At 41.0% G+C, this 141537-nt stretch overlaps 10 protein-coding genes and 1 non-coding gene across 19 annotated transcripts in view; 7 read left to right on the top strand and 4 right to left on the bottom strand.

Annotated features, from left to right (window-relative positions):
• The window catches only part of LOC121318815 (tetraspanin-7-like), an 8187-nt gene extending 281 nt beyond the window's left edge, over positions 1–7906 (top strand). Inside the window, exons 2-8 of the mRNA XM_041255899.1 lie at positions 2417–2605; positions 2809–2883; positions 3334–3429; positions 4574–4729; positions 5603–5686; positions 5927–6011; positions 6310–7906. Of these exons, the coding sequence (XP_041111833.1) occupies positions 2417–2605; positions 2809–2883; positions 3334–3429; positions 4574–4729; positions 5603–5686; positions 5927–5995 (669 nt within the window). The 3' untranslated portion in view covers positions 5996–6011; positions 6310–7906. The remainder of the gene's footprint in view (positions 1–2416; positions 2606–2808; positions 2884–3333; positions 3430–4573; positions 4730–5602; positions 5687–5926; positions 6012–6309) is intronic.
• A 955-nt stretch (positions 7907–8861) lies between these two features.
• Positions 8862–10719, top strand: LOC121318814 (mid1-interacting protein 1-like). The gene is made up of 2 exons (XM_041255898.1): positions 8862–9065; positions 9755–10719. Exon 2 carries the CDS (start codon positions 9798–9800, stop codon positions 10254–10256), a length of 459 nt encoding a protein of 152 aa, XP_041111832.1. The 5' UTR covers positions 8862–9065; positions 9755–9797; the 3' UTR covers positions 10257–10719.
• Positions 10720–21495: 10776 nt separating this feature from the next.
• bcorl1 (BCL6 corepressor-like 1) lies at positions 21496–50236 on the bottom strand. 5 transcript variants are annotated; one of them, XM_041255893.1, is made up of 14 exons: positions 41488–41587; positions 40975–41097; positions 36308–36419; positions 34064–34157; positions 30817–33501; positions 30117–30243; positions 28450–28860; positions 27326–27579; positions 25980–26249; positions 25261–25427; positions 24637–24782; positions 24368–24445; positions 23662–23824; positions 21496–23193 (listed from the first exon to the last, which is right to left on the bottom strand). In XM_041255893.1, the coding sequence occupies exons 3-14, from the start codon at positions 36391–36393 to the stop codon at positions 22920–22922; spliced, it is 4755 nt and encodes a 1584-aa protein (XP_041111827.1). In that variant the 5' UTR covers positions 36394–36419; positions 40975–41097; positions 41488–41587; the 3' UTR covers positions 21496–22919. The 5 variants fall into 5 exon arrangements, with proteins under 5 accessions (XP_041111827.1, XP_041111826.1, XP_041111825.1 ...); XM_041255892.1 differs by lacking the exons at positions 40975–41097; positions 41488–41587 and adding an exon at positions 50049–50236; XM_041255891.1 differs by lacking the exon at positions 40975–41097.
• Positions 50237–56671: 6435 nt separating this feature from the next.
• trnav-uac lies at positions 56672–56744 on the top strand. Its single transcript has one exon. It is a non-coding gene; the product is annotated as a tRNA-Val (tRNA).
• Positions 56745–56836: 92 nt separating this feature from the next.
• On the bottom strand, positions 56837–69865 carry LOC121318808 (U3 small nucleolar RNA-associated protein 14 homolog A-like). Of its 2 annotated transcripts, none has more exons than XM_041255884.1 (15): positions 69780–69865; positions 69071–69176; positions 68845–68915; positions 68429–68493; positions 67869–68017; positions 67094–67249; positions 66851–66970; positions 66113–66207; positions 65864–65987; positions 64648–64725; positions 63648–64023; positions 62784–63229; positions 60952–61136; positions 60180–60279; positions 56837–59328 (listed from the first exon to the last, which is right to left on the bottom strand). In XM_041255884.1, exons 1-15 carry the CDS (start codon positions 69836–69838, stop codon positions 58975–58977), a joined length of 2484 nt encoding a protein of 827 aa, XP_041111818.1. In that variant the 5' UTR covers positions 69839–69865; the 3' UTR covers positions 56837–58974. The 2 variants fall into 2 exon arrangements, with proteins under 2 accessions (XP_041111818.1, XP_041111819.1); XM_041255885.1 differs by having other exon boundaries at positions 69071–69285; positions 69780–69861.
• A 366-nt stretch (positions 69866–70231) lies between these two features.
• Positions 70232–81697, top strand: cstf2 (cleavage stimulation factor, 3' pre-RNA, subunit 2). Of its 3 annotated transcripts, XM_041255888.1 has the most exons (15): positions 70232–70324; positions 71005–71083; positions 71303–71472; positions 72063–72199; positions 72553–72672; positions 73155–73277; positions 73801–73891; positions 74327–74389; positions 75111–75170; positions 77083–77224; positions 77441–77634; positions 77774–77916; positions 78640–78723; positions 78863–79007; positions 81179–81697. In XM_041255888.1, exons 1-14 carry the CDS (start codon positions 70234–70236, stop codon positions 78983–78985), a joined length of 1620 nt encoding a protein of 539 aa, XP_041111822.1. In that variant the 5' UTR covers positions 70232–70233; the 3' UTR covers positions 78986–79007; positions 81179–81697. The 3 variants fall into 3 exon arrangements, 2 of the variants coding, with proteins under 2 accessions (XP_041111822.1, XP_041111823.1); XR_005950633.1 differs by lacking the exons at positions 78863–79007; positions 81179–81697 and adding an exon at positions 78313–78398; XM_041255889.1 differs by lacking the exon at positions 75111–75170.
• A 920-nt stretch (positions 81698–82617) lies between these two features.
• On the bottom strand, positions 82618–92360 carry nox1 (NADPH oxidase 1). 2 transcript variants are annotated; one of them, XM_041255886.1, is made up of 13 exons: positions 92215–92360; positions 90208–90303; positions 89591–89701; positions 88433–88517; positions 87753–87898; positions 87380–87561; positions 86907–87036; positions 86299–86391; positions 85495–85736; positions 84951–85113; positions 84234–84380; positions 83572–83696; positions 82618–83432 (listed from the first exon to the last, which is right to left on the bottom strand). In XM_041255886.1, exons 1-13 carry the CDS (start codon positions 92257–92259, stop codon positions 83306–83308), a joined length of 1692 nt encoding a protein of 563 aa, XP_041111820.1. In that variant the 5' UTR covers positions 92260–92360; the 3' UTR covers positions 82618–83305. The 2 variants fall into 2 exon arrangements, with proteins under 2 accessions (XP_041111820.1, XP_041111821.1); XM_041255887.1 differs by lacking the exon at positions 89591–89701.
• Positions 92361–93901: 1541 nt separating this feature from the next.
• On the bottom strand, positions 93902–106599 carry xkrx (XK related X-linked). Its single transcript, XM_041255890.1, has 3 exons — positions 105706–106599; positions 95082–95335; positions 93902–94922 (listed from the first exon to the last, which is right to left on the bottom strand). The coding sequence occupies exons 1-3, from the start codon at positions 106038–106040 to the stop codon at positions 94144–94146; spliced, it is 1368 nt and encodes a 455-aa protein (XP_041111824.1). The 5' UTR covers positions 106041–106599; the 3' UTR covers positions 93902–94143.
• A 6029-nt stretch (positions 106600–112628) lies between these two features.
• On the top strand, positions 112629–116910 carry arl13a (ADP-ribosylation factor-like 13A). The gene is made up of 9 exons (XM_041254009.1): positions 112629–112729; positions 112992–113062; positions 113473–113722; positions 114233–114338; positions 115003–115208; positions 115562–115670; positions 115883–116132; positions 116398–116505; positions 116720–116910. Exons 1-9 carry the CDS (start codon positions 112671–112673, stop codon positions 116791–116793), a joined length of 1233 nt encoding a protein of 410 aa, XP_041109943.1. The 5' UTR covers positions 112629–112670; the 3' UTR covers positions 116794–116910.
• Positions 116911–117409: 499 nt separating this feature from the next.
• On the top strand, positions 117410–119525 carry tmem35 (transmembrane protein 35). Its single transcript, XM_041255883.1, has 2 exons — positions 117410–117653; positions 119119–119525. Exons 1-2 carry the CDS (start codon positions 117534–117536, stop codon positions 119479–119481), a joined length of 483 nt encoding a protein of 160 aa, XP_041111817.1. The 5' UTR covers positions 117410–117533; the 3' UTR covers positions 119482–119525.
• A 2501-nt stretch (positions 119526–122026) lies between these two features.
• cenpi (centromere protein I) lies at positions 122027–132753 on the top strand. Its single transcript, XM_041255882.1, has 20 exons — positions 122027–122802; positions 123346–123483; positions 123642–123760; positions 123986–124093; positions 124362–124410; positions 124551–124597; positions 124731–124820; positions 125043–125168; positions 125467–125619; positions 126507–126627; positions 126782–126873; positions 126992–127109; positions 127468–127532; positions 127905–128011; positions 128485–128620; positions 129247–129371; positions 129709–129757; positions 129978–130205; positions 130584–130625; positions 130922–132753. The coding sequence occupies exons 1-20, from the start codon at positions 122649–122651 to the stop codon at positions 131042–131044; spliced, it is 2190 nt and encodes a 729-aa protein (XP_041111816.1). The 5' UTR covers positions 122027–122648; the 3' UTR covers positions 131045–132753.
• The last annotated feature ends 8784 nt before the right edge of the window (positions 132754–141537 follow it).

Raw genomic sequence — 141537 nt, 5'->3', positions numbered from 1 at the left:
AACAAACCAAGCCTCGGTGCAAACTGGCGCAGTACTAGTCGAGGCAAACGTTCAGCTTCATTTTTTGTAATTTCGACAATTGTGAAATTGAATGCCGGCTATACTGTGTGTTTATAAATCGCCCTATTCAATTATAATTAATTATCTTTAAATAACACGATTAGCTACAAAAGAAAGTTAATCGTATTTAATTACAAATTACTAAACTAATACCAATATACTATTGTATTGTGTGTAAGCATAAGTTTTTGTTTTTTTAAATATTTAAATTAGTTTCAAGAGGCATATAATTAAACAACAGTTTTGCACGTTTTATGTATCTAACAGCTATTCCATACAAACAACAACATGTATTTTACTGTGTCACATTTATTATATAGTGGTACTAGCCCTAGAACACACAAGTTATAATGCAGTTTAAATATGAACTATCGTCTAAGACGTATCCAACGATCTTTATTGTTTTTAGTTTTAAAAAAAAAAATTGACTCACGCACGATTTTAGTTAACAAGAGAAAAGCAAACCGCCTTTGTCGTGTGTTGGATAAACAAAGTGTTTTCCAAACTTTCAGAAGTGCAGTCTAGCAACACGCATGATCGATACCCCCGCTTGGTGCAGTGTTTGCATTGCATTGCCAAGGCTTGGTTTTCCAGACGCGTTAATCGTTGATAGACATTTTCATGACAAAAGCGTTTCAGGGTTTGCTTCAGTTCTGCTTGGGAGTGATAATGTGTGCGCTTGCGGCAAAGGGACAGGCCTCTACACAAACAGTTCCGAATTGAGCACGGGTATAGGAAATTGTTTGCTTGTATGTGCTGTTTTCACAGCAGTCTGCGATCTAAGGGGCTACAGTTTAAAAAAAAAACTCTAATGGCAGTTTCGTTTGTTACCACGGCATGCTATAGTTTAACTACAGCTTTACTTTTCAAGAAACGCCCACAAGCAGATCAGGACATATTATCAAGACATTGTTTCCACTGGCACAGTTATATTCTGGCTTGGACAGTTCAGTTAGGTAAGGAGTGGGTGTTTCTAGAATGTATCTAGAAAACTGTCACGTTTAAAAGCATAGACGGCCAGCTGGGATACGTGCTCAGAGCACACTGCCTGCCTATAATGAACTCAAGCGCCTTAATCAGCAGGAAGAGGCAGCAGATAGGGCTGCCTATCTTTGTTGGTGTTGTCAGTGTGGCCGCAAGTGTTGTCCTCTTTCTTTGCTTTTGCTGTCAGAAATGAGTTGTACAACACACCAAGGGCTGTTTTGCAATGTGACACTTTGTATTGTGATATTTTGTAACAATTAAGTCAAATAAATAAATAATAATTTAAATTGGGCAGTGTGCTGTTATTGTTTGAGAAGCTGTGTTAAAGTTTTATATATTTTCTTCTCGTGGTATTTAATGCTTTATTAAAATCTTTACCCTACTTTGCAATTTACTATACATTATATATACAATTACCTGAATTCCTCAAGCAAAACCTGGTTTGCAATGATAATCATGTGCTTTTGGACAGTTGTGTTGGAAATGACTATACTATAATCAGGACGCACACCCAAAACTGAATACTTTTTTTTATTGTAAGCATAACTGTCATCAGTTCATAGTCTGACATTGCGATATGCAAGTATTCTGTACTGGTGTATTAATGGTAAACCTGTATTCCCAGTTCAAGATTGTCATTTTTTTTTTTTTTAGCTTTTAAATGAAAGCTTGTTGTGTTTTGGAACAAAGCTGGAATGTGTGCATTATGGATCCGGGTGGATTTGCAAGCACTGAATAATGTGTCTACATGACAGAGGGTTGCTTCTGAATACTGCTATTAATTATAGGAGGCTGCGTGGTCCAGTGGTTAACAAAACAGACTTGTAACCAGGAGGCCCCCAGTTCAAATCCTTCTCACTCACTGACTTGCAGTGTGACCTTGAGCAAGTCACTTAACCTCCTTGTGCTCCGTCTTTCGGGAGAGATGTTCTTGTAAGTGACTGCAGCTGATATAATATCATAATTCACACACCCCAGTCTCATATCTTGTAAAGCGCTTTTTGACTATGAAAGGCGCTATATAAAAATTATTATTTGTTATTATTTAAGGGGCTTGGTTATCTTTTTAGGGGATCTTTATATATCTCCCTAATGCATGGGCTGTTGTGCGAGAATCAGGCAGAAACACGCTTACTGTAACATCTAGAACAAGCTGATTGGGCAAATGAAATGGCCTGATATTGCAAATTGCAGTGTTGAAGGCTTTAAAATAAAGCATTACCCAGTAATGTATATCCTGCTTCAATAAATGCCTGGACTTGGTAATACCTCCCCAAATTGTTTTGCTTCTGTCTTCTGCTGTTTGGGGGGAAAAATGGAGTTTTTCAGCCTGCATGCTCTGTGATGGCTTCCTAACCCCCATCTCTCTCAGTTCACAGGGGTTATTCTCCTTGCTGTTGGCGTCTGGGGGAAGGTGAGCCTGGAAGCTTACTTCTCATTGGTCACAGAACACAGCACCAATGCACCGTACGTTCTGATTGGCACCGGTGCTGTCATCGTCATCTTCGGCTTGTTTGGGTGCTTTGCGACGTGTCGGGGCAGCCCGTGGATGCTCAGGATGGTAAGTCGACCCTGGCCAGCTCAAACTGTGCTTCTTCAGTCATTGACCACGTGCAGTCGAGTCTGTGGAAGTCAGAAAGAGGCAGAATTGCACTGGTTTTTATGAATATTTGCTGGTGGTGTTTGTATTCGGAATGAATCTGCAGTTTCAGTTACAGCAGTACAGACCAACGTTATTATATGCTATCCTCCTTGTCTCCCCAGTACTCCATGTTCCTGGCCCTGGTGTTCCTGGCTGAGCTAGTGGCTGGAATCTCAGGCTTCCTGTTCAGGCACGAGGTAGGACAGTCCAGTGTGCTAGAAGAGTCTAAATGGCTTTTGTTTTGTGTATGTGTGGTAGAGCTGCATGAAGAGATCATTGGGATCAAGCTCTCCAGAGGTGAGGCTCACTGCTGTTGATTGAGCTAATTTACCATTGCAGGTGAAACCACTGAAGAGACAGCTGCTTGGACTTGTGTAGATGGCTGTTTTTTTACAGCAGCGATCATCACAGTTCCAAGTAGCCGTTTCTTCGCTGGTTTCACTTTGCATGGTAAGTTAGCTCAATCAACACCAGCGTCCCTCACCTGATTTCTGTGGAGAGCTTGATTCGAACAATCAGATTGTGCAGCACCATTGCGGGGTATGGGTTTTTTTAGAGACTTTGAAAGTCGTGTGTGTGTGTGTGCATGACATAAAATAAATAATATTTTAATAATTCTAATTAGACTGGCCCTTTCTTTCTCCCAGATCAAAGCAGTATTAAGTAGTACCTACAAGGATGCTGTGAAACACTACAACGAGACAGGCCCCATAAGCAATGCTGTGGACAACATTCAGAGAAACGTGAGTGCGCTTCATGTGTAATATCCTGAGGCTCAAAGCAAACAGGGCAGCCAAGGAAATAGTTCAGTGTCAACACCAGAAGACCAGGTTTATAATGGGACTCTAGTTCCTTTTCAGTATACAGATCGTCATCTATATATATATGTGTGTGTGTGTGTATGTATGTGTATATATATATATATATATATATATATATATATATATATATATATATATATATATATATATATATATATATAGAGAGAGAGAGAGAGAGAGAGAGAGAGAGAGAGAGAGAGAGAGAGAGAGAGAGAGAGAGAGAGAGAGAGAGAGAGAGAGAGAGAGAGAGAGAGAGAGAGAGAGAGAGAGAGAGAGAGAGAGAGAGAGAACTAATATAAATATATATTAGTTAAAGCTTGCAAATAACATGACATTATTATAAAGGGTAATAACATCCTCTAAATACAGCCAACCTTTCACTCTGTGTAAAATTAATTCGTCATACTGCTTCATAATGTAGTCGATTCCTCTAACCCAGCACTTCCCGACCCAGGTCCCGGGGACCCCCTGTGTCTGATGGTTTTCATTCCAACTCAGCTCTCAATTACTTAACGAGACCCTTAACTGACCAGATAATTTGCTTAATTAGACCTTTTTAATTGTTCCCAGCTCCTCAACAGTTGCAGAGTTCAAGTTGCTTATAAAATGTTACAGCTAACTTGAAATCTGCAACTGTTTAACAACTGAAAACAAATAAAAGGTCTAATTTTAAGCAAATTATCAGTTCAGTTAAGGGTCTAAAGTAATTGAGAGCCCAGTTGGAAAGAAAACCGGCAGCCACAGTGAGTCCCCAGGACCTGTGCTGGGAACCAGTTCTCCATTTGCTAGCAGGAAGCTTTTCCATCACACAGTACTCTGCTACCCCGGCTGTACCTAACTGGCATTTAAGGGGTCAGTGAAAGCTAATTTGGTTGTGTAACAACCCTGATGACTGTAATCTCTTTACAGTTAAGCAGAGATTAATATTTGTTTAATATAAACTATGAATATCACACTTCTATTAAACAGTAAAGATGGTATTTTCAGGGGTGAGGCAATAAGGTTTCAGAAGTAAAGGACATTTTTTAAAAGTGAGCCTTTGTTTGTTTTCCCGCCCCATGTACAGCTGCATTGCTGCGGATCAGACAATTACACTGACTGGGGGAGCACAGAGTACTTTAAAGAGAGGGGCATTCCGACGAGCTGCTGCAGTGATTCGCTCACCTGCAAACCCGAAGCACTGAAAGACCTGAGCAAGGCTGAGAAAGTGGTGTATCACCAGGTGAGGGAATTCGCCCTGGCAGGGGGAGCACTGGGGAGGCACCTTAACCAGCTCTTTGCACAGGCTGTTTAGGGTCCTGGCTTATGAACCGGGTGCAAACACTGAATCCAGACCCTGCTATGAACCGGGTGCAAACGCTGAATCCAGACCCTGCTATGAACCGGGTGCAAACGCTGAATCCAGACCCTGCTATGAGCCGGGTGCAAACGCTGAATCCAGACCCTGCTATGAGCCGGGTGCAAACGCTGAATCCAGACCCTGCTATGAGCCGGGTGCAAACGCTGAATCCAGACCCTGCTATGAGCCGGGTGCAAACGCTGAATCCAGACCCTGCTATGAGCCGGGTGCAAACGCTGAATCCAGACCCTGCTATGAACCGGGTGCAAACGCTGAATCCAGACCCTGCTATGAACCGGGTGCAAACGCTGAATCCAGACCCTGCTATGAACCGGGTGCATGGTGTTTGCAGCAATTTCTTATTGCAATCATCGTCGTGGTGCCTTTGAGTTAAAGAGCTGTTCTTTCAGTTCTAGTCACCAGCCTTAAGGGGCCTTACCCCACCCCAGTTCAGATCCCAGAATCTATGAGAAATCATTAATGAAAGTAAATTTGTAGCCAGGCCTGCCAAAATGTCTTCAGAAGGTAAGAGCCAGCGCCATCCAGAGCATCATTTTGGATGATGGTTGCTTTTGTCTGGCTGGCAGTACACTGCAGTCTACTAGATGGTGCTGGTGCTTACTAACACAATAGACCGGAGCAGAGAAAGTGCTGGATGTAGTTCGAGAGGTAATGGAATGCCATCCCTGGTAAAGCCCATTCTTTACAAGGGAGGTGTACAGAAGGGACTTTCTAAAGGGTTTCTGTTTCTCTTAGGGCTGTGTCAAACTTGTGACCACTGTCATGGAATCCAACCTGGGAATCATTGCTGGAATTAGCTTTGGAATTGCCTTCTTCCAGGTAAGGGTTTTAAATAAGTGCAAAGCAGCTGCCCTTCCTGTGAACGCTAGTGCCAATAAGAATTTGTAAACCTGGTTTCGCATGTTGGTCCTCGTGTCCAGACTGCATGAGATGACGTGTCTTGCTTCTATGTCCAGTCCTGAAGCCAGTGGAGAGAACTATTTTGATGCACAGCTTTAGCTGCCTGATAATATCTGTCTCTTAGTTTTTTTAAAGAATGCTTTTTCATTTTGTCTGCAGGTCATTGGAATCTTTTTGGCATGCTGCCTGTCCCGGTACATCACAAATAACCAGTATGAGATGGTCTGATGGCAAACAGACCGAGGTACGAGGACCTGGCAGTGTAGCCTCTAATGCCCATTTTCCAGAAAATACTCCCAGCTCTGACCCCAATGGAAAAAGAGCTGGACTTTCCCAGGGATTTTGATGATGATGATAATGTATTTTATTTGTGTTTATCTATTTATTGCAACAAATTAATAATACGATTTAAATTCAGAGAATATCAAACACACAATAGTTAAAATGTTTGGCCACTAGATGGCACCATGTAAAAATCCAATGGTTGGTTTGCGCTCGTTCCCAAACCTATGACAATAATAATATCCTCCTTGTCTTTTCAGGGCATTTTCCAGAGATCTAGTGCTGTAGGCTCCTGGGAAGAGGCACAAAGGGAAGACTTTTCAGATTTCAAATTCTTCGGATCCTCCTCTTTTTTTTTTTTTTTTTTTTTTATAGACTGTTTTAACCAGTGTGGAATCTAAAAAAATAAAAATAAAACTAGGGGCCACATGGCAACCAACTCCAAGATGTGGTCAACACAGTTCCATAGCACTATGCTAGTCAGCGTCACAAAGACTAGGGACCATAGAGTTTGTCTTGCTTGCAATTCTTCAGGTTTATACAGTGTGATCCCTGGTTTTAAACCAAGTAAAAACACGTCATTGTATTATTCATTTAGTACTTTATACTTTGCTATCTTCATTCATTTCAGTGCAGAGTGCTTCGGTTACTCTGAAGTGCTGTATAAATGCTTTATTTTTAGTAAAGCCTCAGCTGTCTTCTGACGAGAATTACAAAGGGATGAGGTTTTTTTATGTTTGATTTTGACACTAATTCAAATGGCACACCAGTGGCCTTAAGTATTGTGTAGTATGTGCATGCTTTGATAAGGAAAGCAGCTCTTTAGCTGTCATTTATAGTCCGATAAGCTAGAGGGCACAATTCACTGCTGCCTGAAACCACCATACAATGAAGCTGTTTAAATACAGGAACTGGCCCAAAACACCCCCAAGGCGTTGGGGGGGGGGGGGGGGGGGTTGTACTGGAATCCTGATCACGTAACATTTGTTTGGTAGATAAGTAGTGACCCAGATTTAGCATTTAATCTTTCAACCAGGTGAACAGTACTATGATGAAACAGGTCTTGTGTTAATTGTTTGTTAGTCACAGTTACCAGAACCCCTTGCAAACTACCACATCCGAGGGATTCAAGGAAGTCGTAGTGTGTGTCAGATTGGGAGGGGGGCGTGGAATTTCATTTGTATGCATTTTTTAATTGTAGTAGTGATTACTTAGAGCTTGGACTAGTGTTGCTTCTTGTAAAGGATGGGTGGCAGATCTGAGTGGGAAAACTGAATAAAGAAATGATTTACATGTAGATTTATTATTATTGTTAAGAAGGATCATTTTAATGCTTTTTTAAACCCCTTTATTGACATCCGTTATATCAAGCTTTCCTTTAAGATCTAACAAGTGAATTGGTTTCCTATGGTGGGGATTTTGTGTCTTATCTAAATGTTTCCTTTTTAAGAGTAGCTAAATTCGTGTGTATCAAGTGTAGCGCACGGGCTAATCCCTTGAAATAATCAACAATGCCCTTACAAGTTCTGTTCCGGTCCAGACTAGTTCTAGCCAATCAGTTGCTGTTGACTCCCTTGTCTGTACCCTCTTGGATAGGCAATATTGGGAGGCAGGCTGATCTGTTTATCCAGTCCTGGGGAGACCACATGTGCTCAACCGTCTGTTTAGCTCCAATGCCAATAGTAGCTCAGTGCAATAGATGCCTTTACACTAGAAGGTATTTTCTCATTAGATTTGTTAAAATAAAAAAGCTCAATGAGACGTAATCAGTGTTGAATGCTGCCTGTACAATTACAGTAATATGCAGATACAGCATGTAAAAGAAATACCTGTAAAAATAAACTACTCTTAAGTCTTCGTGTGCTGTGGATTTTTGTGCTGCAGTTCATAAAGATTCTGCATTGTTAATTCTTGTCTGTTGTCTCCAATTCCTACACGGGAGTTTTGGCCTCTGCATTATTGTTTAGTTTTTTGTGGTATAGTTTTGTCCAGTAGGTGGCGCCACTGTAGAACACATTTACTCCAACGAATTTGCAAAAAGTTCAAGCAGCAAACAAACTTCAGAAAAGGGTCATTTATGTTGTCAGCAAATTAAACATTTGCCCACAGTCTTTCTGAAAGGAAAGCGACATCAACAATTAACAACATTGTTTTCTCTTCAAAAAGAATGACATACGGACCCTCTAAAGGTGATTTTTCCAATACCTTTTTTTAAAAGGGCATTACATGTCAGGGTATTGAATTATATTGTGCTGTAGGTTATTTGAGCCATTGCATTCTATAGTATGCTGTTTATTGTTGGTTTGGGAATTTGTAGGTCAGCACCTGGTCCTGAAACCGTGAAGGCACGGCATCTATATAAACTGCAAATCATCACACTACATTTTCCTGTCAGTAATGGTGGTAAAGTCAGAACTCATTGGAACACAATCTTCTTCAAAGTTACTGTGACTTCTACTGCAATTTCCAGTACAGCAATACAGAACAAATACTATAGCCACGCAAACATGCTTTTACCAAAACGTTGCGCATTAAAAAACAAAACAAAATCTATTCGTTTTTACTGCAATAATGAACCTCAATATGAGGCAAACAGTTGACAGTGTAAAAGCTGAGGTCGTTTTATCAGTCGAGATAATTGCTAATAACGAGATGCAATTTAAAACACACAGTGCATTGACTCCCGATACTGTGCTTTTCCCGAAGCACAGTGAGGGGCGTGCCTTAGCATAAATGCGAACTCTGATAGCGAGACAGTCCCCTTTCCTTATTGGTTGGTGGCGCTGTCAATCGAGACAGGGTAAACTTTCAGCTGATGTCATTTTAAGGAATTTGCAGACGGAGGTGGACCGGTTTTGTGAGGCTGGGACGCTTTATATAAGGAAGACTGGCGGTGTATTCGCTTACTGTTTTAGGCAACAACGGTCACTTAAAAAAAAAAAAATCTCCAACCAATTCACCCCCCCCTGACAACTTTGGCTTGTCAACAATCAGAACATCCTCTAAGACTACTCAGGTTTGTGTTTGTTTATTTTTATATTGTAGTTAATACTTGTAAAACTATTTAAGAGATTAGTTAAATTTAATCGCTAGTAATGTAAGATTTATAACCATGTTTTGTTTTTTAATTAACGTCAAACTAACTTGATGTTTAGGTGCTGGGTCTTCATATTAGGATAAGTACGAGTTGAAATGCGGCTAATAGCCTACTGTCTATAGAAAGCGGTTTAAAGTTATAGTGTTGCTGGCAGAGCTGCTTTGCAGCAGGTAGAATGAATTGAAGTAGCGTACTGTACGGTGTAAGGCACAATGCTGGTGTCTTCAGAGTCTAACTACGGCGAGTTCACTGATGCAAGCCTTGATAATTGGCCACGTATAAAAAGCGTTGATTCACTTCCATTTCGTGACTCGCGTTTTTATTGTCTAGCCTAAGCAGGCAGGCGAATAGGGTGGTTCGGTCCTTCTGTAATGAGATCTTCAATCAGTAACTATTGCACCTAGTCTCCTAGATTGGAGTTGCTGTATTATGCAACTTTTTCTACACTATTGTCGTGAATACTAGCTGTGGTAATCTTCAGGCTTTAAGAGGGAGAAATAAATCTTTATGTTATGTCTTTTATGGAACTTCAAGATCTAACTTGAATAAATTAAACTGGCAAAAATGTTACCAGATATGTAATTGCTTGAACCTTCTGGTTTTCACAGGTGCCGGTCCATAATTTTTTAAAGAAACATAAAGCCTCCCAAGATGATGCAAATTAACAGAGAGGGCATTAACCCCAAGCACTCCCTCCTCAATGTCATGAACAAGTTCATCGCCGCCACCAACAACATGGACGAGACCGTCATGGTTCCCAGCCTCTTGCGGGACGTGCCTCTGGAGGAAGAAAAGGAAGGCCCCAGACTCGACAACATCATCTGTCCCAGCAAGCAGGGTGACATGTACCAGCACTACCTGCTGCTGAAATCCATCAAGAGAGACATGGAGTGGGGGCTGTTCCGGAGAGAGATGAATGGGGGAGCCGGCTTCCTGGAGATGGCTGCCCAAAGCGGGGAAGAGAACTCTGAAGATGGAAGTGACCTGGAGCAGCAGTTCCATTACCACCTGCGGGGGATCTTCGGCGTGCTCTCCAAACTGACTGTCCTGGCCAATCAGTGTACTAACCGCTACAAGCGCGAGATCGGAGGCGGAGGCTGCATGGTTTAGCGGGAGAGGAGGCTGGCGCTCTCTCTCTAAAGGACTTTGCTTCTTTGCACGAGTGGTGAGGGTGATGGCGCACTGACAAACGAACGGATTGCTTTCCAAGGGTGGTGGTCGATGTGGTGTGAAGGGAAGCGTGTCTCTGTTCAGCCAAGCTCCAATAAGCCCCATAAACTGCACTCCTACCCTCTAATACACTCCCGGTTTGAAACCACACCGGAGCATCTCTGGACCTGCAGGATGTTATTTTGCATACCCGTATAAAATATACTGTATACTACCCACAATCTTAAATGCTGATGGTACTCTGGTATATTTTCAAATGGGCAGCTTGAACTAGTACAATTGTTTTGTTAAATTTTATCAAATTAATAAATACCCCCAGAAAACAATTCCATATTATTGGCTATTCATGTTTTATATGTAATGTAACTTTTTTTCTTTTAAATAAAGATTTGATCTATTTTAATTTTTGTTCTCTTGTGTAGCATGAAATGTCTGTTTTGCATGCAGTGGACATGGTTCCAAAAACATCCTTTTTAAGAACATGGTGTGAAGTACCTTTACAACCAGGTATTGAGACATGTGGGCCTAAGTGGAAACTATGATGCGTTAGTGACAGGCAATAGAAGGCTTTCCAGAACAGCCAGGTTTGGGGTTCTCTTCCCTTTCACACTTGGTGCTTTTAAAGAAGAGTATTTGTTTATTTGCCTATTCCTTAATGACACAAAGCTACCCCATGCGTCACTGCAAGGTGTTCTGTTTGAGTCGTCATTTGAGTTGCAAGGAGGCATGAATAGACGCTGGGAGCTGATATAGTGATGTGCACTTTTTGTATTTTTGAAATATTTATGGTTTATATTTTAACAATCTATAGCAAATGCTATAAATAAAGTGATTTGTAGCTTAAATTATTCATTTTTTAAACTGCAAAGCGATGTTGTAAGTGAGAAGGTAAATATCTCTCTAAAGTAAACTAATAGTACATTTTGGTTTTTGAAGTTGTAAAATAACATTACAAATCTCTTCATGTGTAAATAGTTGTGGTGTCCCGCACTGTATGAGGGGTTCTGCCTGGGAATAGTCCAAGGGAAAAATCTAGCCATGAGTACAAGCTAATCAGAATCACAGGATCCCAGTACTTACATTTTTAAATTTATAAAGTGGGTGCAGATGAAGCTGCTGTATAATGTCCGCCCCACCCTGCTTTGAATAACCAAGTGTTTAACAAACACAAATTGTAGGTTGAGAAATGAAGCAATAACAACGTCAAACCTGTGGGTGATATTTGGAGAACTGCTTGTGAGGAGGGTATGTACAGGAGACACGAAAGCAGGAACAATTCAAGAGCCCCAATTCAGGATTTTACACTGATTGACAATAAGCTAATACACTGGACAGGGTCTGTTTGATAAGAAGCCATTACTGAATTCATCAGATAACACAGAAAGCATACTCCACCCCCCACCCCCCCTGCCACTCATCTACTTCCCATAGCAACAGTCCCAAAGCTTCAGCCAATAGTCTGGAGGTTCTTTTTTTTTTTTGGTCCTTCAGAATGGATAACAGTGATTGGATGGCAGAAGACTAATGGAGCATTTCCAAAATGGCCACAGTACGGAAAGCTGGCAATGTGACAGTTGGCAGGGAGTGAGAATTGTTAGGGATCTTTCAATACGCACTGCACTGGATAGCAAAGTAAAGAAAGAAAGAAAGGTGCTGGTGGACTGCCAAGTGGAAAGTTTTAATTCCATTTTGTCTTTTCATCTGCTGAGACCCACTCTGTTCCTGCTTTTACACTGAAGTTTGACCAAGAACGGCTGCCGTGTCGAATACCCCAAGCATGAAGTCATTTCTCCCCCATGCTGTCGGTGTTGTAGCCCCATTCACTTACTTCAAAAACGTGGTTCAATACAATCACATAAGAAAAGACTCACTCATAGATAACCCTTGGGGTGGTTTCACAGAGATTAACACTAATATTGAAATAGCTTACCTAATGTTACATTAGGTCAGTTCACGATTAGTGAGACATCTCGTACTGCCTTATATTACCTTAAGGAAAGATAGTTCAGGATTAGGTGCAGTTGGTTAGGATTTCAATATCAGGGATCCTGCCACTCCTTTAGCCCTTATAGAGATGTCCGTATGGAGGGAGTTACCGCCCCTGCCACTCTGGGGAACAGGATCTTCTTGTCAGTGGAGAACCCAGAACACACCCAGCCCTGCCTCTGCTCTAAGGGAATTCGGTATGAATGGTGCAATTAATGCAGACACAGTTATTCTACCAGCATCTTGGTTTACTCAAAGAGCGAGCGGCTTGCTTGAGCCTCTAGAATTCAAAGTTATTTACAGCCAAAAAAAACATTGCTGGAAGTTATCAAAAGGCAAGCTCCTCTGAAAAGTTTTTTGCAAACTCCGTGCTTGGAGTTTTGTGAAGGCTGCATTTTATGTGAAATTCTCATTGCTAAAGTGCATGGATACCATAAACAAATGAACATATTGCAATTCTGTCTTTGTAGACTTTGCTTTTGGAATTGGTAAAGAAGCCTTCTATAAAAGGCTGTGTTGGCTTCTTTCCCCTCGTGGTAAATGCATGTTTTAATAAGTGCAGGAGAGCTTTAATATTGCAATTTATTTACAAAAGTTCTATGAAGACGGCTAACTTGAGAGGTTAAGTATGAAAATTGAATCACACACATACAGTGAATGCTAAATCACAGAAGCTGCATGAAGAAACTACATACATTATGTTAGACTTGTGCAGAGCTGCTACAATATGGGTGGGGTGCATATTCTATAAAGAGGACATTGAAAGAGGAGGGGGTTGGGCAGAGTAAGACAGGGTCATCTGATTTTTAAACCCCACCATGCACAATAAGTATGCAATCTCTAAATCATTAGAAATTAGCAGTTATTATTCAACAAGCTGTGTGGCTACAAACCATCTCCCAATTCTTCCCAGTTAAACTATACTGTAGTAAACATCACCTCTGTCAGATAACTGCCGTGTAGAGCCAGCTGCTGTCCTCAGAGGACCTCAGCTCCTTCATGTTCTTGAGAGAACTTTTTTTACATTGTTACTTCTTCTTTCACAATCTGGGGATATGGATCCAAGTGGCCGCAGAAAACAAGAACTGAAATAGAACAACGTGGGGGGCGGGATAAGCAGCATTGCACACAGATGGCGAGAGAAAAAAAAAGGGTGTTCAGACGTTAACAGTCTGGGGGCAGCTTTAGGACTGTCTGTGTCGAAGCCACTTGGGCATTGTCGCTGGCAGAGATCACTGGCTGCTCTGTACATTATGTAACATCCATGTACCTTCTGCAGAGTCTACAGGCCTATCTGTTGAACTCAGCAGTAATTCCTAGGCTAGGTCCAATTGCTTCCAAGGTTCAATAGTTTGGTAAGGCTGCTTGAGTAGGCTTGGCTAGACAGCAAGTATCAAGGTTGAACTTCAGCCCTCCTGATCTGTAAGTGGGTTCCTGTGGCAAAGCGGCATTCAAATGTGACATTTAAAACTGTATAAAAAATGTATGGCTATGGTAAATGGTTATCAGAAATATTGCATCATTTCATTAAGCACAGTGAAAGCACATGTTTGTTCAGTGAACAGCTGGGAACTATGAATGTGCATGGAAACATGGTTGCCCTGGGGAAAGAACAGCACATTCATAGAATAAGCATGATAAAAGCGTGGTTATCAGCAAAATAAATATGCAAATATACTATGAGGAACTTTTGTAAGATTCAGGTTTTGATTACATCATAAAGGACTGCACTTGAACCCAGGTCCGTAGGGATAACAAGCAGGGAATGCTGTTGACTGTCAGCCAATGCCCTCAGTAAGCCAACGTGGTAAGACGTGTCAGACAGTGGAACAGTTGCCCTGAGGTTACAGACAATGATTGCAATAAACCAAGGATGCTTGATATGGTGCTTACAGATCCTGCCAGGATAGACAGACAGTTTAACAGCGACTGGAGTGAAATTAGTGCTGCAGGCATTATTGTAGCGATTGTAAAATGCATGTAACATCATGAAACTGCAATATAATGACGCATGCAATGCAGCAGCTAAATTATGGATTCATTTTAATAGCACTTTTATAACTTTGCACTACAAACAGGGCCCTGAGTGTCACAATAGGGTGACTTGTTGCCCGGTCAGCCAGCTGTGTAACGGGGCCCTGGTGGGACCCTTGACTGGAGCCCCTTCTCCGAGCAGACGAGGACATGCCGATCGCAAGGTCTATGTGACCAGACTCCCTGGCAGGGAAATTCCTGCCCCCACTCCCTTTTTCAGCCAAATGTCCATAAAGTACTGCCTGCTTTCTTGGTGGGAAAGAAAGCATGCTGCTTAAAGCGGTCATGCATCTTAACTTCTAGACAAAGAAAACCCCCCTCCTTACCTGCCTGATAAAGCATTTCCAGAAACCAGAATCGCAAAGAACAAATAACCAAAGCTGGATTTACACCCAGAGACTTACTCAAGCACCAGATGTGTAATATATACTGTATGCATGCTTTATTTGTACTGTCAAATCCATATACATGGTACAACTCAAAATAAACTAGATTGAGTATAGACGTTTCAGCTAGGGTCTTTGTTTACTTATGCACACTAACTGTGTGATTGCACAACTAAATTTAGCACCAAAGCAATCCTCCCAGTCTGTCTGCAGCATGAATCACACAGAGTGTCCCAGTACTTGTTGATAGGAAGTATAACCTACACGCTTTATTTTGCATAGATGGAAGCCATTGTATATGAAGTACAAAAAAACGTGTATGAGTTCCATGTTTTTAAGGAAGTCCAGCACAATACATGCAGGTTTTAATTTCAGCGCTAGCAGCAAATAAAATCTGCACCCTTAAAGATTGAGACACTTCGCCTTATAGAGATATGAAACAACTTGGATGCCTACAGGTAAATGTTAAACTATGGCTTTGTATTTTTTGCCCAGTTTCTATTGATACAACAGAATGGATGTGCTTATAGCTCAGTGGCAGCTTTATTTCAGTACACATTGAAAATCTGTCATTTCAATATATGCAGACTGAAAGCAGATAAGAGTAGAATGCAGAAGGGATGCTTGCAGACTTCTACCTATATTACACAACACTACAAAAAATGGCCAATGGAATTATGAAACTTAAATAAACAGAGCCCTCTGCACATAATATTTGCATGAGTTATGAGAAATAAAAATGTTACTGGTGTTAATAACTTTACATTAGTTTTTTTCTGAACTATTATCTTTTCAACTTGATGATTTCTACACAAGCTTTGAGTCATTCTTCAACTGATCTCAGATCAGTTCACCAGAGAATGGTTCTGACCAGACTGCCCCCAGATCTGTGATGTTCATGCACTTCTCAAAAACATCTGAAATAGGGCATTGCTTCACGTTTGTAGAGCTTCCCCAACAGAAAACAGAAGTTTGCAAAATGTAAAAGAAAACAGGAACAATAACAATAAAATAAATACAACCCAATATGAAAAGTATGAAATACATAATAAAAAAAAACCCTGTCCTCAGTGAGCCACCATAAAAATGTGAGTCAACTGCACAAGCAGGGAGTGAGGAATATGCAAAGTGCATTTCATTATCAACTGGGCAGGTCTTTAATCCAGCGCAACCCAAATTCACCCAATGTTTATGGAAAGGCAAACCATTACAGAGCGGGTTTTATCTGCTCATGCTTTACTACCAATCTTGTGGAAAGTGTTCTATCTAAACTGATGTGAGACCTATGGTCTGAGTTGATCCGGTCTCACGCCGCTCTGAGTGTTAGTCTGAACAGTCCCATCTCTCTTGGTCTGAACACAGCTTTCGATTCGCTCTCCAGCACTTTGGGGATCTTGCTCATAGCCTCCACAACTGCAGCACTAGTCCTACATGAAATCCAGAGCAGGTAAGAAATCCTGGGGAGTCAGCTTCTGCCAGCTGTGGTGACAGACTTTAATCTCTAGTGCAGAGTGGGTGGAGCAGCACAGCCGCTGTAAATGTTCAGTGCACATGGAAGCCTGCCTGTTGCCTGGGAAACTTTCCCCTGCAGACCTCCACACCTCACATTATTAATAAGGAACGCATGATAAAGCACAGGAGATAGAACATCTGTGTGTCACACCTTTCTACATATATCTAGAGAAAGGCGAATGCATGTCTAAATTATTAGTTTTGTCTGATATCTGATATGGAACTTGTGAGTCATGTTCATCTGTCATTTCTTATGCTTTAAATACATACAGTGGATCTTTTTAATGATTTTAATGATTCTGATACTAGCTCATATACATGGAGAAGAGTATTGATTCCATTCGGTACTGTATATAGTGACCCTTTTCAGGATTGGCTTACAATCATTTTCATAATCAGTGGCTGGCATTACCTCTTCAGTGCCTGCAATCCAATCCTGGAAGCAATCCTCTGTGGTGACACAGCCCTGAACTGCGGATGAGAACGGGTGCGGCTTCCACAGGCTATCGAACAAAGTCTTGAGGAAAGACTCCTTCGGTCCTCGTCCTCCAGTACAAGGCAACACTCTAACAAGACATTCTGAAAGAAACCGATTGGGGGGGGGATACCAATAAGACATGAGCCTAACAATAAAACATTTTCACACAGGCATAACGAGAAGCACGATGTTTGTCACAGTTGGGAGACCATCCTTATGAAAGTTCCCCACAGTATTTTTGAACTTGCAGTTTTACCATACATTTCAGATAGTGTCCTCTGGATGTCATGTTTATTAATATGCTTTACCAGACCTTGATATTCTTACCTGTGCTTCACCATGCTTTATTACACTTTGCTATGGTTTAATGTTAAAAGGTGTATAAGATGTGGAGATGTGTGACAGCTACTCAATCTTGCTGCTGCTATTTTCAGCTCTGGAGGGCACTAAATAGTTGTCCCTGGTACTAGAACTGAATGCCATACATCGTGCTAGATTAGCAGGTCTGGGGGTTACAGTACAGACCAGCTTAATAATATATATTAGCAAAGAACAATTTGTGACACAGGACCATTTCTTCAGCTGTCTAAAGAAGGTTTCTAGTTCAAGGTGAAAGCTGAGATACCGGTAGCCAAAGTTGTGACCCCAAAAATATACATTCATTACTAAGGAGCAATTAATATTAAGATAATAAGCACCAGGTTATTATTTTTTTCTGGGGTGTTTTATAGGTGTGTAATGTAATATAATATTGCTATGCATATGCTATAAATGAATGTATAAAGTTGAGGAAAATGTGTGAAATACTGTGCAAAACAGCCCTCTAAATCAAAAGCTTTGAAAAGACGCAGGTTTATATGAGAGCAGACCGACAGAACACAAGCAGTTCTTCCCTTGACTTTGAAATTAAACGGTCACCTAATGTTAAATCAGCATGAACTTTAACTGGAGTGAAAATGAAGAGACAAAGGGGGCTTGGGATTCTGCCAGGGTGTGGACAAAGAGCTTATTCAGAGGAGAATTAAACTCTTTCTGCTTACTAACAGGAATATTTTATAAATCCTGTAACGTCTTGCAAAATCTTGAGGGCAAATGCATCTAGAATGTGCAGAATAGCAAGCTGTGAAAGAAAAAAGAAAGAAAAAGCCAATTCATTTGCTGGTTTACATTCCCAAACCTCTGTCTGCGTGTAGGTTTAAAGATTTGTGGTTTTATTTAGGAATGGGTGGATTGGAAACGTCCCTATGTGATGCTCCAGTATTGTTGTTGTAGCTCCATATAGATAGTGAGTAACTGCTTGGGGCACGTTGAATGTTACGGCATTGGCTTAGCATCAACCCAAGAACTAAGCACTGAAGCCAATTACAAATTTAAAAAGAAAAAAATTAATACATGCATTTTGGTTTATTTAAAATATCTGGTCTCCAGTACGTTAAGTTATTTTTTCACACCTTGCTTGCATGTAATCTTTCAGACAGGTAATTTCACGGATAGAGTTAAATTGCACCCCCTCTTTCCCATCCTTCTTACCTGTTACAAGCCAACCAACTGATTCTGTTAATAACTGACATGCTTTTGACCCAAAGTCATTGCTGATGCAAAATAACCAAGGAAGTAAAACAGTGATAGACTACCTGAAAAAAGGGTATCCAAACTGAGAACTTCCTTTAACCAATTCTGCTATCTGATTGCATGTTCGCTATAACCTGCGCCTTTCAAAATTGTACATATGGGATCCACTGATAATGGAACAGGACAGCAGGTAAGATTCCTAGAAGTGTTTCATTTGCTCTAATAACTAATGAACATGCTTGTTTCCCACGAGGCTTCCTGCAGCTGTTTCCCTATATACTGTATCATTGCCCTTTTTATGCTCAGGAGCTCTGTGCACTTGATATAATATTTTATTCTGCTGTGAAAAACCTCCCTCTTTTGATCACAAAGAAAGCGACAGACCAGCCAGGACTTGTCTTCCTTTTCAGCTTCTCAGGAGTGACTCCTTCTCCGTCCACCAGCCAATCAGAAGTCTGGAATGCTGAGGGCTTGGTCATGGGGCGGTTCTCTGAAATTGGAGTCCAGGCGATAATGGCAGAGGGCAAAAAGAGGGATGTTGGAGATTTACAGGGAAAGAAAACCGTCCCTCATGTCCAAAATATATGGCAAGACATCTAAAGGGAATTTGATGTCTGTCAATAGTTTAAATAATACTCTAGAAAAATAACACAATTACAAAAAGCGTTGTTTCTGGATTTCAGATGCTTGTGGGTTGATATGAACAAATGTGCTGTGCAGGTTTGATTTGAAGCCAGGCCTCGCTTAGAAGGGCCAGCATCCTGTTGAACTGCAGTAACCTTTTGATCACGAAGCTGCTTCGTGGTGTGCAGCACACAGCCAATCCCAGCTTTGCAATGAGGAAGGGCTTAGTCTTAGCCAATCAGAACACAGAAGCAAGACGGTTTGGCTCTGTTAGAATTCAGTAATGGATATTCACATATACACTTGCTTTTTTTTTAAATGCAAGCCCTTCAAATAAGGTCAAGGTAAAGGTTTGTTATTGTAAAAAGCAATAAATTATTATTATTTTTTTTTTGGTAGACTTCGTATTCTTGTGCCAACAGCTTTTTTCACTGACAAGAGCCATAGTAAAATCACAGCAAAGTAGCGCACAGAAACATCGTCAAGCATCAAGGTAAGCAGGGAAAAAACAAAAGCAACGCACCCCCACTGGCACAATGTAAGGGTACAGGCATCACCGATGGTATAGTTTGGAAACAACAACCTGTAAATGTGTTCCAATTCCCATCTCTTTCTCGTCACCAGCAGCTGCTGTGACATCAATTTACAGAACTAGGTAACAGCCACCATATTCCAATACCTAGCCTATGGGTCTAAATTGAAAAGCCTTCACAAGCGCTTACACTATAATTGTACCCAAATGTATCAATGTACCTAAGCCTACTTACCTCTTCTTAATCCAAAACCCATTTCAATATCCATACATCCTCATTAGTGCTGCATCTGAAGCAAGGATGGAAATAAGACTCCTATTGCACAGCAGTGTCACCCATTCCTTTAATACAAGCTTGATTTGCCAGTCTACAGGTAACAAGCTCAGGTGTCTAATTAAAGTCATAGTAAAACCAGGAATGGATCAAACCCCTATGAAATGGGAGTCTTATTCCCATCCCTGATATGATGCACAAGGTCCTGGCAGACTGGTTTATTCTAGATAAGATCCAGCTTTGCAGTTTACACCCTTGTCAGTTAGGCTTGCCCAGAGAAATGCAGAGTGAAGAATATCATTTCAAGCATTAACTATGGCTAACCACTGAATTCAACTGATCTGCTCCACCTTCAATTTACCCTCCAGCTAATAAAGGCAAAAGCATATGCTCCTTTCAAATGATGCGATCTCTCAGATATAGAACAAAAATAAAACCTTATGTACAGCTGTGTTGTCAGTTTGATAGCTACAGATCTTTACTATACTGTTGTTTGATTTTTAACAGTAGTTGAAAGGTTCTGTAGAATATTCAAGTGCGTTCTCGTAACTGAAGTGCACAGCTCTCTCTCAACTTACAAACCAATATTGGGTTATTAGCGCCATTTTGAGGATAAACCGTGTACAAAATGATGTGGAAAGAATATAATTTAAAAAATATATATTTTCAGCTTTTCCCAAAGCTGGACACTTGATTGATTACGTTATCAGCTGGTTTGACAGCCCCCATTAGCACTAATGTTGGCCTATCCGAGGTTACTTCAGGTAAGGCAGAATAAGAATGGTGCCACTGAAACCAGCTGTACACTTTGTGTGACCTGTGGGCTGTTAAACCAATGGGGGCAAGAAGAAGAAACCAACCAATCGCAGTTAAGGATTTGTCTCTTATGAGGGAGATCATCTTGCAGACAGAGCCCAAACTGCAAAAGATAACATCTCAGAATCACCCTACACGTCAACTTAGAAAATAACTAAACACATTCAAATATACAAACATATTATATTTGTTTTGTTTTTGTACATTGCCGTTACACCTCCTTTGAATCATGTGAAAGCATTCTGATTTAAATTTGAAATCTATAAAAGTTTAACCGCTAACACACTTTAAGAAAACATTTTCAGACAAAGTACTTTTTTTCACTTCTAAACAGTTCCCCTTGATAGATTGTTAGCTTACCCAGAAGAATAAAAAGAAAAACACAGCCAGCTTAAAATCATGCTTTATTCTGTTTCTTAAAAAAAAAAAATGTTTAAAATGTTTTCATTTTAATACCTTTTATCAGCAACAGATCTGCTGTTAACGATGTTTTAAAGTAAATTCGCCTGGTTCTGTTTTTCTACCCAGGACAGGCGGATAACCTACGCTGGAAAACTAAATTCATAATTACTATTTTTTTTTTCCTTATAATTTATTTATTTATATAACTTCAAAAGAAAACTTCAAGTGATTGTCAAACACAAAACTTTTTTTTTTTTTTTTTTTTTGTGTGTGTGTGTTTTTTTTTTAGCACCAGGTACAATAAAACTGTACTCTTGCTTGTTAAAATACTTCAGGAAAACAAAATGTACTCCAACTGAGCAAAATCTTCCATGGTATGTTCCATAAACAGCACCTAACCATATAGAGCAATCTTGTTAAATCAACAGACACACAACACACACACGCACACACAGAACAAAATATAATAATTATAATAAGATCTATAAATAAAGCAAGGAAACAAACGTTGTATTACTTTAAATTATAAAACAAATTTCAGTGACTGTAGCACAAGTATATTATCTCGGGGGGGGGGGGGATAACTGTAAAGTTATTTACAGCCAGAAAATCGTGGGCTCTGTTCAAATCAGAAGGGGCGGAAGCCCGTCTCCTATTTTTGTACAATTTCTGTCTTTCTCAAAAGCTCCCAGTTAAACAGTTTCCAGTAATTCAATCTTGTAACTTCCCGCTTCATTGAAAAGTCTTTGGCAGACCTGGATGAAGGGCAAAAACAATGGAACGGATTCTTGAAACCAGTGTGGTAAACAATTAGCAGTGCTGACACCAAGAGCAGGATCAAATAAAAAATACAGCAACGCTGTAGCCACACGCTATTTAACACAGCAATGTGAAGCTGCTATGGCTGAAGCATCACTATTCCTGTTTTAATCAGTCATCATTTTTTTGCCCTTCGATGTATTCTTAGGTGATGGTGTAGCAGCTCAATAACCCCCTTTCCCTGATCTGTATGTCAATACATGAGGCTTCCAAAGGTATAGGATTCAGCCGTTACAGTCATATTCAGCTCTGGCCTTTCAGATCTGCTGTATTTACACCCCTGCGAAGACTGTACTTTTTATTTGGAATTGCTTTTTTTGACATCAGCACGTTAGACTCGTCGACATCAAGCCAGATGTTTAGTGATATGCAAGCTCTGGCCAGCAGTGGTTAAAATATTGATTTACCAGAATTTATCTTCTGTGTTAACTGGATGTGAACTTGCAAGTAAAGCATTTTCATTTTTAATAATTCAAAACCTTGCTACGAACTTACACTGGTAAGGACTTTCCTGACCATGCCTGCATACCAATCGAGGTTTCATCTGTCTTGGGCAAGTGGCACGAGCTGAACCAAATAAACACAAATCTACAAACAGCCAAGGAAAAGAAACAGTCGAATGGCCCTTTTATGTCCTGTTGTTGTGCTTACATAGCTGGTGTATGTTGGTTTAGTTTTATTCGTGCTCCTGGACAGTTCATTCTTTTGACAACGAGCAGGCGATCTCCCCCCCTCCTCCTCTCTTGCTCTCCTTCTCTGAGAACATTCAAATCAATTATGAAAACAAGAACACTTCAGGAAACTAACACGACAACAACAACAACTCTGCTATCATCTTCACCAAAAATAAATTATTTAAAAAACAAAACCAAAAACAGGATTCTATTCGAGGAGCACTGGCTTGAAGATAAAAATGTGTAATAGTTTTTTTTTTTTTTTTTTTTTTTTTTTTTTAAACACTGTATGTATAATTATAGATCTAATTCTTATAAATATTTAATTTAATGAGACCTTTTAAATACTGAATATCAGAACGTTTGTCTAGCCCTCAGTGCGAATGACGGCCACCCCCTTGCAGGAAAACGGTGGCCATACTTGATCTACGCCCCTACCCAGATACGCAGCAAAGCAAAGGAAAGAAAATCACAAGTGATAAACCAGAAGGAATTTATCGGTTGGTATTGACAGCTATGCCTGCTTCTCCTCTTAATATCTGTATGGAGGAGCCCAGTAGCCCAAGCAAGTCCGGAACACAGCGCACCAGCTCAATGGGATCCTGCAGGTCTTTGGGTGGCCGTGTTAGCTGGCTTGCAGATGCCTGTTTATAAAACTCTGCCTCTGGGATGCAGGTGATCTCGAAGTGAGGGTATCGAGCCTGAAATATCCGTGCAGAAACTTTGAGTCGCTTCAGAACATCCGAGAGCAGCAGCCAGTTGCAGGAGCTGTAAAAATAATATAAAAATAAGAGTCATAAAAAAAGAATATATAAAGCCATTAGCATCAGTTCTATCATAAGACCACTGGAAGGACATTGTTTTATGCAGTACACTTTCCACATGAGAAGAAGAAGCAGCCCTTATGATAAAGGACCACTGTATACTGCAGTAAACTTTCATAAGGGGCAGCCTGATTTCTTTCAAGCTCACAGCCTGTTGGAATCCAAGAGAGATTCTGCACTCAGCTTTGAAAGCTTCTAGAGTGATGCATAACATTATTATAACTGACTAACAGCTCGGGATGTCTGAAATGTTCCCAGTTACAGAATTTTCTCTTCAGTCATGCAGTTCAAATGAAGCCCACTCACCAGCCACCTACAGTAATAACCCACTTTTAGTTATCGGAGCTGGTGCAGCAAACTCTGGAGACCCTCATAGCAGTAATGAAACTCTGCTCTTGTGCTGGCTGCTCACCTCTGAGAGATGGAGGTCTGGATGCTATAGCACGGCAGCAGGGGCTCCTCTGAGAACTCAAACAGGAAGGAGCCTGAGTCCTCATCTTCCTCTTCCTCCTCCTCCTCCTCCTCCTCAGCTGGGGGGGTCAGTAAGAAATCCCAGAATACCTCCTTGTCCGTCTCTGAAACACACAGAACACAGTTTTCTTTCAAGGGGGGGGGGGGGGGGGGGGGGGGGGGGGCACAAGCACCAAAAAAGAAAAAAAAAAAGATTGCAATGAGAATGATGCTGGTGCAAGTACTCGAATGTGCTGTGCCAGCATTACTGGATTAAAATAGAGGAGGAAATGAAACTGCTGCAGTCTCCAGCAATCTGATTACTGTGCTAGTTACCCCCTCTAGTGGCAGAATTGCTTATTTGTTTGTATCTTCACAGGTTACAGTGTACGCCAACAGCCAGAAAACTTGCAAGCGTTTAATTGGCTCGTTAGTCATTACTGCCAAAATCCAGTCTGTCGGCTCAGGCTCCCTCTCCTTAAGCGCGTAACTGTCTGCAATCCCAGCACTTCAATAAGCACCTTGGTCACACTGGGGAGGGACAATATTAACATGTGCTGCAGCGTCTGTGAAGCACCAAGGAGCACGCGACCGCTGCAGCAATTCAGAGACACGTCGGATCCTTGATGCAGCAGGAGAGTCGTGCCCTCTGAATATTTCTCACTTACCGAACACAGAACTGCTGTAGAAATCCCAGCGGATGTTCGGATCTTCCTCGCTGCGATCCAGTAAATCTGCAAAGTACTCTGCAAATGATCAAAATGATAAAAAAAAAGGGTGTGTCAGAACTCAAGAGTGTATCGATCCTCTTCCATGCTGGCAGGATTTGTGGACTGTAGACTAAAGCATTCTGATTCCCCTTCTGTCTTTTAAAGCTGGTGACAAACTCCACTCTGTTATATTCAAGGTCTCTTCAGTGACAAAACCACATGCTTACCAGTCAGATACACTTTCATTGGCTGGCTGCTGGCCAGCTTCATGGCCGACTGTCCCGAGTATGTGGCGAGCGTGGGGTCAGCCCCGTGGGACAGCAGGATTTGGACCACATTCAGGTTGTCGTTGGCAACAGCATCATGAATAGGTCTGAAACATCCAAAATGAAGGCTTTTTTTAAAATTACTTACAACACAACATCTTCCCTAGAACCTATAACTGTAATACATAAGAGCTTGAGAAATGTTCAGCCAATCACATTGCCCCCGTGCCATCTCATCAGGATTCAGTACAGCCTACAGTCGACCAATCAGTGAACAAACACAAACAGAATGCTGCCAGTCTGCGTGCAGCAGTGATGCAGTGGAGGCGTACCAGTGACTGAGCAGCAACGACGCATCTAAGAAAGCTGCTCAATTGAATAATTCATTTCAACCAATTAAACCTGGAATGGAACGATATTCCAGAATGAGAGCTGTGAACACTTGGTCTTACATACTGACCACAATGCAACACAGGGTTAAACAACTAAACGGAACAGTGAAATAAAACATCTGAAACGTCGCTGCCACTGTAAACACACTTTTTCTTGAGACAGCTGCTGTTGCACAGGAAGTGTGCGCGTTACCTTGTCCCATCTTGAGAGCTGCAGTTGACATCAGCGCCGTGCTCCACCAGTAACCTGACGATGCTGACCCAGCCCCGGGCGCAGGCCTCGTGCAGGGCTGTGTAGCCGGCGTTGTCACGGTGATTGACCTCACTCACCTCCTTCTCCAGGCAGTAGAGCACCACCTCCTGCGAGACAAGGAGTGGAATTAGCAAAGCAGCACACGAGAGCCAGAGCCAGTGCAGGGCCTCTGCAACACGCCAAGGTCTGCAAGGCACTACTCGCACTGTTTCTGCACCCAGTCCAGGGTTTCAGACTCTTCCCTGTTTAGGTATATTACTGAAATGTCCAGGTGACAGGAGACTGTGCAATTAGGCAAAAAAAAAAAAAAGTCTGTGGGTTTACAACTAGGAGCTGTTCGTGCAGCTTTAACCCTTTCTTGCATGGCAACCTCATATGGGGACGGATTAAAAACACTTCTTTTAGTCTTTATATGGGGACACATGGAAAACGCAAATGCAAGATAGGCTCATATGAGGATGCCATTTTTCCCCACATAAAGCAGTACAAAAAAAAAGTTAAATGAAATATATTTATTTATTTATTTATGATGTGTCCAAACTTACTTTTTTCATGCATGATAGGGAGGAACTATTTGTAACGGCAAACTTCTGGCTCCTAATCATTAAAACAACATACTCAGTTGGGGAAGCTCTGATACCTCTGGCTGGAACCTGTACCTGGTAGCCGAGCCGTGCTGCCCTCTGCAGGAGCGTCTCTCCAGCGTTCTTGTTCACAATCAGTCGCCGTGCCTCTGGCGGGGCCGGCCTGCCTGTGGGGGTCTCTGGAGCAGCCCCCCTGGCCACGCTGCTTCTCCTGCCGCACTGGGGAGACCAAGTGCTTTTGGGGACCGCAGCGGGAGAGCCGCAGTCCTGGGACTTCCTCGGAGAGGGGCGGTCCCGTTCCAACCCGCCAGAGTGCTTGACTGGACTTCCTCTCTTAACGTTGACCTGCAAGCACGGTTCAGAACCCAGTATAGAAACAGCATGGAAACTGAGCAGGCCTAATGAGCTACACATGTGCAGAAACATCTAATGTGATCATCACAGGGAAATGGTGTTAACCACTACGAGTAAGATTCACCAAAGCCTTTTGCAAACATTTTCAGCAATAGGAAAACAAAACTGTTCAGTGTTTCAAAAAGGTTAATTTACAGACTCAAACATTTGCCAATGTTTTTCTGTTGGTAGTTTTGTAACAGCTTTATTTTCCTTTAACAAAAAACGGAGCACATTTCAATCTGGCATATAAAGAGGTGCATGTGTTAATTACACATTCTGCAATCATTTTGGAGAAATCAGACCTCCCACAAGCAGATGATCCCCTCCCACTGGACAATACTCACTGTTATCTCTGGATGTCTACAATAAAGCTACAGCCATACTCAAAATATCATTTCCCTATGATTCAAGTCTTGTGGGACACCACGGAAGCGTGTTGTAATCTCCTACAGTGTGGGAAGTAGAATGCTTTGTTTTACAGCCCTTTCAACATTAACCTTTAATGGAAACTTTTGAAAAACAACAAATCAATCATATTAATGATATTATTATCATTATCAAATGAATGCCCTTAGCAAGCTTCATTACATTTGGAAAAGCGTTTCTCTACACCTAGATGCAATTTTGCTTTTAAAATGTTGATTTATTACAAAAGTTTAACATTATAAAAGGTAAATGCAAGTTTTGAATCAAAAACAAAAAAGTTACTGTGCATTTAACTACATGGAGATACAACGTGTAACGTTCAACTAACAAGAGTGCTGTTCTTATATTCTCCACTAGAGGCCAGTGCAGCTCTACTCATTAAAACTCTTCTTGCTTGAAACTATTTGCAAAGTCGGCTTGTTCAAAGGGGAGTGCCCCCTTCCTACATTTCAAGTATAACATTTAAGGTGTCAAACGTGCACTGCAGTCAGACACACCCTGTGATTAAAACAGGCACTTAAAGCAAAAACATCTAATCATTTCTTTGTCATGCTGCTTCTGCAGCAACACATGCTCTCCTTTACAATGGCGGGCCCTACCTTTTTCTCCTCTGCATCACCCAAGTGCTTTGTTTTGCACTTTCGTTTTCCCAAAGGCTTTTCCGTCTGCTCCTTCCCAGTGATACCGCAGTGATGCTCTGGCTGCCTGCACTGGGGGCTGGAAGACTGGGAAAGTCTCCGCAGGGATCCAGAGCGAGTGTTGAAGTCGCTCCCGAGACTGGGATCCGGGCTGGAACACTTACAGGACAGAGCCGAGCTGCGTTGGGAACATGCAGGCAGCGGAGTCCTCAAATCTAGTGCAGAAAGAACAAGAGATGTACATGTTTCTGATCAAAAGAACACAATTGAATTGGGAACACAAGACCAAAAGGAGCAATCAAATGAGTACAAAAAAACCATCAGATCCACTACTGTTGGGCTTTCAGCAATGTTATTGCTTTGTGTCATGAACTATTCCCAGGTCCTCTGAAGCGTTGTTGTTGTGTCACCTGAAAGCCAGCTTTGTATTTTAATTCCCCGAATGATGGAAGTTTAAAGTATCATTTTTGTTCAGCTGCTGCTTTTATTTGTGACACCTGTGTCCTGCTAGGATACCCTGGGGAACAAGACTGCTTCATTGCCACTAATAAAGATCTTATCACAAATACATAATTTGGTTCTACAAGCGTGAGACTTCATTATGTAGCAACGTGTCCAACTACGTCTGCAACAGTGGCATCACCAGAACAGAAACATAATCCATGCCAGAAATCTAGCCTTACAAAAGAAAAAAAAAATCAGCATAATTTACAATAAAAAATGTGTCTGTGGGGACAGGGGAAGGGACACTATTGTGAATAGTGCAATCAAACTAGGCTTTTTCTGTGAGCTCAATTAGTCACGCCTAATCATCATAATAAAATAACTAGACTGCTCCGGTGCGCTGACATTAGGCTACAACAACCTGGAATTGTTCAAACAGCTATTCAATGGGAGTACTACTGTCATCCCTCTTGTACTGTTCAGTCCAGAAGTTACCCGAATTTTTAAAACTGGAAAAACTAAAATTAAAATAATTTGCTGGTAAGTTCTTTATGCACCCAGTCTGGTTTGCTGAAAAAGTGAGTATACTGTAGGCTTGGTGAACAGTGACTTCACAAGCCCTCTGTCTGGTTCTAGTGTACCTGCTCGCCCTGCTCGCCCCGCTCGCCGGGTCGTGACGGCACCCTGCTCAGCCTCCTCCTGTCCTGTCTGATCCCGGTAGGTGATGTACTCCCCGTTCTGGTATTTGCGGTTCCTGCGCCTCTTCCTCTTCTTCCTGGCAGGACTTTCCTCTGCGCTCTCGTACCCCACCCCTGCCTGCTCCAGCCCCGCCGCGCTGGCTCGAGGTCTGCCCCTGGCTGCTCGCGGGCGCTCCGGTGGCTTGCGTGGGTGGGGGGTGAGGGGTGAGGGGCTCCTGGGGTCTTTGTGAGCCATGGTCCGCCGGCCACGCCTCAGCTTGGGGGTGGTCTCCACGGGCAGCCCTTCCTTAGCTGGCCAGTCATGCACATCTTTCTGCAAAGTGCGATCATGGTCCTCGTTCCCTGGACAGCCACCTGGAGTCACACCGAAAACGAAGGATGATAATCTGATACATGGTTGATAATGGTCAAAAATGAGTTATGGTAATAATCTGTAGTGGTTTGCTGATAATGCAGCTCTGATCTCTGTGGATTTGCCATTGCACAGCAATGTTTAATAAAGCACAGCAAACCATGGTAAATGCATTGTATAATCATGGGAAAAGCATGGGAAAAAAACTGCAAAATTGCAATGGAATTGCCATGATCCTAGACCTCAAACGTTAATACACACGCACGCACAAGCACTTTACATTGTGACCCAAAGAGCAACAATCATGCTATACAGTCCCTTTCACAGCCACTGTCCACACACAGCACCGCTACGTAACTGGTGCATTTTTTCCAGGAGAACCTTCCATGCACAAATTCAAGCCCCAGGGTCTTTTTTAATTTACAGGTACTGCCAGAATGATCGGGCTGAAAGGAGAAGCTGTCTTTCATTATGTGTTGCTAAAATCCAGCACAATAGGCTGCTAAGGTGTAATCCACTTTCTAATACGAGAGCCAGCAAACCTGAAAGAAACTTCAGGGAAGGAAACCAGTGGGGATGCTTCTCTGCAATAACAGCATTAATAGATACCTTGAGGTATTATTTACTGTCATTATGTGGGAACCTATAGTAATATTAACACTTGCATGCCCACATCTGTACAGCCCAATAACACGCAACTGAACTTCTCGCAGCAAAATGCAATATTTAAAACATACACAAAGCAGCAAATATATAAAACTGACAAATTGCAAATGAGCTGTCGCTGCATAAAACGCTACTGCCGTGAAATATATATGATTATAGAATATATACTAATTCAGCTGCAACATGAGAATTATGGAAACAAGTGAACTTGAATATAAACGTATTTTAAAAGCAAAGGTTAAATAGTTAAGTGTGTATTATATTCATTCTCTGTCGAGAAATCTATCCCACGTACAAAAATACATATATAATTGAAACACACAGCTGGGGAACGGCAGGGGAGACTGAAAGCATTTATCAGCATCCTTGAACAGTTTACCACTACACTAGACTCATCGTTATTCCTCCTTACTGAAGCATTGCCTGTAAACTCATCACTCGACCGGCAACTCAGACTTTCAGGAAACAAGAACAGTCAAAGCGTGGATACACACAGCAAGCACGGTCCACATTGTGAAGCCAACAGTTGTTTTATATGAGAACCAGCAGATTCTACCTGAATTCTACCTGCTGCTTCAGACCTGTGCCCTACCTGTGTCCTTCAGTGATGTAGATCCCAGCTTTGGCATTCTCCCCCGTCTCCTCCTTTTCCTCTTCACTTCTTCAGTTTGTGCTTCCCCCACACTCTCCTCCAAAGCAGACGCCCTCCTCTTCCTTCGCTGCAAGCACAAACAGCACCCGCCACAGAAACGGGTGAGCCATCAACAGCACAGGACCTGGACTGAACTGCCACACGTGCAGGAAAGAGCAGTCTGCAATGCAACTCTGAAACATATTTCCCAGTAGAAATTCCTCTGTACTTCATACAGGCCATCAGTACTCAATTCACACACTTATTTTGGTATGACTGTAGGGATGGAAACTAGACTCTCTTTGCATAGCAGTTTGAGCCATTCCTGGTTTTACTACAAAATTAGTCATGCCTGATCTTAATAATGGAAAAAATAGACAGCTCAGGTGAGCCTACATTAGGCTACAGTAACCTGGAATTGTTCAAACTGTTATTCAAGGGGAGCACTACTGTCACCTTGTGCATGTAATCTCGAAACACACACAGGTCTATGAACAAAATAAGAAATAAATGCCTTTCCACTGTATCTTCTATTACATGCATCTGTAGCCTAACTCATTTAACCCCACCCCAAAGTCCTGATTACTGTAGTGCATATCTAATGAGAAGTGCAAAGGCAAAAGGCTTCAATGTATTGCAATAATCAATACCAGAACGGTACCTTCTTTACAGGAGGATCCTTTTCAATGGTATCGCTTGCCTCCTCTTTTTTTTGGATGCACTTTCTTTTCTTCTTCTCCAAGGCGGGTGGATGTTCTGCCTGCTTTTTCAATGCGGGTCCTTTCTTTTTGCCAACTGTTCCCTTTACCTTCGCTGGCTTCCTGGGCTCTTTGGTTTCATTTTTCTTCTCCTCTTCGGCAGCAGCAGCGCACTGCTCCTTCAAGATGGATAAAGCAATCCCTTCCAGCTTCATGCTGGGAGACAGACCCTTCGACTTCTGATCCTCCTCTCTCACCCCCAACTCTTCAAGCTCTTGGAGGCTTTGAGATTCGCCAACAGCAGTCTCCTTCTTGCTACAGCTGTCCGGAGTCAGGTCACTCGATCTACAGACAGCTAAGCCCTCGTCCACAAGTTTGGGGTCAACTTTACCTTCCCTGAACAGATGTCCTGGGGTACTATTTGAAGTATGTCCTTTATCTCGTTTGAGTTCGGTCAGTCTCTCATCACATTTAGGATCTCCTTTCTCTGCTTTGGGATCCAAATGCGCTATGCTTGCTTCTCTAGATCTGGTCTGGTTTTCAGTGCTGGAGGCTGCAGGTTTTTTGGAGTCTGAAGTCATCTGCTTGCAATCATCCCCACAAGCAGCCACTGTCATCTCCATTGATTTCCTTTTAACTATGGACTCCAGGTTAGACAAGGGGGTCCTGACTTTCTTCCCCTTCTCTTCCGCTCCTTGGTGGGAATGTAAGGGAGCAGTGAGACGAGGAGTGCTTTGCAAAAGGATGTTTTCACTGCTGCTGGCCACCCTGTCCTTAAGACTTCCAGGGATGGGGTTTGTCTGTGCCGAGGAGATGCAAGCGCTAGGCAGCAGTGCTGGCTGCTGGAGCACAGGTCTGTCTTCAGGGGCTGGCATTGAGCCCAGAGATTTGTCGTTAGTTAGTTTGTAATGAGGGTATAAAGCAGTGGGAACCGATAAGGCTATCGGAGATGCATCGTTGGATGGACTCGGCCCGTTGCCTGCTGGAAAAACATTGCTGTTGGGGCTCCTGGAGACCAACCTTTGGGGGGCATCTTTGGTCACATGGGAGGTCTTCCTTCCCCCGCATGCCAAGGTCATCTTCTCTCCTTGGTCGACGATGGAGATGGTTTCTTGTTTTGCGATGCTAAGGAGATCATCCACAAAAGCACTTTTGCCGTCTTTGCCCCGCAAGGTGGAAGCCAGGACTGGGTTAGCCACCCCTACATAAGTTCCTGGTACAGTACCGATGGAGCTCTGTAGAGGGTTCTTAGCCCAGGATCCAGAGGCTTCCAGTGTCTGGGAAGCCAGACGGTCACCAGACGTCTTTGGAAGAGCACCACCGTTTCTTAAGAAGTCCGGAAAGACCACAAAAGGAGGTGTTACACCCAAACTGGCGGTGTGGCTTTGAGGTAATCGTTTCACAATTGCGGAATTGCTCCTGCCCCCCTCTGCTGGGGTCAGCACTGGCATTGGCGGGGTCTTCTGAAGGTCTTTTGGGGTCTTCGAACGCTTGGACTTGGCAGACAAGTCAAGAGGCAGGTCCGTGACTTCAGGTGGAGGAACAACTGTCTGTTCCTCAAGACGGGGTGGAGATTTCAACTGAGTATAGGCCAGGGAGGGCTTATCAACACAGTGTTGTAGGGACCTGTGTTCTACATGGCTCGGCAGGCTGGTGTAAGCCGGCAGGCTGGTCAAAGCGTGGGTGCTGGTAGGGCGGTAGCAGACCGGAGAATTAGGAGACAGAGGAAGAGGCGGGGGAGCAGAAGCCAACATGGGCTGCTTCAAAGAAAGAGTTACAGATGATGCCACAGAAACAGGAGGGGAGTAGAACTCTGTGCCAGGTTTGGAATGCTTGCTGCTAGATGCAGAGCTGGAGGGAGAGCAGCTACACAGAGGCTTGTCATTACTGGAAGGGGATTTGGGATTGACAGAGAGGGTTCTGCTCACAGAGAAATGGTAAGGATAGGAACGCAGCTGCGTCGTCATGCTGGGACTTGAGCTGTGGTGCTGTCGGTCTAAAATGAACTGGGATGCTGTTGCTTCTCTTAACGCTGCTATGGGGCTCAAAGTGGCAGGCAGTGTTACCTTACACAGAGGGGGTACATAGTTTGTAGATGGCAGAAAGGCCAGAGGTTGGCCTTGGTTAAAAATGGAAGGGCACTGAAATGCTGGTGGAAGATTCACCAATGGCTGGGCTTGGGCTGCTGGTAGATTCATTCTCTTTGCAGGGTTGGCTGCACTCAAGCTAGGGTTCAGAGACAAAGCCGGACAGTCCACATTCCGACCGGGCCAGGGCTGCCCTGGAAAGGATGCAACTCCATCCAAGCTTGGTGTGGGAGCTTCAGCTTTCTGGTAAAGTGCTCTGTTGACAGGGGAGCGATAAGTTGATGAGGTGCAGTTCTGTAGCTGGACAGGGCGGGCTTCAGGAAACGTTGTTAACCTGCTGCCCTTGTGAATTACATCTGGACTTCTGGAGTCCCGAGAGCTCTCCGGCTCCAGCTGTTGGCTCGATGGATCTGAGGGTGTGGCCTGCTTCTCCTGTGTGAGCTCTGAGGATGGGGTGTCTGGTGGTGGGTCCCCAGTGATGCTCTCCGGAACCTCTGTAGAAGCACTGACTTCTTTATTAACAGTGCTTCCATCACCATTGTTCATCCGAGTGGAGTCATCCTAGAAGAGAGAGAGAGACAGAAAATACTTATTCAGATGCTTGTATTCCTATTACACCACCAATAAATCTTGTCCTAAATCAGCTTTTGAATTTAATAGAAAATTGAAATATGCTAAAGGCGGAGCTCCTGAGTGGCGCATCCGGTAAAGGAGCTCCGCGTGGAGTGCAGGATGCGCCCTATAGCCTGTATGATGCCAGTTCAAGTCCAGGCTATTCCATTGCCAACCATGGACGGGAGTTCCCAGGGGGTGGCACATAATTGGCCAAGCGCCGAGGGGGGGGGGTCAGGTCAGTCAGGGTGTCCTCGGTTTTTCAAAACTAAAATACTTATACCATTTTAACTTAACCACTGGAATATTTTAAGAGAAGGAAGTATTTTTCCCTGACCCTTTTTGTTGTATAAGCTGAAATGCCAGTGGACACTTTGCTAGTACAGTATCATTAGTTTGTAATTGTGCCATGCTGTTTGCAAAAGCATATTAGGTATGATAAGCATAGTCTACCTTTGGAACATACAGTTTAAAAAGCTCCAAAAGGAGAGTCCAGTTTCCTGTGCGTTACCTGCGTAAGAGTGCTGGTAACACAACATTCCTTCACAACTGTTCGCTGTGAGGCTGTGTTAGTTGAATCCTCTTCTGTGAAGGACGCTCTCCTGCTGATTAAAGACAACACATTATACAGGGCTACTGATTTTCCATGATTGTGGAATCGTGGAATTAAGCATTTTGGGAATGGAATTTTGCAGTGCTGTCTTTTTCTCCTTGCAAATTTAGTTAATTCATCATGTGACCATTCTGATGTCATTTGATTGCTCATGTACGAGTCAATACCATTCAAAGATCATAGTGCCGGTTGTAAACATGGAGAGAAGAAGAAAGCAAAAAAGAGGCAACAAAAAATGGCAAAGCACTGCATTCTTCTATGCTGAAAAACTTAGATTCAAGGTGCTGAAGGTTGGGCTTTCCTGAAGTAAATGAGCTAAATTAATTGTGTATTTCACTATTGCTTAGTTTATTTATTCCCACTCTACCTGCATTTAATAAAGCTATAATTAGCAATGTTAAACCATGACTGTTTTTTTTTTTAATTAAATGATATTACCGGACCATGAAGAAAGGAGCTCAAAGCTATCTTTCTAGCTATACATTCCTTAAAGGAAATGGATCGCTTTACTGTTTAAAGGATGTGGTCACTACACTACACACTGTTTCATAAAGGCAGAATTAGAAACAATCGGGAGGATTAATTCTGCATTTACATTAAAAGGGGCGTTTTTTAAATTACAATCAGGAGACACACAGCAGTGAACCTGTGGAGCAACACGCCTTTTTTATCAAAGTGCCTCATATTTTCTCCTTGTTATTGTAATGCCAGGGTTACTCTCACATGACATTGCTGGGCTGTTAAAACTGTCTCATATTGTTATTGTAATGCTAGCAATAAGCTAAACAGGTCTTTTCAAAACCCCTTTATCTGTAGGCTGAACTACAGTGTCGGTGGAAGACTGTATATCCGATTCTCACAACAGTGCGGGACATTTGTTTCTTGAACTGTTTTAATATAAGTACGTTTCCCTGCTTACTTTAAAGCCAGCAATGAGCCAAATTATGTTTATAAACATTCTGACATGGAAGTGTCTTCAGTTGCTTTACTTTGCTATTACAGCAACAAGAGGTAAATCTTGGCTTTAATACAAAAAATAAAATAAAATAAAAATGCAGTAATATTTATTAATATACTTATTTTAACTATCAACATTATATTTATGTTCAAATGCCATGTTTAATTATTAATAAATTGATAAAAAAAAAAGTGGGAAAAAAATGGAAGAAACTGAATTTGCTATTCCCCTAAACATTTGAGCTCACACTGTAAGTGCAACACCAAGTGTGCGTTTTAACCATTGTTACAAACTTATTCTTGCAAATTGTAGACGTCATCTGCAGCCTGTATACTGCCACCTCTTTTCAAATGTTTAAAGTGTTGATGTCTACTTTCAGCACCCCCTGGGCCACTGCTGCGCTTTCTATTTCAAATGATTCAGGAAAACCTAATCAGTTTCTATTCTGATCTTGTTAGCGGATGAGAATCCTGCGGATTCCTCCCCGAGATGAGCAACTAGCAGCTTTTGAGTGTTGGTGTGGATCAGGGCTGAGGTGCCTTGTTTTGCAGGAAACTAATTGCACAGAAACTGGCTTTGCTTAGGGACCCTTGTCACACTGCACCTAGCATTGCCACTGGCTCAAATGTGAAAAAGGAGAGGGAAGGGGAAAGGGGAAATATGCTAAATTCATAATGGACATAGAAATATTGAAGCCCTCTCACACACCATTTTACCTTGTTTTGAGTGTACTGGGATTTCAACCCTAGACCTAACTCACTATGATCTCCCACTTAGGATATTTCTTCCTAAAACTTTTTTAATAAAACTATTCTTTAGCAATTAGCTAGATATAAATACAGGACAGAGTAATCAATTAATATAAAAAAACAAACAAAATGACAGAAATACTGAAAGAAGCTTAACAAATTCTAAGATAAATGTTTTGCCTACCTGTCTTTCTCAAGACATGTTTCTCAATAAAGTTTCTTCTAGTTCTATTACAGCACACTGTGTAGGACACCAAAATGCACCCACATCCTGTGCACACGGTAGCTCATTTGGGACAGTCTGAAGAACTTTTATGAGTGAATGTTTCAAGAGTGTTCTGATTTTCTGTATGCACTTAGGGGGCTTGGTCCCAGACCTCTAAATCTACACTGGATGACCCCCCCCACCCCCCCCCAACAGGCTCCTAACCTCACCTTTCCTCGTTGATCCCACACATCCGGATGTGATCGTTGCTGACCCAGTCGTGCACACTGCTGCAGAGTGGAGGAGCCGAGACCATGGCAGACAGGCTGAGCACCGTGCAGTCTGAAACACAGAGCACAGGGAGCCCTCAGCATTACATTCTGAGCACTGTGCAGTCTGAAACACAGAGCACATGGAGCCCTCAGCATTACATTCTGAGCACTGTGCAGTCTGAAACACAGAGCACATGGAGCCCTCAGCATTACATTCTGAGCACCGTGCAGTCTGAAACACAGAGCACATGGGTCTCAGCATTACATTCTGAGCACCGTGCAGTCTGAAACACAGAGCACATGGAGCCCTCAGCATTACATTCTGAGCACCGTGCAGTCTGAAACACAGAGCACATGGAGCCCTCAGCATTACATTCTGAGCACCGTGCAGTCTGAAACACAGAGCACATGGAGTCTCTGAGCATTCAGCATTACATTCTGAGCACCGTGCAGTCTGAAACACAGAGCACATGGGTCTCAGCATTACATTCTGAGCACCGTGCAGTCTGAAAAACACAGAGCACATGGGTCTCAGCATTACATTCTGAGCACCGTGCAGTCTGAAACACAGAGCACATGGAGCCCTCAGCATTACATTCTGAGCACCGTGCAGTCTGAAACACAGAGCACATGGAGCCCTCAGCATTACATTCTGAGCACCGTGCAGTCTGAAACACAGAGCACATGGGTCTCAGCATTACATTCTGAGCACCGTGCAGTCTGAAACACAGAGCACATGGGCCCTCAGCATTACATTCTGAGCACCACGCAGTCTGAAACACAGAGCACATGGGTCTCAGCATTACATTCTGAGCACCGTGCAGTCTGAAACACAGAGCACATGGGTCTCAGCATTACATTCTGAGCACCGTGCAGTCTGAAACACAGAGCACATGGAGCCCTCAGCATTACATTCTGAGCACCGTGCAGTCTGAAACACAGAGCACATGGGTCTCAGCATTACATTCTGAGCACCGTGCAGTCTGAAACACAGAGCACATGGGTCTCAGCATTACATTCTGAGCACCGTGCAGTCTGAAACACAGAGCACATGGGTCTCAGCATTACATTCTGAGCACCGTGCAGTCTGAAACACAGAGCACATGGGTCTCAGCATTACATTCTGAGCACCGTGCAGTCTGAAACACAGAGCACATGGGTCTCAGCATTACATTCTGAGCACTGTGCAGTCTGAAACACAGAGCACATGGGTCTCAGCATTACATTCTGAGCACTGTGCAGTCTGAAACACAGAGCACATGGGTCTCAGCATTACATTCTGAGCACCGTGCAGTCTGAAACACAGAGCACATTCTGAGCACCGTGCAGTCTGAAACACAGAGCACATGGGTCTCAGCATTACATTCTGAGCACCGTGCAGTCTGAAACACAGAGCACATGGGTCTCAGCATTACATTCTGAGCACTGTGCAGTCTGAAACACAGAGCACATGGGTCTCAGCATTACATTCTGAGCACTGTGCAGTCTGAAACACAGAGCACATGGGTCTCAGCATTACATTCTGAGCACTGTGCAGTCTGAAACACAGAGCACATGGGTCTCAGCATTACATTCTGAGCACTGTGCAGTCTGAAACACAGAGCACATGGGTCTCAGCATTACATTCTGAGCACCGTGCAGTCTGAAACACAGAGCACATGGGTCTCAGCATTACATTCTGAGCACCGTGCAGTCTGAAACACAGAGCACATGGGTCTCAGCATTACATTCTGAGCGCTGTGCAGTCTGAAACACAGAGCACATGGGTCTCAGCATTACATTCTGAGCACCGTGCAGTCTGAAACACAGAGCACATGGGTCTCAGCATTACATTCTGAGCACCGTGCAGTCTGAAACACAGAGCACATGGGTCTCAGCATTACATTCTGAGCACTGTGCAGTCTGAAACACAGAGCACATGGGTCTCAGCATTACATTCTGAGCACCGTGCAGTCTGAAACACAGAGCACATGGGTCTCAGCATTACATTCTGAGCACCGTGCAGTCTGAAACACAGAGCACATGGAGCCCTCAGCATTACATTCTGAGCACCGTGCAGTCTGAAACACAGAGCACATGGGTCTCAGCATTACATAGCACTGTGCAGTCACAGAGCACATGGGTCTCAGCATTACATTCTGAGCACCGTGCAGTCTGAAACACAGAGCACATGGGTCTCAGCATTACATTCTGAGCACCGTGCAGTCTGAAACACAGAGCACATGGAGCCCTCAGCATTACATTCTGAGCACTGTGCAGTCTGAAACACAGAGCACATGGGTCTCAGCATTACATTCTGAGCACTGTGCAGTCTGAAACACAGAGCACATGGGTCTCAGCATTACATTCTGAGCACTGTGCAGTCTGAAACACAGAGCACATGGGTCTCAGCATTACATTCTGAGCACCGTGCAGTCTGAAACACAGAGCACATGGGTCTCAGCATTACATTCTGAGCACTGTGCAGTCTGAAACACAGAGCACATGGGTCTCAGCATTACATTCTGAGCACCACGCAGTCTGAAACACAGAGCACATGGGTCTCAGCATTACATTCTGAGCACTGTGCAGTCTGAAACACAGAGCACATGGGTCTCAGCATTACATTCTGAGCACTGTGCAGTCTGAAACACAGAGCACATGGGTCTCAGCATTACATTCTGAGCACTGTGCAGTCTGAAACACAGAGCACATGGGTCTCAGCATTACATTCTGAGCACTGTGCAGTCTGAAACACAGAGCACATGGGTCTCAGCATTACATTCTGAGCACCGTGCAGTCTGAAACACAGAGCACATGGGTCTCAGCATTACATTCTGAGCACTGTGCAGTCTGAAACACAGAGCACATGGGTCTCAGCATTACATTCTGAGCACTGTGCAGTCTGAAACACAGAGCACATGGGTCTCAGCATTACATTCTGAGCACCGTGCAGTCTGAAACACAGAGCACATGGGTCTCAGCATTACATTCTGAGCACTGTGCAGTCTGAAACACAGAGCACATGGGTCTCAGCATTACATTCTGAGCACTGTGCAGTCTGAAACACAGAGCACATGGGTCTCAGCATTACATTCTGAGCACTGTGCAGTCTGAAACACAGAGCACATGGGTCTCAGCATTACATTCTGAGCACTGTGCAGTCTGAAACACAGAGCACATGGGTCTCAGCATTACATTCTGAGCACTGTGCAGTCTGAAACACAGAGCACATGGGTCTCAGCATTACATTCTGAGCACTGTGCAGTCTGAAACACAGAGCACATGGGTCTCAGCATTACATTCTGAGCACTGTGCAGTCTGAAACACAGAGCACATGGAGCCCTCCGCATTACATTCTGAGCACCGCGCAGTCTGAAACACAGAGCACATGGGTCTCAGCATTACATTCACACTCAAGTTTACATTTAAACACTGTCACGGGCAATGAAGAGGCTCTGTTTGACAGATTGTGAGGTAAGGAAAATGTTAAGAGCTTGTGAAATGACAGGTAATGGGTTTTATTTAATGAATATTAGATATTATTAGTAATATATATTATCCCAACATATGCTAACATTTCACTGTGCCCATGACATCACTCTCAGCTGATGTCAATGACATTGAATGTGTGCTACAAACAAAGACTACAGATTGTGTGCATATCAAAAACAAAGCAAGCAAAGTCTCCGATTTGAAAACTGCATTGTCCCCAAACAAGCCCTGCACCGGGAAACGCATTTTGAACCAGGATGCTTAAAAGCTGACGACGTTGGAATTCAGCAGTATTCCTAGTCAGAACTGCGAAATATGAGCCACTGGTGTGAAGCAGGTGGAACTATAAACAGCAGATACTCAGAAACAGTCTTCAGTTAGGAGTAAACACCAGCATGTATCAGGAAAGCGATGTCTCGGTATAATCAACTGGATGATTAAGCGCATGAGTAGATAATCATTTTCAACCAACAACTAACCAAGCTGCACGCCCATTTAAATACTCGGTTGATCACAGTAATATTTCATGAAACAAAGAACGTTCAAATGAATATCTTCAAGCAGCAGAGTTCAGTCGCATTTGGTACAGTAATAATCTAACTGAGAAGTTACCACAACCTACCAAAACCAACCCAGACGGTGAGTTTTGTTTTGTTTATTTGAATGTGTCTCACTGTGACAACTGCGTTTTATATTTAGTGAGGTTACGAGCCTACTTCCTTTTCCCTGATTACTTTAAACCAGTTTCTAATAAATGATGATGTGTTTTGTTTTTGTTTGTTTTTTTTAATAATAAACTAAGACACAAATTAACTGCACAAGTACGTTACGGTCTGTGGCTGTTTTTAAAAGGAACTGGAGTCCCGGTCAGATTCGTTTGTTGTTTATCTTAAGACTTTCTGTGAACACATACACTTGAAACAAAAGCCGTGAAGCCATTTACACTTCAGCTCTGGTGCCTGTCAAAAGCCGTTTTTGTAACCTCACACAGCGTTCATAACTGCACCGTCTGTACTAACAGCATCAAACCCAACAGCACTGGCACAGAACACATTTATGAGTCTCAAATAAAAACAGAAGCTGGGACAAGTACAGCCCCCTTATATCAACTAATCGCTTTGTTTCAGAAAAAAACATAAACATAAGTTTACCTCTTTGAATATTTTAAATACTCCCGACTGGTGCATGCAGAAGTCCCTTTTCAGAGAATTCAGGAGTATGGAGCATAACGCGGAAGAGTTCCAGTCACGATGCAAAAGTCAACTTCGTACAGCCTGTTAATAAAGGCATTACATCTCTCAAATGTAGCCTATTCAAAATAACACCGCACAAGCGAATTAAATTAAACCGATCCCTGCGCAGCAAAGTCATCCAGGCTCCGACTGGACTGGCTAGAGCATTGCTTGAAAACATTTTGAAATATGTTAATTTAATATAAATCCAGAAAAACAGCACAACCTGACAACCACAGCCTCGTCCTCTGGGTTTCTAATATGATGGTAAAAATACTCCGGATCGAACAGATTCACGTCGACTTGAGTCTAGCTAGCGCTGACTAAATTCGTAGCTTAACAATTTATTTAAAAATGCATCAACAAACACATTTTCGCCGGTCTGATTTGGTTTTACACAAAATGACATTAAATGGAGAGTTAATTGCGTACCCCTTCGATGAGGTTCGGTTTAGTTATCGAATATCGTCCGTTTTTCGGTTCCGAAAGTCCAAAGGGGTTTCGTCAAGGCACTCCGTGCCGTATCTCTTCTCTGATGGGAGAGAGGGACAGATGGAAAGAGAAGCGTCTGGGACTTGTAGTGTTTCAGTCCCCACGCCCCTTTAGTGAGAAGTGGAATTAGGGAGGAGTAGGGACTACGCGCCCCAGCATGCACCGCAGGAAAACAGCCGCTCAAGGGGAAAGGCGATCGCAACGGTGCGCTAAACTGAAAAAGCTCAAGCAGCAAAGTGAAAACAGAGATCAGAGAAAAAAAATACCCGTGCGCTTGTTTGTGTGAAATAACAAATACAAAAACAACGGATTGATTAAAAATGTTTCACCGGCAGCGTAAGCAGACACATTAAAGTGAGTTTAAAGTAGATAAGGAACAACACCAACCTTCAGCATTACGGCACAATAAAAGGGTGACAGAATGTCCTGACATGTTTGTCAATGCAGAATGCGTGCTTTAATTGCAGTCCTAAATACCGTCCATTTCAGAGAAAATAAACATATACATATGTATGACACAAAGCAAAACGTGTCACAGTGTTGCAATCAAAGAAAACATGAAACAGGACTATAATGAGGCTTCTTTTATGTTTTTTGTTTTCGTTTACCTAAGTCGAGTCAAATTAAAACCTTATAATAAACATATTAAAATGGTTATACCGCATTATTCTTCCTATATTCTCCATACAAGTTTTCCCATGCCCTCTGCTGAAGGTTACTTTGAAATAGTGTCTTAATTCTTAACCTTGATGAATTTAAAACAGGACACGACCCATGCATTGAATAGTCGCTTATACTGGTGTATGCCATCACCGAACGACAGACAATGTGTAGCCGAATATACGCAGACGTGTACTCTCACAAAATATAAAACTTGCAATTAGGAGAAAAAAATGCGGTGAGAGAATCAGCGTTTTTCTTGCAGCTGTACATCACACGTCTTTTCTTGTCCCGTATTGCCGGCTTAACCATATAACGTAATACTTTGACGAGCTATAACTGTAGCGCCCTGTATTCGCACGGCATTGCCGGTATTTAATTGTCTTGCAAACAATGTGTCAATCAAATTACCAAAATGCCTGACTTCGAATAAAAAAATAATGCGACTAATGGGAAAACTGGAACAACATGTTTCCATTCTAGCGAAGCACAACAAAAATGTTTATTTCTATATTTTTAAAGCCAAAGCTACATTCGGTTGCCGCTGCATGGAATATTTAATACCATCCGCTACCGGCCAAGTCATGTGAGCTGAACTAACCCAGCGTAGCGACAAAGGCGTGCACCGTGTACGAGAGAGAGATGTGCAGAATGTTAGGGGGAAAATGCCTCCGATTTCTGCAGTTATTGCTCGATGCTTCTGGGCTTTTTTTCTTATGATACATTTCACTCTGATCAACTGTAAATCCTGATGTACTTTACCTAAACAGAGTTTGATGGAAACTATTTTTTAATTCTTTAATATATATATATATATATATATATATATATATAATATATTATATATATATATATATATATATATATATAAATTTGACCAAAATTGGTGACTATAAATTTTTTATACGCATACGCTAAAATGACTGCGTAATTATAAATTACATGTACCCGTGCAGTGTACACATTTCCATTATAGTACTGTATTATATTGATATTTTGACCGCATAAACTAAAGCCATTTACGACGTTTTAACCTGTAAGATTGACATGTCTTTAGAGACCCACGGAGAAAAGGGAACTGTTCCAATGGAATACGAAATCGAAGCGTCAATGAAAAAGAACACGTATATTACCCATTCGAGAAATATAGAGCAAATACATTACACACAGCGTCGCAATTAGAATACCGTTCCTGCAGAACTACAATCAAAATCCTCTGAGAAATAAAAGATCCTTCATATTATTTTGTGAACGGTATACAGCAGCTCCCTATTTAGTATACTGTAATGCTCAACAGAACTCTTACAGTTAAAAGAAAATATGCATCTTTATACTTTAGTATCTGATGGGGGGGGGCATATTAAAGATAAATAATTAACACGTGACTCCATTCCCTAAATACACCCAAATAAGAATGCCATTTAAAACCTGCTATGATCAACGTCTGTTTTCCTGTTCTAATTTAGATGGTCACAACAGAATGACTTCCAGCAACATCCTACAAATTGACAGCATGGTTTTCAAAATGGGAACAATGAGAATGCAGCATGACTTTAGCAATAATTGCAAGGTTAACAACATGCATTTTGTAGCTTGAATGAGATTGCAAAATAGTGCAGCAAGTAACCCAGTTCTCATGTGTGCAGTGATGCAACCAATGCTATTGTGTAAGAAGAGCACTGTTTTGTTGCAGTTCTTCCTTTGCTTGTCAGCTGTCATCACACAGGCCCTTCAGATGGGTCATCCCAGAGAACAATGCTTTGGTCAACAATGCTAGTCATGCTCTTTAATTAGCTTTTTTTTTTTATCTACACCCTTTAAATTGCTTTATTTTAAAGTTTTATGGCATGGGATTAATGTGTGATTACAGCCAGCCTTGAAATCCCTCAGTAATACAACTTTAAATTACCGGTAAGTAATTTTCTAGCAGTTTACAGTCTATAAACTAGACTGACACTGAACATGTACAAGGCATGAGGTCTGTATATATATATATATATAGAGAGAGAGAGAGAGAGAGAGAGAGAGAGAGAGAGAGAGAGAGAGAGAGAGAGAGAGAGAGAGAGAGAGAGAGAGAGAGAGAGAGAGAGAGAGAAATAGAGATAGATAGATAGATATGGAGACAACTAGGTAGATGATGGTGTAACCCAACATTGTCTTTCACTGACCTATATTGCTCACAAATCTGTGCAAATCCCATGTTCAACCTGAAATGCATGCTTGCTAGGGTGTTTTTTCATCACATTTCAAGTGGTTGTGTAAAAAGACAGGATTGTTCAAGCTTGCTTTGACACTGCAAAGAGTGTAAGTCTCCAATATGCACAAGTAACATAGGCTGTTGTAGCCAGCAATCTGTTACCAGCTTTTATACATAATATACGGCAGGCATAGGCAACTACACTCCCAGGGCGGGGAGATTCTGCATCAGGGTTAAACGGTATAATGAATAAATGAACTACTTTAGACCTGGCCTGGACAGAGGGTTAATTGTTTCAATTAAACAATTAAAAACTGGGTTGGAACAAAGACTAGGTAAGGAAAGGTCAGAGTTGCCCAACACTGAGATACAGTTAAAAAAAACGCTATTTATTAACCCCGTTGTTACCATCTACATATAAATACAAAGCCCACTCAGTCAGTCCCTTTTAATCAAGATCTCCCTCTATATGAACCAGCTCTAGTCAGAGCATTTTATTTTATACATTTGCTTGTTATTAAGGGATTTAATGGATACATCACATTAATGCAGAACACACCCAAAACCATACCTGTTATTTAAAAACAGTAGACTGACAGTACTGAATTTCCTTATTGGCGCTTTGCTTTGCAATCCAGAACAACACCAACAAGCATTTATCTAGAGCGCACATGAAAAAGCAAACAGTGAAATGGCAAACCCAATGGGCCACAACAACACAAAAATCCTGTGATGGCGCTGCTACACAACAGTCGACCAACCGCTGTACATAAAGTCAAATGCACCTTAGCTACAGTACTGCACTAATCTACCTGAACAACTAGTTGCTTGGCAATGCCCATGGGAGTGCCATGCAATTCATGTCCTGTATATACTGTCCATAAAAAAAAGCATAACCCTATGGCATATCAGAATTCTAGACAGTGCACACCTAACACACAATAAAGCAGACAACCTTGCATAATTATAAGAAAGACTTTGTTAAAAAAAATGTCCCTCTAAGTTATGCTTGTTCATGTGTGCCACGATTGTAGCAATTCACAATTAAAACTCTGCAGAAGACTGAGTGCATTAATAATAGGTAGAACCGTTTGCACGATCCAAATTAAGAGGACATGGCTGGCTCTGATTTTAAAGAGCAATATTTGAAAAGGACATACCAAAGACCAATATACTTTCCAAAATGCCACTTTCCAAAAATGACACCTAACAGTCTACTAATGCAATCTCACTCCTAGTGCTTATTGCAACTAAGAGGAAGAAGAGGTGGTCCCAGTCTGTTTGGCAAAGTAAGTTTGCTGCTTTTGCTACACTTCAATGGGAAAAATAGGCAAACTCAGTTAGTTTGCACACAGGGCATTGACCTTTGTAGCGCCATGAATGGAAGTGAAGCTTCCAGGATATTTTTGTGCAGTTTGGTCAAAAAACGTCACATGGAACAACATGGACAGTGAAAGAAGGGGGATATGTTTAGAAATTTGGCTGCCAAAAAGCCAGACAGAACTTGACAAAGAGAATCCAGCTCCTGTACTTTCCTCTAGTGCTTATCATTAATTGATCAATAGCGATAAAAAAAAACAATCGCCCAATCACTGCCATCTTAAAAAGAGACCAAGATGCATTGCAGGCAGTGTAAACAGCCAAACCATTCATCATAAAAAACAAAGCAAGTTCACTTGCAAAGCCCAGTGTGAACACAAATGAACTCAGTCCTGAAAGAAAATATTTCACACCCATACAAACTAAATACATTTGCAAATCAAGCAAATTGATTCATTGCTTTAAACCAAAGGAACTGAGCTGAGACTGTACTGAATCCACTGCGAACACAATCTTAAAGGGACACATAGACCCTTGACTCAATACTGTATCAGGCAAAGAACTCACAATACAGATCACAATTTTAAATCAGAACATTTGCAAATGTTCTGTTCTGTGGTACCTGTATATTTTGCATTATTTAATTTTACATTGTAATATTGTAACGGTGTATCTCTTTTGTACCAATAGCCAAGGTGCTCAATAATTAAACATGTTTCTGTGGCAACAGTTACAAAGTGTCCACCTACAGCCACCTCTGCTGGTGCATATGCACCTACTGCTTTTCTGCACCACTAATTTCAGACCCAAGTACAAACCTTCAGGGGCCTGGAAGTATTTATACAGGTGTGACAGGTGCGTCCCTGTTTTGGGCGCACCTTGATCCCTTTAATGCAGCAGTCACATGAATAGACAGAAGACTGACAAGAGAGACAAGCGGACAGAAGGGCTGCTTTGCAAACAGCAGGAAGGGGGGGATCAATGTCACAAGAAGAGCACATGTGCAGCTGTATCTCCCTGGCCATCCTTAATGACATGTGCAGCAGTCACAGCCCCACATGCTGCATCAGTGAATTAATTATACTACACTTACCCTGGAGAAATATCCACATAAACCCACTTCCATGTATACAGGGGCTGGATCCGACACTCAGATTTAATGATGTACTCACTGCCCAAGTGGACCCTTTTGCCAGTTTTATGGAGGGGTTAAAATTTGTCTGGTTATTTGCTGTTTTCAGTCTGATGAATTAAGAGGCTATGTACTGCAAGGCTGTAACTGCCCCCCCCCCCCCCCCCCCCCCCCCCCCCACTCCCAAAAAAATACATTTAGATTCAGACTTATTGTTGCCTTGTCTTTGATTTAAAGAAAGCACTGGTAAACTGCTCATTATTAAAAATGCCCACTCCAGTGCCACGAAGTCAAGGGTCAAGAAAGTTCCTGGATCTACTGAATAAGACTTGTTTCAGAGTTCTGACTCCCAGCATCAAATCTGCAGTCTCCGTTTTCAAAGGCACTTGTGCCAGTATTCAAAAACAATGCAACAGTAGCCTATACTGAAATAGTAATAAAGGCTTTATGACAATTCAAAGAGCAACTGATTGCTAGTCGTTTATTGCACATGCAATGAAAACGCATGCATTTTCACATAATGGTCGTTACAGTAAGCTTGACTCAACTGATGGAAGACCTAGCTAAACAGCATTTTGCTTTACGTGCCCACGCAGAAAGCTAGCCCAGAACGCGCAATCCAAAACGGGAAATATGTTTTGCTAGGGTTTCAACTGGCCTGACACATGTTTGTCCTGTCCCCTTCTGGCGTCTCGTTTGGAAGGTTGTGCCCTCTGGTATTTTCGAGTGGTGTAAAAGCCGAATTTTGCCTCGACCCCTAGTTTTATAACTAACGTTCCTAATTACCATAGGCACGCAACACAGGCATAGCCCAGACATAACTCTTCATACAGACACCCACACACACACACTGCGCGACAGCGTTGTGCGAATTTAGCTTAACTCGCTAAGAGGCCCTGCTGGTTAGAATACGGTAAGAACCTCAATATTCAATGCAAGGGTTCGCCAGGTGGATTCTCAAAGCGTCGGTGTTTGGAGGGCCCGCGGCACAGCTCTTGCCTCAGATAATGCCTGCTCTCCCCGGGTGCAGTGCGGCCATTACATTAGCGTTGCAATTCCTCACACCTAGCTTAAGCACCAAATCCATTATGAAAACATTTCTTAAGCAGACTGTGACAGAAAAAGATATTTTTGTTGGAGTTGATTTAGATCATAATGTGACAGCGTACACCAAAAAAAAAAAAATCGTGATGTCTTAAATGTTTAATGAAAATGAAAGGAAGTTTACTACAGAGTGAGGCGGTGTGTGTTCTTATCTCCCAGTGACAGAAATGTCTGTGGCTTTTCTTTCACTTAAAAAGTGCTCTACATTTTTGATCGGAAGAAGTAGCATACGTCTCAATGCCTCGGTTTGCCCACCTTTTTAGAAAAAAGCAAGCAGATTGAAAAATAAACATTGTGAAAACGATGACCTATTTCTGCATTCGGCTTAGAAGTATAGCCTGCTAGTGTAACAGTGACGCAAAATCCAGCCTGTGGAAACAACCTTAATAAATCCATAGACAGGGGGTTTTACAGGGAACACGGCAAATGCTTCGTGAAGTACCTGGGTTGTTTTTACTGTCAATACAGGTGTGTGTAAAGAGGTTTATTTTATTTTATTTTATTTTATTTTTGTTTTAAATACAATAGCCCAACATTTGTAGTCGAAAAAGAGGTTGTCTATTTAAAAAGCAAAACAGAACACGATAAACAGTATTAACAGCCTCAATTAAGCATTTAGCTTAATCTATTTATAAAAGGCTGTATTTCGTAAATCGAATTAGATAAATAAAAAACGAGACAAAGAATATATAACAGCCTCATATATAGATAATTTCTATTATATATAATATATACTTCTATATATATATATATATAGATATATAATAATATATATTTAAAAAATATATCTGAATAGCACCGCACGCCTGTCTGCTGCCACAAAATAATGCATCGTATTCTGCTTATTTCACAGTCTAAATAAAGATCGTGGCGCAGCGGGTTATCCTCGAGATCGCTGACCGACAAAGAGCTCTCAGAATCCGGTTAGCGATCCCGACAGCTCCCGGCTGCCTGGAGCTCAAAATCGCCCTGCGGGGGTTACTGAGTCCCGAGACTCGTCTAGTCCTGGGGTATAGATCAAATTCAGGAGTACAGAGCGCGGGGCATAGGGTTTTAAACAGTCCTTGAAACAGTATAACACAAATCAAGAAACAAAATAAATACAGATACAAGCATGCCTATGTTTTTAAAATCGTCCTATCCCGGAAAGGGTTATATATATCTGCGTCTTTGGGGTTCCCATTTGCAAACATGGCAACATACCGTTAAAGACGCTTCCCTACACACAACTTGTTAAGAAATACTATTATGTTACTATATGCATATTCGCCTGTTTAATAATATTTACAATAAGATTAACGAGCAGACCTTTCACTGTCAAACATGTAGCCTGTATGAATGATGTGAGAGTGGAATGCCCAGCACAGCGCAGCCAGACATTTTTACAGACGATAATTCACTGCAGTAGTTCTCATTATAAAATGAATATAAATACACATTTTAAAATGCATAAATATGAGTCAGGTATACAAATTAATATTAGGTGAACTGCTGTTTCAACCTGAACGACCACTGTAGTAACTAACAATAACTACGCTGCCCCGTTTTACAACAATCGAACGTACTTTATTATTTACCAAGATATCCCATTATGGAACTTGGAGAGCTGTGTAGAATAATAGCTTCAAAATATTTCAGGGTGCTGGGTGGTGGTACAGATTTCAACCCACCCACACCGTCAGAGAGACAGTGCAACTCAGAAAAAGAGACACACTGCGCTTTCGAGAATCTAGCTTCTCTGTAAAACTTCTCGCTCCTCAAATGCGCCACATGCGTTGAATAAAAAATAAATAAATCCTTTTAAAACGCCACATTTAAAAAAAATAATAACACAACATGTTTGTGATTTATTTGTTTTCAAAACCTCGTACAAATGCAGGTAGCAAAAGAAAAGAAAAAACATCGCCGCTCTAATGTTTAAATACACAATACGACTGGGGGGGTTTCGCCGAGTTTAATTTTTTTTTTTTTTAAGTTTTAAGACTGGTTGTTACCCGCTCTCTCTTCTGCAATGCCTCTTTAAATGCCCCTAGCCAGCAGCGCCTCTCTTTTGTTATTAGCAATGGCAATCGTAGAGCACCGTCTTACCTTCCACACGAGCGAGATCAGAAAAGGTCTCCAGCGGGTCCGGATTTGGAACTGACACGGGGACAGAGGGCTGGATCTACGAGCTGCGCAAACTTCCGGTTCGGGGTTCCGATGCGCTTTTAAAGTAGAATGAATCCGGGGTGAGATTTGGGTTTCTCCCCGCGATGTTCCCACATTGCCAGTTTCAGACTGCAGCAGCTGGAGAGAAATCGCGCACGTCGGGTCCTAAAGCCTGCATGTTTCTGTCTGCAGGTGAATAACATACAGGTTGTGTTTGCCAGACCATACATTTTAAAAAAAAACATAGCTAGCACATAAACAGTCAAGCCCGTGCATTACTGCATCGATGTAAGTTCATACATAGAATACAACTTAGTTTAAAGGCACTTTTTTTTTTCCTTATGCTAACAAAAAATGCGGCCTTTATTTCTCCCTCAACTCTTTGCCCAACGTTTAAATACACTCGAGAAATACAGGTATTTATTTTATGAAGAAATACAGTTCAAAATTCGTGAAACTTTACATGCGACTCAGCTCAGTTTTTTTAAGTTATAGAATTGCCAAACCACGTACCACTATAGAGCCCTATTAACAAACACTTTAAAGATGTTTTGTTAAAATCCCATTTTGATTAATTAAAATATGTCTTCATTCCATTAAAACTATTTGAAACTGTTTAAGACACTTTAAAACAACCATTAAAGCAGCATGTATGTTCTGGTTTTACATTTAGAACCAAAATGTTAAATATATATATATATATATATATATATATATCTATATATATATATATATATTATATATATATATATATAATCACAGTAGTCAGCAGTAAGTTTGAGTACACCTGCTTGAAACCAGGTTTTTCATGATTATCTATGCTTTTAACTGTATAAACTTGTCTATAAACACTTAATATTTCATTATATGATACGTGTACTTATATAAGCTGATAATCATAATGTAATTTTTAAATGAAAATGTAATCTTGTCAATTTCAATGAAATGGTCACCCAAAGCAAGGGGATTTAAGTCTGAAGCCCAAGTCAGTTAAAAGTCTGAAATGTGTATAACACGGTGTTAGAACACTGGCCTAAGTATAAAAGTGTCTTTGTTAGATGTTCTCTGAGTTAACTAGCATGTTACCTATAATCTTTTGTCACCAATTATTGTTAACAGGTGAGGGTCCATGATTACTATAAATATAGGTAGCATAGGCACAAGTTTGTCATTCCTGAATGTAAGGGAGCAGAAAATGGCAAAATACGCTCAGTTAAGCAAAGAAAAAAGGTCAATCTTTAAGACAAATCACAAGAACTTTTTGAAGAAACTGGCACTCATGAGGACCGAACAAGGTCAGACAGGACAGATGGACCGATGAGTCAAAATTTGAAATATTTGGGTCCAACCGCCGAGTATTTGTAAGACGCAGAGAGAGTGAGAGCATGAGTTCTGCATGTGTGGTTCCCACTGTCAAGCATGGAGGAGGCAGAGTTGGTGATCTTTACCAAGTCCATGGCAAGCTCAACCAGCATGGCTATCATAGCATACTTCAGAGGCATGCCATTCCATCAGGATTACAGCTAGTTGGGCAGTCCTTCATTCTTCAGCCAGATAATGACCCGAAACACACCTCAAAGTTGTGCAAGAACTATCTGGCGAAGAAGGAAAGTGAAGGACAACTCAATCTAATCTCTCCAGACCTCAATCCCATAAAACTTGTATGGGACGAACAGGACAGAAGAGTCGAAGCAAAGCTACCCACAAGTGCCCAACATCTCTGGGAATTGCTGCAGAAGAGCTGGGAAGACATGTCGGGTGATTTCCTGCTGAAACTTGCTAACCGAATGCCTCGTGTTTGTGAGGCTTATTAAGGCAAAGGGTGGCTATTTTGAGGAATCCAAGGTTGAGGCAATTTTCAATTTTCTTGAACATTGCTTTGATACTCCTTATGTTTTGTATATTGTAAAATGTGTTTTCATTTTCAAGTATTTACAGAAACGTATACGATGTAAAACATTGTCAATTATGAAAAAAAACTAGTTTCCAGCAAGTGTCCAATAAGCGAACAATACCTCTAAACTATATGCGCAGTAAATTCACAGTAGCGTGCTGAATTCTAGATAACAATAATCCGACCTGAAGCCACGTGCCAGAAAGCAGTATTTCCGATTTCAGAATACAACATAAGCCTGTTGTTTGGGTCGGGCCAAAAATCTCTTTATTCTCACACATTATAAATAACTTTTGATGCATATGATGTTGATTGAGGGTGTATAATACATTGTGCCACGTTACACGACTTCAATAGAGAATCATGTGTTTCAGATTACAGACGATTTGAAATATACAGTACTTAACAAATATACATTTTTTTTCTGATACAATTTTAATCGGTGAGAAAGCAATAGGCTACCCACCCCATCTACACTGTATTTTGAAGAAAAATGAACGTATGTTTCTAAGAGATCAGTTGTTGGATAACCCTTGCCAGAAACCGCGCGCCCATTCACAATATAGGTAAACTGTGCCTGTCTCTCATTCAGCCCATGCGTTCTGCATTCTCTGACACTTTACAAATGACGTCAAGAGATACTGTAATGCGATAACACAATGGTGCATTATTATAGCAGGGCCGAGCTGAGACAATCACAGATTAGAATTCCTCTTGACAAGCGAAAGACTGACTCGTGCACGCGTTACATTCCTCTGCTGTCTTCTGTAAAACGGAAGACTGCAGCTCCTGTGAGCGAGGGTGAGTGGCAGTTATGGGTTCTGCAAACACAAGACCAGGTTCTGGTGAGTCTCAGATGCAAGGGGCGGTGGTGGGGGGGGGGGGGGGGGGGGGGGGGGGGCTGTTTGAAGTAGATCTTAACGTTTTCGGTAAAAAAACCATTTTTTGAATCTGAAAGAAGTATAGGGTTAATTTGCTTTTACATGTACGTAACAACCACCCATAGTTTCATTGTGACAAACAAAAAATTTCGTGCGTATGCTTCGACGCGAGAAATAATCCATACTACGCGTGGATTGAGTGAAATTAACCGTATCCCCTTAGACGCATATGACGGAACAGCTTGTTAAAATGTTTTGCAATGTCCTTCCAAAACTACATTTGCGAGTACAGTAGCAATTTATAAATAATAATGCGCGAACAATGCATTTAAACTGCGCTCTGTAAGGAGGGGAGCTTTCTGAATCCTAGACACCCTGCGACAGGAAGACACGTGCCAGAAAGCAGTTAGAGAAGCAAGTTGCTGTATCCCTTTTTTTTTTTAGGTCTAAGGGTCCCTGTAAGGTCGGACTGACACCGGCAACTTGTCATCCGTATTTATGGCAGATCGTTTGGGATGTTGTACAGAGCCAGCCCATCGTTTGAATTACAAACATGGCAACAGGAATGAGACCAACGATACAAGGAATGAGATCTGTGCAAATACCATTACAAGTTGAAAGAAAAAACAAACAAACAGTTTGTGTTTGGGCACTTTGGGTCAGATTTTCTTACTTCAATCTTTCTAGCTCTAATTTCTTCTTTTTTTTTTAATGATACACATCTAGGTAAACGAGTACAACATGAGAAACAATTAACATAGTTCTTATAGGGCCTTGCATTATAATTAGGTAGCTTTATTGTAAAATTACAGGTATGTTACTCCTTTAAACAACAGGGGTTTATTCAAGTCTAGGGTAGACTGTATTCCCTCAGCAGCACTGGGTACCACAGCGCACAGTGAACACAGTGACAAAGGGAAGATTCATGTGTGGTAAAATGGAACCATGTTATAAATTCATAGTTTTGATGTGGTTGAAAGGGGTCTGTCTGTTTAATGATACAAACAGTAGCAAAACTAAATAGCACTACTCTTTACCCCTGTATTCATGCTTCAGTGGAGCCCAGGGAACACAAGGTTGCATTTCCTTTGAACCGCATTGATGTTTTAGGAACATGGCCCATAAGCACTCATTTTGCCTGGCATGAACTTTGACATGCTTGTCATTTGCATTATGAGCAAAACCTGTGTTTGTTTATTTGTTTGTTTGTTTTTTTCAGGTGGGCGGGGGCGGGGAGGGGGGGCACATAACAATGCAATCAAACTTTTGACATGCCTTCATTCTGGTGCGTTCATTTCTTATTTCTGTCAATGTATAAAAACACAAAGTGAAGTATCGCCTTGTAGTTTCCTACAGTTTTATCAGAGTCCTGTCTGCACAGAAGGGTTTTAAATGTTGCTACACCTTTAAGAGTCAGGCACACAGCCTGTTGCTACAGTGTGAACGCAGTGCACAGAGCCGTGGAAGAGTGGTGTGGGGATGTGCTGATGCCAGTAAATGGCGCTCTCTGTAGGAGTGTATGGCAGGGCTATTTCATGCAGGCTTTGTTATAAATGAGTTGAGGTTTTGCATCATCGAGCTGTAATCACATTTGTATTTTCCATGTTCTGCATAGTAGGTGTTCACAACTTTCTTGTCTCAAAGACACCTATGACATTAAGCGTTCTGCCCGAGGACCCCCATCTGAAATGCTGCTACCTTTAGCGAGAGAGGTTGTACAGGTAAACTGCTGCTTTCAAGATGTTATGTTATTTCTCGGGTGTTTGTGACACCGCTGCATTATAACTGCATTCAGTTGTGTACTGAGAGGCTGAAACCTGTCTGTATAGGTAGGAGCGGTCTGGTTTATTTTATTAGATAATGTTAGAAATTAAATGTTGTTCTCCATACAATCACTGCCAATGTCCTCCCTTTTGTTGTAGAACTGGGCATGGTTTTGTCAGGGTTATGTGGGAGACAGCATTTTTGTTACAGCCCCTGCTCTTTCAAATCAGTAACATAATGATGTTTTCACCATAGTAAACACACAACAGGTCAAACTGAATGCCTATTTTAAGAGACAGAATTCGAAAAGCCTGCTAAGTGCCATTTAGCACGTTATTGTGGAACCATATTTGTTTTATTGAGAACCAGTTGGATTTATACTTCACTGTTTAATACAAAACCTATGCACTGTGGTCCCAGTTGTTGTTTTTTTTTTTTTTTTTTTTTTTTGCCTCCACTTGCATTCTAGGACTCAGAAACAAAGCAAAAAAAAATATACTGAAACTCGTAAGCAGTCAGATTGGACAAGCACAGGGGACTGACATATCAAAATGCTCTGGGTGTTTCTGTACGCTAACAACGGCTACGGCTAGAGGCACAGTTGGCTGAACTAACCCTGCAGACCAGCCCACAAAAGCAGAGATCACCGAGCACTTCAACTAGGGTGGGGTTACCGCTGCCGGACACTATTTTAAGTACCCCAGGAATAAGAATCCATAACAGATTTTTATGTCACGTCAAAATGAGAAACACTGACAATATCGCCACACAGCACATAAACACCGTTAGTTATTATGAAATATTTATCCTGGTGAGGTTTTATTTATTAACGTATTTATTGTAATAATAAACACATATTAGTTTGACATAGCTCTGTCCAGTGGGGTAAGACTCACTCTTCTTTAAATGAAAAATCGCCGTAGGACACTAGGTCACTGTAGCACAGTGTTGTTCATATTGGACGCATACAGTCACGATCGTATTGTTTATTCATAGTTTTTTGTAAAGTAGTTTTTCCCGTATACATGATGTGCTTTCAGTCAGCGCTGTTGCCCTGTTGCCAGTGCCACTACAAACATGTGCTGTGCGGTTGCATTTAGCTTTTATGTAAATTCGGTTAGACTTTCAAAGCATTGCCAGAATCAGGAGTGCATTCAGTCTTACAACCAGCTGGTCTTGGAACCAAGACAGCTCCAGTACAGCTCCCACTGCATGACGCGCCCATGAGGTAGTCTAGCGTGTGTCTGTCTGGGGAGCGAAACATCGAGTAGCTGAAAGAAAACGTTGCTGCAATAAAGACAACGTTGCGCTGCATAACAGCAACGGCACCCAGTTAACACAAGAGCCACTAGCGAAGCAGTTTCTTCTGGACCGGGCAACGAGCGACTGGGACTTGGATGGGAGGCCGTGGCCGTGGACTTTGCACTGGTGAACACCGATCGTAACGGGCAAAATAATCGCAGTTTTTTCCCCTTGTTTGTTACTTTTCAAAATAACAAGACATGCATTCTCAAGAAACAGCTATTACTAATCCCAGTTGTTACGATGTGAGATTATGATGTATAATTATTTAGAAAATGTAGTCGATCCGTACAGACAAGGTGCTTACCTTTTAATACAGCCCCCTTAGTTTCTCCTTCAGCGGATGGAATTCTTCAAGTTGTGAGGCAACGACTGCTTTTTCGGTCCAAATTGCACAGAAGCTGTGAGCTACAATTTGTAGTTAAGAACTTAAACGCATTGTGAAGACAGCGCTTAATTGTTTGTGTTCCTGATCCTTAGCTGTCCCCATCCTTTTGTGGGGTGCTGTCCATTTAGCTAATCCACGCGTGGTTAAACCTACATCAAATCGTACTACAATGATTTTCTTTCGTATGTGCATTGGCTGCCGTCCTTATCTAAATAACGAGGACAAAAATGACAAGCAAATGTTGGACTGGCCGAGTACATTGATGTTTACGCGTTCGCAATACATATTTTGAATTGCATTATCATGATTTGTGTAGTGCAGTGAGTTCGCACTTGGTTCCATAGTGTAGTGGTTATCACGTCTGCTTTACACGCAGAAGATCCTGGGTTCGAGCCCCAGTGGAACCAAAACCCGCGCATATTTTACAATTGTCACCAGTACTTTTATAAAAACAGCACAATTAAAAATAAAAGATTTTATTTAATTTTTTTTTTATACCTGGAACAAAAAGACTACAAACCACAGCCTATGTAAATGGACGGCGACTGAACAATTCATATATCGCTGCTAATGCACTAATGGTTTAAAACGTATATATTCATTATTATTTTGTATTCGGTATCCAATGCAAGTGTCACCAATTAAACATTAAACATCTAAATATTTAATGCAGATATTAAAAATGTTTTGATATAAAAGTAGGCATCAACGCGCCCTCTCGTGGTCGTTTTTAACTATGTTAAAGTCAGTACTCGGTACAGTACTTTTTAAAACTACAGTAATGCGGAAATGACTGATAAATCACAATCAGATTTGTTAGAAACAGAGGGTTTTAACAAAAAAAATGATCAAATAATGGGTCACTTATAAATTCATTGCTAAAAATAGCTGCGCTACTCTGTACATGGATTATCAACAAATTAGAAAAATAAAATAAAATTACGTTTTGTTTTTGTCATTTGTTTTTTTTTTTGTAGTTCTTGATAACCTACAAATCTAATGTATTTTAACTATAAAAGAGTGAAGGAGCTATAAAATAAAAGTATGTTTAGAAGGTCCTATACAGCGCAACAACATTTAAGGTCTGCTCATGGCAAGTACCAATGCACACCCTCCCTGTACACACACACTCCCAGAGACGCCAGCAGTTATAGATGGAATATGCGCACTCTGCCTCTTGCCTGCCCCATACGAATAACGCTTCTGAACATCATCAGCGCGGACAGGCAAGCGGTCTGTGTATACTGAGAGCATCGTCTTTGGAAAGGTATGCAATGCATTCAACACCAGCAGTAAATCCAGATAAACTGGCATTTCAACCGCTGTGACACATGATAAGGGATCGCAATCAGATGAGATTGGAAGTAAACCACCCTCCATTGACTGTAGCGACTGCTAACACAGGCTTGTATCAAAATAACAACGACGTTCTTAAGTATCCAGGGCTCCCGAATATCAGGTAGTATTGAAATATTCCCACTGCGCATGCGCAAACCAGACGCAATACCAAAGCCACAATGATGTTACTATACATGTGTTGGTCAAAATAGGCCATTTAGTACCTATAATATTTAGCGTGGACCAAAGAATGAGGGGCATGGCTGAAATCTTTAAAATGTTAAAATGAGCTGACATACAGTAGTTAACTCAAACCATTACTTCAAGCGCAGTACAGAAACCAGGAACAGAGGAAAACAGCTTGACAAAGTTCTGAGACATCAGCTTCTAGCAACTACATGAGCTTAGATGGGCAGAATTGCCTCCTTTTGTTTGTAAAATGTCCTATATTCTTGGGATTAGCTATGGTTTTATTATTTAACTATCCATTATACACAGTATAGTACTGGGTGCTGTACGATACAGGCTAAATTACCGTGCCTTCTGTGATAGTCCCAGGACTACCCTCCTAGACTCAAACACGAGGACAGGGCTTCACAGTTGGTAAAACATGCATACACAAAGGCTGACGTATTGTACCAGCTACTAATCTTAGTAGAGCTAGGATGTAGCTCATTCAGCATCCACCCTAACCTGCAGGAGTATAATATATAACCACACACGGCCATACTGCCATTCCATATTCATTTATTTTAGCAGTTTTTGTTGTTTCTATCACATTACAAAAACTCTCCAGTATTTGTGTACAATATTACAACACTATAGGAGAACAAGGTGTTGTAGCCTCATCTGATTTCAAGGTTGCTCTATCCACATCCTGGCTACCAGGCAAAGGGGTTGCTATGGCGACTGGTAAATCTGTTTACTTCTTCATGCAATCCATTTTACCCTGACATGTAATGAAAATGCTTCCTCCACCATTAAAATGTGAAGGGATTGGCAAGGACTGGATTGGGGGGTGGTGGCTTAACTCCCAGTCAGTCCTACCATGGCAGGACTGAGGGACACATTGGTATTTGAATGGGAGAGAAGATCTCACACTGGGAACCACGGGAGTTATCACAACAACAACTAGAGATTTCATGTGCAAGAACGATCAAAATAATACCACAACATAACAACACACTTAAAAAAAAAAGAGAAGGGGCTGCAGACCACAGTTCAGGTCCAAACAGCTCGCTGATCTCATTCTCAATGAACCGTGCCTCTGCCATGCTTCAGTCCTTTCTGTGTCCGTGATCAGGCAGCCTTCTTGGATTTCTGCTGGTTCTTCTTGTCTATGCGTTTCTGGGGTCTCCTCTTGTTCTGGGGTCTCTTGCTCTGGGGTCTCCTGTCTTTGTGCTCTGTGTTTTTCTTCCCCTTCTCCTCCTTTGTCAGCAGGATGTCCGCAATCCGCAGCTGGACTGGTGGTTTCTTGTCTATGGCAAGATCCTCCTCGTCAATGGGGTCGATGATGGTGCCCATCTTGGTGATGACCTTGGGTGCGGTCAGCTTCTGCACAGTACGCTGGGTGTTCCAGTTGTGGCCGATGGGCGCCCGGATATTGCGCTCGAACTGTGTCGGGTTACTGAAGGGAAAGGGCAGATCATTGACCTGCGGGAGGAAGAGGAAGAGAGGGGGGCACAAAGAGTGCACAGTTCTTTAGTGTCCACATCTACAAACAAGAGCAGCCCAACAACATTAACAGCTTAAAGTTACGGCTTCTAGTTTTCAGCACGTGATGTCCCTTTAAACATATTTTGAGCTGATTCGTTTTCTTAATCAAACACGAATTACCGAAGGAAGTGGTTTCTTTTTACCCTCATGTTTTGGTTGAGTTAACAAACGACACGCATTGATCTCCCTGATGCTATTTGAACCTGCACTTCATTCTGGCTCCAATCGCCAAATTCAGCTTATTAATTTCCACTGCGTTTCTTTAAATTAGCGGCGCACTACTAGAAACTATCTGGTATTCAGTTAAGGCTTAACAACTATTAATTAAGGTTTAAACGGAAGGGAGAGAAATGGGAAATAAAAACAGAAAACTAGAAGCCCTACTCACAGTCCCAGTACAGGGATCTCAATGCAACTCCTGTGTACAGCCATTCCAGTTGATAAATATTATTTTAGAGTTAAGTCTGTTTTCTTCCATCCACAGGAATTTAAGGGCGACACAAACTTGAAAACGTTTCCTTTTAAATAATGCATTTAACGAACTGAATGTTAAATTAAAAGTTTCCGGTGTTTTATTTGTGAAGGGTTTGACAAGACAGAAGATTTCGCCCAATTCTGTATGTATGAATCCTGTTTTTTTAAATTCAGAGTTTAACGGGACAGAAAACATAACCCAAAAATCAGAACCTACTTAAAACAGAGGCACAGTGGCTTGTCAGCGTGTCTCTATAGAGTAGCTACAGCATCCCTCTCGCCGTCTCAAAGGAATGCTGCGTGGGGTCTCTTACCTGGTGGGCTGCTACTGAAGCATCCCTCTTCTCACTGATGATCACATTAGGCAGGTTGCGATCTCGTCTGGGAGGGCCGGGGGCTGCTTTTATAAGGAACCTGCAATTGGGGTTTATTGAGCAGGTTTACACAAATAAGAGAGAACTCTATTTTCAAAACTTGAGTTGCTAACAGAATAGTTCCATCAAGTTACTCCACCATGTACATCTCTTTATTTTACAGGACTCAAAATGTGCAGTTTTGAAAGAAACACATATTCTAGCAAACGTCTGTTCTTCATTTTAAAGCATGACATCGGGTAATACACTAAGTTAAAGAAAGCAGTTTGAAAGCCATGCCTTTTGACCGTCTTGTACTTTGTAGGTCATTTCACTTAGACAGTGAATTTGTCCTCACCCCTTCACTGGCTTCTTTCCTGTCAATTACCAATCATCTTCTTCCTCTACTGACTGACATATTTTCAGCCAGTAACATGCTTTGACCCAGAAGACACTGCTGGGTTGAAATTACCCAGGAAGTGCGAGTGCAAACAGATACTCCGAGAACAAAGCACAGAAACTGGGAGTTTACTTTAATTCCCCCGCAATACCAGATGCCATGTTTTATTAAAATGTGAGTTATAATGAGTTTCTTTCAAAACAGAACTTTTGAGATATGTAGCGAACGGACATACAAAATGGCTAAGAATCATTTTATAATTAAAAACTGCTTCCCAGCCTTGTTTATCTGTTATTGTTTGGTTTAAACAAAACATTGAAATGCCCGTTCTACCTCCTTCGTTTCCTCGTGGAGGGTTTGAGCCCCACTCCGCCCCACTCCCCCCAGCCCGGCAGGGTCAGGTCTACGTCTTTGGGTTTGGACATCTCTGTCTGCTTCTGCTTGTCCTTCAGGAAGTCAGCGATGACGTCATCGCAGGCAAAGGCTTCCTTGATGATCATCTTCTGCTCTTCATCACCCTTCAGAGGGACGGCATAAATTTATATACACATACACACACTCACACAGACATATATACAGTACCAGTCAAAAGTTTGAGTACACTTGCTGGAAACTAGGTTTTTTCATAATTGACTGTTTTTTAATGTCGTATACATTTCTGTAAATACTTGAAAACGAAAACATTACAATATACAAATCAAAACACAACATAAGGAGTATCAAAGCAATGTTCAAGAAAATTGTCTCTAAATCTTGGATTCCTCAAAATAGCCACCCTTTGCTTTAATAACAGCTTCACAAACACGAGGCATTCGGTTAACAAGTTTCAGCAGGAAATCACCCAACATGTCTTCCCAGCTCTTCTGCAGAAACTCCCAGAGATGTTGGGCACTTGTGGGTAGCTTTGCTTTGACTCTTCTGTCCAGTTCATCCCATACAAGTTATATGGGATTGAGGTCTGGAGACTGGGCAGGCCAGGTCATTAGATTGAGTTGTCCTTCATTTTCCTTCTCCAGATAGTTCTTGCACAACTGTGAGGTGTGTTTCGGGTCATTATCTTGCTGAAGAATGAAGGACTGCCCAACTAGTCGTAATCCTGATGAAATGGCATGCCTCTGAAGTATGCTATGATAGCCATGCTGGTTGAGCTTGCCATGGACTTGGTAAAGATCACCAACTCTGTCACCACCAAAGCAACCCCAGACCATGACACTGCCTCCTCCATGCTTGACAGTGGGAACCACACATGCAGAACTCATGTGCTCACCCTCTCTGCATCTTACAAATACTTCAAATTTTGACTCATCGGTCCATAAGATTCCACTCCTCAAACGTCCAGTTTCTGTGTTTTTTGGCCCAGGCAAGTCTCTTCCTCTTATTCTGCACTCTTAACAATGGTTTCTTTGCAGCTATTCTTCCAGTTATGCCAGCTTCACGCAATCTCCTCTGAACAGTTGATGTTGAAACATCTGTACTTCTAGTAGCATTTAGCCGAGCTTGTATTTCAGGGGCAGTTAATCGCCGGTTTTGCAGACTTGTGCCTCGAATGAACTTGTTCTCTGATTCTGAGGTCACCCTTGGGCTGTCTGACTTTGTTCGGTCCTCAAGAGTGCCAGTTTCTTTAAATCGTTTGATGGTCTTGGCCACAGCAGTTACAAACACTTACCATTTGTCTTAAAGGGTGACCATTTCATTGAAATTGACAAGATTTACATTTTCATTTAAAAATGAAATTTCTGAATGCAATTCACTTATGATTAACAGCTTATATAAGTACACGTGTCATATAATGAAATATTAAGTGTTTATAGACAAGTTTATACATATCTATATATAGGACCGCTTCAGATTATGACAAAACCTGCTTAGCACAAGTTAAGAGTATCACAATTTGGGATTGTGTCAAAGCATCTTTCAGTCTTTTGTTTGTCACAAATTTTTTTTATTATTATTATTTATTTTTTTTTTAAGATTTTGTTTCATGCTATTAATGATTTTGGAGTAAAAGCTAAAATAAAAAAATCTATTAGAATCTGGTCCAGTGTGCCAGGTATAATCTGGTTCCACCTCGGACTCCAGTTTGTAATACATTAACTTTCACTTCACTACATAAAGAGTTTCCCTTTGAAAGGGCCCGGTCTGCAGGTGAACACTGTGTTCCTTACCTCCTCATCCTCAATGGCGGTGGGGGCTGAGGGCACCTTGATCACTTTGGCCTGTCTGGTCAGCACCTCCTCAGGGTCAATCACCTTCTTCCTCTTCCCTGCCTTGCTGGTCGGTTTCTCCTCCTCTGTCTGTATGCCTGGCCCTGTCATGGTGCTGTCTGGTTCAGGCACCTCAGCTTCTAAAGTTTCCTCTCGCTCCAGGTTCTCCAGATTCTCCATAGTTTGAACCCGAGTGAGGCTCTCTTCCAGCAGGGGGGGCTCTTCCCTTTCCTCGCTGTCCTCCTTCCTCTGCTCCTGGCTCTCTCCTTCCCCCTGAGGTGCAGGCGGCCTGGCTGCCCGCTTTGCTGCTTGGGTCTTGGGCTTGTTTCCCACCAGTCTCTGGAAGAGGCTGTTAAACTCGGACACGTCCTCTTCCTCTACCTCATCACACCTCTCTTCTCCAGCATCTAACATTCAGAGGGAAATAAAAACTCAGCATTGATCTTAATATCGCCTGAAGATGTTGCTAAATTAATAAGCTAGCAAATGTGGAGTCGTGTCTCAATTGCAAACACTTGCTGGTACTCAATAGTACATATGGAAAGCATACAAAATATATATTATATATATATAGATATATGACACACACACAGTGTATATTATGGGCCTACTCAGAGCCCAACCCCCACCCCATTGCATAGCAGTTTGATTAACTGCTAGTTTTACTATGAGTTTAGTAAGACACACCTGAGCTTGTTAACTTGAAATTCTGATGCACTGTATTTCAAGTTTTGGAACAGGGGTGCACTGCAATTCATATTTTGTGATCGTTTAGATTTGGAACAGACAGAGAAGGAGATGGGCGTGTCCCTGGTGTGTCCTCACCTTCCTTATCCTCCTCCGCAGGGACAATGTCCTCCTCCTGCTCTTTCCGGAGGCGCCGCCTCTCCTCGAACTCCCTGAGCAGAGCCTCGTCTTCCTCCTCCTCCTCTTCCTCGCTCTCCTCCATAGCACCCCCTAGTGCTGGGGTCTCTGTCTCCCCACCAGCTTCCCCAGCGAGCTCAGTCGGGTCAGAGCTCAGCTTCCCCTGCATCCACGGATTGGCGTAATCGGTGCTGAGCTGGGCCTCGTTAACAAAGCCGGGCAAGACCTCCTCCTCCTCCTCCTCCTCAGGCTCTTCTTCCTCGCTCTCTGAGGGCCCCACCAGCTTCCTAGTCAACTCCTTGTTCACCTCCAGCTGCTGCTGCATAGCTCTGCGGGCCTGGCACACAAACACGTTCATATTTATAACTGCAAACATTGATGGGGGCCAGAGCACATGAAGCATTCATCCCCATTCATGCCCAGACACACGCTGATAACCCAATGCTTTCATGATAAAGCCTGTAAAATAGAAGTGTAACAATGGGCACAATTCACTTGCTCTGCCCACAGGTTCCTCATCTGTCTCCTGCACTTGATTTGCTTGGCAGAGCTCAAGTGCTATATTTACCTCCAATTCAGCAAGGTGAGATTTCATAATTACACTGAAGTAGCAAGCTAGTGCAAAATGTTCTACTTTTTATAGTTTATCTTCATTCTAACCCACAGACATAAAAAAAAGAGATGTCGTCAATAACTTTAAACACACACGATAGACAGTAGTACCAAAACATCCTTACCAATACATTTATCAATGTTTTATAAGAGCACTAATAAAAAAAGAAGTCGACTACCACATTAATGGTTGGTTTCACAGCCACCGATCAGCATTAATCTTGGAATGACTAACTGTACTTTAAGTATGACAGCACAAGCGGTAATTGGGGACTGTCATACCAGATGCATGATGCTTCTCTCGTTTCACTTGAACCCTGCACCTAGTCAGCTGTAACTACAGGCTTACCTCGTCATCGTATTTAGCCATGATGGCTTTGGACTTGGCCCACTTGCCGCTGTTCTGGTGCTTCAGGGACATGCGCTCCTGCAGGAAAGAACACACAGCACCTTCAATGCATTGCTTCCATAAAGAACACATTATCAAGCAGGCTTCTCCAGGGAAAGCGGCAATACTGTGTATTCACAACGGCACTAAAGACCCAGCAGTGCACAGGAGAACACAACAGGAATTTAGATTGGTGGGTAAGCAATTAGTGGTGAGTGAGTAATCCATAAATAAAACTGACCTGCTTAGTTTATTTAAAACATAATTAAACTGATATCACCGTGTAACAATTTTTTTCTTTTTTTTAATCCTGGGTAGTAAGTGTTATTTCCTAATTGCTTATGCCTCAAAAGTATAGAAAATGGCTATTATTCCCCACAAACTTTGCTTTTGTGACCAGGACAGTGATATTTCAAAATATCCCTATTTCCAATGAGAAAATGGGCAAATGTGTGTCTTTTCGTTCACATAAAGGCCGAAAAAAACAACATATGAATCCAAATACAGTAAATACAGTATAATCGTAAATCTTGCAAAACTACTCCCTTCTAAATCTTTTGTAGTCATTTTTGTATTACTTTAGTGTAAATACATGTTAATTTGGATTCATATGTTTTTTTCTGACTTTATGTGAACGAAAAGACACACATTTGCCCGTTTTCCCATTGGAAATAGGGATATTTTGAAATATCACTGTCCTGGTCACAAAAGCAAAGTTTGTGGGGAATAATAGCCATTTTCTATACTTTTGAGGCATAAGCAATTAGGAAATAACACTTACTACCCAGGAACAAAAATTGTGTTACATAGTGTATTCACTGATATTCTGCTGAATACACAGCTTTCCGTTTCACTGAAAAATTAATCAATTTGAACATCAAAGAATGAAGTTTTAGACAGGTTTTAATCTTTTAATAATCAGAGTTTTTGATGGATCTACTGTATCTGTGTTTAACCCTTTCAGTCCTGGCAGAATCTCAAGGAACTGTATGTTGCTCTTAAAGCCCTGATGGGGCTTTAAAGTCCCATTTACCAAAACATATGTAAAAAAAATGTTTTTTGTCCTGTTCAAGAAAAATAATACAGCCCTGTGAGTCACCCTGCTGAGCGCTCACCTCTATCCTGGACAACTCCGTGATAAAATACAGCCGTGTGTATCACCCTGCTGAACGCTCACCTCTATCCTGGACCGATCCATCTTCTTGAGCTCCTCGAGAGCAGCGTCTGGGTTTGTCTTTCGCAGTTCCTCAAACTCCTTCAGCACCTCCTTCTGCTTCGCCTTCTTCAGGACCCTGTGGTACCTGAGCCAAGCAAGCAGCAACACCTGAGGTTATCGCCAGGCTTCGCTTTCCTAAACCGTCATGTGAGCAACACATAGGGTGCAACGTCCTTCCTGCTGCCCCCCCATTCCCACCCCCAGGCTTACTTCTTGCTCTTTATTCTTCTCTCTCTCTTGGCTCTCGCCTCATAGTAGGACTGGAGCGCACGGGCCTTCTGCAGCTCTGCACGCCGCATCTTCGCCTGCGTTTGAGGAGAAAACCTTGTCCTTGGTTATGTCCTTTTTTTTTTTTTTTTTTTTTTTTTTTTTTTTTTTTTTAAACTAGAACTGGTGAAACCGCTGCCAGATTCCACACTTTGGCAACAGGGAGAAAATGTCTCTTATGTAGTTAAAACAATGTGGCAGCGAAATGTAGTGGAGCTGAGAAAGAATATCACAGAACACAATGGCTCGCTTAGGGAATACGAAGACATTATCTCAAAGCGTATAGTCTCTCATACAGAAACCTAACAAATCACAAGACCACTTAATAACATGGCTCCCAAATTCTAATTGTTCACAGGTACATCACTGAGATAGAATCTGTACATATACAAAACATGTAAAAACTCCACTTCTGGGAATGCTTAATAACAGGGATGGAAACAAGACTCCGATTGCATAGCAGTTTCACCCATTCCAGGTTTTACTATGAGCTTGATTAACCCCAGTGTACAGGTAATAAGCTCAGCTGTGTCTTGTGTCAGTGAAACCAGGAATGCAATGGGAGTCTTATTTCCATCCCTGAATAATGAAGCTCTAAAAAGCAGATTCTTTGTGTCTACAGAGGGGCTGTCAGTACGAAAGCTCTTCATGTGTTACGTATAGGATGAGGAATAGTCTCACCTCCTCGAGGCTCATGGCTCGGAGCGAGGCCTCCTCTACAGGGGTCAGGATGGGGTCGGTGACGGGTTGCTTGTTCTTGTGCAGGAGGTTGAAGATCTCCAGCTCCAGGGGGGTTCTGACCTGCAACAGTTAAGGGAGGCAGGAGCTTCATATAGAACTCAGGATTCCACAGACAAGCTCAGGCAAAGGCAGCCTTAGAAAAGAATTCTAATACAGGAACAGAACCCAGAATCCCGTTATCACCTTCCAGCTGGCCACAATCTGCTCCACAGGTTTGATCCCCCCTGGCTCCTGGTTCAAGGGGAACACCAGCTGCTCAGCCTTACGGTGCTGGCGCACCACATGGTCCCAGCGAGTCACCTTCTTCGAAGTCTTCTCGTAGGCCACCACCCTTTGGATCTGTGGGACAGAGAGACCCGAGTGAGTGGGGAACTCCTGCAGCTAACACATCCACACTGCCCTCCCGCCACTCATATTCACACATGCTGTGGCAAGCAGGGCCCATTACCCCTGAAGGCTAAAATGCCCAGGGTCGTTTTTAAATATACCACTGCCCAGTATGCTTCATTCATAATAGACAAGCGGACTACTGTTAAACATAGAAAACGCAGGAATGGAAATAAGACTCCCATTGCACAACAGTTTGATTCCTTCCTATTTTCAGGAAGAAAGACATAACTGGGGCTAATCGAGCACATATTAAAACCTGGAATAGGTTAAACTGCTATGGAATAAGAGCCTTATGTCCACCCTTGTAGCTACCCTGGCAAACAGAACTGTTCTTAAGGATGGAAATTAGACTCCTATTGCATAGCAGTTTCACCCATTCCAGGTTTTAACAGTCTCTACAGGGATGGAACTAATGGTGCTACCGGGCTTTCTGCAGCAATAGCGGAACTGTACTCTTGGACCGAGAGGACTTGACGGGCCCTAGTCTACTTTCAGCTTATTGTCCCCATAAAACCAGGAATGGATCAAACTCTATGCAATGGGAGTCTTATTGCCATGCCTGTCTTACCTGATCTGTCTCCTGCCTGCTCAGGGGCAGCTCCAGGGTCTTATTTTTGTACTGCAGTTTATTCAGCTGCTTCTTGATGGAGGACATTGACGGGGCAGCGGGGGCGATCGTCCCAAGCAAGTCTTTCAGATCAATTTTCTCCCCAGCACCTGCAAACAACAGCGAGTCGTATGAAACTCCCTGGGGCGCTCTCGTCTTCTTACTCCTAGGCTTGGGGCATTCCGTGCTCTTCCACAAGCCAGCATTCTCAACTTTGCTTTGTAGCCATTCAACTGAATTCTGCAATTTACTGATCAAGTGAATACATGTGCACACATAATTACTATTGCCCTTGTTAGGATTCCTTGTATTACATTAACTTTCTCAGTGCATTAATGAGGCATTTCTAAGTTGTAATATTACAGTGTACAGCAAGCGGTTCATGATGAAAGTCCTTTCTCCCAGTCCTCCTGACAGCATGCTGAATTACATGTGTTGACTTCTCTGGGTGTCAGAAAGCACTACTTGTGGCATTTCCTGGGCTTTGTGCTTTAAAGCATTACCCGTTCCTCTTTCCTTACCTTCAGCACTGACGCTGAACTCCGACACCTGCGTGCTGGCCTCTGACCTCTCAGCCAGCTTCCTCCTGGCAGGAAGAAAGAAAGACGACCTGGTTGAACTATTCATTTTACCTTTACGATTTAACATTGAGGTTCATAAGATCTCTCAATGCATTTTTGCTGTTCATATATTTGGTGCAGTTGTAAGTAAGTAATGCCTTAATCTGACAGCATTTACCATGAAGGGGACACTGCAAGTAAATAAAGCAATTAAATAATGTAATATAGCATAAAAAATAATAGCTTTTTCCTGGGGTGATCTTCTACCCCTTTACCCCGCTTTAGCTGAAAATCGACCCCAAGGACACACAACAAGTCAGGGGTGACTCAGCTGGTAGTGAAACCCAGATCACCCAGCTGCCTTTGGAATATGATACCTTTTCTTCCCATCCAGGGCACTGATGGCCTCCAGCAGTTTGCAATGTTTCCTCTCATCATCGCTCTGGGCCTGAAATGCATGAGCCAGAAGTTAATTTTGCAGGGACACCAGTCGGTCAAGGTGTAAAGTTATAGCAAAAGGCATGAAGTACTGTACAGTTGTATCCCATACGCTGAGACTCTGAATGTCACGTTAGTAGCATAATAACAGCAAAACTCACTCACCTCGTCCTCACTTGCGCTGATGGCATACTCTGTGTGAAACAGTTCCTCCTCCTCCTCCTCCTCCATAGTCTCCTTTACAGCCTTGTAACTGGACTCCACGCTCTCACTGGTATTAAACAAACACGTTATGACTCAGCATCTGGGATCTTCTCAGAGTCTCTGGTCTCCACTGCTTGGTAGTCAATATCCGCTGTGACGCTGGACCAGGTTCTGAACTGTAGTACCAGTAGTGTAGAGCACAATTACAATTGATTTGTACAGATTGTTTCATGCACTGAACAGTGATCAATAACTAGAACTAAGAGTAAACAAAAAACAAAGCATACGCAGGGCAATGGCACGTGAAGTCGAAACGGAAAGATGAAGTAACATGTATATTGAAAAACGACCACTCCCTAATTAATGGGTCATGCATGCATACGAAATTGCCTCTCTTAATACTCAAACTGAGTCTATGACATTTCATCTGACAAACTCAAAATGCGTGCATCATGAGGGAATGGTAACCCTGTTTGAGGTAGTTTACATCGCATTTGTATTATACTGTACCACTATGCCGTAACAGGTACATTTCTCATAACAACTCACCGCAGATCACCACAGGCGCTCTCCCATAACTCTTTACATGTCTCTGAACCAGCGAACACAGACCTGATCATTCCCATTACCAGTAGGGTCGCCCGAATCCTGTAAACACATTAATACTAACCTCAATGGATTTACAGCAGCCCCGCTTTTGGTTTCACTAACTTTCTTCATCTTGGCCATGTTAATGACTGATCACCCACGTGTGTCCACGCTGCCGTAATCCGATTTCTGGCAACCATAGAGATCCTGTTTCCACTGTCGTAAAATTGTTGTTTGTGTCAAGGCTAAAAGCATGCACAGAAAGCGAATACGTAATTAGATTATTTATTACTCACATGGTTTAATTTATTTATCATTTAATCAAATCGTCGGCGCGTCAAGGCCTGCTAGTTTTCGTTTAAAAAACAACAACAAAAACAACAGAAATTCGATTCCCAAACTAACTTGTCAACTCCAAACAGGAACTAGAGAGGACGTCGATGCTCTGTGCTGTAAACTCGTCTTTCGAGGCCGGAATCAATCGCTTTGGTCCTCCGTTTAAACAGTTCCGTTAAGAGTCGGCCAGCGGGTTGAAGATGACGAGTTTAGCGGCTGCTGTTGCTGCTGCAGCTGCTGCTGCGGCGAACAGAGATCCCGCCGTGGACCGGTCCCTGCGCTCTGTGTTCGGCAAGTATTACGGCGAAGAAGCGGAGGATCCTTTCAAGTTGGGAAGAGCAATCTGTGCTTAATAATAATAATGCTAGGCAGCGTCTCTTTTGTTGTGCATTGACTAGAAAGTCCACGCTGTGCTTATCCATGGATGTGCGGTTGTTTTTTAACAAACTACATACACACACTGCAATACTGAATTGTCTGATTAATACTGATGTGTTAGATATATGACTATAATATATATCTATATATATATATATAGTCATATATAGATATATCTAGGATATTATATATATATATCTACAAATATAAAAAGGACACGATTACTCATGCTATGAGTATAACAATAGATACAACAGGTACTGAGCGGATTATGTCAGGAATTAAAGGTTAATGGCAGTCACGAAGGTCAGAAAGGCTTCCCAGATTATCCAGATTTCAAATCCCAGCTCACCCACTGACTCATTATGTGACTCTGAGCAAGTCTCTTAACTTAACCTCATAGTGCTCCGTCTTTCGGTTGAGACGTTGTTGTGACTGCAGCTGATGCATAGTTCAAACACCCTAGTCTCTGTAAGTCGCCTTGGATAAAGGTGTCTGCTAAATAAACAAATAATACTGCCCAGTTGTTACCAGCTGCCCAAGAAGTGTGTGTTGAGCAGTCAGTTACCCGTTTGTTATGTCCTGTTCTGCAGTGGGTAATATTCCATATGAAGCTACAGAGGAGCAGTTGAAAGATATTTTCTCAGAAGTTGGGCTGGTGGTCAGTTTCAGGTAGGATATTAATAGATTCACGTTTTAATGTAACCATCCTCATTATTAATAAATATGTATTTCTTATAACAGTTTTATTTACATATTTCAAGCATAAATTTAATAATGATTAATCCAATTGTAATGAAACGTGGTACGGACATTCCTGTGCACTTATTCTTAATTATGGGTTACAGAGTGTTCTGTCATGTTTCCTTTTGCTGTGTGCTTGGCCACTAGGTTAGTGTATGACAGGGAAACTGGCAAGCCCAAGGGGTATGGCTTCTGCGAGTACCAGGATCAGGAGACCGCCCTGAGTGCCATGCGCAACCTGAACGGACGAGAATTCAGCGGGCGAGCCCTGCGTGTGGACAATGCTGCCAGTGAAAAGAACAAGGAAGAGCTCAAGAGTGAGTCCCTGGTAACGTACATGCGTTTGCCGTGGAGAACGATGATCACAGAAGCTGCTTTGCTTTTTAAAACAACAAGGGATCATACACGCTCAAAGTGGTCAAAATACTAGCCAGGGTACAGGGTCAATTCCTGTATTTTGATTCCTTTTTAAAACAAATCCCTGATTCTAAGTCCAATTCCTTTTGAAGGAATTGATGTTTTAGAGACATTAATTGTTGTGCTTTCATGTGAAGCCAGTGTACCTGACTAACAGTGACTTGTTGCCACTGTGAGAAGGCAATTTTAACAGAGTATTGCTAATTGCAGTTTTGATCAGTGACATGTTGGAATTGATCAAAAGGGAATGAGAATTGGAATTAAAAAACAGTAACTGACCCCAACCTTGATACTAGCCTCCTTTTTGTATCCTTTTTTTTTTGCATAATTTGTTTGTTTCAGGCTGAAGTCTACTACAGATTGTAATGAATTGTTTTCTCGGTCAGTTGAATTGAATTGCTGAAATGTCAATTCATTCCAAGTTGTTGTCATCCATCCAGGTCGTTGTAAAGCAGCTGAAGTGTAACCCTTGCTTTGCTGTCTGTCTCAGGTCTGGGCACTGGTGCCCCGGTAATTGAGTCACCGTATGGAGAGCCCTGTAACTCTGAAGAAGCCCCCGAGTCAATCAGCCGCGCTGTCGCCAGCCTCCCCCCAGAGCAGATGTTTGAGCTGATGAAACAGATGAAAGTAGGTATCGCCACCAACCAATAACCAGATTCACCATTCACTTATGATCACATGCTGATGAAACTGGAAAGCGTTTCTTTTAAGTTTAGGGTTTTTTTTTCTTCCTATTTTAATTTTAATCTGACATTATGTTAAAGACCCTGCGACGCACTGTCGTCCTGTCCAGGGTGTAGTCCAGCCCTGTGTCTGCTGGGTTAGGCTCTGACTCACTGCGACCCTGCAAAGGATTAAGTGGTTAATGATAACGGATGGATGGATTATGTTAAAGAACGGTTATCCGTGATCTTCTAGTAAATCCGCAGAACTTGGGGGCGTTTTTAGTCACTTACCCGGCTTTTTATTTCTCTCCTCAGCTGTGTGTTCAGAACAGCCCCCAGGAAGCCCGGAACATGCTTCTCCAGAACCCCCAGCTCGCGTACGCATTGCTGCAGGCACAGGTGGTCATGAGGATTGTGGACCCCGAAATCGCACTGGTAAGGCACGCCCATGGCAGAGTGTTCATGCTTCTGTCTGTAGCGGGGATGAATAATATGCTGTTATCCTCCTGCATCCTCAAACTGTCTCTAATGGGTATGCATTTACTAATAAAAGGGGAAAGAAATTCTGAAACTGTGCAGTGTGCGACCTGCAAAACCTTTAAAAATAATATATCTTTATTTTTATTTATTTATTTTAATGGGAATGTCAGATGATAAAGACTTTCTGGAATCGAATTATTTATATATCTAATATGATAGAATGAATACATGATTCCAGAAAGACAATCTCTGTTAGTATTGGGACTTCCAATAAAACAAGACAAGACATACAAAACAAGAGTAATACCTTCAGCAAGCAGTTTGACAAAAAAAAAATTGTCACTGGAAAGAATGAAGTGGTTAATCATCCTAATTGATTAAAGTCTGTTTTGCTGTCTATGCCGGTAGATCAACACACACTTTTTTTTTTTTTTTAGAAAATGCTTCACCGGCCCACAAACATCCAGCCGCTGATTCCGAACAGCCAGCCTGGTCATGGATCCGTTCCGAACCTGCCTCTCAACCAGCCCAACCCTCCAGTGTCTCAGCCTCAGCAAATGGTAAGAACAAGTGGCACCCATCTCTGGATAGAAAAGAGAATTGTACCTATTTTAATGTAACACATAAGAATGTACGTTAAGTAGGTAATGTTTAGGCTAATTAAAATGTATTTGAATTCATTTATTTGTTTGTTTTGAACTTATGGATACATTATCTATTTTAAAAATCCTGACTTTGTTCTAGATGTGAAGTACACCAAATAGATGTTTCTGCGCTTGGATGATCTTGTAATGTTTAGGTTCTCGGCTGCCTCCATACAAGCAAGTCACACTTTCTATAGTCACTTTAATCAAGTTATTGTACATGCTCCAAGAAGCTCATCTGATTGTTTGAGTATTTGTGGAAAAGTTTTTCTGAAGGTAGAAGCTAGGTGTAGTCCGGGAAACATTGTTTCTGGGAACAGTACATCCAGCACGCACCAGGAAACTTCTTGAAAGCTGTTGCTGGGAAGCATGCTGGCAGGTTTGTAAGTGATCTGTGTATTTTTTGCTGCAATCTTTTCTGCTCTTTCTTCCTTCTCAGATGGGCATGCATGTGAATGGAGCCCCTCAGATGATGCAGCCCGCTCAAATCTTGGGAGGGGTGACGGTGCCAGGCCCTCTGGGTCCAGCAGGTAAGAGAGAAGGTGCATCCGTCGGAGATTCAAACACCAAGCTAAAGCTAGTCTAAAGAAATGGTTGATTAAAAACACGTCTAGTCATTACAGTGGTGCTGCATTAATCTTCTTAAAGTAAGCTCACTGGCCAAGCTGGCATGTGATAGAACGGTTCTTTTAGCTTTCACTGTGCACCACCCTAGTGTGCCACAAAAGAAAAGTTAAGTAGCATTTAAAAATGTATTCATCTGTCTGGCCACCAGAGGGAACTAGTGCATTTGTTCTGGTTTGCAAAGTTGCCTGAATGTACGTGGGAAGATTAGTCTTTTGATTTAATGCTAAATTGCGTTTGCCGGTTACAAACAATAAGCAGGCTATGTAATATACTATAACTGGACTGATTGGATGCTTTGGGGCTGTGCCCGTTGTTAATGCTGTGTTTGATCTGGATAGGTGGCATGCAGCAGCAAGTTGGCATTCCTCAAGGAGGTCCTGTACCAATGGACAGAGGGCAAGGTAAGGAGGCTCTTTATTGTAAAGTATATGCTTGGTTCATCTCCATTTTCAGTTTTAAAACTGTCATAGTGAATAGACAGGGAAGGGGCAATAACTAATGGAAGTGCCTGAAAGCTAGTTTTACTGACCCAGAAAGCACTCTGTTCTGCATGTGTTAGCAAGGTGCCACAAGATAGACAGTATTTAGGAAACCCATAATGCTTGCAGCAAACCCAATTATTATCCTTTGTATAACTGTGAAGTAATTCTAAATTCAGTCTTGAGGGCTGTTGCATTATCATATGTGGCCTAAGTTGTAGGTATGCTTACCGATTTAAATGGGGACAATTTTGCATCTCTAATTAGTGCAACAGTATATAGCTTTAAACTTTAAGTTCAAAGCATAAAACTCAATTTAGTAATTAAAAAAAAAAATATATATATATATATATATATATATATATATATATATATATATATATATATATATATATATATATATATATACACATTTTTTATGTATAGTATATATAAAAATGATGTCCTGAATCTTAATTAGTTTAACCTTGCAGCCGTTCGCCACTGCAAGGTGCTATAACCCCAACTAATGCAGTGAGTCTTTATTTTTCACTAAGCTCAGCTTCGGCTTGATTGATCTGCTGAGCTGTGGATGTACTTTCTATTGGGTGCAACAAGCTGAGCTTGTGTCTTGTTTCCTGTGTTTTATTTCCTGCTGACCCAGGAAGTCTTCAGCACTCGCCTGTAGGACCCGCAGGGCAGGCGCCGATCGAGCGGCCTCAAGGTATCCATAGCAACTCCTACCTCTGACCACGCAGGGTTAGGCTGTTGTATTATGGGGTGTCTGTGTAGCAGGTTAAGAACAAAGGCAGACACAAAAGCTTGTGAAAAGGTTATTCTCGTGTTTAATGCTGGAACAGAGGTGGTGTGAATATTCCAGTAGAAAGTTGTGATTTTAGTACCGAGTGTTGGGATTAATGGAGACGGTCTGCGTTTTTAGTTTGTTGGTGTTTTTCTGTTTGTTCTTTTGGTGATGCCAGTTTCTTCACACTCAGTAAGAAGTAAAATCCAGGCTAAGTACACTTTTCTGAGCTGAGCTGAAAATTTCAAATCAGGAAGTAGTTTTTCCAAAGTCATGCCTTAATGGCGAAATACATGTAATTTTATTTATTTATTTAAACAATTGTTTCCGTGTTTAACCAGTGTGCAGTGATTTCATAAAAAGCAGGAAATCCCCTCCATCTCAGAGTGGTTGTATGTTCATGTGAATTACTGGTTATACTGGGTGGGTGGACGTTACCTCAAGTTATTTAGAGCAGGGTTTCCCAGTCCTGGTCCTGGTGGACCCCTGTGTCTGCTGGTTTTCATTCCAACTGAGTGCTCAATTACTTAATTGAACCCTTACTTGAACTAATAATGTACTTAATTTGACCTTTTTAATTGTTCTCGGCTCCAAAAAAGTTGCCGATTTCAAGTTCCTTATAAAATTGTACCAAGAACTGGGCCTATAAGGAGATTCTGGTCTGCCTCTGTCTACATACTTGTCAAGTTTGTACATACACCAACCCCTCGTTATATCGCCGCTCGCTATACTGTGGGTTGGGATATATCGCGGTCCTGGAGTTGGCTCCCCATTTTTACTGTCTAACTGCGTATGACTTAGCTGCAATATACATAGGTACGTAGAATTACTGTTCGTTTTATTTCATCCAGCACATCACAAACAACAATATACAAAACAATTCAAAACAAAGCATTAATATCGTACTGTTATCATATACACACGCATTGCACAATAACACAAAGCAAATTAAATATCTACTTGCTGAAGCGGTTTTTGTTTTAGCCAGCAAGGTGTTCACTTGTGGCAGCAATAGACTTGCAAAAGCCACAAGGCAGTGACGTCAGCTCCCTAGCAACAAGCCTCCAGTGCTGGAGAATGAAGTTGATGAGAAACAATTACCCTCCACGGTACGAGTTAAAACGGTGTGCTGTTATTTATATGAAAACTGAGAAAAAGCAGGTAGCGTAGAGTATTTATACTGGACCCTGACGCCCCCGATAAAATGACTGAGTGGTTGTACAGTATTTATTTGTTAGCCTATATGTTTTTCTATGGATCTATCACGACCCTCGATATATAGCGGATTTGTGTTGGACGTGACCCCCACGATATCGAGTGGGCGGTGTATTTGTATCTGCTTTACCAAGATATCGATTCATTTTGTAGTTCCAACCAAGGTGAGGGATGTATATTACTAACGCTTGGTTTTGTATTGGTTTTGCAAAGTAAGACTGTTCTGTACCAGCACTATGCACAAGTCCGCAGCACATTACTGCTCTTTCAAGAAACCATGTTAATAGTGACTTTTGTGAGCATGCGGGGAAGAAAAAGCCACAGTATTCTAGATGACTATTGCATACATTTATATATAATTTATATTTTGCATGATAATATCAGTGTTACAGACTCAGACATATCATGTTGTATATGTACAGATACTTGTGTTTGCACATAAAGGTATTCATTAATATGTCTAGTAACTGTATATGTGTGTGCGTGTGCGCTTTATTGCTTCTTCCCATCATCTCCTGTTTTCCTACCTAGCGTGGGGCAGTTGCAGTTGCTGTCCTGTTATTTTTATCTGGACAGTGCTAACGGTGCTCTTGTTGTCTGTTTTGCCCACCCCCCACAGTGCCCATGCCAGACCCCCGGGCCCCCATGAGAGGGGGTCCCCCAGTGGCAGCTGTGCCTCCCCGAGGCTTGCTGGGAGACGGGCCGAATGACCCCCGAGGGGGCACCCTGCTCTCTGTTACAGGGGAGGTGGTAGAGCCCAGGTAGGTGGAGTGTCTGCACTGATTCTTGGGGTATTTCACAAACCAAGAATCGTAGACTATCAACACAGACCACATGGACTGTGTTATTTCAATAACATGGCATTATTTGGTCTTCTCGACTGGTTTAGCAACCTATAGAGCGCAGCAGGATTAGCTGATCTTCACCTGGCGAGTTTTAACTCTGCCCCCTTCTCTCTCTCTCTCTCGCTGTTTCAGCCGGGGGGGCTTCATGGGTGCACCACCTCACCAGGGGCCGCCGATGCACCTCCCCCACGATGGACGAGGCCCCCCACCAGACAACCGCATGGCACACGACATGAGGGGTGGCCCTATGGGAGAACCCAGGGGCATGATGGGAGAGCCCAGAGGACCAATGATGGATCAGCGAGGGCCGCCAATGGAGGCCAGGGGTAGGTTACAGTGAAGCAGCAATCGAGAAGTATGATCAGGATTCCGTTAGTGTTTCCCTTTAAGTATGAATGTAACTGAAGAATGCCATTGTGTTGCTATTAATTCCAAGTTATAAAGTATACCCATGATGTGTTTCAGGAGGCCGGGATCCGAGAGGGGTTGAGCCCAGGGGTCTTGATCCCAGGTGCCCTGTCCCTGCACCCAGGGTCCCCATGCCTGGTGGAATGCAGGGTCCGGGGCCACACAATATGGGAGCCAGTGTGCCTCAGCCTGCCAGACAGGTAGAGATTTCTTTACCTTTCCTCTAACCTGCGTTTCCAGTTTACTCCTTATTGCAGTGGCCACCCTTGGTGATTTAATGATCAATTAGAGAAGGTACCATTTGACAAGGATCAAGGTGAGTCAGGGTTAGAAACCCACATTAGTCTTGCACTCAGTCCTGGGTTTCAGAACTACCCTCAATTCTGTATATTATTTAAAGGATCAGAATTATCAGGACCAAGGTGTTAACTAAAATGTTCCTCCCCTGTAAACCTACAGACTCCGGTGAGGCTTAGTGTGCTTGCTGTGATAAGTGCATAGATTTTCAGGGTCTGATTGTTCAAGGTCAGGTGTATAATATACCAAAATACTTCTGATAACCAGGGCTGAGTACAGTGAGTTTTCACCCCTGTCAGGGTCAAGAATGAAGAAAAGGCATAACAGGAATACAGTTTGAAAAATACAGATTGACTTTCCTCTGCCAAGAGAAGAAATTGACAAGGTTGGCTATTTGAGTTATCTACTTCTGATTTCTGTTCTGGCAGCAATGTGATCACAAATAAAACAATGGCAATAAGAATCCAGCACAGAGACCAAGAGTGATCCCCACACAGTACATGCTGAAGCTGTTGGAGATGACGGGACTACTGATTACACATTACACAGGCCAGCAGCAACGTTGCAATCCCCATTAGAAGTGTTCTGGTTTCGAAGTCACCTCTGATGTGTTTGTTGTGTTGCAGCCAGCGCCCGGTCTCCCTGTGGGGGCACAGCCAGGAGGTTTCAGCCCTGCCCAGAGTCAGGTGACCCCGCAGGACCATGAGAAGGTGAGCCCTTCAGTTCATTTTAGTCTAGAAAGTTCCCTGTAGTGCTAGAATGACAAGAGAGCTTGTGAAAGTGGTTTGTCAGGTATTGTCCATAGCAGTCCATATGACTAACTGTCCTGTCCCCTATGCATGTGTCCAGGCTGCCCTGATCATGCAGGTCCTCCAGCTGACCCCCGAGCAAATCGCCATGCTGCCACCGGAGCAGAGACAGAGCATCCTCATCCTGAAGGAGCAGATTCAGAAATCAGCAGGAGCCCCCTGAGAAGAGAGGGGAGGGGGGGGAGGTGAGGAACAGCCAGGAGTTCCATTTTAAACAACTAAATGCTGAAGGAAGAGCAAATATCTCAAAAGACTGGCGGCAATTAATTGCAGAGCACCCAGCAGCATGTCTTGCAAAAGGAAAAGTGTTTTTAGAAGCACTGCAAGGCTCTTGCTGTACATTTGCCTGCTGCAGTGTACTCTGAATCATTGGTTTTATTATTAATAATGTAGGTTTGCTATATATATAATATATATATATATATATATATATATATATATATACTGTATATTAAGACCTCGCAGATTTTAAAGTTTCTTCATTTGATAATGTTATTTTAGTGTTACTGTTTAGTGTTTTACTTGGGTGGTGTAAACAATATTAGACACTACATGCATTGCTGTACATCAGCCATTTCTCTTGCTTGTTGTCTACTCTGTGCTAAATTAACTATTTAGTTCCCATTAGGTCCCATGACCATTCACTGGGTTTTGTGGGAAAGCTGTTTATACATGGCTCTACACTGGGGGACACAACAGAGAGAGAAAGCTATTTCCAGTACAGAAAACCAGATCAACCAAGTTTGCAGTGGCTCTCAAAAGTATTCACCCCCCTTGGACTTTTCCACATTTTATTGTGGTACAACATGGAATCAAAACTGATTTAATTAGGAGTTTTTGCCACTGATCAACACAAAAAAAGTCCATAATGTCAAAGTGAAAAATAAAATCTACAGATTGTTCTAAATTAATTACAAATACAAAACAGAAAATAATTGATTGCATAAGCATTCACCCCCTTGAGTCAATGTTTGGCAGAGGCACCTTTGGCAGCAATTACAGCCATGAGTTTATTTGGATAAGTCTCTACCAGCTTTGCACATCTGGACACTGCAGTTTTTGCCCATTTGTAAAATTGCTCAAGCTCCGTCAAGTTGGATGGGGACCTTTGGTGAACAGCAATTTTCAACTCTTTTCACATATGATGTGCAGTGTTAGGCTTGCGCCAAACATATCGCTTAGCGTTGACGCCAAAAAGCTCTATTTTGGTCTCGTCAGACTATAGAATCTTCTTCTACTTGATCTCAGAGTCTCCCCGAGATTTGATGTGAGTTTTTTTCAACAATGGTTTTCTTTTTGCTACTCTCCCATAAAGGCCAGTTTTGTGAAGCACCCGGGCTATTGTTGCCGTATGCACAGTGTCTCCCAGCTCAGCTGTGGAAGACTCTAACTCCTTTAGAGTTGCCATAAGCCTCTTGTTAGCCTCCCTGACTAGTGCCCTTCTCGCCCGGATACTCAGTTTTTGAGGACTGCCTGTTCTAGACAGATTAACAGTTGTGCCTTATTCTCTCCATTTCTTAATAATGGACTTTACTGTGCTCTGGGGGATATTCAATGCCTTGGAAATGTTCTTATATCCTACCCCTGATTGGTGCTTTTGAAGAACCTTATTCCAGATTTGCTTTTAATGTTCCTTCATCTTCATGATGTAGTTTTTGTTAGGAAATGTACTAACCAACTGTGGGACCTCCCAGAGACAGGTGTGTTTAACCTGAAATCATGTGAAACACCTTAATTGCACACAGGTGGACTCCATTCAACTAATTATGTGACTTATAAAGACAATTGTTTGCACCAGGGCTTATTTAGATGTGTCATAGCAAAGGGGGTGAATACTTATGCAATCAATTATTTTCTGTTTTGAATTTGTAATTAATTTAGAACAATTTGTAGATTTTATTTTTCACTTTGACATTATGGACTTTTTTGTGTTGATCAGTGGCAAAAAGTCCTAATTAAATAAATTTTGATTCCATGTTGTAACACAATAAAATGTGGAAAAGTCCAAGGGGGGTGAATACTTTTGAGAGCCACTGTAACTCCTTTAAACTGAAAGTTTCTCACACACGTCCCGTATTTAATAAGTTATTTAACATCCAACAGCATTACTGGAATTTCAAATATAGTTCTTTGTCTTCTCAGGGACAGTTTGCTTACAAGTCAGTGTAAATACAGGAAATGTTTGCACGAAAGCCAGTTACTCAAGACCTACAGTGTTTTATTCTTTTGGACAAAGCCAGTATTGTCAAGGGAGAGTCTCCCTCTTTAGCACTGTCAGAGATGTGTTTTCAAATGCTTCTGGTTCGCTTTGTCATTGGCCAACTTTTTTCTCTCTCTTTTTTTTTTTTTATTCCAGCACCCCTGTCCCATACAGATATAACTGTTTCCATGGAAACCATGTCACCTTCCCAACTTGTGACCATGTGGGTGCTGTCTGAGTCCAACTCCACAATAAAACTTTTTATAGTGTTATTTTTTGTTTGTATTGCTTGGGGATGGAATCGAATGTTAGCGGAAACAAATTAAGTGTTCTTTGCAGCTGTTAAAGGCTTCAACAGAAACGATCTGAGAAGAAGGTCTCAATGGGGTACAGTAAAGACACATAATGGCTCAGTAGACATTACATGCTGGTACTGATCCTGGGTTAGATTGTTCTTAACAGTGTAGCTTGTCCACAACTATTCCCTTTCGTGGTCTTGAGACTGAGGTTGGCAGTGAAATCTGCCTTGCTTGTCTGTCTCGCCCCTGCTCAAACCCACTGATCCGGGATTCCACCTGTGAACTCTCAGAAGAGCGTCCGTTGAAGTTTCAGTATTCTTAATGTCTTGTTGCTTGTAAACCAACAGTTGCACAATAAATCTTTTTCTTTATCTCTTCTAGATTTGCCTTTGTGTCTTTAAGAAAACAAAGTAAACTGGTAATAAGCAGCAAAAAAAAAAAAAAAAAAAAGAGCAGTGTGAACTGAATATTTGTATTGAGGATAAGATATAATCTCTAGTGATATCTACTGCACTTTTAGTTTCCCTTTTAGCAGGAAATGTTATGTGTGTACCGCTCCGTTGAGACCTCTTTATCAGTGTATCATCTTATTGAAGTCAGTCTTACTATATTCAAATGAATAATCATTTTTTTGTTTTTCTTAAGTGATGTGTGACGTCTCTCACCTAACAAAGAAATGTCACATGGTTTGCAGCTTATGGAAAATAAAATTCAACGAAGAATTTTTAGTGAACAGAAGAAGGAAGTGCACTGACTAGGGGTGACTAAGGTGGGAGAACCAGGAAACTGCAAGAAAAAAAAAGTGTTTTTTTTTTGTAATCTGTGGAAAGGTGAAATTACTCATTGGTTTAATTACGAGGTAATAAATCAACAGGTAATAATGTGCAGTTTTGTATCTGGGATAGGTACATTGTGGCTGTTTGTCCATCCAACTGGCTTTCTGGATGTAATGTTAACAGCTGTCCAGCTGTAATGAAACTGGCTAAAATCTAGTTATCACCAGCTCTGAGTGTAACGCAATGTGGGTGTGTAGCGTCTGTCTGTCAGTCACTCCGACTGGTTATCTGTGTGTCACACTTCCGTTTTTACATATATTTAAAGCCCCTTGTCAAATCCTGTTACCCCTTGCAGGATTGGGTTGAGTTGTGGGGGACATGCATTTATATAATGTGATGTGTTTACAGGTAAGTGTGCTTGTTCTACCAGTAGATACACTACAAGAAAAGATTTTTTGTAATTGCAAAAAATGTGCAGTTAATAGTTTTTATTAAAAACAGTATTTCAGGAAATAAATGATTTGAGGAAAAAAAAGTTGGACATTTAATCTTAAACAATTACATTTTACAGAAATTAGTATACACATTGTACCGTACATTAAAACAATTAAAAAGTTACTTTCCAGCAGTACGATAGTCCAAATCCTGAAACTGAAATACTAGTTTGTTGTTAATATTGAACCCTGGTCTCAAGAGACAAAAGGCCTAAGAAAGACCTTTTCACATATTTTGAAAAACAAGCCCTTTCTATTTTTAGGCTACCCTTCTCTTTCTAAGAGTGAGTGTGACAGTATTGATGCATTGTCACAATCCCAAGTCTTACTGGTGTTTTGCTTCCATAATTATCCTATCATCCCACTCCAAGAAAAGTAAGTCTAGGCTTGTAATGCAGGCTCAACCAGAGCCCAGGGCTAGAAAGAGGGCAAGGCATTTCTTCAATGGGATTTCTGATTCTTAGAGATTCCTGTAATCCCACCCCACTCTTGAGCAGTGCTGGAAACTTTCTTTGATTAGAGATAAAGGGTATAGTCAGCAGTGATTGAAAGTTCAGGTGTCACAGCGGTGTTACAGCCAATTGAGTAAGGCAAGATTCCCTCTAAATGTTTGCAGGAGAGCAGTTTTTCTTTAATTGACACTATTGTCCTAGTATGAGTGTCCAGATGAATCCTCCTGATCTGTTTCTGGATCTCGGAGCTAGTTCGACCAGATCAGAAGTTCTCTTTGTTGAAGTAAAATCGGACCTTGCGAGGATCCACGTCCGAGTATCTGGCACAGCAGCTTTCCAGTGTCTTTCCCAGGGCCTGCGGGCCACACAAGAACACTCCAACAGTAGACCTGCAAATATTGAGAATATGAAACACGTTAATTTCACTGTTGACCACACCAGACACCATAAGTAGCATTTTACTTTGCTTCAAACCGATGCATCTCGCTTTCATAACCAAACAAATAGAAATAACGAATACAAACTTACGTGGGGTGGGCGTTGCGTATATCCTCAAATTCCTTCTCCCAGTTTGGCCTCCCGTAATGCGTTTTCTGTTTGAGTCCAGTAACGACATCTGTGTCTTTATCAAAGTGTACCATCACATGAGCAGCCTGGAAGTAAGGAGGGGTATGGAGGGGCAGGGAAGCGTTTAACAGGACTCGAGTCATATTTGGTTTCAGTACTAAAAAATAGTAATTGAATTGAAATGGAAAAACTTTGAATGGTTTAAGATTCACTACACTGGGGTATGGACTCCACCCATAATTGAAGTGTAAATGGTCTAATAGTAATCACACTGTGACCAGTGGGTGGGTGCTCATTATGCACAAATGGGACATCAAGCTTGCAGAGGTGTGACAGTTATAAAACTGAGAAAATAGGGGAGAATCGTAGCTGGTGTGTGGACTTCAGTGGGAAGCATTGGCTGGTATAATGCTATTGCTAATACCGAATAGGCCATCTGTTATTCTTTGTGCTGTGGCTTGTTGCTCTGATCTTTCTTTCATTGCATGTGCTGGTTGCATATAAAAATGGACATGCATGCATGCAGTTTGATAACGTGGTAGTCTAGTTGAAACGCTTGCCATTGAGTTTCTTGTCATTATTGAGTGTTCAGTAGTCATGGATGATAACACTGTGGTACGTACGTGGCTGTGATCCCAGCCAGTGAGGAAGAGCTTGTAGCTGAGGAAGTTGTGCATCCCCCTCTCCTCCATCTCTCCCTCCAGTGAATGCAACAAGTCTGCGAACCACTCAAAGGCATGGGTCTCCCGGCACAGCCAGTAGAAATAGATCTGAAAGTCAATGCACGTTCATCGCTACATCCATAACTTCAAACACTGAATCATAAAATATGAAGGTAAAAACTAATTGTCAGCTGGACTAAGGCGTTTATTCATGTTTTTACAAAGGTTTCTTTACTTACTAGTTTCCTCCAGTCTGTTAATCTGTTACCTAGTGCTTTACTAACATTGCCCTTGCAAATGCGGCTATTGTTTTGAGTAAAGCTTTGTTCTGCAAGACATATGCATTTTGAAATGATGCATGGCTGCTTTCCAGAGTTTTGTGCTTTCAGGAGCGACCACTGTGAAGGTGAAGTCCAGGCAAGTCATACAACAGTTTTACAGTTTGCCATCACTGAAATGTAGGCCGTCCAATAATGAGCGTCTTGAAAATTACAGGAGATAAGGAGTTTAAAGGGAAGATGCCAAGTTATCGTGACTAAAATTGCTGACCCACCGAACACGTGGGGGACTGGGTACAACAGTCTGAGAAAAAAGCCTCTGTCATTGATGTTAAAAATGGGACCAACCTGAGATCAGAAGATCAGACCAGAACGAATGAACAAGAGAGAGAGGGGTTACCTTTTTTGTTCGCAGTTTTTGGTTGGACTCCTTGAATTTGTACCAGATGGACTTGAGAATGGAGGCGAAGGGCGTGACCCCAATTCCACAGCCAACCAGCATGCTGACCTCGTAATCAAAGACATCCTCGCTAGCTGTGCCAAAGGGCCCATCCACTGCAATCCTGCGTGAGGAGAAACGATCTGTTTTACAAAACGTATGAGAACTAACTTTGTAAGCTTATTTAAGAGCTCCTACATACTGCTGCTGTTTCTAGCTGATTCTGTAACTGTAATAAAAACTGCTTAATTGTTATTAACCATAGTAAAAGCATAGCACAGTGAAAGCATTGTAAAGACCAGCAAGGTATGGTAAAGCATATTAATAAACATAGCAAACCAGGGTAAACTATGGTAAATGCATAGTATAACCATGGGAAAAGCATGGCAAAACTGCAAAAACACCATGGTAAACATCTATAAAGGAGGACAAGTTACAAAATCCAACTTTATATACTCCTAATCCACCTGCAATGCAGCTGGGACCTGAGGGCGGCTGTACTCACCTGGGCAGGAACCCCACCTTCTCCGCCTCGTTGACCTTGCTGATGAGATCCCTGGTCCAGTCCCCCATGGAGCGGATGTGCACGCTGAAGAAGTCCTCCTCCGGGGCCGAGGTCAAGGTGAAGGGGTGCCATTCCAGCTGGGAGATGGAAGGGCAGTTCAGGAACACGTACTGACCCACCTCCATGCTGAAGTTCTTCTTCTGCATCTGCAACTCCAGCACATTGTAGGGGTGGATCACCGTCTGAGAAAGAGCGAGACACACCAAACACAGCCATCAACTCTCCAAACAAGGTAATACACATTTCCAGAAGCAACAGCGATCCCTGCAGCCGGAAATGCAAATGAGCGGTCCATTGAGTTGATCTTGGTCTGTTATGACATACCATGGGCACATGCATGAAACTCGCATGTACCCATTTACCCTTTTTTAAAATCAAGTTTATAAAATGGCTTAGCTATTGCATCCTCCCGCTGGCTGCTAACATTAAAATCCCATGTGATTAGAAGAGGTCAATCAATGGATCTGATCTCGTTTCTTTCCAATCAAGAATATCAGTTCCAGATCCATAACGAGCCACTTTGTAAGCGCATTAACACATGAAGGTGTGGGTGTTCTGATGCAGCTTCACTTCCCAGGTGTTTGAAGGCAAGGTATTGCTTACTGCTTACAAGATGATTGATGTATAACTGTGCCTTGCTCAATACTTTTCTATTATTAGTGACGATGAGTGTGTCAACATCTCTCATTTCAGCCCCACTCAGTATTTATCCTTAATTAACTCTCTAGTGAGGAGGCTCTTTACCTTTCTGAGAAGGACTTTCTGCAGTGATCGGTAGAGGCGGAGGATTCTTTCAAACACATAGAGAACCATGGGCCCCAGAACCCACATCCAGGTCTGGAAACAGAGGCAAGAAAACAATCACTTGACAAAGAGGACCAGTTCCTGTTACAGCAACTGTTAATGAGGTATGTGAGGATGCAATATTACCTAACAGGAAGGGAATAAAGGGCAACAATAGCTATTTTAATACATTAGCAGTAAGATAAGGAGGCATTACTGTAACACCAGGATAATCACCTTCAAGTTCCTGCACACCTCTCTTCTCCAAACAGATTACTGGCCTGAACCAAAATAAAGCTCTTATCTGATTGTGTTTAGTATTGTCTGCTCTCCCTGAATCCTAGGCGTTTACTATTAACTGCTTCACCTTTTGTTAACAGTACTGTATTTTTATAAGTGACCAAATAACACAGCAATAACACATTTTTTCACACCAATTTGATTAAGGAAAATGAGCGGCTAACAACAAGCCTTGTAATATAAAATCAAAAAGCCCACATCGCAACATGCTTGATTTTTCAGGGAGTTTTTTTTTTTTTGTTTGTTTCGCGTGTTTCATGAGGTCTTACCCCTGGCGCCCCTCCTGCGAACTGGGGCACAGGGCATTCCGGGATCTTCCCCCAGTCCAGAGGGCGATCCTTACAGTAGGTGACGTTGTGTTCAGACATGCTGTCTTGCGTCTGAGACCGAACAATACGCCTAGAAAACAAATGAAACAACACGAGCTGCTATAGAGCTGAGACTGGTCATTTACTACATTGCACTGCTTACAGCTCACTGTGCATCTCCCTGCCCGTTCAGAGTTGTAGCTATGTCTAGAGAACTGCTTATCCTATTGTGATGAAACTTGGCAAATCACTTAGTGTATCATCAACAGGTCTGTGCCTGTCCTGACTGTCTGCATGCCACACCCACAATACTGTTTGAACACAGGCATGCAGTGGAAACTGGTCATGGCCCTCTGCAGTTTCATGTTACTGACAGCTCTTGAAGGTAGTGGCAGGGGAGGAATGTCTTTTTAAAACAGTAATCCGTGTCTTACCCGGCCCCATGGAAGACGAGCCCTGCGAAGAAGATGATGAAGAGGTGGTGGGTGTACCAGAAGACCTCGTAGTAGCTGCGGCGGATGACCTCCATGGACGAGGTGATGATGAGGATGAGGGACAGCGTGATGATGACGCCGGTGATCCCAGCGATGGTGGTGAAGGCCACGTACGAGGGTGTCTGTGAGGAGGGCAGGGGGTGGATTATTACACAAGGTCATGAACCGTCAGACCCCTTCACTAAACACAGCCGTGCCGGGTTGCAGAGCCGTCATTCAACGCTACACAGTATACGTTTGGTTAAATGTGTGATCAGAAACAGAAAAGATAAGAGTAGACACAAGGAAGCTACAATGGGAATGTCAGACTCACCGTGGTAGGGGAGCGGATGGGGTTGAGGAAGGTTTCGTTACTGTGGTCTCCAATCTCTGATAGCTCCGTGCTGAGGGTGTCGTAATCGCCCTGCCTGCTGTTGTTTAGCCATTCCAGGTTCAGCAAGTGAGCAATGGTGTGGACAGCTGAAGTGAAGGAACGCTAAATAAATTCAGTACATGCACTTAAAGGTGTGGGAATAAAGGTTTTAAATCCACGGTCCTCTTAATTGGCCAGTGGCCCATTTACCCGCACTACAGCGGCAGTAGAGCAGGATAACACAGTGGAATTATAACAGGAACAAGAAGCATATGATGGGGGGGGGGGGCTCTAATAGGCAGACTAACAAGCTGGAGAGAACGCTCAATGGTATCAAAATGGCACAATGGCAAATAGGAAATGTACACAGATGATCTGTTTTTCACACTATAAAAACAGGACCCTTTTTATGCATGAAATATTTAAATTAGATGAAAAAAGTAGTTTTTCGTCACTTTGCTTTATATGGGGAACATGGCATTCTCATATGTCTCCATGTAAAGACTAGAAGTTTTTTTTTTTTAATTCGGCCTCACATGAGGTCATTGTGCACGAAAGGGTTAGTTGAGGTGAGGAAAGCTGTTGGTTCAAGACTGGCTTCTCCTTCCCTATGCACACATTAGATGGGAGGGGTTGCTTACCTGTCATCAGACCAATCATATAAGCCACCAGCTTGTGAAAAGACAGGTTCTTATCCAGCTGCTTCCTCATGGACCTGTGGAAACACTGCAATGCGAACAGAATGTATTAGAAGCTGATTTGACATTCTTAATGAGTTGCACCCTCTGCATTAACCCTGTTGCTGTTTTCCCCCAGGGGTGAGTTACTGACCCACTTATTAACATAACTTAAAAGGTATGGGGGAAATGTGTACGCTACAGAGCGGAGCTACAAGTCTCGTAGAGGGTTTGAGATCTGGCACTGTACAGATGATTAGTATAGACTGCAGTGTCTTGTGTAAAAACCAAAACTGACAAATGACAAACAGATCAAGGAAAATAAGTATTGACACTTATAGGCAGGTTTGTCACGTTACATTTTATTCTGCAGTAAGACAAGAAAAAGCAGGTTTTTAATATCCCGCGCAATGCTGAGATTGGCAGCATTATAATTTAGAAGCACCCCTATGTTTTCACATATGTCACATGTACACTTGTATCTGTGCCTTAAGGCTCCGCCCGCTTAGTGCTTTCACGCGATTTCACTGGCTCTTGTAATGCTGAAATTTGCATATTCCAGATTATCATTACAAGAGCCAATCATTTGTATACAAACTCCAGATTTAGCTGACCAGTTAACTATTTAGCTAAATGTTAAATTTTGCTAAGAGATTTAATATTTAGTTAAATATTTCGATAAATGTTAAATCTTGTAACTAGATTTATAAATTATATCGGAATGTACACATTAAAAATGTTAATTTATTTTCACAACATTTATAATTAAATCTGGGGGGAAAATACAAGATTTAAATTAAATCTTGGAAAAAATACATTAAAATATTAACGTTTTTTTTTTTTTTTTTTTTTTCTTTTTGTACACATGGCACCCCATAGCAAGCTTCTGTCAGTAACATGTGTGCAGGTGCAATGCTGAATCAAAACCTTGTTCTGAGCAACGTGGTGCTACTGCACGGAAATGTCACTTACTGTACAGTGCAGCTTGCTGCCAGACAAAATCTCACCACATTTGCTTATAATTCCTGGCCTTTGTCCCCTTTGTATGTAATGTACAGTAGGGCGGGGTAAGCCTCGCTCCTATAAGCACCAGTAACTGATGAGAACAGATGGGAATCGTACCACACAGGATCCTCTGACGAAGGACAGCAGGTTTCGGCAGACTGGGAGCAAGATCAGCATGCAGTTAAAATTCAAGACGGCCGCTGGTGCCCTTGCCCACGCCAGCGCAGACTGAAGCAAAAAGATTTATCGGCAGAGATTAGCGATTTTAAATCAATCAATCAATAAATACATACATAAAAACATAATTTGAAGCGTTTTCCCCTGCAAGTAGTAGATGGCGACTACACTATACAAGATCACAAAATAACTTTAAAGACTGCTCTGTTAAAAGACAGATTCCATTTCACCAGTTAAAAGCAGACTCCCGCATTGCCCTGCACATTGCCAAGCTCAAAAGGCACAGCAACCCTGGTTGCTATCTGTTCAAGAATGAGGAATTAATTCTAAGGTATGCAAATCATTTATATTATTATGTGACGCAAGATTACTGGAGTGAGGCCATGCACTGGCTGAGCAGGGAGACTGGCTACTGCTGAAACCGTTAATGCTTCTAATGACACTGAAGAAGCGCTTTTTTAAAAATATAGTATAGGATTTCAATTACACGATATTTCATTGTTTATAAATGTTTTGTTACCCGACCCTGTTCTCACATCATAGAAGAATACACTTACTCCGAGGAGGTGCCGTGTGTAAATAAACTGCGGTCCCAGGTCATAGAAGAAGTAAAAGTAAACAAAGATGAATATATTGATTCCCATCCAGACCACCTGAAATAAGAACAGAAAAGTCATGCACTCTACATGCACACGTGTGCATACTTCTATATGAACGGAACATTTTAAGACACAATCCCTTTAATTGACCATACACTAGTCTTGCTGTTCTTTCAATTACTGTTACCGTAGCAGTGTATTATAATAGTATTAATGCGACACTATGAAGCATTCAGAACATCCGGGCACAGCTACGTTAAAAAAACATGCCTATTATAATAACACGTCATACCATTAGGCTAGCTACAAACCGAATGGAATGCAATCGAGAATTCAGCATTTGAAATGCAGTAAGAGATTTAATACGTATAGTCTGTAGCACTGTTGTAAGGAATGTTATGCAGGGGCGTCATCTGAGTGGCAGAAGGATCATGTTTAAGGTGGTACACTACAGAATTAGATACATTATGTTTGACATTTACTGTTATAATTAATGTTGTGAATGTTACGTTACTTAAACATGAATTTATATGAATACAAACGATTCGGCAATGTTATACATGAAAAACAACGAATTTAGTTCGACAAATGAAAGGTTATTTTCATGCATGAAAAGGGTCAAAACATACCTGTGTACACCTACTGCAGGGGACGAGAGATTGAGCGATCTTTCAGGTTTGAGAGCTAGCCCGACAAGCAAATACATTAGATTTACAGGCGCAAAGACACATTTGCCAAGAAAATGGGAGACGCTGTATCCCCTTTTATTTTTCATTATCCGTGTACATATGTTATTTAAAACTTTGCTACATATTTCTACTTTCGACATTCACAGAATTGTGGTGTTTATTTAATTTTGAAATGTTTACTTCACTGGGATAGCGAAAGCTGGCAGCAGAGCGATTCGGTTAGCGTTAAAGCCCGTACCCACTTTTAAAACACAAACGTTTCAGTGAAAACGACGACCTCCAACGTTACACACTTTGTTACTATAAAATGAGACTTAGTGGAACGACATTGCTGTTTTATAAACCAGCGCCGTGCATTAAAAATACTTATATGGCGGATTTTGTTTAATTTATTTTAAGATGTTGACAGAGAGCAGCACGCTATCTCGTTGTAAACTGGTCCAATCACTGCTTTTTTTTTTTTTTTTCTTATTTAGGACAGAGATTGTTCTGTCGACACAACTTTGCGCCTCACCCCAATCTTTTTTTTTTTTTTTTTCCTGAAACGGCGCCCCTGAAACAATCAAAACAATTAGACTTATTTCATTTGTGTTGCATTTGCTATCCGTGAATAAGAAGCTGGGATGTGCTATCGGTGCCATGTTTGCCCGCTGTTTTCGTATCTAAATCCGTCTTGGGCCGGGGTAAATACCCATGCATGCCATAGTGGAGTTCACCCTCTGCGAGAATGAACTTTGAAATAAATGGCCCAGAGTCATTTAACCCACGAAATTCCCTAGGTTCAGTTTGAGATGCTTCACTCATGAATAAGTGAATAAATGAATAAGAAGCTGGCCAAATAAGAAGCCAACTTCAGCATCGTCAATAAGTAATTAAGTTATATGGTTTTTAAATGCTGCTGTCCAATTTAAAAAAAAAAAAAAAATAGTGATTATGTAAATAAACTCTGTAGCTATGGCTATTTAAACTATTCAATAATTACACTATTATAATAATTATTTGACTGTTCTCTTAAAAACTATAATTTTACAGCACTCGACCAGTGCCGCGAGCTCCTAGTTTTATTATTGGCGTATTTTTATTTATGAATTTTTTAAATTACAGGTATTTTGTCGCTGCATTAGGTTATAGCTTGCAGACTCATTATAACATGTAATGTTTTGGTGTTATGAATATTAATAATCTTTCGATAGCATAATACAAAAACAAAGGGTAAAAATGTAAAAAAAAAAAAAAAAAATAAAAAAAATGCAATAATGACAATACTTTTTCTTACCAGGATAAGAGACGACAGTCCATGGTTAACAACCCAGTTGCCCATGCCGATGTGTTTGTTGGAGACGTGTTTGCAGTTTGCTGTATGAAGTGAGAAGCGGCTCTATATTTGTCTGTTTTAATGCCGAAGCCGCCTGAGACCGCGCCTCTGCACAGGTATGTATGTGATTTGTGTCTGTGGAGAATCAATGACGCGTTTTTTTTGTTTTTTGTTTTTGATTGAGCAATCGAGGAAGTTTGCACCCTTTCCAGCACACTAAACAAAGGGACAAGCCACTCCGAGGGTAATGCGGTCGGCGAGGCTGTCAGCAGGGCTCAGCGCCTCGATTCCTGCAAACCGTCACGTAAGTTGTGTGTTATTGTTGTCTCAGACTGTTTCTGCTACACTTGTCTGTTAACTGCCCAGGATTGATGTAAAATATCCAGTAGTCCAGACCTAACCTCGCCCTCCAGGCTCATCCTGCAGTAACAGGTGCCCATTGTGGCAGTTGTTTTGGCGTTGCTATGGGTTACGTCTTCTGACTGTTAAGTACAGGCAACCGAACTCTTTTCACCCGTGACCTCGTTCCAGCCCAAGCGGACCACATTCTGGAGTCTTCATTTTGCTGATATGTATTTATTTCAATAAATGTATAAGTATAATTATTTAGAAAGGCAAATGAAAAAATAAAAAAAGACACAGGTGACACGGAGAAAGAACAGAGTCCAAAACCGTTTACTCTTACCAAGCTTTGCATTGATTTTTTTTTTTTTTTTTTTTTATGTAATCTTCATGTACCAAAACAGTAGCACACAGGCATATTAGTTGTAAACAAACATCACTTCAGCAGTACAGCATGGTGTCACCTTTCAGATCTACAAGTACATGAGGTATTTCAGATAGACTAAGCCCAGACCACCTATGCATTTTTATTCACTGAGAAATTTACTTCAGTAACAATAAAGAAATAATAATAATAATAATAATAATAATAATAATAATAATAATAATAATAATAATAATAATAATAATAAAAACCCCAAACAGAAATACATTATTTATTTGTATTCATTTAATGAGATTCTAAACGTCATAGATACAGAGTGCCCCCTGCTGGCTGAGTTACCCATAGCATGCACCATGACGCACCTGCAATAACAGGAGTGATAACCCAATGGACCAGCGCTGTTTAATAGATATGGCGTGTATAATTCTAGATGTTTTCTGTCAAGCAAGTCGTCTAGATAGTCGCATGCAGGGCTCTGTTCTCTCAACGTCTTTGTTTTTGTTTTGTCACTGTGGTGCTGTGATCCAATATAAATCCACTCTCTCTCTCTCGTTGTGCCTCTCTGCAGGACAGAACTCGTACTGCTGCTGCTGGTGCCTATGCAGGCCCAATCGCTACAACATGTGCTTTTTAGTTGATTTCAGCATTTCTAAATTCAGCAGTATTGAGTTCTAGTTACGGATGATAAGAATGTAGTATACCTTCTTAGAACTCTAATCTTTTCACAAGGGTAAAAAAATGAAATGTCAAATGCAGGTGAAGTACATTGAAATTGTGTATATATATATATATATATATATTATATATATATATATATATATATATATATATATATATATATATATATCCTAAGCAAACTGAGTTGATAAAATATGTATATTTAAAACTGCTCTTAAAAAAAAAAAAACAACACAACATAAAACAAACAAAAAAAAAACCTCAAACAAAACAAACAAACAAATAAAATGAAAACCCACACTATGTTCAATTGCCAGGCTTGTCAACACTCGGGCCTGTCCAAACAGCAATTCTACATCTGGATTCCTCCGGCCTGTGGAGCTTTGATTCGTTCGGTCTACAGGAAGCCCAAAGCAATCAGACCTGAATGGCTCCTTGTTTCCACATCTGCTCCTGAATCCTGTTCCCAAATCAGCATGACCTGCTCAAGCTACGTCCATCAGGATGTCATCGGCCAGGTCCGTTTCCCGGATTTTGCTCGCGAAGTCAGGGAGGGGCGGCACCTGGATGTGCCTGGGAGAACCTCTGTGCCTGAGGCAGACGCAGCGCAGGCAGTCGCTGACGTTGTGGGTGAAAAGCCGGCGACAGGGGTGCAAGTACTGGTAGAAGGCCAGCATGAAGAAGATGGCCAGGCTGTAGGTGATCATAAGCTGCACCACCAGCAGCGGGGAGCAGTAATACTCAAAGAAGTCCGTCTTGTTGAAGTACCAGAAGACGATGAGGATGGAGTTCTCCAGGAAGCGCACCGTGTAGTAGACGGCCTGGCGGCCCCAGCTCTGAGACTTCTCGATGAGGTCCCGGTCAGCCAGGTTCAGCTGCACGGACGACCAGCAGAACATGTTGATGCCGGCGTACAGGAAGGTGACCATGGAGAGCACCACCGTGGTGCCCACCTTGCTGAAGTTCTTCTCCACGTTCTCCGGCAGGGGGGCCTTCTTCCTCCAGAACTCCACCCAGGGCAGGAAGAAGAGGAAGAGCATGTTGGCCAGAGCCACGAGGAAGATCCAGTAGCGCAGCGCGGTGCAGAACAGCACGAGCACGGTCACCCTTGTGGCGATCTCCAGGCTGCGCCACAGCACGAGGCACAGGTAGGCCAGCGGCCGCAGCTGCACTTTGTAGTTGTCGTATTTGATCTGGATGGCCAGCACGCTGCAGACCAGGGCGCCGTAGGTGATGGAGACGAGCGTGACCCCCATCAGAATGACTGGAAGAGAAAGAAAAGCCACAGGGTTAATTAGAAGAGCTAGGGATCTGTATGGTGCACGGGCTCTTCCTTCCAGAAAATGAGTTCACGATAACATTTCTAAATAAACTCCACATCATCAATGTACACCAGTACTCCCCCGACAGTGCAGAACCGCACCTCTGGTTGTAAAGAGGTATTTCTGATTGATGGTGGCATAGAGCTGCAGGGTGAGCTGGGGGGTGGAGCCCAGGAAGGCCTGGATGACGGCGGTGCGTTTGAAGGCATTGCGGTGTTCAGCTAGCTTGCGAGCAGAGTGCCCGACTTCGCTCTCCAGCTCCGTCCCGTTTTTCAGACTGGTCTTCCTGGAGATGGTGATGTAGGGCTCCTCCCTTTTCCCAGAGCGGAAGTACACGACCAGAGCCTCTATGCACCTGTGACAGAGAGACACACAGACAGACACTGTTAGGAACCGAACTGCTGCAAACACAGACGACTCATCATGACTGTGCATGCACTCTGAAAGCAGTTCACCTTGCCTGGATTTATGAGCTAAACATTTTCCTGGAAATTTCTAATGGAAACGTTCAAGCCAAACAAATTTCAAGCAATGGAATGCTAGCTGAAACCTTTGGGTTATTGCTTTGCAATTATGCTGCCAAATTGGAAATAAGCAACTGAAATGAAGGGTTATAGCTCCCTCTGGTGTTTGTTTTAAAACCTACAATACAAAACCACTCCCAGACAGCCAGAAATCCCTGGGATAACCTTGTCACTGTTGTCTGCATTGAATTACTTTGCACCAGATGCAGACCTGGGCTAGATTACAAATGTAATTGTGTCATTTTGTAATTCACTGCAATTACAATGTAACTGTCGTGGAACCTTGGCGCAGCTGTGTAATTGTAATTATACTATATCAGTGATCAGTTCCAGTTCACACCGATCCAAGCTTAATCATTTGCATTTCCATCTTGTGATTTACATTAAGCACTCATTATTCTTGTATTTTATATCACTTTTGTTGACCTCATTTTAATTTTTTTTTTAAATAAAAAAAAGTTATAGAGCATGTTTCTGTACTTGAACCTTGGATTCTTGCTTGGTTATTTAGAATAAATAAACATGTTAATTTGTGTAGTTGTTTGTTACTTTTTAGTACAATTGTAACTATAATTGTAATTACTGCAGTATAAATGTAATTGTGATTTAAATATCAGTGTGATTGTAATTACAGCAAGCAATGCTGCTGTGATTGTAATTTTAATTGACCCTGAGGTCTGCCCTGTTGAAAGGGCGGTCTATCTGACATACAGATCTAGATCCAATCCAGCCCCTGCAGGTGTATTAAACCCAGAGGCTCCACCTCCATACAGCCTGTCCTGAGGGGCTCAGTGAGGGTTTCACTCGGCTGGTTCCGCTCATTCCTCTGCCCCATTACTCCAGAGACCCCTCCTGACAGTCACGCCTTTCTCGGCTCTTCAGGGTTATTCTTTCCCTGCTGTAACAATGCACAGCTCAGCATCCCACTCTGTTAATCCATGTGGTAACCTAACTGAAGAACAAGACTCTACTCTTCTACAATCTCTACTGTCAGCCGTGTAGAACACAACGGTCTCTTATAGCAAGGACGAAAATAAGACTCCTGTTGCATAGCAGTTTGATCCAGTAATGGTTTAATAAAACACACCTGAGCTTGTTATCTATAGACTGGGGCTAATCAAGCTCGTAGTAAAACCTGGAATGGCTGAAACGCCCATGCAATAGGAGTCTTATTTCCATCCCTGTAATGTTTTGTTCACATAACAGTGCTTTAAGCAGAGATATTATTTTGAATCTGTTACTATGCCCCCAATGATATAAATAATACATTAGTGTCGCAAGTGACGCTGAATCAGCTAGGCTGGTCAGTAAAAAATTGAATCTTTTTGTATGGAGAATCTCAGTAGCTAAGGCTCATGGTTCATCAACTGATTGAGATTCAGTTGTATTGAGTTTGCCCACTGATGATGATAAACAAACTACAAGTTGCGTGCCTGCTGATATGAATAACAGTGAGTTTTGGCCCCCTACTGTATTCTGGATGAATGGCATCCCTTCTAAAGTGTCTCTGTGTGAGCAGAAAGAAGTGTATAGTAACAATGTGTACAGATCCAGAACTATTGTACATGGTGCAGAATTAACCCTGACACATAAATTAAAACATAATCCTCTTGTTAACTGTGTAATATGTGCCAAAGCAAGTCATCAGTGACTGGGCTCAGACTTTGTCCGGCATGCAGTCATTTGGCTAAACACTGTAGAATCTTGTTTGAATGCAATGATTCTGTAGGTGTTTCTTTCTCTCATTTAAATGTAAACCCAAAAAGATATTAAGAGGATTGAATGCATGAGTTGCGAAAGGGTCACTTAGTAAAATGGGCGCATCTGGGAAAATTAGAATGTGTCTTTTAGGTATGAAGTCAAGGCCATGGCGACTCACACCTGTGATGCGAGACGATGGATTCGACAGCCTATTGTCGTGTTCGCTGAGCCAACCCGAGTCGAACCTGAGACCGAAGTGGAGACCTGCTGGGAGTGAGCTGAAACCCGGGACGTGGACTGGACGATTTAAAATGAAATGTATTAATGCAATAATATGTGTTATAATCATTTGTAGTGTTTGTATAATCTTTAGCCTGGAAAATTATGTAAATGTTTAATCAAATGTAATATTTAATGCTGCTCTAATCAATAATTGTGAAAATCATGTGTTCTTTGGGTATAAAATGAAGCTGTAAGAAACTGGTATAAAATAATGCAGTAAGAAACTGGTATAATTTGATACATAGCCAGCTTTTGGGCAGTGGCCAGTTTTTAGGCGGTTTCTTATCAAGATGGGCTTGATTCCCAGAATTGAATGCTAGGTTTCTGCAGCACCCTTTTTAGCCTAAGAAAATGTTGTTAAATGTTGAAATAAGGTTTAGTATGCTTGCTTTTTACTATAACCTATTTGTGTGTGTAAGACCATATGCTTAACACTGCCTGTTATAATAAAATGTATAAAACTGTTTCTCATCAGGAAAAGTTCACATTTAAACAACTGTGGGATTTCTCTTAGTTCATCTCTTCTTATCCTAAATTGAGAAGCTGGGGAATGGGGAAGATGAATGGAATGAAATACCTGATGTGCTTACTATGATATTGAAATATAAAAAAGTAATTTTAAGAAAAAGAATAGAAGATGGGTTTCAAGAAAGTAAAAACTTTATAACTTGCTGTGAGCCTGTCTTAAAGTCGTGCCAGAAAGTGAAGGGATAGTTGGCATGAAGAGCGGAGTTCTCTTATCAAACAGCGTCAAAGTTAGAGTGTCTTCTCACCATAGAAAAATTGGAAAAAACCTTGATTATCGCTGGAAATTGGAAAGCTAACTGCACAGCTAGCAAACTGGTTTTAGCTGGTTTGTGTGCCGCTGAAAAAAAATAGGAGGTCGTCCGCAGTTCAGCTGAATTTGTGCTGTTAGGAAACTCATAGGACAGAGACATTACAATCTTACACTTAAATAAAAAACAAATAGATTATCCATGAAGAAGAAACTCTATATTGGAAAAACATAAGATGGAAGTTCCCTATAATATCTGTTAAGCACACGCCTGTAAAGAGAGAAGGAAAACTAATTTGAAGAATAGAATGGCATGAGGGAATATATTATTAGACATTAATACATAATCAATATAATCATAACTAATAGTGTTGTATATATTTCAAACAACACCTATATATTCAACAATAACATTAGTGTTGTATGTTCTTCAAACAACACTCATATATTCAAAATAATATTATTGTCTTTGTTTCACCTAGCTTTTTAGATAAAGGAGGGGTCGAGAGATGAGCGGGTGAGATCATGATTGGATGTGTAGACCAGGTGTTATATCTTGAAAAACTGCTGACACAAGGCCCTACATTTTTAGGCTGTTGTGTGCCAAAGAGATAAGAATTGGACTTGATAAAGATTCTCAATGTATTCCTGTGGAGACGAATCCTATAAAAACTCACACTTTTCGCAAAGGGGCACCACATTCAAGACCTTTGCTTGACAGGGTGAAGTGGTCCATCACTTGCAGATCTCCACCAGACTGATTCCTTTGTTCATGCTACTTTTCCTTATAATAGGAGGTAAGCATATTACTAACATTGTTATATCTTACATGTATTGGTTGTATTGCTATAAGGTTTTGAAACTATGTTTTGGTTTTAAGAGAGTGTTATATTGAATGAATCTGAAATGTAGAAGTGGGTGCTTGTAGACCGCTTGTATTGGAATTTGGTGGTCTGATCAACCTACCTTTCCAATATTAAAAGCATTTTAATAAACCGAAAGAGCATTGGTCTGATTCGTAAAACTTAAAATGAATGAGTCTTGAGTGTCTTTCTTTCCGATTAAATAAAGGTTAAATGGACATACAGCTTGTCCAGTGCTCGAACATAAACCACTAGGAATTTATAACATCTCTGTCCTCCTGACGTCTCCCCTGAGTTAACAGTGTGTGCAGAGTGAATAGAAAATAAATAAGATCAAATAAAAAGAGCTTGTGAAAATCTGCAAAATGCAGCAGACGTGACAACAGGTTCCATGAACCAGCATATCGTCATGACAACCTGATCCCAATAAAAATGCCCTGGTGAGACAAAAATCATTTCAAATACACATCAGGTGCCAGCACTGGGAAAACATATAAAATAAGTTCTTTACAAAAGCCAATGCCAAACTTCTTTTGAAAACTTTTCAAAAAAAAATTAGATTCCTCTCATCACCACAAGAGGGCACTAGAGAAATTTAATGGCACTATCCAGACCACTTCAAATGTTTAGCCTCGACAGTCATTAACAATATAATGCAACATTTTACCAGCCAGTAGAGACACAGAATAGCAAGCAAGCATAATTTAGCTTTCAGAGAATGCAAAGCTGGTACTTTGGACAGCAAGGGGGCACACTTGTACATCTTGTGTAAGTTTGATGTCAATAACACACTGCCGCTGCCAGTAAAAGGGATCACCCCTGTTGAAAAAGAATGCTGGCTGTCTCGATCCTGGCACCTGCAAACAGACACCCCCTTCACAGCAGGTCTGCTGGATAAGGTCTGGACTACTGAGACTGGGAGCAGCCCTTGAATTACTCCACTAGAGTTCAAATGCACTTGCATTTGCTTTTTTAAATCATGAAGTATGAACCCTTTAAGGTAATGCTGTCAGGCTGAGAGCACTGAGATCATTGCTGAGGAATGCCTCTGAAAGGAAAGCGTGGGCAAGTGCAACAGTGGAACTGAAAGACGGAATTATACAGCAGGGTTCCATGTTGAAAATTCAAAGCTGAAAAAAGTTCATTTAAAAAGACACGCCCTTGCTTCTACGATTTAAAAGAGTTTCTAAGACACTCAGATCTTATTTCACATTACTCTCTTGTTGATAAAGAGGGAACCCTTGATTTGTAAAGGCCTTTACTACAATACATGGGACCTTTGCACTGCTGCAGAATGGTGCACACTGCACCCCCCCCCCCCCCCCCACCCAACATAACCAGAGAGGCAACTGTACTGGAGGACATTCACCACAGAGCAGATCAGTGTGTGTGTGTGAGACAGTGTTAACCATATGCACCATGCAGATTAGAACAGGAAGGATGTGTTTGCTTGCTGTTCACACTTATCTACCGATCAGCAGAAGCAAACCTACTAAGTGTTAAATACTATTTTTTTTTTTTTGGTTTATTTTAGTGTTTTTTCACAGCTCATTTGTGTTCCCATTGCAATTTGCATTTAAAAAAAAAACAAAAAAACTTTCTTTCAGCCTTTAAAAAAAAAAATAACCAAAACATTTTACATGTATCCCCCACCCACCATCTCCACACAAATCAACCAAGAGACTGCACTTTTGTCTCATAGCTACATGCAAAGTTCCCCTGCTGTTCATATTGAAGTTAAGCAACTGATTCAAACTCAGTTCATTTACCGAACTGTAGCCCCGCCTCCCCCAGGTGTTACACAGCTTCCCCAACACCTTGCCTTATATCATGACCTTCCACTATTCAAACAATTCCAGACATAGTGCTCTCCTTGAGACTTGCATGAGCATGAAAAGACCCAGATAAGAGAGGAGAGATACCCACTCATCTTTGGGAACAGGATGCCGTTATTGACACACTTCCTGTAAAACCTTCTCAGTACCAAACACTTTATTTAATATACATTTTTGCTAAAGTGATAGTGAAGCGTGTTGATGAAATTCTTCTATTTCTATAACCCCCCCCCCCCCCCCCAAACATCAATTAAACCAGCTTGCAGAAGCCTTGTTTCCTCTCCACAGAGATGCTGTTTAACGAGGCTGTGCAGGAAGCTGATTATAAATGCCATGGGAAGGACATACCAGATAATAACATTGTGACCTCAACTAAATGCCAGCTGCTCAGAGAGGATGGTCTAAACAGAGAGGAGATAGAGACGCACAGACATGCTCATGTGATCGTCCTACTGCAAACTAAAACCACCAGCAAGCAGAGGGAGAATAAACTGCCCGGAAATATGATTCCCTTCCTCAGGGGCTGGCTGCTGGACCACCATCACAAGCACTTAATAAAGAGAGTTTTGCATTTTTCATTTTGCTTGTTTTACTGCACACTGGAAGGACAAACCCAGCTAAAACTGATCTCCAAAAGGCTAGGGCATATTTGTTCTTTCCTTTTTTTTTTATTACCTTGAATCTGTGCTTTCAAGCTCTGGCACCAACTATTGATACAAACACACAGTGCTGACTGCGAAAGAGTTCACCCTGCGTTTTGAAAAGCATTTTAGAATGAGAAACCCATTTGTGGGCAGGCAATTTGAAGAGTTTAGACCGAGCTGCAACAGCACACAGCCTTTCTCTTTGAGAGCGGCGAATGAGCACGCCTGTAGAACCCACTCTGGTAGAGTGAAGATCCTGTAAGAAAGAACGGCTTCTTCTCAACAGGAGGATGTCGCAATTCACAAGCCACAAAACTACTGGTCACAGAGCAACTGGTCAATTGAGAAACATTAATAGCAGCTAGTGTACAGTAGAAACATTTATATTTATAAACATTAAACATTTATATTTATAAACATTAAACATTTATATTTGCCAGGTCAGTTGCACACTAGCAGCTGCGTGTAACAATAAATTTGATATTTAAGTGCATTCCTCTGTACTACATACATACACAAATATATTTTGCCCTGTGTAGGGTTTGGAAATGCAACATGGCTCAGCTTTGTGACTAACAGGGTCCTGATTCAGAGAACGATGGATATATTATTCCCTGCAGTCTGGGGGTAAACGGTCAGCTCAGAGAGCCAAAGAGCTTTTATACAAATGCCTGTTAAAAACAACAAATCAAATAAAACACAAAGAAAAACACACAGGGTGGAATTTGTATAATTTTGTATAGCTTGTCTGTTACGGCCTAAAATAGACAGTAAATAGCAACCAAAGGCCTTACATTGGTTGCTAGGAAACCAATAAAACTAAATAAAAAAAGCGAGTGACCTTGTTATTACTGTTCTCAGTAATCATCTGATAGCATCACTGAACAAACCTGTCTGTGAAATGTCAAGTTAGGGCTGACTGGTTTTCTCAGCCTCCACCATTTTCCTGCAATCCAGAATAGTAATCCACTATTTTTTTTTTTTCCAGAAGGGGCGTAAACGTTCAGATCAGTTTTAAAATAAGATATATATATATACGCACACACGCACGCAGTTCATGATTTACTACTGAATCAAGAATCAGGTTTTCCAATCAGATTTCGATATCCTCTCTCCATGTACTTTCAGCAGCAGATCCACAGTCTTCCTGCTTCCCTCACGCTCCGTACCTCTTCCAGCCTGCAGCAGTAGCAGGTTATAACTGGCTCGTACTGTACACGGATCACACTCTCCTGCATCACAGGGAGGCTAGACAGGTTTTTCAAGCACCACTACTGGTTACACAGCTCATTTTCAACATGGTCTTACAAAGGAAATATGTATTTTAAAAACACATATCATTTTATCAACACACCCCAATCAGCAAATTGACTTAATTTAGGATACAGTGGTTTCAATTGAATTCCAGTAGTGACAGGTAGCTGCTCTTTGTTGGAGCCACATTTATAACCCTAGGCCTGCTTGTTTACTAGCAGTGCAGTTTCATGCGACAATAACAACAAGGCCTTGTGCTAGATACAAGCTCTTACTCCAGAGTGAACCATTTCTTTTGATGACAAAACAAGCATCAAAACTCAGGTGGTGTTTTTGAATATGTAGGTCCTTTTTTCGAAGAGACTGCCCGATTCCATGCCTGCTTAACATCGACACTGAAAGCAGCAGTAAACGAAATAATGTGGATGCATCATTTTTTCATGGTCGCACTGGAAACGGTTTAGAAAGGGTTAAAATAAGCCCAGAATGAACTCAATTGCAGCTATTAAAGAATCTAGAATAATAATTAAAAAAAAAAAAAGTTTCAGGTTGGATTTTTGGTCAACACAATGTGACCACATATCTCAACCAATGGTCAAAAAAACGAATGGATCAGTTTCTTAATGACACCAACATGTACTGTACACAGACTTGAGAACTGTGATGATGTGAAATCAAGGTGGGGCAATACTTCACATGGAAGGAATCACAAAAACCTATAATTTAGGGAAGTGATGATCTCTAACAAGTGCACCTTCAACTCTGTGGTCACTGCTGTACAGTTGCACAAGCAGATTAAACTCTGTCATGTTGAGTTTACAAAACAAAACGCTTTGGCTTCGAACAGACCTGTCAATTTACAGACGTGGAACTGATCAAACATAACAAATAATTATTATTATTTGTTTATTTTGCATTTTAAAACAAACAAAAAAAGGACAAGAACAGATTCAACTCCAGTCATAAAAGAACCTCAAAACTTTCACACAGCCTGGCTGAGTCAGACTAACTACAGAACCCCAACTGCAGGTATTGTTCTTTTCAATTTCAGATGGTGGTTTGGAAAGGTTAAATGAAGGCCAAAAACACAGAATAAAATGCCCGTACAACCCTACTGTGAGAACAGGCTTTAAAAGGAATGGGTGCAGTGCTGTAGCAACGGCAATGGCATGTCTCAACTCACACTACTGTACTAAAACACAGCACTACAACTAGAAACACTTGCTAAAGGAAGGCAGGCTTGGGCAAGACACTGCTGCTGGTGTTCACTGCACTGGTTAACTGAGACCTATTTTCAGACTGGTGAGCTTTTCTGTTTGACAACATTTTCTGGTTATTAAAATGACTACAAACCTTAGCTATTGTCACGTGCTGTATTATTATTATTACATTCCTGTTCAATACCATTCCTGTTCAAACGGTCCTGATCCAGTCCCTCATTATCAGGAGCTTCAGACGCAGTGCAGTATACACAACTCCAATTAAAACTTAGTTTACATTTTCAAAATCGCATCAGCATTACAGAAGCGAGGTCATGTGGGCTTACTGGAGCCAGCTCTTTGGAATCGCTTTGCTGGGTTACGTTTCGAAAGTGAAATGATCATTAACAATGATAAATGACAATTGTGATGTACTGATAACACTGGGAAATGGATGAACATTTGAGGGTCATCTGTCAGCTGGAAACAGACCTACTGCATATGAATGCCTGCCAGGACACAGTACACTGTGCAGCTTTTTACAAGCAATGGCTTAAGAGGAGTAACCAGATAAAACTGCAGTTAATGATGGAGCTCAAGTTTAATATCAGGGGCAGGGTGTGTTCATCTTTGTCATGCAACAATGCACTGTACACAGCATCAAGACGTAGCAAACAAGAAGCCTGTTCCTTAGTATATACACCCATACATACAGATAACCACATTTCCTTTATTCAGGTCATAACAGCACTTCTCTTGGGCTCCCAAAACAAATAATTGCACCTGACATTTCTTTACCACCGAGAAGCACGGTGATGGAAAGCTCGTGGGCTCAACATGGACCGAGATGCATGTATGTAACTCAGTCGTTTCTTCCTCCAGAGCTGGGAGGAGCAGGGAGACAGGGGTCTGGCCCCACTGGGAGCTCTGTGTTTGGAGGTCTGGAGAGCTACTGGGTGACTGATAAACCATTGCACTCAGTCTACTGACTGCAACACGTAAATTAACAGAAAAAAGGAAACATTAAGAAATATGCCAAAAGGAACAGAAGTGAGAAGGATATCACATTACTGTAGAAGGAACCTTTCATGCAGATTATTTATGGACTTGTTAAATGCCATTTGGTTAATACAGTATATTATACTTTTATATTTACAGTATCTTGACTACAACTCTATGCATTTCAATACATAAAGAAAAGCTACTTCTTTACAATATCTGTAACAGCTTATCTACACATACATACATAATTGCATGCATAACTGCTTCCATATACAAACCAGAAACACGTCCAATATGTAGCACAAACTGGGCTGTCCCTCCTGTTATAACTGGTTCATTTGTTACATTAAGTGAGTGACGCCTAATCTGTACAATTAAGGGCAATACAGCTGCACGTATAACTTGGACTGTTGCACCTTGACCCGACTGAAAACAGCTGTATTTCCTAAAGAATTCAACCCCGAGCTCCTGAAGGCATGAGAGGCGGCGATTATTGAGGTATGATTAACCTTGCAGCCTTGTCTCATGACTGACTGTCCCTGGTTATCACGCCCTACGTACAGTAAAGCTACCGCAGCAGGTGTTAGTATTTTCTTGTGTGGTATATATACACAGGAAATTATTAGTTATTTTCAGTGTATCTCACCTGATCAGGGGACCCATTTGAAGCAAGTGTATCAGCAGTACTAGAGGTCGGTCCCGCCCCAGGTCCCGGTGGATGAACGTCAGTGCTAGCTGGATCAGAACAGACGGAACCAGCGTGAACGTGATGGTCAGGCCCAACCAGAAGGGGTCATCGGACCAGCTGTAGTGATAGCACAGCACCGCCGCGGTCACGAACTCGGCAAAGTACAGCGTGGTGGCTATCAGGATGCTGAAAGGTGGTCTAACATCCGAGCCGGAGTGGAGCGCATACCCATTCTGGGTGGGAGGCTGCTGGTCCACGATTTCTTCTTCGGCTCTCTCACACATTTTTTCCATTTCACCGAAATAAATATTTCTAGGTCTTTTAACTGAAATAAACAGTTATACGCTTTTTTATTTATTTTATTTTTTTATAATATCAAATAGTGAATTTTGTTTCAGAACTTTGATACTTTGAGGTTTCTGAATTTTCAGAAGTAAAAACTTGCCTGGCAAAACAAAGACCACTTGTCAAATTACAACTCAGGGAAAACACCACGATTCGCATATATGCTACGTTGAACAAAATACGCATCTGCAATAACAGTTCAGTCGATATTTTCAACAGACACAGTTCCACCCAAAATAGCAAACAAAACAGTTTCTTCAGCAGATAAACATAACTGAACATCGTTTCGAGCCTTTTACAGCAGCTCCTTTCCCACACGTGTCGCCGGTACTTGGACAAAACACGAACACATCACTGACGAATCCCGCTGGCAATTCAAAGTGACGTAAAGGGCTAGCAGCCCCCATTCACACATGTTAAATTCAACAGCCATCTGCGAGTCCGTTTGCATTACCGTGTTCCGCTGAGTTTTCATGCAAAGCTTCAAAGCAGCGACCAGTTTAAATTACCTGTTGTGAGCAAGTGTGTCTGATCTACAAGCTCAGTGTGTCTCCCGGGTCCTGGTGCTCATAAGGTATTGAGGTCTCTTATAAAGTCCCATCATTTAGTGACAGTGTACCGTCATAAGGTAGGTTAGGGTAGGATAGGTTATGGAATAAAAAAACAGGATTTCCTTTACATTTCGCGGACCTGTTTAAACATGAAATAAACTTAAGTATATAATATTTCAGAGCACTATAAATGCCTAATAATAGTGGGGGGAGGGGGGAGGGTTGAGGGGGAGCGCCGCCGATTCTGTACTTCACTTGTACAATATTGAACTGTTTTGCTCCTATTAATATATAGAGACATACATGCGTATAACCCATACAATAGGGATCACAGACTCCTAGAACCTGGCACTTACCTCTATATATTTTCAATTCCTGACACTGGAGGTGAAAGTGTGTTCTGTGGCAAACAACTCACACTATTAGCCGCCATCTGTGTTTTGACCGCCGGTATGGCGCTGGGTCATGTGGGTGAAAACCCTCAATGGAATTTCTCCAGACGTTTGACTAACTTTGACTGGTCTGTAAGATCCCTTCATGGGCAGTAGAGCCACTAGGCGCACATAGAGCAAGTGCTGCATAGAACTGGACTGAGGCACAGGCGGAAAAACAGGAACTTGAGCCCTCATACTAAATCTGTGTTAATAATAATAATAATAATAATAATAATAATAATAATAATAATAATAATAATGACGGCGTTTTAATCAGGTGTGTATTAGTGTAGATCGTACACGTGGTACTAATTTAACTTGACTACAACCAACATATATATTTTTTGTCTGCACTGGCTTTCAAGTTTTCTGCATTATTTATTTTACCAGTCCCTGTAGCCTTTCGTGTGTGATTCTGACGCTAAATAGCGATCGATTGTATTTTCACAAGATGTGCTGAAAACGAGATTGTAGCAACCAAACTCAAAATAACAATGCAGCACTACCTTTGTCCCACCCCTCTACTGTACAGTACAGCTCACAGAAAAGCCAGTACAGGCGCTCTGCCAAACATCGTTGCCATGTGAATAGTAAACAAGAAAGTTAACCGCTTAGGAGTATTTTTTTTTAAAGTTAGTTCTCTAACGAAGTTTTTTTTTATTTTTTTATTTTTTTTTTAGGTTTATTTATTTTTTTCTCTCCGAACTAATCGCGATGACACTAATGAACATCTGGTCTGAATTTCTGCTAGGAAAAATGCATACTAATGAACACTAATGAACTGAATTTTTGATATACAAAATGCATGCTAATTAAATTACCTCACCCGCTGTCTGTACTTCCCCTGTATCAGAAAGTGAGGATTCAGTGTTAAAAGGGCTTGCCATAGACCACAACTACGGGGTGGTAATGCATTATTTATATAACATCAGGTTTGCAGGTATGCTAATATAAACACAGACAGAGGAGCAAAATACAGCAACATGTCACAATATTGCACATCATAAACTAGCTTGCATTAGGACCAAGAGCGAGCACAGATGACGTGTCTCTGAAAGTGACGTGCAGCAACGTGTTTTACTTGTACACACACACACACACACACACACACACACACACACACACACACACACACACACATATATATATATATATAAACGATTCTCAAAGAGATTTGCCTTTATATATAGGTAATTAAGTGCGGTACTGTACGGTACGTGATTTTGCTTTGTTATTTTACACTATTGGAAACAAAATAAATAAATAAATACATAAATAAAAAATAACTAAAGTAGTAAGTACAGTGAACGTCAAAAAGCAAATCCCATTTTTAGAAGCTACGTAGTCAGGAAAATGCAATTTTAACATCTTCCTACTGCTACAAATGCAGCTGCAGCTGAGCGTTTTGCTGACCAGTGAGCGAGCTTCAGTGCCAGGGAATGTACACACTGTCTGGCACAGAAGTTGTCAGTTGGCAGGACTCTAAAATAAGGTACCGGCTGTAATGCAGCTGCTACAAACGTGTGTGCTGTCGTGTTTCCTGCAAACCCCCAAAGCAGCAATGTACTACTAATAACACTGCTGCAGCACAGAGCCATATTGTATGCTTACTCTATTGTGGGCTAAAGCTGAAGTGCCTAATTAACTCAAATACAGGCTCGTTAGTAAAACACTGGTGGCACTTAGTATCCTCCACGGGGGGTATTGATGGATACGTTTTAGAAACCGGTCACGCTAGGGATACAAGGCCTGCTAAGTCTGCCTAAATGATGAGTGACATGTTTTCTTTCATTTATACCTTCAGTAACAATGGCCCATTGAATTGATTTGTGCCTTGGAAAAGGTATTTCTGAATTTGATCACCCTTTTGTTTCACAGAGACATTAGACACCACGGGACAAAAGGTGTTTTGTTTTATTCACAAGTGTCTGCCTCCCTCTTTCTGGTTCGTGTGAATGTGAAGCAAAGCACTCAGCTATCCATTTTACACCAGGTATCGATTTACAACTGCTGTTACTGGAGGGCAGGTAACTTGTAGGCGCCAGTCCTGTGGCTGGAACCCACAACCGTCAACTGCTGTTAAGGGCGTGAGGACGAAAGATAGAATTCCCAGAGCTAGCACTGGCTGGCACGCAGTGCTGTATTCATGAAGCTGTTTAACATGCTGGCAGAAAAATGTGGCGACTAGCTGATGCTTTGTAAATCTATAAACCATAGTGTAGAACACTCCCATACAGATATTCAAGGAGTCCCCTAGTAGGATTCTAACCCTTCACCCATCTTTTGTCTTTCGTATCAGTTAATGTACAGGCTGCTGCACATTACCAGCTGCTGCAGATTCATAGCCTAGTGTTTTTGGCAGCAAGTCTGCCTGCCCTTGGGACAACCCTTCTAGAGAAACACCCTCTTTTCAAATTCAATTGAATCTGCAATGTGTGTGTGTGTGTGATTTATCAGGCATCTGGCTAAAGTAGGGATTGTTTTTATAGAGCAAACACAGGGTGACACAATCACATTCCTACCAGCCATGTTAGCTGAACCACTACCCAATACTGTAGGGACGGGCAGAAAACAATTGACCAAAAGAGAGTTAAAGTAGCCTTCTGTAATGTTGAGTGTCACGACTGGCACTAACCATTTGATACCAGCACTATATGGCTATTGATATTGTAACAGCTATCAGTGGACTAATCTACCTTTCTCGTTGTATGTTTTTGTTTTTTTTTACAGATGAAATAAATGTGTAAAACTTCTGCAAGTGCCCTTAAAAGGATTTTAATTTGGTAGTGACAGTTATGTTAGAACAAACAAGAAGAACTAGGAAACCACTGCTCAGGCAGAGGCTGCTTACCTTATACAGCAGTGCAGAATATTTGGAACAAGGCAGCCTCTGAATTCCTCTGACTCACTGTCTTTCTGGCACTGTTTTGATCATATTTGCATATTAGGCTTGTCTGTCACTTCTCTGTATAGAGCCAGTGAGCTTAGCTTTCCCTTCGATTCAATTAAAATGTCCCTGTTCAAAGATGTTCAAAGTAGAGTAGCCCTGCCTGCATTGCAAGGATTTCCTATGTTAACAGTTCATGCATTAAATGTACAAATGTAACAGATTGTGTGTGTGTTAAATTACTTGCCCATCTACTATTCCTTTCCATTCAAACCTTCAAGCATCCCGGTATTGGGTCTATTCATGCATTTATCTCCCTTTTAATCTTATATATATATATATATATATATATATATATATACTATGAATAAATAACACTAACAATCTATATCATGGCACCAATAATAAATCACATTTAAAAAGATTAGTTTTCCACCCCAATCAAAATGTATCTGCTATAATGGATTCACCAGTACTTTTGATTCTATTACTCATTAAAACAAACACGTTGAAAACTAATATCAAGTCAGATGCTTGGTTGGCAGGAGTTTCAGTCAGAAGGTGCAGGTAAATGCTCAGCTACCCCTCCAGAAGGACTCACACACATTGCAGACTCAACAAATCCAATCACTGCTGCCGGCTTGTCCTAATGACGGGGTTTCTGGCTTATTTCCCAACCCCTGGAGATAATCCTGTAACAGTATCTGCATTTTCAAACAGTGCCTTCATGACTCACACTTTACTGAGATAGGACTCTTACAAGGAAAGCATCAGAACCTTCACTTTGACTGCAGTGAAGCCCCTTTGTCTTGCTCTGTAGGTCTGACTGCAGTACAGGCACATGGTTTTCTCTGCTCATTCGCTTCCCGAGTCACAGGGATTAGAGCCCCACATAGACGTGTATAAGGTACATGTTGGATGTTATGCAGGAATTCAACCTGGCATTGTGGTAGGAAAAACTGGCTTTACCTGTGAAAGTCACAAATTCATTCTTGGAAACAATAGCAAAACGTGCTTGTAGAATGCTGTTGTGTTATTGAGAGGCCAGTTTAGCACCCCTTTAAATCAAAAACAGGCTGATATGTTTTAGTACATAAGAATATTTACTAGAACCCCTGGAGAAATATCAATAGTAGTTTTTTTGTAATACATGGTACCAAAAGATGCAACCAAATTCCATATAGTTTCAACAACAACAACAACAACAACAACAACAGCAACAGCAATACCGTAATAAACACACAATTCAAATGTAGTTAAGAAAGGCAAGAGCAACACCTTGTGGCCATAGACAGTGCTGCTGGTTTTATTATTATTGTACTGTATATAAAAAGAAAATAAAGTGTTTTCTCTTTAAATAGATAATTAGGTCAGTTATTTTGGTGTGACTATTTCAGGTAAAAAAGCAAAACAAACAAAAAAAAACACCAGCTTTGAAATGAAGAATTCTGATGAATTTCCATGTTTTCATAGGGAAAAAAAAACTACTACTAATAACCAGTGTGTCTTATTACTCCAACCTGATAAATACCTCTTACAGTCAAGGCAGATAAATAATGGAATTAGGTCAGAGCCAATGGGTGCTCTGGGAAATGTAGTCCTCTCAGGGCATCACTGTAATGAGTCAGTAGCCTAGGGACTACAACTCCCAGAGAGCACCTGTAAATTCAGACCAGGCTGGGATTAGTGAATTATTTAAAGGAAGATTAGATTTAGCAGGACAGTGCAATGATTAGAGCAGACTGGCAGGGGACAGCTGCATGGCAGCCGATATTCAACTGTAAGTTAACTGAGCTGTTTTTTATTTCACCCTTGTTAGTTAGTATTGGTAGCACATTAGAAAGACTAGTCTGTAAGGCTGAGTAACATGCTTGTTAAGTGTGTAATATGAATTGAATACTTGGCTCAATTGAAAAGCACATAATATTTGAATGTGAAGTGCAATGACCATTTGAGCGCTTGTTGTTTATTGTAACGTATTACCACCTAGGGCACACGTATAAAAAGCAAAACTTTGACTCAAAAATCAATTCAAACTACCTCAACCAAGCGAAACTTTTGAGCATTGCTTCAGGAACTAACTATTAAAAAAAGGCAGCATGCTAATCTCAGGGTTTGACGCATGTGTCCTAAGTGGTTTCTCAGTGCTTTGTTAAGAGCTTATGGACGGTGTCAGATGTCTGCTGAAATCCTGTTTATCCCCTGAGCAGGTACGCCACAGGGAGCTGTTCTGTGAGCTTCCTCTAACAAACTGTCCCTCTCCCTGCCAATACACTGTACTGCATCACTACCTGGGAAGCCCTTTATAGAAGTGCACTATGGTAAATCTGCAGCATTGTTCTGTCATGCTATTTGCATGACTATACTCTTCTCATGGGCTTTACCATGCTTATCTGTGTTTTACCATGCTTCAGTATCCCTATACTGTCCTTCAATGCTTTTAGCACTGTAAACTTTCATTAGGGCAAGGGCACAGTGGATTTTATTCAGTACCGTATTCCAAGCACCTTATGCACAGACAACTTTAATATAGATCTAGAATATTGAGCTTGTTAATATTTTGCATTTTTTGTTTTTTCATATGGCAAGCTAACAACGACCTCTTTTTGCTTTAGATTTATCTAGTTTAAAATCTGTTTTTTTTTTTTTTATTTTAGATATAGATTAAAGAGGAGATGTTGGCCCTTTTGCTGGCATCCTCCCACCATGTTCAACCTGATGAGCAACTGCTGCAGCTGGATCTCCAAGCTGCAGGAACCAGTCAGGTACCGTCTTCCATTGAGGTTACATGAAATAGATAAGAACTTGGATGGAACAAGGTGTTAGGCAGTCACCACTGCTCCCCAGCACATGAACAGAACACACTCCAGGCTCTTTTGTTTGCAGTGACGCGATCTCTGCGACAGAGTTTCCACTAGAAATGATTCATGGGGTTCTTTAGCGTTGTACAGGGTTTGTTTCCAGGTAGGCTTGTACTATAACCTTTGCTTTTAGAAAGACTGTTTAATGTATATTTCTGCCATACAGGAAAGTCACTCTGCTCGTGGTGGGTCTTGACAATGCAGGCAAAACATCCACAGTGAATGGGATCCTGAAAGGTATTTATAATAATTATATGAAAACAACTTGGACTGGATTTTTCTTTGAGTCTGCATTCTTTAACTGTATTGTCACAATGTAATAGAAGTTGGGTATGGAAACACTTTTACCATGGAATGGAATATCACAGGAGTAGCAGAGTATCTGCATCTACATTTTAGTGGTAAAGTAAAATCTCAATGTCGGAGCAGCAGGGCCACTTCCAATGATCAGAAACATCATAAAACCCACTACAATGTGTATGCCCTTTATCTCATAGTAAGAAACAGTTCATTAAACTGACTAGCAACGTTGTGTAGCTTGTATTTACTGCCACCTAGTGGTTATTGTAGCTGGTCACGGTTGCACTCAGTAACATGTAGTATTCCAATGTATAAAACATTTCAACCCTGTACTTCCCCACTCCCAGAACCCCCAGGGGACAATGCACCCACTGTGGGCATGGCCAGGACTGAGCTGAAGGTGGACCAGTTCGAGGTGGTGCTGGTGGAGCTGGGAGGAGGGGTGCAGACGCGGGGGCTCTGGAAGCAGCACTGCAGAGAGGCTCATGGGATTGTCTTTGTGGTGGATTCGAGCGACACCCAGAGGATCAGAGAGGCTAGGGAACTGCTGACAGACATGCTGAGGCACCCAAAGGTGTCAAGGAAGCCCCTACTGGTGTAAGAGCCAACGCAGAATGACAATACCTGTAAAACTGTAAACACTCGGGTAACTCAATGATGCTATTCCAGATTTGTGTTAAACTGCATTCTAGTGTCAACTTGTATTTAATTAATCAAAACAGACTTCAAAAGCTTTCTGTAACTCCTTCTCTAACTTTTTCTTTCTATAACTCATGAATACAGACTAACATAGATGCAATTAAAGATACCATTCCTTAAATCAAGGAAACACCAACGCACTTGTCATACGATAGTTATAACTCGAGGATACATCACATGCAGCCCTATATTTATTGCTGCAGAAACAAAGAGAGAGAAATTGAACGTGGCTGTTGATGGCCCAGTAGCCTGTGTTGATGGCCCATTATCCTGTGTTGATGGCCCAGTAGCCTGTGTTGATGGCCCAGTAGCCTGTGTTGATAGCCCAGTAGCCTGTGTTGATTGCCCAGTAGCCTGTGTCGATTGCCCTGTAGTCTGTGTTGATGGATGGACTGCTGTTTGTTTCAGGCTGGCTAACAAACAGGACAAAGCCAACGCCCTGCTGGAGAGCGAGCTCATCGAGGTGCTGTCCCTGGAGAGGCTGGTGAACGAGAGTCAGACGCTCTGCCACATTGTGAGTGTGCTGGAGAGCCAGGTGCAACGACTGTTACCTGCATAACATGTCATGTGTTTCTGCACTGATTATGTGCTTCCTAAGTGTTACAGCAAAACTTGAGCTGGGCACTGAAAGCTATGCCCCACAGTCAGCCTAAGGGAGTCCGATCAGAAGCTGGACTACTTAATAAGCATGGCAGATAATGATCTAAGCATAAATAACAGAGAAGCATGCAGAGAACCATGTAGAGAACAATGGAGAGAACCATGCATAGAAACAAACAAAGAACTATGTAGAGACCCATGTAGAGAACCATGCAGAGAACCATGCAGAGAACTATGCATAGAAACAAACAGAGAACTATGTAGAGAACCATGTAGAGAACCATGAAGAGAACCATGTAGAGAACAATGCAGAGAACCATGCAGAGAACCATGCATAGAACCATGCATAGAAACAAACAGAGAACTATGTAGAGAACCTTGCAGAGAACCATGTAGAACATGAATAAACAGGAAATAAATGAAATATTAGGAAAATGCATTAGTTATACTGTTTTGAAGAATTACAAGTTTGATTGTCATCAACCTTTTTAAACGTGGTTGTTACAGAAGTCTTTAAATAAAGTTTTGAGCCAAGGTCCTGATGGCAATATTTAATGTTAATGGGTTTGTCCTTGCAGGAGCCGTGCTCTGCCATTGCGGATGTGTGGCGCTGGTCGGACAGGAATAGGCTGAAGGGACTGCGCTGGCTGCTGCGTGCGGTCACCCTGGACTACAGCAATCTGTGTGCGCGCGTGGCGAGAGACACTGCCCAGTCGGTGGGCTGGGAGGAGAAAGAGCACAACAGGAAGGGCCAGCGAGGGCGCAGCAAGCCCAGGGATGACAGGTGAGCACACTGTGACCACAGCAAACATCCAATAGGGGCTCCTAGGGGCTGGGGGGCACAGTAAGACCTAAGGGTTAGATGGCACGGTAGGCCTTTTCATTTATCCACTGTCAGCCAGGGTTTGAACCATAACTATTTATACTAGGTTCTGTGAAATGAATCCTGCTTCACCTCCTGCGACAAGTCAGAAATGAAGGAGTGGGATTACAGGGGCTTCATTGCAGTACATTAACATCTAGTGACAAACAGAAAAAAAAGATATGTTTAAAAAATAAAACATAACAGTAAGTTTATATCTTTATACTTGTTAGCTTGTGTTCTTTGTTCAGCAACATTCTTGTGCTTTTATGCAGAGTTCAAGGCAGCCAAACTGAACTTCCCAAGACAGACAATTCCCAGCAGTGGGGGTACAAGCCCTTGCCCAGTGGGAAACTGCAGCCCATTCGCACCATCATTAAAAAGGTATGCAGGGTCCCACACTGTCCCTTGTAAAAACAACTGCAGGGGAATATGGCAAGGGAAATAGTCGCACTGGAATAGCTGTTGGGGCGAGCTGTCATGGAGTGAGATCCATTGCTCGTCACTATATGGACAGACAGACAATAATAATAATAATAATAATAATAATAATAATAATAATAATAATAATAATAATAATAATACATTGTTTACAGAAGGAAAATAAACTAAAAAACCGACTGAAAAAGAAAAAGAAGGTGCAGATAGAGGACGCGGAGGAGAATGAGAACAAGCTGCAAGAAAGCTTGGATCAGAGCTGGCAGAAAGAAGGGAAAGCCAGCGGGGCTACCGGCTCTGTGTTGCCTAGCAACAGGGTGGGTGAAGTGCTCAGTAAGAGCCCGAAAAACAGCGAAGAGGTCCAGGAGCGACCACACCAACTGAGTACAGAAGAATCGCCAAAAAAGGGTATTCTAAATTTTAAGCACTCTCAAGCTGTTAGTTTCTCATTTTGACAATTTAAGTGGAATATTCCTCCTTAAAATAACCAAACAAAAACAAAACAGGAGTTAATTAAATAACTGTAATCGATTCGATGCCGCCCCAGCTCCCTCCCCCTCCCATTATTAAGACAATCATGCACGCTCTGTTTGATGTGTAACCCGAGCTGCTGCAGTCTGCTTAATCTGGGGCAGGTGCAATATAATATAATAGTTTTTCATTTCAAATTTAGAAAAACTACAAAAGAAGAAGAGAAAGACAACAAAAAAGAAAAATAAAATAAATACTGAGAAGACCCCAACACACCCGCAGCAGCCTGTGGACCTTTCTGCGACATTTGGTACGTTTTAGCAAACATTAAGAGATAGAAAACGAAAAATTCACAAAATTAAGCATGAATGAGCAAAGCGTTTTGTTTTTAACTTAAGTACACCTGCGTTGTTCACTAGTGTTGCTGGGCTACCCCGTGAATACCCCTCCACAATATTGTAGACAGCTGGGGACACTGTTCAGTGTAAAACATTCAAACGTTGTGTTGTGTTTTCTTTTCACAGATCTCTACCGAAAAGCTATATTGTCCCTCAAAGCCAGACAAGAACAGAATCAACGAGAAGGGAACATCACTTAAGACTTAACTCAGCAGCCTTGCCCTGCTACTGTCCCTGCTTCCAGCCTGCACATCCAAGATCAGCAATGCATCTCTCTAATGCCTTGTTTTCATAGACAAAGGAAATCCGATAGTCCCCCCCCCTTTCCCCTTTCTAGTAGTGTGTGTGTGTGTGTGTGTGTGTGTGTGTGTGTGTGTGTGTGTGTGTGTGAGAATAATGGTAACTATAACATCATTATTTTCAAAATAAAGTCTAACGCCACGGTAAACAAACACAATTTACATTTTATATGAAGCAAACAAACAAACACAAAACAATAATAAGACGAGTCCTCTGTGGTTGGTATAGATGGCACCTGTACTTTCTGATAACTTAACACTTTGTTGTAAAGATTTAATACATTGTTGCAATTAAAGCTACAATAAATGAAACTGTTTATTTATGGAAAATGCTGACACTTAATTGAAGCTTTGTTTTCTTTTGGAGAATGTTGGTTTATCTGTAGTAATAAATATGTGTGTCTGATTTGGAAATCAAGCAAGACGTTTTATAATTTGTCTATCAACAACTCAAAGCGTTCAGTATCCAAGAGCCCGGATCTGCTGGATGATCCCTTGTGATTTTGGACCCAGCGGTGCTTGGCTGCTGTCGTGCCAATCCCTTCTCAGCTCTATTCTATTATAGCGTCGAGTTAAACAGGAGCCTATAGCCCCGTACGAGACACAGAGAGAGGAAGGCTCGCTGTACAGACACAGGAGAAATGGCTTTGCCGAAGACGATTACCATTGTAGCCCTTTCCATGGCTTTGGGGCTCTTCTTTGTGTTCATGGGAACCATCAAGCTCACCCCAAGACTGAGCAAAGATGCGCACAGTGAAATGGTAAGTGGAAATACCAAATACAAAATTAACACGATCTATATATACCAGTATTTTATAAGCGTCGTTTGGAACACGATGATAATGCAGTATACATCTCCAGCCTCGAATTAATAGAAGGGTGTTTGTGTATTTTAATTTCAAATGAAAAAACGTGAATGTAGCACACGTTTGAAAAAGTCTATGTACATCCTATGTTTTTTTTAAATGTATTATTTGTGTCTCATTTATTTATTTCACATTCATTTTATACATCAATGTATTTATTCATATTTTGGTGTTTCTCAAACACACTTTAATTGATTTAAAGAATATGCACCAAAAATCTGAAAAAAACAAAACACATAATGTCAATTTCTTGGTGATAATCATGTTGCTAGGACAATAGCGTCGTTTTCCAGCAAATTATATACTCATAGTCTATAGATACAATGAAATAATAACAATAATAATGCAACTACTTTATGTACTATATATTATAGTCTGTATATAAGAACTCGGAGTGGCATTGTCTACTTCATTAATGTTGCTAAAACGATTTTGAGCAATTTCACAACTGTATTCCGCGCATTGCACAGATACCCACGGGAGCACCTGCCGTGTGCCTTATCGCAGTATTAGACATTTCACACATACCAACCAGTACCAGAACATTCGGATGACTATTGTAAATGATTGCAGTAAAAGGACAAATCTTAACACACTTTTAATTGTATTGACCTGGAACCAGATTCTGAGACTATTCATTTTGAAAGTGATTTAAAAAAAAAAAATCCCAGATTAAGAATTTACTACGCTTTACACAAAATACGACCAGCCGAAAAGAACAATACATTCTGGTATTACTGTATATACTAGCATATTGCAGTTAATTACAGAATGTAGATCGGGGGTGGGGGGCAGATTAACCAGATTGGCAGCTCTGGAGATTGTGTAGTTTTGAAAACAAAGGGGTTTAAACTAAAACTCGACAGTTTGGAAGCATTTGACTTTGAGAATAGATAAACGAGGACAACTGTCCTTAATTCCTCTGTGTCTGAGGGCTTTGTGAGTGCGTTTCCATCAATAGGCCTACTGCAAACAGATTATCCGCCCACAATAGGGTAGTAGGTGCTTCATTTGCCTAGCTGTTATTACCAGTATTTCAAACGTGTGATTTTGGAATGTTGCCCTCATAGTAGACGGGGTTTATTTTTAATTCAAGATAAAACGGTTCCTGCTTAGCACCAAGAAAAGATAACATGAGCCTAAATATAACACCGTGGTAGCTTTTAACATCCAACCAAAGCAAGTGCAGGATAATATTATTTAAATTACACTATAATTTTTATTCAATATACACTCCTTTTATATAACAAGCATCACTGTTTTAATGGGATTCTCAGTTATAGTTATGGTACCACTAATTGATGTTGTTTAGTTGTTAAACTTGCTCTTCCTCACCTTGCTTTCCTTGTGCCCGTTACAGAAACGAGCCTATAAAAGTTACGCCAAGGCTCTCCCGGCGTTGAAGAAGATGGGCATCAGCTCCGTTCTGCTGCGGAAGATCATTGGCTCAGTGGAAGTGGCATGTGGCATTGTGTTGACCCTGGTCCCAGGGAGGCCGAAGGATGTGGCCAATTTCCTTCTCCTCCTGGTCATGCTAGCCATTCTGTTCTTCCACCAGCTAGTGGGGGACCCCCTCAAGCGCTACGCCCACGTTTTGGTCTTCGGGATCCTGCTTACCTGCCGGCTACTGATCACCCGACAGACCGAAGAGCGGGCAGAGAGCAGCGAAAGCAGGAACGGACAAGCAGAGGCACAGGAAAAGAATAAAGTGAAGGTGTCCTAGTCTCCAGACCCCCAGCCTGAGCCCCATCGAGACGAGGCACGGCAGTCATTAAAAGAGACCGTAATCATCAAAGTGAAGCTGCAGCTTTCCTGTCCAGGAGACTTGTCAGTTTCTCCAGATCGTTAGTTCTCCCCTGAACATTTAAAATAGCTTAAGTCTCCTATTTTAAGAACATCTTACCACCTTTCTATATATATTTCTTTTTCTGTACGCACACAAAAGTTTAGATAACAAACATGTCTCTTATTCACATGCTGCTTTGTAGTTTACATCTTGAGTTTTGGTCTTTAAAATACTGATAGTATCAAGGGGATATTTTTTGTTCAGCTGTACAGTCATTTCTAACCAATGTCTTTTAAACATAGCAAACACATGTGAAAACACAGAATTTTCTCAAAAAGGAACACTGTGACTTTATACACAGCTTAGATACAGATGTTTCAAAAAGAGACAGTTAAGAACATGCTTTTGAAGGCACGCTGTATGTTCCTGCTTGTGATCTTCTCCCCTCATCTCCCCTCTTGGTACTGCATCCCTGTAAGTCTGCACACTGCGGTAAAGGGATGTTCCCCTCAATCTATTCTAGTTTGTATGCTATATGGGAGTGAAATTGACAGTATGTCGAGTCTGCAGCTTTGTATCTAATAAATTGCTTTAGTGTCACAGAAATGCATTTCCAGCTTTACAGTTCAGTTCCTGCATTGATTGAAAAGTGAAAAAAAAAAGCAATTTGGCTGTTGCTGCTGTTGGAGGACTTTAATGTAAAGCTTTAAATGCAATTTTATGCCAAAGCAAAAAAAAAAATGTACATATTGTTTTATGATTGCTGACCTGAAACTGCAATTTATCAGCCTTTGGTTTGATAGAGGAAGTTGCTGGCAAATAAACACTGTGAACAAACATCCAGACAGGAAGTGTTGGTTCTCTGATATACAGGTGATGTGATAGCAGACTGAAATAGGGGGCTTGTAATTTCATTGAAATGATACCTGAACACAGATCAATTCCAATAAAGTACCTTATTTCAATTTGAACTGTTGTCAATTTGAACTGTTGTCACTAGAAGAAATCCAAACTGTGTTTGTTTATTTGATGTTTCATTCAGAAAGTTATTCTACACACAGAGCAATATTCACACTGAACGATAACATTTAAAAAAAAAAAAAAAACATTTTCACTGGGACACATCACAGGTGACATCCTTCACTCATTTCAGATCACCAGTCAACAATTAAAAAAAAAAAACACTCTCCCTCACAGTGTATACCAGATGTGCTTCCTTACATTAATAATCAGATTACACTCAAACTCGTATGTCAATTCATATTTCTTTTTTGTGGAAAGCCCTTGAAACAGGCTTAACATGATGACACGTTTGTTTAGAGCACCCGTACATGTTTATGATGTTATTAAAGGTCTTGGTGATGGTGGTCCACTATGAAAGGCGCTATATAAAAAATTAAGATTGATTATAATGAGTAGCTTTTTCCTTGGTACGCACCTGACGCCTACCCTGGCACCATTTGCTCATTCACATGTAGGGTTGCCAACTGTCCCAGTTTTATACAGGTAACAGCTCCTTAGAATTCGGTCCATTTGAGCCAGAATTACCTAAATCTATGTTGTTCAACTGAGCCATACGTTTCTGTTTACTGCTCTTGCATTAACAGGTAATGTTAAACCAGGTAAAAGAGTGTAAATGGTAAGGGCAAATGTGTTTTAAATACGGACCAGGGTAACTCTCAAGCTTGTGAAGTAGGTAGGCTGAATAAATGTTTCACCTACATCTGTCATGGTTTGTCTCTTCGTCAACCCTAGGATATTAAGGAGCTTGACGAGGTCTTCATTCCTGGAAAAGCAGATCATATACCCACTTTGAAATAATAAATGCAGCATACAACACACTGTCTCTTCTTCCCTGTCACAGAAGATGCAAGAAGCAAGTATATTTGGGTTATATTATATTCTAGTTAGTGGGGGTACAGATTGGCAGAAGAAAATATAACTTATTTTTGTCAGCTTTATTCCAGGCCATGTCATAAATGACATGAATAATGATATAATAACATGGTGTCAGAAACATGTTTTAAATCTGGGGAAATTATTTGTGTTATTATAAGAACAGTGTTGTATCCTGTTGATTTGAACAGTTTAGAAGAAAAAGAAATGTCAATGACAAGCGACTAGAAGTCTTTCAATGTCAAAAAGCACAAAACTATATTATTACGAGTGTACACAATTTTGTATATACGCGCTTGTGTGTGCTGGAATATGAACCCTTAATGAACACTCATAATTCATAAATATGTTCTATGTAGATTAGGATGCAAAGGTTCTGAAAAAGTTGCAGTTTTTGCCATGATTCTGCCGCTGTGGCTTCACATTCCCTTCCTTTACACGGACGTGCCCTTACCTAGCACTGCGCATGTTCCACTCCGCTCGTCTTTTCCACTGGATCTACGACGTCACGGTAGGCGCCTAATCACTGCGCCTGCGTAAACGGTCGCGCCTGAGTTTGAATTTTTTTGTGGGGGGGAGGGGCTTGTTTACCTCCATTCCGAAAACTCAGCTCTTGAAAGCCAAAATAAAACACTGCAGAAACAAAACAACTGATATAAAATAGATACAGTTTTGAATACGGCGTAGTTCTGCGTTAGCGATCACCGAGTGTGGAGTGGCTGCTTCTTGAAGATACTGTATGGTTGTTGTTTTGCCTTTTTTCCCCGGTGGTGGTTGAAGAGCTAATGCGTGGACTAGCATTGTGTTTGGACATCGTTTCTACTGAGTATAAAAAAGGAAGACAAAAAAATTCTGAGGTTTTCTTCAGAGACTGTAATTTATACGGGAATACTATTTTCAATGTAAACAGGAGTTAACAATTTACAAATACAAACAGAAAATACTTTGTAACACGAGCTGGGTGCGGCCGCTGCGCAATTAGCGTAAATTCTGTCTACTCTGCTTAATTCCAGTGGTATTTATTCATTTCAATATCCATGTTATTACCGTGAATATATGTACGAACAGCGGTCTCCACCGGTACCTATAAGAATCGTGTGTCTAACGGATGCAATGTAAGCCCCCACCTTTGGTTTTATTTATTTTATTTTTTAATTTTGTTGGACTTAAATGCCAGTGAACGGCTGAGACGATCCAATCATTGAGCTATGCTCAGAAAGTCTGGTCGGGAATCCTCTGGTTCCAGAGCACAAAATGACAGCACATCGTCATTGGACCACAGCCAACGATCGGGCTCGAGTACCAGGCGGAAAAAGGAGGCAGAAGATCCATTACAGTCGGCCCTACTGTACTTTAAAGAAGGTAAGCGTTTAGAAATTATAGCAGTTTAACTGCATGTTTCAGTTACTATCAATAATGTTGCAACTAGCATATTCGTATAAAAGTAAATACAATATGTATAATAATAATAATAATAATAATAATAATAATAATAATAATAGGTATGAAAACACAAGAGTTTGAGTTAAGTCGGTGACAGTAAAGCCAGCCCATCGCACACTGGTTCAGTGTTGGCTACTGCTACCCAAAGATTTGTACTCTACATGTATTAATTATCAAAACATGTCCTGGTCAGTTGTTACAGTTCATTCTACAATGTAAGCCTACTCGACTGTTACATGTTGCAAATATTGCTTCTGTTCATTGTATTGTAATAGTTGGTTCACCCTGCAAACTGCTGTGTAACCAATGGTGCCCACAGAACACCGTCATGGGCAAATGCGTGCTTGTAAACATAATAAGATGGTATGTGTAATATATGTGCTGTTTCTTTGGCTCTGTAAACAGAGAGCGTGCACTGAAATGGGTTTTTGTGTTAACCGTTCAATCCTTGTTTCCTTAAAGTTGAAGCTGGTACTCCATGGCGAGGCAATTATGTCCTGGAGAAACACCTTGACACTATCGAGCAGACAGCATTCAATAAGGGATTACCCCCAGAAGGCATTGATATAATGATAGACTTTGCACTTGGCCTCCGAATGGGTAAGGTGGAATTTCTCAGCTGTATTCACAGATTTTCATGGTCCTTTTTTATAGAATGTTTTATTTGCAGTGATGGTGATATATAAAATATAAAGTTACGCAGATAATAGAAACATTTACTCCTCTTAGAATTGTTTTTGTGTGGCACTATTTTTCAGGCAGTGTTTTGGGTGTGCGGGTCATGAAGTCTCTGATTCCAGCGACAGTGGTACCTCAGAGCGCATTGATAAAAGGAGTGTCCTGGTTCTGTGTGGGAAAGCTGCCCTCAAACTTGCAGGTAAATATTACTGGACTATGCAGAGGTACTGTCCCCTTCTCAAATGGTTCAGGACAGGCGTGCTCAGCCAATTCTAGAACTATGCAGAAGGCATGAACAGCTCTCAAATTCTTTGTCCAATTTATTATTGGATTCAATACAGATTTTTGTTTAAATTAACTGCAAAGAATACTTTGTGGAATCATTTCTCTGTTGGTTATTAAAGGGCTTTTCTCCCATGTTTAGGTCATGTTTTTCCGCTGGTTTATTACTGTGTTTGACCTGGTTGATTCAAAGGAGCAGCTACACTTGCTGTATGGCTTTTTATTCTGTTTTCTGACAGATGAGCACCTGGTAAGAAAACAAGATCATCTTTCATATAAATGGGATAAATTGCTTGCAGTAATAATCTATGCACATTCACAATTCCATATATATTTTTTAACAGTATCTAAATGCTTCTTGATTTAGCCAGACTGGTTGGGGTGCCCTAACAAAGTATCAATAACATGAATATTAATCAATTATACATTTCAAGATTTACAGTGATCTACTGACTATCCAAATGTGCAACCATGGTATATGTTTCTTATTTTCTCGTATACTCTTCCGCCTCCTTTAGTGTCCCTACATCTGCCACTTGCTGTACCTTTTGACCACAAAGGAGAGTGGTAAGTACGACATGCAATTACAGTAACATTTTTATTCAAGGATTCTTCTTAATGCATTGAGCTGCGAACATTTGCAGCACATTTTTTAAACAAATGATTTTAGTGATTTGTTTAACAAAACCCTGTCTCTTTGTTTCCAGTTAAACATTACAGAATAAGAAGATTACTAGACCTTCAGGCCAAAGTGGTAAGTATTATTAGTACATGATACAATGTGGTAGTTATGAAACCAAAAGCCTCCATGCTAAGTGTATCCTGGCATTTCTTTTGTTTTGGTTACTCTTGAAATAATGTAACATTGTTTTTCTTCCTCTTGCAAGGGAAAACAGCCATACCTGCAGGCCTTACTCTCCTTGTATAAAGTTTTCTGTCCTGATTTGGTCACCTTTTCAATGCCAACAAAAATAAAGGTATGTACAGTTCTTGTAATCAGTGTTCTTATTTAAAGAATACAAAACCAGTATAAATATGTTGGCTAAAATGGACTTGCACCAGAGCTGCTGGAATTGAAATGGATCTTGCACAGTATTTGAATCCTATTTTATTTATTTTTTGTTCTGTATTTGACCTAATGGAATGCCTGCTCGGCCATGCTGTTAAGACACTTTCTCTCCTCCCCCTTCGCTACCCAGAGTGCCTTCAAAAATTATGATTCCAACTGGAAAACGGCAATCGCTGCAGTTCAGAAAAAGAACAAGGTGGAAATATTAATGCAACTGCCGAACAACATTGCACAGAAAACAACATCCAGGAAACGGGTATGGACAGGTTTTCCCTATTCTCTTCCTTAGAGATGACCAGAGACTGGCAATAACATTTACTAAAAAAACCCCCAAATAAACAGCAATGCCAATAACATATATTCTTAGCTAAATAAGCATGTTTTTATTTATACATCTTTGCAAAACTATAGTGTCGGAATAAGTATAAGTTAGCTATATTAATATTTATTTCTTAAAGTTTTCCAATAAGGATGGATTGCAGATAGAATTTACCAGTGAATGTGACACCCCTTATTTCAGGAATGTGTGTTGATTAATCTTCTGTTCTCTCTAGAAATGGAACAGCAATTTGAATGTGCCTGTTGTGAGTAGCAGTGTGTCTGAGATCAATGATAAGGCATCGATCAGCTTGTCTAGGAATGCAATGCTTCCTTTAGAGCAGCTCCGCACTTTCTCTCAGCTCTTGCAGAACGTGCACCGCATTGAGGTAAGCTTGTTTACTATTGCTGTTTTATAGGACACTAGTAGCTTCAAATCTACTATACCAGCACTTTAGTGTACGCTACAGTATGAAGGGCTTCAACTGCAGTAACTAAACTGAATGATTTACACTTGATTGTACCAAATTCACAAAGAAGCACAATCTCTGGACCAACTTCTGCAATGAAATAATTTTCATTACTAAAAAAGTGATCTCTATTAAGCAAGAAATATAACACACGTTTAAATAAACTATTAAAGCAACACCAATTTAAAGATTGTTGGATATAACTAAGTTTAATTGATTAGCGTATAGCTCATTGTGTAGTAAGTTAAACTTAGCCTAGTTCATGTTTAAACTTTAAGCCTCTACCAGAGTTTACCATATACTGTGTGAGGTACCGTCCATGGTTGGTGCTCTAAATACTATAGCCATGAGATGGGTCTATTTTATCAGTACAAGGGTGCACTGCCTTTACATGCTTTCATTAATATGGGATTGTGGATAGGTGTTAAGATGAGTGGTTTCGTGGCTGACTGGCAAAGAAGGCAACAGTTTAATTGTTCAGAGTTTGTGGTTCTTGTGGGTTATGTTTTAAAAAACAATATATACTTGGATAAAAGTAATTCCAGCTCATCAGATCAAAGGGTGTTGACTTGCATCAATTAATATTTTTCTGTTGGAAAATCCTCACATATGAATGCATCATGAATGAATAAATGGAGGAAAATCCCTCCCCAGGATGTGGTCCACTTAACTAAAGTGTCCCATGTAAGCATACAAATATTGGTCAGAATAGCTTACAAGTTAAAGGAGTAAAAGAAAACTTTTAACATCCTGCCATTCACAAACGATACCTACTCGTTTGTAAGTTGTGATTTTTTTTCTTTTAGTTTCCAGCACAGATGAGCTCTGTATTGAACTCTCCACTGCTTCTTCATTACATTAACTGTGTAACTGATGACTCAGTGTTTCTCAGACTGGACTATTGGCTGGGTCATGCATTGCAGGAAGGTGAGACTTTTTTTTTTTTTTTTTTTTAACTATATAAGCATTTTATAAAATTTTAGTTTTAATCATCTAATTGTTTTGAGTGTTTTTTTTTTTTCTTAATTTCTAAATGTCCTTGAATGTTAATGTATCATAAACTTAGTGTTTTCTTTGGCAGAGTTCCTGTTTTGCAAGGATGCCAATAAACAGAACGCTTCGGAAGCAATGGAGTTCTTCAATAAACTGATCACAGCACAGCAGTTCCTACAGGTGAGCATGGGCACATAAAGGACACTCTGTTTTGAAAGCAGTTTTTAAAGAAGATAAGCAGAACCCTTCAGTTTCCACCCTGCTGTACCCTAAACGGACTGTGGCTTGTGTTTTTCAGGAAGGATTCTCCAGTTGTGAGACGTTTATCTACAAGTTCCTGCATGTTTGGAATGGTTCGGAGTACCGCTCGCAGATCCTGAGCCTCCTGAGCTGGATACCTATGGCACCGGTTACAGGTACTCTATCATTCATGCCAGTGAAATACAGCAGATCTTGTAATTCTTCTCCTAGTGAGCCATCCTTTGATCCAAAACTCATTTTAAACGATTAAACTGGTAGGTTAAGCATTGTTCCCTATCTAGAACAACATCTTGTATGTACTTATTGACAAAAGACATTCTACTTCTAGGTATAGCTATTGGATGAACTCATTTAAAAAAGTGATCTACATTAATAAGACAGTTAAATTCAAGGTGAACACTGTACTTGCTTTTAGAGCTGAAAGTGATGTTCCAATCAAAATATCACTCCACTTTGTCGTTACTGTACCAAGTTTGTATTGTAACTGATGTCCTTGCCCTTCTGTTTATACAGATATGAAGCAGCTGCTGTGTGAACCCCTAATGCTGCTGTTCTTTAGCTCGTCTGTATTTTTCAAGGTATGTGTAGTTTCATTTTTATTGTGTTCATCATTAGAGAGAATTGATTCCATCAGAAAGGCACAGCACTAAACCTTTAATGCAACAATCTCTCTTGTCAAGCCATAAAATATTTTAATGGATTTTTACATAGAACTGACCACCCTGAGTTGCAATTCTGAACTTGGCATAAAATTTTAGTTTCGTGATGTCTAAGCTACTGTTAAAGTGAAACTTGAAATGCCTTCAAATAAAGTTGACAATCCAAAATTAAAATGACATTACTTGAATAAAACTGTAGTACTTTAAAAGTACTTTAAAACCGCAGTCTAGCTGTGTCTAAGCTACTGTAAAGAGTTTTAATTCATTTGATTGATCTTCTTTCCTCCACAGTGCAGTGTGATTGAGTGCCTAAACAACATGTTGGTGAATTGGTTGACTTGGCATTGTGTGTATGCCACAGAGGATATTGACATGAATCTTCCTGGCCACTCCCCCATGTAAGTACTAGCCCCACCTTATCATAGAGATGTGTGTTTTACTTTGTAATAAGCATTGCTGGAACCATTTGTATCTCGTCCTGAGAGCCACCATTAAAATAAGCAGTACTGTATATTGACAATCAGTTATTCAATGGTGCAGGGATCCACTGCAGAGATATAATTGGGGGAAGTTGTGAACCAGATAATAACCCTGAGTTCTAGAAAATTGCAGTTATTGCCCAACATAGCCTATAGCTTTGCCAAAAAGGAAGAAATCCAGTACAGAGGTACTGGAGTCAGAGGTCAGAGGTCTAAGATATATATCTTATTACACATACATACATACATACATACATACACATTTTTTTCTACTGTGTCCTTTGTTCTTTAGATTTATGCCGAACTTTCAATTCCATTATGTAGCTACTTCTGCTTGTTTCATATTTAAGCCCTGGCTCCATCATGTTTTGAAAAATCTGTTTTTCTTGCAGGAATATGACCCTTTCTGAATTGGTGAACTCAGTTATTGAGTTGGTTCAGTTCACAGGTCGAATCTCCACCATAGGGCTGCACTTGGAGGGATACAACACACTGTTGCTGCATTTCGTTCTCAGTTTCTATGAAACAGTAAGTAGACTCCCATATCGAAACAGTAATGTGTTTACATTTTAGTTAAATTTTTTAATTATTTATTATTTTTTCTCTTTCAATAACTTAATATGGTGAAGTGTTTAAATAAAACACACAATAAATTGTCTGCAATTTAAGACAGCATGTTGATGCTCTGATGATCGAATCTAAATTGTTGCATTATTTTAAACTGTAAATTGAAGTCCAACTTCAATATATTATTTTATTTTAACTACTGTATCAGAAGAACAGGCTCAAATAAACAATTGGTTACTGTACGTGCAATGTACTTCTCTGTGCAATCACTAGAGGGCAGCATCATATCTTCCTCTAGTGAAATTAGTGTTTGTTTCTGGCCCTTACTATCTGTCAAATACGCCAACAAAGAGAAAATAATGTGAAAATGATTAAACAAACAATTCCAACTAACAAACTATTTGTTTTATGGCTTTTTATTTGTTAAAATAAACTGATGACATACCCAATGGTATTGCAGGGTTAATTTAGTCCTGGCAATGACTCAAGGGCCCCTTATTCATCTAAGTTATGCCAGTATTGTATACACTGGATTATTTGGGGTATGCCATCAGAAACATCTGTGATTCTCATCCCCTCTTTTGCAGGTGTCTGACATGTATTTGAAGTATGACATGCCTTTGGTTATCATGCCACCTGCTGGTGTGTTTTACCCTGCTCTGATTAGCTTAGACCCCATCAGTGTGAACCAGCTTTGCCACATCATGTACAGGTAAGATCTGAAAGAGTTGCAGATAGACTAGCAAAAAATAAAGTGTGTGTGTGATATATATTGTTTTGGGGGTCAACTGTGCTTGAATATTTAACCATCAAAAAGCAGGCATGTGTCTATTCTAAAGTAGATTTCTGCTCACTGGTTTATCAATGATCAAGCTTTATATCTTCGATTGGATTGTAGCTGACCCTCCATGCATATATGTATTTTAAGGTTTTATTAGTTCCAGCACGATTCCTGAAATGATTGGTCTTCAATTCATTTCCAATTTTCCATCGGTGTATGTAATCATTAGGATCATTGTTATAATTTAGTACAATGTTATTGTTTTCAGATACCGAACAAACTTGGTTTCTGCAAAGGATCCAGAGCTGCAACGGAAGGTATTTAAAGCTATGTTCAATACAAAGAGGTTTCTATAATATAATGCATTGATGGACTGTTTTTACATTAACATGTTCCCTTTTATTGGGTAATGACAAAGCATCATCGCTTTTAGTAAATGTGTTGCTATCAGCCTATTCTGATGATTGCAGTAATTATTAACTTAACCAATTTAACATGCTGGTTATAATCTCATTTTTTTTTTCATTTGGATTTCAGAAGCGTTTTCACATCAGCAGTAAAACATACAGCGAGTTCAATCAGTATGTAGTTTCTATGGTGAACTGTTTGTGGAAGTCCAAGGCATTCATAAAGGATAACCATCCCATGGGGATTGAGGTTAACCCAAATCTACTGAATGAGACCAAAGTGACAGAATACAGGAACAGCTTTAACATCGTCCACCACCCGGCGCTTATGGGATACGCAATTGACTTCTTCCAGAAGGTAGGGGGACTGGTTCATTTTGCTTTAGGATTAGAATTTGTCTCACCTTTCTAGTTATAATGGGGGAGGGAGGACCTGTGGAAATATGGAGCACTGTACATGGCTTTTTTTCTTTTCATTCAACTGTATAGTTCTGTGTTTTACTGTGCCATATATAAAATGTGCCATTCATGTTATTTACAAGTTCTGATATAGTTTTAAGATGATGCCCCCCCCCCCCCCCACACACACACACAGTTCCACTTTTTATGATGTGTTTAATAGAAATAATAAAAATCTGTAAAGCTCTATGAAATGACTTATTTTCTTTTTCACATTAAATCCTCTGTTTTTTCTTTTCACTCAACCCTAAATTGATTTGGCTTTTCTGCTTTTTAGTGTTGGCCAGGCGACAAACATTTGAACTTAAGCGCCATAAAGGTATGAAGGATTTGTTTTATTTGATTTTAGTCGAGGGCAATGTAACTGATAGCTCTAATTCCTACTGTGTGCTCTAAGTTACACAAAATAGTCTGTTTATTAAAAGGATCTGGAACAAACTCTTAATGAGCACCATAGAAAATGTAGCATGTAATATTAAGGAAAACTTGTTTTAGTTAGATGGTCCCACTGAGATACTGGAATTAAATATCAATAACATTGTTCATTGAATTGTGCAGCAGATAGTAAATGGGTTGTGTCTTGACAGTTTCTGTCCTCTCTTTTTTCTCCTGCAGGGCAGGCACTGGGATTGGTACTTGGAATATCTGTATGGCCAGGGCTTCCATGGTCTCCGACAGTTTATTGAAAGCAGCATCACCAGAGTAGACCATTCAGTTAGCAGGATTGCAAAGCGCTGAGGTGCAGCTTAATTTCGTCTGGACATCACCTCTGCAGTACTAAGCCTGTTATGGACTGTGCGCTTTCATCACTTCATTACAGAGCAAGACATCTCCTTCTTTTGGCTTCTAATTAACTCTCCTTTCGAGACAGGCGGGTGAAGATTCTGTTCTTCTCTCAGTCTGCATTAACTGCATCGTAAATTTCCTTTGGGCTTGCTAACATGAGAACTGTTCTCTAGATTGGATTTTACAAACTGTCAGGTCCCGGTGTTTGTGAAATATCAAGTCTGCAAGGCGTGGATCTGTGGTGCAGCAGCCCCATAACTGACAGCCTACTAAACCATAGCAATGTGTGGCAGTCCTTTAGTTATTTTCAGCAAGATTGGAGAAACTGGACTTGTGAAGTTTTGTACTGTCTGGACAGTACAAACGTCCTACTTTTAACTGACCATTCAGTGTTAATTTGTTTGATTTTTGTGGAAGGTATGTGTTTTTTTTTTTTTTGTTTTTTTTTTTTTTTTTCTGTTTTTTGTTTTTTATTGCAAGGTATGGAAAATAAAGATACAAGTCAGACTTTTAACACTCCAAGGACTCCTGTTCAGTAGCGAGCCCAAGCCCCTGAGTCATCGTCACCTGGATGTAAAATAAGTGTACTTGTAATGATTTCTTGTTGCTTAATAATGTTTGGATGAAAAAGTCTTGAAGGTGTAAGACTATTTATCCCAAACACAGAAACGATACAGAGCTAATCATTCATCTGCCTTGCTAGAACTGGTACCATCGTTTACTGGGATCCACAATTAAATGTACATATGCTAATCTGGACTCCTCAACTGTTAATTGTTTACCTAGAGCAATATTCTAGCTGTAAATCAATTACCTTTTGTAAGGATCCTCATTCCATGATAAGTGATTACTGAAAGTATTACCAATGGTGGTCTAACAAGTTTCATGATCTGGTAACTTTTTTCTGGAAGTAATTATTTGCACGTAATTTATAGCATTCCATTTAAAATCGATGTAATCCACCTTAACCACGCAGTCGTTTTTAGCTTTATCTCTTAACCAGCAATTCCACTTATCATCCTGTGGCATTGCAGTCAATCTTCACAGAACACCAAGGTCACTTAAGGGGCTAGCAGGCAAAAAGCTTTCATGGATGTTTCTAAAAACAACCCACACTTCTTAGAAAGCCATTATTTCTTATTCTGATGAATGGATATGTGTGCCTAAAAAGACAAAGATAGCCTTTATTATCGTTGCTGTCAGAAAATTGAATTCCTGTATTGGTTTTTTTTATTTATTTATTGCCAGTTAAAATGTTCTCTGCCAAGGGGGTTTGTAGTGCTCATAGTTGCTAAGTACTATTTCTTTACTGCAGTACTAATTATTTGGTCCTGCGATAAGTTAAATCTCAAGCTTAGGAGTGTCGATTTAATTATTTATTTTTTTACCTGATGTCAGGCAGGTTGTGGCTACAGCACTAGCTAATTGTAGTATGCTGACTGTACCAGTAGGCTACCATGCTGTTGTAACTGATTCTTTTCGAAAAAATAATTAATGATAGCAGGTGTCTGCCATTCAAGTCGTTCTGATCAGAAAGAAGCAGCAAGTGTTTTCATAGGCTTGTACATTCCATTTAATGGTCTGTTTAAGGATGCCTTAAATGAAACCTGAGCTTTACAAAGTAGAAAGCTTAGAGAACAATGTCCAGCAAGATGATTTTGACAGCGCGTAATATAATATATATATATATATATCATTGATATATATATATATATATATATATATATTTTATTTTTTTAGAAAAACTCATGAATGGATTGGCGTAAGGTTAACTGAAGCCTGGGACTGGAGAATACAATATTCTCATCCATTTTGGTTTTTAAACAAGTCTAAAAGGAAACTTTTATTTTAAGTTGGTTACCTTAAAATAAAGCCTTGTTTTCAATAAATGTGGGCAGCATCATTCACTTAAGAGGTTAATCTGTAAAGATGTTATTTTGAATTTATTAATGTAGTGATTTACATATTTCAAAAAAAAAAGTTTGGATCAAATGCACATTTTTGGATATTTTTTTTTTTTTGTATATCTTGTAAATACAAACCAATTCTAGGGAGGCCACCTAATATCTTCACTTTGTACTGGCTGTAGTTCAGAAGAGTAGTCAATGCTAGCTAAGATAAATGCCAATCACTGTTTGTGCACTCACTGTAAAACACGGCTTCACATTTCTTAACCCTTGTTTGCTTGTAAAATTGTGTTTGTTTTGCTTCTGTGCACCTTTTTAAAAACAATATATATATATATATATATATATATATATATATATATATATATATACATATAAATATAAATAAATTGTCAGGTTTCTGTTGTTTGAGCTAAAATAAACCTTTTACCGTGAAATTCTGAAATATATGCTTTGCGTATCTTTTTCTCCTTCATTGTTATTTCTGTATCTCAAATTCTGCGTGATTCAGTGTGATCATTTTACGCAATGGCCCGATAACAGAAATGTGTCAAGTTCATGTCATCATCCTTGTGTGATTACAGTTAATACATACTGAACTTTGCAAGTCTTTAAGAGGAGCAATGATTTAATCAATGCCGCTTGGTCTGCATCAATAATGGAAATGCTCCTGACCATTGGTGCACTTGTTTATGTTGAAATCATGCCATTGGTAAGGTTTGTGTTGACGAACTGAGCCAAGTGATGTTTTTCTTTATTTATTTTTGCTATTGGACTCACTCTTATGTCTTTATTTATTAGAAATGATGCATTTGCCATCAAATAATGGCAGGTACAAAGTTAGTAATACAATCATTGAGGAACAAGCCACACCGTAGAATGCTCCTTATGTTTCTTATTCAAATTCTTCATATGCATGGTAAGTCACTGTCCTAATTCTTAGGTCTTTAGTACAGCTGCTAGCAGAACCATGTGAAAAATTATACTTTGCTCCAATTGAATGTCCCATCTGGGCAATTATTGGGACCTCTGATTTGTCTAGCCAAGGGCAATGTGTACTGAGCTGCATTCTGTGATGAGTGACGTCAGATGAAATTATATTCAACTGCAAATTTTGTATACTGTACAATTGATCTGAAGTGTTGCAGTGCAATGTAGAACAGCATGGTGCCGCCACAAAATATTAACATAAGGCACAGGGATTCCTCTAAAAGGCCATTTTGCAACACCTTTCTATTAATATGCTTAAGGTGAAACTAACGGGTCTTCCTTGCAGTAAGGAGTGATTAAATCAATGTTATGGTTATTTATTACCATTCATAAACAATTTCAAACTAGAAAATGTTAGGTAATTATGAGATTAACAGCTTTTTTGTGCAAATGTTATCTTTGCATTAGAGAGAAAGTAACGAGTAGAAAGCATTTTTCAGGCTAGCTTTCAATGGACAGGTGCTCTCAGTATAAACTGGATGTGAATGGATAACTGCAATGTGGAACTTATCAAGATGTAAAGTATCTCTCACAAGAAACTACTGCAGGTCAAGTAGGCAAACGTTTAGACTTGTGTACTAAAACATTGGTATTGGGGTTCATTTGATAACCTGGCTGGATAACAAGTGGTTGTCGGGGGGATTCTCTATGTCTGTAAAATTCTCAAGATAATTAACACTGGATTTTTGTTTTTCTGTTTCTGAAGCTACATGGACATGTGTCTTACACCCTGCTGGGCAGATATTTTAATAGGAGCAAACCAGATTAGCAGAATGAAGAGAAAGAATACTCAAGTGAAAATGAAATTATGGCTAAACAATGTATATACTCCCAACTAACTTTTGCATGCAAGTATATCTTTTTCCATTGTAGGATAGCTGTCAGAACATTGCCACAAGCTGTGGTACAGTGCATTATAAAGGCCACTCAAGCCTTTTAGCTATATATCTGTAAAATATAAATAGGACACAGACCTTTTAAAGAGAATACTGTATACAAATAGAATAATATTTATTTACAATGACTGCTAAATAATTGTGTAATTGCATTAGTTCAATAAAAGGTTTTGCAGAGAATTCTTCGGATGGGATCGTTTAATCCAGTGTTTGTTTTGCCCTTGATCTCTTTCTGATCTCCATGGAAGCCCCAGGTGTGCAATCTGACCAGGCAGTTTTGTTTAGTGTCATTTTGCTTTTCATGTTAATATGATTACAAATGAATTTGACAAGTTGTTGTACGTTAGTAGTATTAGATGCTGCAACTTCATAGACTGCCTGACCTACTTAAAAATGAAAAATAAATTCATTAAAAAGAATTACCCAAAGGCAATACTCATGAGAAGTCAATTGCATAGTATAAAGACGACCTATACTGTATGTATTGTTGTATCTGTAATCGGGGGTCTAAGGTGTGTGTGTGTGTGTGTGTATATATATATATATATATATATATATATATATATATATATATATATATATATAAAGGGGGGGGGGGGGGGGAAAGGACGCAGGGAACTGACTTTGAATAGTTTTTAATGAATATCTGTAGCTTTCTTATCTGACCACCTTATATTGCTCTCTGATGTCAGCGCTGGCAACATTCGCTTGCCTTTGCCTCCCTCCCCTGCCGAAGCTCTGCCGTTTAAAAATGTGCCTCTTTATCTGAGCCCGTCTGTGTGCACTGTCATTCATTTGCTGTGCACATCCAAGGGATTTTAGGGAGGCAAGATCGTCGAGGGCTCTGTAAGGAAGCAGGCGGCACTGCTAATCACATAACAAGGTAAGCGGCGAGAAACTGCTTCTCTATTCTCCAGTCTGCTGCAATGCAATTTGATAAAAAAAAAAAAAAAAAAGCTTGGGATCTCAGTCTTGTTTTTTTAACAAGTGTATATTTAAATTAAATTAAATCACAAAAACACAAACATACGTTGGAACGGATCTGCATGCGAATTACGCAGTTCTACGCATTTTAATTTTTTTTTTTTTAAAGAAATTCCAGTAATCTTGCATTCCGTATTTGTATTGAGGTTAGCTTGGGGGAACTAAAGCCCTGTGTGTTTGTCAGGATATCCGCACAACACAGGACTTCTGGAATTGTTGGGCTTGCTTTAGTTCTCATTGATCGTTCGGTGATTAATAGAACCCCCCCCACCCCCTTTCCTGCACATGAATGTTACGCTAATGCGAATGGGCACAAAAAGATTTGATGTGATTCTGCAGATTTGAACTCGGCACCGGAGAGGGCATAACCTGTAACGCATTTACAATGTCGGAGCCCTTTAAAATACAAACCGCAATTGAAGTGGGGCGCAGTTTTGTAGAGTGAAAAAAACAAAAAACGAATGTGTTTGATTGGACCATTAACCAGACCGTATAATTGGAAGAATAGAAGCAAAGCACTACTTCACCATGGCTGCAGTACATGTGGACAACGAGACCGTATCTAAATAAAAGCAGTGGAAGCAAAATGCGATTTAAGATCCAGAGGCATAGGCATCAATAACAGATACACCCTACAGCTGTGTTAACTACACAATCTGTGAAAGCAGTAACACGATCTTCACAACATAAACTGTGTCGCATTTAAAACTATACAGACAGACAGACCCCAGATTTCTCTTCAATTTATAGTAAAGAATGTCCTTACCAAGTTTTATAACAAGTGGATCAGCTGTTCCATGTAACAATATACATATGGCCAGATTAAAGCAAGTAAGGTGTATCAGGTTATCGGATAAGTGTTTCTTTGGCTGGTTTCAGGACCCTGATCAGCACTAATCTTGGACTGCCTCACTTTTCCAGCCCTGCCGGGGGTGGAGAATTATTCTCAGTTATGTATTTTTCTCTCTCATGTCATTTTATAGCTTTTATTCTCGTGGGTTTTTCTTTTTTCCACCCAGTTGCCAATGCTTTAATTGGAGCGCAAAGATTCCATAATGGAACATGCTTTGTTCTTCTTTGAAGCTCTGCACTTTCAATATTGAAAACAGTTCAGTTCTGTGAGTCTAGAGCAAAAAAAAAAAAAAATCATTATCTAGGTGAAGGGCAAAGGTGTGCAGGGCAGTGCCCCCAGCTACCCCCTGATCTTTGCTGCATATTAACGAGCGAGGGTATTTCAGAGCAACGGAACACTATTATGAACTTTGACATCATTTTAGCCCAGGTAAACCCATTTTGGTGATTGTTTTGTAGTTCCTTGGCAAGGCTTTGGAGAGCCATTAGATTTAACCTCCAGTTCAGCTAATCAAGTCATGTGACTAGGTACCTCAATATTAGTGACAGCTAGCCAATCGAATCAGACCAGCTGCCCCCACTGTGACAGTGTCCCTCTTACTTTTTTTTACAAAGGATTTTTTCACAAATAAAAGGTTTATTCTAGTATTGTATTTAATCACAGTATGCTTGAGTGTATTTATATAATAATCTGTTCTGGATGTGTGGTGCAGTGTTTTAGTCTGTAATGGTTACTAGGTTATATTGTTTAAGCAGGCTGCAATACAAGGATGGGTGATATTGTTAGTAAATAAATATACAAACACATGAGCTTTGAAGAGTCAAGTAACTCCCACAACACTGAGAAGAAACATGTTTGTTTGAGAATGTGATGTTTATTGGACTTTGAGCTTTACACAGCATGAAGAAACCAAGCCATGAAACAACCCTCTCTGAACTCTGTGGCCCTATAGCAAGGCGGTCACAATTTATTTTAGCATAAAAATATTATTTCTTGAGAAATATTGTTGCCTTAAAATTGTTGTAAACTAGATCTGTTGAATGGAACATGTGCAGCTGTGTGCATTTTAATGGTTAAAATGATCAGAAACTTCCACACATTACAAACTTACCTTCAGACACACACACGTCCTTGTATTCAAGCAGAAATCTACTTATCATATTTTCAATATCAAATATGATACATTTCCATCTAATATACCAGACATTCACAAAAATAAGACATCACACAAAGGTTGCAGCTGTCATAGGCAATGGAACTGACTTCAGTACTGTCCTTGATAGATAGCAACCATGCACCTTGCCCTCTTTCTAAATCTCCTTGCTCTGTTTGATCGATAGAGATTGTCTGCTCCAGCCTCACCCAACCCCTTTGTTATAAGACCATCTCTGATTTATTGTGTCTCCCACCCCTTGGCTCCCAGTGACATTAAGTCATATTAAAATCCCTGTCATAATAAAGCACACCTTCTATTTAATAGAGGGTGACATTCATGGATACCCTGGGGCAGAGTAATTATGTCAAGGTTGGAGTGCAGAGTGCATTATAATATGATTCTAACAACTTGTATGAGACCCTTTGTCATTAATTGGACAGTCGAAACCATTCATTACTTACAAGATGCTTTAATCTCAAACGTTAGTTCAAAGCTCAACTCTTGACAATCATGTTCAACAAATATTCTTGGGTCATTGTTTTCCATAGTTTACCCTTCATTATTAGAAACTAAACCGTGTTGATTGTCCTGTTTGTTTACATTCTCACTGGTCGCTTTAGCCTTAGATACACATGTTTTCTGCCTTGTCAAAGCTTTAGAGCCTCTCTGAGCTGAACAGGCATACTCTTGCTACCAGGTGCAGCAGCATGTGATTAGACCTGTAAATATGCTCTTTTCAGCGTGGGAGAGATGATTTTAATTATATAAACACCTTCATATCTCAATATAGCAATCCTTTAATGAGCAAGTGGCTTTAAATACTTTAGTTGCTTAGTCTTACTTCTGTAAAGACACACTGTACTAGTCAGTGTTACAGCTATCCATGGAAGGCACATAGATCTCAAATTAGATCTCTGAACTCAGGTGAAAGCAGATTAACATAGAAAAACATTATGCAGTGATTGCAACAAGAACCACTGATTGCAAACCTCATTAAAAAAAGTAAGGGAGTGGTAATAGAAAGGGTTAATCCACAAGGTGTTAATTGTCATTTTTTGTTACAAACAGACCTGTCAGAAACTTTTATTTCGAAAGGCCGGATAGCGTCTTCAAGTGAAGCTCTAGAAAACTTGACGCATTTCTTGTTTTCTAGTTGAAGTGCAGACAAGTTTACTGATGGCATGGGGGGGGGGGGTGTTTCAATAGTAGGAGTGGTCAGGGCCTGTCAGGGGTGGATTTGAGTCTTCGGACCAGGCCAGGAGCACCTTATATATATAAGAACCTTTTGCATTGATATAAAAGTTAAGTAACATTTTAGTGGCAGGAAGGAGCAGTTAGAGTCCTTGATGTCTTCATTCCAACATAACCAGTCCATTGGGTCTGGTATAGCGTAGAGACAGGGAGTTTCAGCTGCTTCTAAAAACAATCTCCCTTACCTTCAATGGTGTGGAACAGAAATAAAACATCCTGCAGATCAATTTGACATTAATTACTATGAACATATGTTACATAGCAGTACCTAGGGCAGCAAGATCAATACTACATGTAACAAAATGGAAAAATAAAATGGAGATTGCACCGTTGCTGTGGCAACTACTGTACATTGGAATATTTTACACTGACAATGCAGATAAACTTACTTTAATTTCAAATTTGTTGGAGTTCTATGCATATGTCATTAATTTATAACTAACTGTTAATACAGTATGCTACAAAAATAACTACATTTCTGTATAAAATGCATCCATATAATTTTTTGATTATGGCTAAGCATACATATTCCTAAATAAACACTTGTTAATATGATGTAGGGGCTCCACAGAACACCATCCATCACCATCCAAGGCCTTCATTGTACCACATGGAAAACATATTTTCTGTTATTATAATAGGCAGTGTTTTCTTTGACTTGAACCATAAATTCTGCTTGAGATAACATACTTGCAGTTGTCGCCCCTTCCAAGGGGGTCCTTGGCAAACTGCAGCAGTCTGCCAGGACAGGAAGAATCGATGCATTGCTTGTGTTGATTGAGAGTGTGGGAATGGTGTGGAAGAATCAATGCGTTGCTTGTGTTGGTTGAGAATGTGGGAATGATGTGGAAGAATCGATGCATTGGTTGTGTTGGTTGAGAGTGTGGGAATGGTGTGGAAGAATCGATGCATTGGTTGTGTTGGTTGAGAGTGTGGGAATGGTGTGGAAGAATTGATGCATTGCTTGTGTTGGTTGAGAATGTGGGAATGGTGTGGAAGAATCGATGCATTGGTTGTGTTGGTTGAGAGTGTGGGAATGGTGTGGAAGAATTGATGCATTGCTTGTGTTGGTTGAGAATGTGGGAATGGTGTGGAAGAATTGATGCATTGGTTGTGTTGGTTGAGAGTGTGGGAATGGTGTGGAAGAATTGATGCATTGCTTGTGTTGGTTGAGAATGTGGGAATGGTGTGGAAGAATCGATGCATTGGTTGTGTTGGTTGAGAGTGTGGGAATGGTGTGGAAGAATTGATGCATTGCTTGTGTTGGTTGAGAATGTGGGAATGGTGTGGAAGAATCGATGCATTGGTTGTGTTGGTTGAGAGTGTGGGAATGGTGTGGAAGAATTGATGCATTGCTTGTGTTGGTTGAGAATGTGGGAATGGTGTGGAAGAATCGATGCATTGGTTGTGTTGGTTGAGAGTGTGGGAATGGAAATGCCTCACTGTTGGTTCTGAGAGGCTCCAGTGTGGGAATTGAAATGCACTCTTTGTAAGGGCCTGGAATTACAAACATGCTGAATGGCAATGGAGCTTAACTCCCTGATTCTTCCTCTCTTATTGAAGAGAATGGGGTGGGGTGCGACAGAACGAACAAAAGAAATGAAATAGCTGATTGTCCACTGCCCTGGGCCGGCATGCTGAATTGTAATAGCTGATTGTCCACTGCCCTGGGCAGGCATGCTGAATTGTAATAGCTGATTGTCCACTGCCCTAGGCCGGCATGCTGAATTGTAATAGCTGATTGTCCACTGCCCTGGGCCGGCATGCTGAATTGTAATAGTTGATTGTCCACTGCCCTGGGCAGGCATGCTGAATTGTAATAGCTGATTGTCCACTGCCCTGGGCCGGCATGCTGAATTGTAATAGCTGATTGTCCACTGCCCTGGGCCGGCATGCTGAATTGTAATAGCTGATTGTCCACTGCCCTAGGCCGGCATGCTGAATTGTAATAGCTGATTGTCCACTGCCCTAGGCCGGCATGCTGAATTGTAATAGCTGATTGTCCACTGCCCTGGGCCGGCATGCTGAATTGTAATAGCTGATTGTCCACTGCCCTGGGCCGGCATGCTGAATTGTAATAGCTGATTGTCCACTGCCCTAGGCCGGCATGCTGAATTGCATTAAAGAAAAAAAGTGTGAGGGAGGTGGGAGAAAAAAAACCCAAAATGTATTTGCTTACCCATAAATCTGATCGCCTTGGATGCCTATGGGGTTGAGTCGACCAACAGCTATTATTTGAAATCTGGTAACAGATGCTTTCTTATTAACATGGATAGTGTTTTTGGCTGGTGGTCGGCTTGCGAGACACATTTATGTTGGTTATTTACTGTTTTGCACTGTTGGCCTTGCGCTGGGACTGTGTAGCCAGCTCTCCACCCCGAACACACAGCTCACAACAAACACCCCAC

The sequence above is a fragment of the Polyodon spathula genome, chromosome 7 (assembly GCF_017654505.1).
Source record: "Polyodon spathula isolate WHYD16114869_AA chromosome 7, ASM1765450v1, whole genome shotgun sequence".
Taxonomy (NCBI): Eukaryota; Metazoa; Chordata; class Actinopteri; order Acipenseriformes; family Polyodontidae; genus Polyodon; species Polyodon spathula.
The sequence above is the reverse complement of the archived record's forward strand: the minus strand, read 5'-3'. Positions and strand labels throughout refer to the sequence as shown.

Coding starts and splice junctions, on each gene's coding strand:
- LOC121318814 (XM_041255898.1), top strand. CDS start 9,798: ATGATGCAAATTAACAGAGAGGGCATTAACCCCAAGCACTCCCTCCTC.
- bcorl1 (XM_041255892.1), bottom strand. CDS start 36,393: ATGGTCTCGGCTCCTCCACTCTGCAGCAGTGTGCACGACTGGGTCAGC. Junction 25,428..25,979: donor CAGCACGGCTCGGCTACCAG/GTACAGGTTCCA, acceptor CTTGTCTCGCAG/GAGGTGGTGCTCTACTGCCT. Junction 23,825..24,367: donor CTACAGCAGTTCTGTGTTCG/GTAAGTGAGAAA, acceptor TGTGTGTTTCAG/AGACGGACAAGGAGGTATTC.
- LOC121318808 (XM_041255884.1), bottom strand. CDS start 69,838: ATGGCCAAGATGAAGAAAGTTAGTGAAACCAAAAGCGGGGCTGCTGTA. Junction 64,024..64,647: donor TGGCTAAATACGATGACGAG/GTAAGCCTGTAG, acceptor TTTGTGTGCCAG/GCCCGCAGAGCTATGCAGCA. Junction 59,329..60,179: donor CTTCAGTAGCAGCCCACCAG/GTAAGAGACCCC, acceptor TTCCTCCCGCAG/GTCAATGATCTGCCCTTTCC.
- cstf2 (XM_041255888.1), top strand. CDS start 70,234: ATGACGAGTTTAGCGGCTGCTGTTGCTGCTGCAGCTGCTGCTGCGGCG. Junction 72,673..73,154: donor TGGACCCCGAAATCGCACTG/GTAAGGCACGCC, acceptor TTTTTTTTTTAG/AAAATGCTTCACCGGCCCAC. Junction 74,390..75,110: donor ACCAATGGACAGAGGGCAAG/GTAAGGAGGCTC, acceptor CTGCTGACCCAG/GAAGTCTTCAGCACTCGCCT.
- nox1 (XM_041255886.1), bottom strand. CDS start 92,259: ATGGGCAACTGGGTTGTTAACCATGGACTGTCGTCTCTTATCCTG. Junction 87,562..87,752: donor CCATCCGCTCCCCTACCACG/GTGAGTCTGACA, acceptor CCCTCCTCACAG/ACACCCTCGTACGTGGCCTT. Junction 84,381..84,950: donor AAAAACTGCGAACAAAAAAG/GTAACCCCTCTC, acceptor ATTGACTTTCAG/ATCTATTTCTACTGGCTGTG.
- xkrx (XM_041255890.1), bottom strand. CDS start 106,040: ATGGAAAAAATGTGTGAGAGAGCCGAAGAAGAAATCGTGGACCAGCAG. Junction 95,336..105,705: donor CAAATGGGTCCCCTGATCAG/GTGAGATACACT, acceptor TCTCTGTCACAG/GTGCATAGAGGCTCTGGTCG. Junction 94,923..95,081: donor ATACCTCTTTACAACCAGAG/GTGCGGTTCTGC, acceptor TTTCTCTTCCAG/TCATTCTGATGGGGGTCACG.
- arl13a (XM_041254009.1), top strand. CDS start 112,671: ATGTTCAACCTGATGAGCAACTGCTGCAGCTGGATCTCCAAGCTGCAG. Junction 113,063..113,472: donor AGTGAATGGGATCCTGAAAG/GTATTTATAATA, acceptor CCCCACTCCCAG/AACCCCCAGGGGACAATGCA. Junction 114,339..115,002: donor GTCAGACGCTCTGCCACATT/GTGAGTGTGCTG, acceptor TTGTCCTTGCAG/GAGCCGTGCTCTGCCATTGC.
- tmem35 (XM_041255883.1), top strand. CDS start 117,534: ATGGCTTTGCCGAAGACGATTACCATTGTAGCCCTTTCCATGGCTTTG. Junction 117,654..119,118: donor AAGATGCGCACAGTGAAATG/GTAAGTGGAAAT, acceptor TGCCCGTTACAG/AAACGAGCCTATAAAAGTTA.
- cenpi (XM_041255882.1), top strand. CDS start 122,649: ATGCTCAGAAAGTCTGGTCGGGAATCCTCTGGTTCCAGAGCACAAAAT. Junction 124,821..125,042: donor CAATGCCAACAAAAATAAAG/GTATGTACAGTT, acceptor TTCGCTACCCAG/AGTGCCTTCAAAAATTATGA. Junction 127,110..127,467: donor ACCTATGGCACCGGTTACAG/GTACTCTATCAT, acceptor CTGTTTATACAG/ATATGAAGCAGCTGCTGTGT.